This window comes from Pinus tabuliformis, chromosome 1_2 (assembly GCF_031772625.1).
Source record: "Pinus tabuliformis cultivar Carrire ecotype Pingquan chromosome 1_2, CPIR1, whole genome shotgun sequence".
NCBI lineage: Eukaryota > Viridiplantae > Streptophyta > Pinopsida > Pinales > Pinaceae > Pinus > Pinus tabuliformis.
In genome coordinates this window covers 672,245,574-672,389,752 of record NC_142298.1, presented here as the reverse complement: position 1 = coordinate 672,389,752, position 144,179 = coordinate 672,245,574, and the positions used below count along the sequence as shown (strand labels likewise).

The 144,179-nt window shown below is 35.7% G+C and overlaps 1 protein-coding gene and 1 long non-coding RNA gene across 4 annotated transcripts; one reads left to right on the top strand and one right to left on the bottom strand.

Moving 5' to 3' along the window:
• The first annotated feature begins 72,362 nt into the window (after positions 1–72,362).
• LOC149207482 (uncharacterized) lies at positions 72,363–75,666 on the top strand. Its single transcript, XM_089395736.1, has 3 exons — positions 72,363–73,198; positions 73,304–73,433; positions 73,511–75,666. The coding sequence occupies exons 1-3, from the start codon at positions 73,078–73,080 to the stop codon at positions 74,478–74,480; spliced, it is 1,221 nt and encodes a 406-aa protein (XP_089251862.1). The 5' UTR covers positions 72,363–73,077; the 3' UTR covers positions 74,481–75,666.
• Positions 75,667–76,281: 615 nt separating this feature from the next.
• LOC149207481 (uncharacterized) lies at positions 76,282–137,877 on the bottom strand. 3 transcript variants are annotated; one of them, XR_016252633.1, is made up of 4 exons: positions 137,406–137,877; positions 137,230–137,298; positions 76,659–76,772; positions 76,282–76,578 (listed from the first exon to the last, which is right to left on the bottom strand). It is a non-coding gene; the product is annotated as an uncharacterized LOC149207481 (long non-coding RNA). The 3 variants fall into 3 exon arrangements; XR_016252634.1 differs by having other exon boundaries at positions 76,659–76,728; positions 137,406–137,829; XR_016252635.1 differs by having other exon boundaries at positions 76,659–76,728; positions 137,518–137,799.
• Between the last annotated feature and the right edge of the window lie 6,302 nt (positions 137,878–144,179).

Below are 144,179 nucleotides of genomic sequence, written 5' to 3'. Positions count from 1 at the left end.
ATTGGCGAGATACGATATGACTTGTGTATCAATTGTTTGCATGCTTACTTTTAACTTTTGAATGTCCTTTGAACATTATGTTGAGGTTTGTTATTACAATGGTGGGATAATGAAATTAGCATTGGATGCACACTCTTTTGGTTGGAGTGAGGACATTAATCTAGTAAGAAACTTCATTTTTTTTGTAAATTGTCTTCTAAAATGTTTTCTTAAGATATTTTTATTCAAGTTATCACACTTTGGTTATTGGACTTTAGATTCTGTGAGATGAATTTTCTTATTGGTTTCTACATTTTTTTTGTGTCCTTAATATCAAGGGTCTTGTTTTCTCTTGGGTTTCTATTGTAGCTACTACAACAACCCCAAAAAATTTCAACTCTTTCAAAATTTTGGAGACACCCCATACTTGATTTCTTATCTCCCTTTGCCTTTGGTTTCCCAGGGTTTTGTCCCTTCTCTAACCTATCTATGGTTTCCAAAAGACCTAGCAAGCTTGACTCTAAGGGGAAAAAATCAAGACACATCAAGTATGTAAATAAATCAAGATGCATCACCAATCTAATGTTGTCGCAGATCAACTTGTCAATTGCCATACTTATTCACAAATAATTGGTTGTTCTGTTCAAGAATGTACGAATGACATTCCTCACAATCTCAAAGTGATCTTGTTGACTTGCTTAATCATAACTGCACATCACCCACCACCCCCCACCCCCTCAGCCCTTTGAAATCTCCTCCTCCCCAATTCACACTGCTCAAGTTAGGATCATCCTCTTAACAACACCTCAAATTATTGCCAAAGATTATTTGGATTCCGAACTATGAATCTATTAAAATGGGCAACTAGGGCCAAATTCCACTTTGTGTAGCACCTTTGGAAAGATAATTTCAACATTGAATTCCTATTTTCGAGAGGACCAAAATCGATCTAAAGATCATCAAATTTGGACAAGTAGAAGTGGGATTTTTAATTTATTCTCCCACACGAAAATTATCAAGGTCGACCTTATATCTAAGTCGTCTCAATAAGTCCAAAAGATACATCTCTTCAACCTCGTCAACTACTATATATTGAGGTGCCCTCAACCTCATTTGACACATCCATATAAAACTATTCTCTCTGAAATATCCACAGAAGACAAGGATCTCCAACAAAGATTATTAGGGCATTTGTCAATACGGAGAAAGTTTGGGCTTATCTGTGGCTCATTTATCATCTACTTCAGGGCCGAGCTAGAGGCAACTTGAGGCAAGGAGGACAAGCATCATCTTGGGTGCATATTTGTTGTAAAAAGGAGCCACAAACCTAAGGCAGTTTGAGCGAAGGCTTATTTAAGGTTGCTTCTCTGTGATCAAGTGCAACTTCCTTATTAGAACAAGCCGCTAGACTGAGTCTAGGGTTTATTTTCATGTGTTCTTATACTCTGAGTTGGGATTCAGGAAATGCTACTACAATAGTAAGTTGCAAGCACTTGTGAAGAGTCCTAATAGCCTAATTTAATTCTTCTTCCTCAACCGCTGTCAAGGAGAAAAGGCTACAGTAAAATCAAGAGGTCATTACTCTTATTTGAAGATAGTTTCATGATTTTGTTGGTTCTGAGCAACTGTAGTGTGCCTTGACATGGGGCCTTAAGTCCTTGTTCATTATTGGATGTCTGGAAGAGGTCAATTATGGGAGCAACACATTGAGAAGGATGATCAATAACTTCTTGAAACCGTAACCTGGTTGTAAGCTTTGCCGACCTTATAGAACAAAGTTTTGATGAATCAAGGTATGTATTAATATTCATAAGGTGTTTTTCGATTGAAATCAAGATTTATCTTCGAATTGCTTGGAAGATCATTTTTGAAGTCATTATACAACGGATAAAGACAAGAAAGTATGAAGGAGATCTCAGATCTCTAGAATTACTATAGGACCTATGCATTGCAGTTTTGATCTATTGTATTTCTTACTTAAATTATATTCCTGTAGAAATTACAGATTTGTGGAATAATATTACATTTGGACCTAGATTACAGACTTGTGACCTCTGTTGTGAATGAACTTGCTGGCACTATCTTGACCCTGGTTCCCGTGACATTCACATCTTTGCTTGAAATTAAGTCTCGTTAGGTGGATCATGGAAGAAATCTTGCAGATATCTCTACACTATTGTGCGAATCATTAAAAAATTCCAAACCTCTACATTCATTTTCATTGTGCAATTACAACAAACCTTAACTCTTGAAGAAACCTTGGAAGCACAGTACTCAATTGAAATTTGAAAGCACAGGAGTAGCATCATCTTACAGACCATGGAAGCTCAATATATATCTTTACTTTTCTCCCCTTATGGAAGCAAAATAGAAGTCTGCATTGTGTTAAACATAAAGCACCCTTGGAGCTTTGGTTTAAAATTTAAAGACATCATTATTAAAAATTGAGAATATCTTCTAGTAGCATTGATGTAGGTTTTAACCCCATATAGAAATTATGTTATGAAACCAGCTCAAGAAAAGATAGAAAAGAAAGATCAACGCCTTAGAATTCAGCCTCTTCGAGGGGGCAACCTCCTTTACATTACATAAATGAACAATTCTTGGATGATACAAATGACAAAACCTCCTTTCTATATATAGGAGTCTAAGGAGTCACAATATAATCCAGCCGACCTAACAATAATAATATAAAGCCACAAAAATAACAATAGAGGGATTCTATGGGGCACAGAAATAACAATATGGGGGTAATAGGGGCACAACAATATAAATAAGGGGTATAACTACAATAGTAATGGGGTAATCACTAGTATTATAGGGACCCAACATGCCCCTCTCCTTCAAAAAAGTGTTGTCCTCAACGCTTGAGCAGTTCTGGATACTTCTGCATAAAATTCTCATCCTCCCATGTGGAATCTTCAGCGGATAAGTTCTTCCACTTGATAAGATACTCTGAAATTGATCGATTTCGTAGCTATCGAGTTCTTGTTTCTGTGACTGCTTCCGGTTCCAATATAATTTTTCCTTCCTCGTCAAGTTCTGGCAATATTGTTTGAACTGGGAGCTTGTTGCCTATAACCTTCTTTAAACATGAAACATGGAAAACTGGGTGCAATCGAGAAGCTGCAGGAAGCTCCAATTTGTATGCCATAGTACCAATCTTTTCCAACACCTTGTACGGACCACAATACTTTGGTGATAATTTATTATCCTTCTTAGCTTGCTTTAGGGACATTTTCTTATATGGTTGTAGCCGTAGGAATACCCAATCACCTACATCAAAACTTCTTTCACTGCGATGTTGATCTACCTGTTGTTTCATTCTATTTTGTGCCAACACGAGGTTATCCTTTAAGAGTTGGAGGACTTGTTGTTGATGTTCGATGTGATGTTCCACTGCCTGAACCATAGAATTTTCTCTTAAATATGATGTGATTGATGGTGGTTGTTACCCATAAAGTGCCATAAATGGGGTCATTTTTGTTGCTGTATGGAAGGAAGTGTTATACCACCATTCAGCCAGAGGCAACCATTTGACCCATTGTGTCTGTTTATCAGATACAAAGCAACGAAAATATCCTTCCAAACATTTGTTTACTATCTCAGTTTGCCCATCAGATTGAGGATGATAAGATGAGCTATGAGCTAACTGAGTACCAAGCCAAGAAAATAATTTTGTCCAAAAATTTTCAGTGAAAATGGGATCTCTGTCACTTACAATAATCTTTGGGTTTCCATGTAGCTTTTGAACTGTTTCCATAAATGCAGTAGAAACTGTACTGGCTTTAAATGGATGCGATAATGCACAAAAGTGTGCATACTTGGTAAGTCTGTCAACTACCACCATGATGACACTCTTTCCCTCAGACTTGGGTAAACCTGTGATAAAATCCATTGAAACCTCCTCCCAACGTTGGCTTGGAATGGATAAAGGTTGTAATAGACCCGGTGTCTTAATTGTTTCAACTTTATTTTGTTGGCAAACCAAACATTCCGCCACAAACTTTTGAATATCTGATTTAAGGCCATCCCAAAAAAATTCCTTCTTAACCCTGTGGTAAGTTTTTAAAAATCCTGAGTTCCCTCCTAAGGGAGAAGTGTGCAATTCCATAAGAATCCTTTGTTTTAGCTGGGAATTCTTACAGAGGTATAAGCGATCTTTGTACCATAACGAATCATTTTTCCAGCTAAATGTATCAGAAGTACTGGAATCTTGTTGTAGCTTTCGAATAAGTGCCCACACTTCTTCGTCATTCTTCCATTCCTCCTTTGCTTCGTTTATCCAATCTGGTTGGATAATAGAAATGGCACACAACAATGCTTCCATATCCTCATCCTTCCTTGAGAGTGCATCTGCCACCACATTTTGCTTCCCTTTTTTGTAGATGATTTCAAAGTCATAACCCAACATCTTTGTGACCCATTTTTGTTGCTCTTCAGAGGATAATCTTTGTTCTAAAAAGTATTTAAGGCTATCATGATCCGTTTTTACCTTGAAGTGTCTTCCCATTAGGTAGGGTCGCCATTTCTTAAGTGCATGGAGTATTGCCAACATTTCCTTCTCATAAATAGCTTTGCTTAAAAACTTTCCCTTGATTGGACGACTTTCAAAAGCAATGGGTCTTTCATCTTGCATTAGAACAGCACCAATTCCATTTCCTGAAGCATCACATTCCACAATAAAGGTTTTTGTGAAGTCCATGTTGGAAATAATACTGAGAGGGGGGGTGAATCAGTATTATCAAGCAATTTACCAAATCTTTCCTTATTTGATCTTTTGAATTATTCTTGCATATCAGTACCATAAAATAATGAGCATGAATAAAGAAAATAGACAGTCACACCAAAGAACACAAGATGTAAGGTGGAAACCCAATGTGGGAGAAAACCACCTGCTGCAATATGTCTCTATCTTCTTTCAAGAAATTCTTTTTACAATGATTTTGTACTGGTGCGGTCCTTTACCAGCACGCAGGCTGCAACCTGCAGAGAGCTACAACTCTCTCTCGTTTTCCAGTCTCTCCTGGAAGGGAGCTACAACCCCCTACTTCTTTTCATGAAGAATCAAATGATCAACAAGTATACAACAGATACAGTCCACTACAGATATCAGATCAGTAATTACAGAAATAACCCAGAACACCTTATGAACAGAAATATACAGTCAACAGATCATCTTAAGACAGGGACGCATATTTTCTTCCTGTGACCTGCGACTGGACGCAGTCTACCTTCCACTGTTCTGCGTGCAGACGCACTGTTCCTCTATGCTTTGCTGCGACCGACGCACCCAGAATAACTATCGCGCCGCGTCTTTTGCTTCAGAGACGCACCCAATAACACAGTCGCGCCGCGTCCTTTGCCTCAGAGACGCACCTGAGCCTTTACTGTACCGCGTCCCGGCGCACTATCCCTTCACTGAACCTGCGTCCCTTCAGATATAAAAGATATGAGGACTTCAGAACCAACCCAAACACTCAGATCCACAGATTTGATCATGCGCCATAGAGATCACAGTCCATTAGAAGATTCGCCCTCATAGATCTGGACTAGATCTCACCAAAAGATATTCAACCAAGATGATACTTAATCCAAATGAACTCCTTTGCTTTATATAGGCAAGCTTCTCCCCAAAACATGGAACAATACCACGAGCCGACACCATAGAAACACAAAACCGTCGGCTAGATACCACACAAGAAACCCCCACGTGCTTTTCTCTGCCTTGAAATGTGTGCACTGGGCGGACGCACCTCCTGAACGGCTGGCCTGCGTCCCTGGACGCGGGTTCTGTATGGTATACCTGCGGGGACGCACTTGCTGAACATATTTCCTGCGTCCTTCTTGATTTATCACCTGAATGGGTTTGCCATCAAGGACAACACCTGAATCATAATGCCAACAATCTCCCCCTTTGGACTTGATGGCAACCACATAATCTTCAGCTTCATTCTCCCCCTTTGACATCAAGGGCAAAGGGTATGCTCCCCCTATGCTTATGCATCTCCAGATTTGTAACCAGAAATCCATCATGAAGGAGATAGAGACATATTGCAGCTATTTCCAAGATCTCCTTCTCCATAATGCCAACAATGCATTATGTGCTCCCCCTGAGCCTATACCACCAATAGGAAGATGATCAACAGTAAGATGATGCATCAACAACCCCCAGCTTTTGCCTGAGGTATTCAAAAGTGTCCCTGGGCAACGGTTTGGTGAAAATATCAGCAACTTGTTCCTTAGAAGGAACATACTCCAACTTGACCTTCTGTTCAAGTACTTGTTCCCGGAGAAAATGGTACTTGATTGGTATGTGCTTGGTTTTTGAATGCATAACCGGATTCTTTGAGATGCTGATTGCACTTGTGTTGTCACATAAGATAGGGATTGGAGGAGTACAAGTGATTTGATAATCCTGCAAATTCTGCATCATCCAAAGGAGTTGGGTGCAACAAGATGCAGCAGCAACATATTCTGCTTCAGCTGTAGACAAGGCAATTGAACTCTGTTTCTTGCTGAACCAAGAGACCAGTCTGGGACCCATAAAGAACGCACCACCACTTGTGCTTTTCCTGTCATCCACGCTTCCGGCCCAATCTGCATCTGTATAGGCATGAAGAGTAAGATCTGTATCTCTAGGATACCATAAGCCATAATTTTGAGTCCCTTGAAGATATTTGAAAATTCTCTTCACTGCTTGAAGATGAGTCTCCTTCGGATTTGCCTGAAATATTCCAACTATTCCAACTGCATGCATGATGTCTGGTCGGGTACCTGTCAAATATAGTAAACTTCCAATCATAGATCTGTAGGTTGGTTGATGTACTGCTGCAGATTCATCATTTGCACTGAGACTACATCCTGTGACCATGGGTGTACATACTGGTTTTGCATCTTCCATGCCATATTTCTTCAAAATCTGCTTGAGATACTTGGTTTGAGATAAAAAGATTCCTCCTTCCTTCTGTTGGATTTGCAAACCAAGGAAATATGTCAGTTCTCCTAGCAAGGACATTTCAAATTCTTTCAGCATGACTGAGGCAAAGCTTTGACTCATAGCTTCTTCATTACTGCCAAAAATAATGTCATCTACATACACAACAAGTATTAGCAATTTGTCATTTTCAACTTTTATATACAGATTGCTATCTGCTGAACCTTTTAAGAAACCTTGTTGATGAAGATATTTGTCCAACCGGTAGTACCAAGCCCTTGGAGCTTGTTTGAGACCATAGAGAGCCTTTTTCAATCGGCATACAAGATTTGGATCATTTCCAAGAATGAACCCATCTGGCTATTCAATGTACACTTCTTCTTCCAAGTCTCCATTCAAGAAGGCTGATTTCACATCCATTTGAAATACTTTGAAATTCTGAAAACTTGAGAGAGCAAGGAACATTTGAATGGCCTCAAGTCTTGCAACAGGAGCAAAAGTTTCTTCAAAGTCTATTCCTTCTTGCTGCGCATACCCTTTACAAACGAGTCTGGCTTTGTTTCTAATTACTTCTCCATTTTCATTCAATTTATTTTTGAAGACCCATTTTGTTCCAATAACATTCTTATCTTTTGGTCTAGGAACCAGCTCCCAAGTGTTGTTCTTTTCGATTTGCTCAAGTTCTTCATCCATTGCTTTTACCCAACATTCATCTTTGCATGCTTCTTTCACATTTTGTGGTTCAGTAGAGGAGAGTAATGCCAAATAGCTTGAGGCTTCTGCAACAGTTCTTCTTGTTTGTACACCTGCTTCTTTCTGCCCCACAATCTGAGATTCTGGATGATTCTTCTGAACATATCTGGATGGAGTCTTTTCTTCTATTCTTGTCCGTTCTTCTGCTTCTTCGTGAGGTTCTTCTTGAGATTCTTCTTCTTCATCATTCTGTCTTTGAGGGTAGCTCTCATCTTCTTCGATGTCTTCACGATGTATTTGCCTAGGAATATATCCCTTTTCATCAACCACTACATCAATGCTGTCAACAATTCTGCCAAGTCTTTTATTGTAGCATTTGTATGCTTTGCTATGTGGAGAATAGCCAAGAAGAATGCCTTCATCTGCTCTAGGATCAAGTTTGCCAAGCTGCTCCTCAGTATTCTTGATATAGCATTTGCTCCCAAAGATTTTGAAGTGCTTTACCGAAGGAGTTTTACCACTCCAGAGCTCATGAGGAGTTTGAGTGCTGTTCACCCGGACATTTGTTTTGTTGAGAATAATAACCGCAACATGTGCAGCTTCACCCCAGAAAGTTGCGGGAGTTCCTGATTCATCAAGCATAGCACGAGCCATTTGTTGGATTGTTCTGTTCATTCTTTCAACAACTCCATTTTGCTGAGGAGTTCTAGCTGTAGAGAATTCTCTCCTTATCCCATGTTCATCACAGAAATCGAAAAATTCATTTGAAGTAAATTCCCCACCTCTGTCAGATCTGAGGCACTTAATTTTGTGACCTGATTCATTTTCAGCCAAGGCTTTGAAGGTTTTGAATTTTTCGAATGCTTCATCTTTGTGCTTCATAAGTCCTAACCAAACAAACCTGGAGAAATCGTCAATAAATAATATCAAGTATTCCTCTCCTCTAGGTGTTCTTTTTCTGAATGGTCCACATACATCTGTATGTACTAGCTCAAGAGGCATGCTGGCTGATCCTTCTTTCTCTGGAAAGTTAGTTCTGGTTTGTTTTCCAAACTGACATGATCTGCATATTGTGTTGTCAGGAATTTTGATATTTGGAAGATCGCGAACTGCCTGATATTTGCAAGCTTTCCTTATTTGTGAGAAGCTTAGATGTCCCAACCTTCGATGCCATAACCAGTGCTCTTCATTCTTGCTTAGATAGCATTGTTGTTGTCCTTCATCAAATATGTATAGATTATTTGGAGTTCTCTTTCCTTTGAGAACTGTTTTACCTGTATCAAGATCACGAACAAGGCATCCATTTGATCTGAATATAACCTCGGTTCTTTGATCACACATCTGGCTGACACTTAGTAGATTATGCTTCAATCCATCAACAAACAAAACATTTCCAGCCTTAACATCTTCTTTTAAAGGAGCAATACCTTTTCCTTTTATAGTTGCAGGAGTATCATTTCCAAAAGAGACTTTCTTCCCCTTTTCTAAATTAGAATAAGACTCAAGTTTTTCTTTATCACCTGTCATATGCTTCGAACATCCACTGTCAATGTACCATAGATTTTCTTGTCCTTCTGCATAAAATGCTATCCCACATCTTTCTGTTTGAGGTTCCTTTATTCTCCATGTTTTGGCGTCTGAGGCTTGTTCCTTTTTCTGCTCTTGTACCTTTCTTTCCGGAAACCTGCTTCTGCATTCAAAGTCTTTATGTCCAAAATTATTGCAAATAGAACATTCAACTTCATTTTCAAGAGCTGAAAAGTTGTTATAGGTCCTTTTTGTAATCCCTGTCATACTTCTTTGTTTTTGAGCTTCTCTAGTCATGATTGTTTTATACGCAACACATTGAGCTGCTTTGTGACCAAAGTTATGGCAAGAAAAGCATTGTCCATTGAAGAAGCTTCTGCTATTATTGGATCTACCAGCCAACTGATTGTAATTTCTATTTTCATCTATTCTTGAACCAAATTGAGAAGAATTTACCTGTGGCTGGTTGTGGCTTTTGTTCACCCTTAAGCTGGATTGCCCCTGATAGTTTCTGCTTGACATTTGTCCCTGCTTTACCTGATGATCTTCCTTGTGCTCTTGCTCATTTCTTCTTGCTGCATCAAGATAACTTTTTGAAGTGGATGCTTGAGAAGTTTCTCCATTATAGCCCAAACCTGTCTTATTTAGTGGAGACCGCTGCACACTGATAATCTCATCCAAAGTTTCAGATCCTTTGACAAACTTGAGATTAATAGTTTTTGTTTTCTCAATTTCTTTTCTAAGACCAACAATTTCACCTTCTAATTTTTCAAGATGTTTTTCCTTTTCATCAATTTGGAATTGTAGAGTATCAATAATCATGTTCTTTTCTTCTATGCATCTCTTGAGTCTAGTAATTTCATCATAAAGGTTATCCACATCTATAGCATCCTCATAATCATCATCTTCAAATGCCATTAACAACCTATATTTATTACCTTGTTCATCTTCATCACTGTTTGATAAGCCATCACTATCTTCATGGGTGTAGTAGCTTTTCTTATTTGCGCTTGGTTTCTTGTTCCATCTAACTGGTTCCTTTCCTTTATCCTTATAAGAGCATTTTGCAGCATAATGACCTACTCTTCCACAAGCAAAGCATTTGAAAGGTAGCTTACCTCTGAACCTTCCAGAACCTCTTTGAAGATTTCTGACAAAATTTGATTCTTCTTCCTCTTCTTCTGGATCATGGCTTGCTTCATAGTAATCTTCTTTGCCTGATGCTTTAAAAGCAGCCTCCCTTCTGTCTGATGGTCCTCCCTTTCTCATTTCATAAGCAGTTAGAATTCCATGTAGCTGAGACATAGTAAGAACACGGAGATTTTCTTTTTCTTCTATTGCAGATACTTTGGATTCAAACTTGGGGGATAATGATCTTAGAATCTTTTGAACTACTAGAGACTCCTTTACTTCTTCACCCAAATTTTTCATACAATTTACAATCTCATCTACCCGAAGAAAATAATTAGCCACACTTTCATCATTATACATCTTGAGAGTCTCATATTGAATTCTGAGAGTTTGAAGTTTGGCTTGTTTTACCTGTTCATCTCCTTCATAGCTTGTGATCATTTTGTCCCATATTTCTTTTGCTGATTTGAAATGCATTACCTTCATGAATTCTGTTTGGGATATACTTCCTAATAGAGTACTGACTGCTTTTGCATTTGTTTCATACTTCTTTTTCTCAGCTGGATCTGTAGGAGTAGCTGAAGGAAAAGCATAGCCTGTTTCTACAATGTCCCAAACTTCAGTACCAAGAGATTGAAGATATGCAGTAACTCTTACCTTCCAATAATTGAAGTTTGTCCCATCAAAAACTGGTGGCCTGATTGATGCTTCTCTCTCGTAGTTGCTCATGATGAACGATCTACCTTCAAGCGATCAAGCTTTTCTGAAGGACCTGCTCTGATACCAATTGTTGGAAATAATACTGAGAGGGGGGGTGAATCAGTATTATCAAGCAATTTACCAAATCTTTCCTTATTTGATCTTTTGAATTATTCTTGCATATCAGTACCATAAAATAATGAGCATGAATAAAGAAAATAGACAGTCACACCAAAGAACACAAGATGTAAGGTGGAAACCCAATGTGGGAGAAAACCACCTGCTGCAATATGTCTCTATCTTCTTTCAAGAAATTCTTTTTACAATGATTTTGTACTGGTGCAGTCCTTTACCAGCACGCAGGCTGCAACCTGCAGAGAGCTACAACTCTCTCTCGTTTTCCAGTCTCTCCTGGAAGGGAGCTACAACCCCCTACTTCTTTTCATGAAGAATCAAATGATCAACAAGTATACAACAGATACAGTCCACTACAGATATCAGATCAGTAATTATAGAAATAACCCAGAACACCTTATGAACAGAAATATACAGTCAACAGATCATCTTAAGACAGGGACACATATTTTCTTCCTGTGACCTGCGACTGGACGCAGTCTACCTTCCACTGTTCTGCGTGCAGACACACTGTTCCTCTATGCTTTGCTGCGACCGACGCACCCAGAATAACTATCGCGCCGCGTCTTTTGCTTCAGAGACGCACCCAATAACACAGTCGCGCCGCGTCCTTTGCCTCAGAGACGCACCTGAGCCTTTACTGTACCGCGTCCCGGCGCACTATCCCTTCACTGAACCTGCGTCCCTTCAGATATAAAAGATATGAGGACTTCAGAACCAACCCAAACACTCAGATCCACAGATCTGATCATGCGCCATAGAGATCACAGTCCATTAGAAGATTCGCCCTCATAGATCTGGACTAGATCTCACCAAAAGATATTCAACCAAGATGATACTTAATCCAAATGAACTCCTTTGCTTTATATAGGCAAGCTTCTCCCCAAAACATGGAACAATACCACGAGCCGACACCATAGAAACACAAAACCGTCGGCTAGATACCACACAAGAAACCCCCACGTGCTTTTCTCTGCCTTGAAATGTGTGCACTGGGCGGACGCACCTCCTGAACGGCTGGCCTGCGTCCCTGGACGCGGGTTCTGTATGGTATACCTGCGGGGACGCACTTGCTGAACATATTTCCTGCGTCCTTCTTGATTTATCACCTGAATGGGTTTGCCATCAAGGACAACACCTGAATCATAATGCCAACAGTCCAGTGTAGCTAAGACCGGTGCTTGGCACATTGCCTCTTTAAGATGTTTAAAGGCCTTTGTTGCTTCCGGAGTCCATGAAAATGAATCTTTCTTCAATAAAGTTGTTAGAGGTGTTGCTATTCTCCCATAATTCTTAACGAACTTGCGATAATACCCTGTCAACCCAAGAAATCCTCGCAGATGCTTTATGGATGTGGGGATTTTCCATTCCTTAATGGCTTTAATTTTGCTAGGGTCTACCTTAACTCCTTCATGAGATACAATATGACCCAAATATTCCACCTCTTGGACTCCAAAGAAACATTTGGATCTTTTTGCATATAACTGTTTCTCCTCCAATAGTTGTAGCACCTTGTCAACATGTTCAACATGATCCTTCCAAGACTTGCTGTAGATTAGTATATCATCAAAAAATACCAACACAAATTTTCTAAGGAATGGTTTGAAAATTGAATTCATCAAACCTTGAAATGTTGAAGGTGCATTGGTAAGGCCAAAAGGCATGACCAAAAATTCATAATGACCCTCATGAGTTCTAAATGCCATTTTCGGAATGTCTTCAATCTTCATTCTGATTTGATGATATCCCGAACGAAGATCCAACTTGGTGAAGTAAATTGATCCATGCAATTCATCCAGTAATTCATCAATGACAGGAATGGGGAACTTATCTTTAATAGTGAGCTTGTTGAGCTCCGTATAATCTGGACACATGCGCCATGATCCATCCTTGTTGTGCACCAATACTACTGGAGCTGAGAAAGATCTTTGACTCGGTTGAATTATACCAGCCTCTAGCATTTCTGCAACCATACGTTCAATTTCACTTTTTTGGACATATGGATATCTGTACGGCCTGATGTTTGGAGGAACACTTCCTGGAATCAGATGAATAGCATGATCATGATCACGCATAGGTGGGAGACCTTTGGGAGTCTCAAATACCTTGGAATGATTGTCCAGGACTTTTTGGAGATCTGGAGAAATAGATGATTCCAATGTGGAAACATCTAGCGAACATAATTGTGCAATTACACCTATTTGCTCCTTTTTTAGAAGCTTTGTCATGCCATTAGAGCTGATTATCTTTCCTGGTTTCCCTACAATACCCCTTATTTCAACTTCCTTTCCTTCCATAGAAAATTTCATGAAAAGTTCTTGAAAATTAAAAGCTATTGTACCCAAGGATTGTAGCCATTGGACTCCTAGTACAACATCAGCACCTCCCATTGGAATGGAAAGCATTGGGCTAGTCAATACATATTCTCCCATGGATAGCTTGATATTACGGCACTTTGCAGAACAATTTATTGTTCCTCCATTTGCAATCATCACTTGACACTCTGGTGCTGGATATAGGAAGCAATTCAATTCTTTTGCTACCCTACAATGAATAAAATTGTGGGTGCTTCCTGAATCAATCAACACTATTACCTTTTTCTTCTTGATTTTTCCTTCTATCTTGATGGTTTGAGGAGTGGTAATTCCCGCCAATGCATTACAAGATATGGTGGGATTTATTTTTTCTTCATCTAGGCTTTGTTCCTGGAATATATCCTCTTCTTTTGACCTTTCTTGCTCCTTTTCTTCTTCCTCTTCACAATCTATGTAGAATAATTTCTTCTTAGCACACTTATGACCTTTTGTGTATTTGCTATCACAATTGTAACAAAGCCCTTTTTCTCTTTTTTCTTCCAATTGTTGTGGTGTCAACCTTGTAGGTTGTGGAAGACTATGGGCAACAACACTTCCGTCTTTATAGTTGTGAATGGTATGCTTCCTAGTTGCCATAATTTTGCTTTCCATTTTTCTTGCTAACCTGAATGCCTTCTCTAATGAATCAGGTTCCCAAAGGCGCACATCATGTTGGATATTATCCTTTAAAGACCCTATGAACACATCAATCCTATGCTCCTCTGGAATATCTTTTACCCTTATGTTCAATTTTTGGAACTCCTCAATGTGCTCCATTATTGAACCCTTTTGTTTGAGACTTATCAATTGGCTAAAAAAAGTGTTGCTTTTTGTATCCTCATAATGTGCTATCAATTCTTCCGTAAAAATTGCCCAAGTGATAAATTTTTTACGAGAACAAAGCCATTGATACCATACAAACTGATTTGGTTCCAAATATAAAGTTGCCATACGTACCTTTTGTGTGTTTTGCACATTATTGAGATCGAAGAATTGCTCCATCTGTAATATCCATGTGGCGGGATCCTTGCCATCAAACTTCCTCATATCGATTTTTGGAATGTGGTGATTCTTCGATCCAACATTAGCGTCTATGGAATCATGATTAACATTTCTTTTGTTCTCATCATGAGTTTCCTTTACTACCTTTTCACCATTAGTAAGTATTTCTTGTAGAAAATTAGTCAAATCTGTCTTCAAATCTGCCATGCCTGTCTTCAAATTTGTGTTCAAATCTATCTTCAAATTGTCCATCTTAGCTTCCATGCCATTCATCTTAGCTTCCACGCCATTTATCTTAGCTTCCACGCCATTTATCTTAGCATGTGTTAACTTTTGTGAGCGTGACATTTGTTGCACTTGTTCTTGTAATTTTGATATATCATGTAGCATTTCTTCCTCTTCTTCATGAGTCATGCTAGAGCTTTTAGGTTCCTTACTAGGTGTTTGCATTTTCTTTCCTTGGGGCATCAGTTATCGATAATAATGCTCTACTATGCCCTTTGAATTCCTTCAAAATAAATTTTCAAACCAAGCTTAAGCAAAAATTTAAAAAAAATATACACACCTTTTTTCACTTTGTAGGAGCCCGATATTGCCTCTGATGTATCTCTGTACTTTCCAATCATCTGGTTCTGAACTTGTGACTTATAGTATCTCTTTGTGTCCTCTTTCCAATGCCACAAGTCTGACCCAAATTGGATTCTCCAAGGAAGAGTTATGCGAAATCTCCCACAGTGACTTGATTATAGACTAGTTCAGTAGAGCTAACTTGTACGACGTGCCGCGAGTCACTGTTTCGACCTTTGGATCTGCAAAACATCCACAAGAAACTACAGTCCATCCTCTTTCTGTACCTTCTTACGAAACTTCAATTCGATCCCCAGAGAGACAGTTATGACGATTTTCCCCAGGTCACCTATTTTGAATGTAATTCAAGAGTCTGCAAAAAGACCAACTTCCTCAGATCATATCTCCACAAATATCGCGCGAAAATCTCTAAAATTTGGACCCAAGGTTCAGCGTGATTTCTTCTCAAATGGGTTTTCTTTGCGACTTCTGAAACGTGACAGAAAAAAAGTTATAGCGAAAATTCCACGATGACCTGTTTGGAGCAGCGAAACCCTAGAATCCAAAGCTCTGATACCAAATGTTATGAAACCAGCTCAAGAAAAGATAGAAAAGAAAGATCAACGCCTTAGAATTCAGCCTCTTCGAGGGGGCAACCTCCTTTACATTACATAAATGAACAATTCTTGGATGATACAAATGACAAAACCTCCTTTCTATATATAGGAGTCTAAGGAGTCACAATATAATCCAGCCGACCTAACAATAATAATATAAAGCCACAAAAATAACAATAGAGGGATTCTATGGGGCACAGAAATAACAATATGGGGGTAATAGGGGCACAACAATATAAATAAGGGGTATAACTACAATAGTAATGGGGTAATCACTAGTATTATAGGGACCCAACAAATTACCTGCATACGAATTCTAAAACACATAAAATAAACAATGCGAGAGCATAACACATAAAACACATATACATAGAGATTTTCCCTTGGATCCCAAAACCAGGACTACCATCTTGATTTTTCATTATGTTCCCTTCAATGTTACAATACATATTTATACATGCCAAAGCATCCAATACCATGGATTGAAAACCATTTCGTCCAAAACCATGGACCGAAAACCATCTCGTCCAAAAACATGTGTGAAAATCATGCCCAAAACCATAGGTGGGTCCGCCCAACCTAACATAGGGTCCAAAACCAAAATTTTCCAGGGCGTTGCCCCAGACCCCATAAAGTGGGCTTACGGGTACACCTCAAACCCCTTGTTAACTACGTGGAAAGAATATAACACAACCCAACATTCTCCCACTTGTTGTTTTCTTTCCACTGGGGGCCATAAGAGAGCTTAGTCATTTTTTCAACCTTGAAATGCCCATTGTCTCCCTACACCAAGAGAACTTCTCAGAGCTCATAGATTTTGTCAATGCTTCTGCTTTATTCGTAAAAGTGTCCACCTTTACAAGCAACACCTTTTTGTCTTCTATCATATCCCTTACAAAGTGATACTAAACATCAATGTGCTTTGTCTTTGAATGATATGCAAGGTTCTTTGCAAAGAAAATTTCACTTTGGCTATCACAGCCTATCCTTATAGCTTCCTGTACTAACCCCATACTTAAACACAATCTTTGCAACCAAACTGCTTCCCTGCTTGCATGAGTGGCTACTATGTATTCTGCCTCTGTAGTTGATAGTGCAACTACAGATTGTTTCTTACTCATCCAACTGACTGCACCTCCAAATAGGTTAAACACATACCCACTTGTAGATCTTCTCTAATCCAGATCTCCAACCCAGTCTGCATCAACAAAGCCACGAATATCCAACACTCTATCCAATCCTTGTCTTGCTTTGTAGCACAAACCATAATCACTAGTGCCACACAAATACCTGAAAACCCGCTTCACTGTTGTCCAATGCTCCCTTCCTGGTTTTGACATAAACCTGCTCAATACTCCCACTGCATGTGCAATTTCAGGTCTAGTACAAACCATTGCATACATCAGACTACCGACTGCACTTGCATATGGAACACGGGACATGTCCTCTTCCTCTTCTTGTGTATTGGGACACTGTTCAACAGATAACCTCACACCTACAGGAATAGGAACCTTCACTGGTTTACTATCCTGCATATTAAACCTCTGCAGTATTGTCTCGACATACTTCCTCTAGTTTAACTAGAACTTCCTCTTTGCCCGATCTCTTTTAATTTCCATGCCCAAAATATAGTTTGCAGCACCAAGATCTTTTATGTCAAATTTGGAGGACAATTGGGTCTTCAAATCCTGGATAATTTCTTCATCATTTCCAACCAGTAACATATCATCCACATACAAGAGAAGATAAATAACACGGCAACCAATCAATTTAAAATACGCACAGTGATCTGCTTTGCTTCTAGTGAAGCCAAGTCCCCGTATAAATGTATCAAATTTCTGATACCATATCCTTGGTGACTGTTTTAATCCATACTGAGACTTCTTTAACTTGCATACTAGTTCTTTCTTACCCTTCAACGCAAAGCCTTCAGGTTGCTTCATGCATATTTCCTCTTCCAGATCCCCATGAAGAAATGTTGTCTTCATGTCCATCTGTTCTACCTCAAAATCAAAAGCAGCAACAACAGATAAAAGTAATATAATAGAAGCTACCTTGGCAACAGGAGAAAAAATATCACCAAAATCAATTCCTGGCACCTGGGAATAACCTTTTGCTACCAACCGAGCTTTGTATTTCTCCACCTTTCCTTCTGCATTTGTCTTCTTCTTAAACACCAATTTGTTGCCTATGGGTTTCCTTCCAGCCAGCAACTCCACCAAATCCCAAGCCTCATTTTTGTGCAAAGATGCCATTTCATCAACCATGACCTCTTTCCAAAGTTTTCCATCCTATGAATCCACTGCTTCCTTCACAGTTCTAGGATCATCATCAGTAACAGACAACAAAAAAATTGAATAGAAAGCAGATGGACTATACCTTTCTGGCTGCCTTTTTTCTCAAACTGATCTTCTCACAGCTTAAGTTTGTGGCTCTTCATCTTCTTATTCCTCCTCTCCTGTAGAGTCTGATTCTTCCTCCTTTATCTCAAGCTCTATCTTCTCAAGTTCCTTTGGTTGGACTTCATATTTAATAACATATTTCAGCTCTCTGAACACCGCATCTTGGTTGTACACAACCTTCCTTGTTACTGGGTTCCAAAGCTTATAACCCTTTAAACCATCCTTATACCCAATAAAGATGCATTTTTTAGATTTACTATCGAACTTGGTTCTTTTCTCCTTTGGAACATTTACATATGCATCACATCCAAATACCCTTAGATGTGAAAGAGAGGGTTTCTTACCAGTCCATACCTCTTGTGGAGTCTTATCCTCCAACGCTGATGAAGGTGACCTGTTGACCAGGTAACATGCAGTATCCACCGCCTCTGCCCAGAATTCCTGTCCTAACCTGGCACCACTGAGCATGCTTCTTGCCCTTTCCATCAACGTCTTGTTCATTCTTTCTGCAACTCCAATTTGTTGAGGTGTATATGGAGTAGTCTTTTGCCATGATATACCACACTTCTTACAGAACTCTTCAAATTCCTTGTTGCAAAAATCCCCAGCATTATCTGTCCTTAGCACCTTTATCTTCTTCTCTGTCTGGTTTTCCACCAGAGCCTTAAATTCTTTAAACATGTCAAAGACTTCAGATTTCTTCTTAAGGAAATATATCCATGTATTCCTTGAGAAGTCATCTATAAATGATACATAGTACACAGACTTACCCAGTGATGGAACCTTCACAGATCCAAACACATCACTGTGCACAAACTCTAATATTTGTTTCACCCTCTTACCACCAGAGGGGAAAATCACCCGATTCTGCTTCCAATATACACAATTTTCACAGAAATCAAAATCCAGAGAGCTATTACTTATACCTTCTACCATACCTTTACCATGAAGTATTCAAAGGCCCTTCTCTCTAATATGTCCAAGCCTTTGATGCCACAGCATGGTCTTCTCTCCAGAGACCACTAGATCTTCTGCTCCACTTTCAGGAACCACAGAACTATTGCACCCATCAATAACAGTGCTATCTTGCAGCTTGTACAGAGTTCCAATCCAAACTCCCCACATCAATACCAGTGCTCTCCGAAACATCTTGCAGGTATCCTTCTCGAACACTGTTTTTACACCTGCATTATCCAACTTGCTTACAGAAATCAGATTTCTGGCCAATGCAGGAATATGCAGAACACCTGGAAGTGTTCTAACTCTTCCACCTTGCAATTTCAACTTTACTTTTCTGCGACCAATGATTCTAGCCTTCCTATCATCCCCTAAGAAGACATCACCACCATCGTATTTCTCATTCTCGCAGAACCACTCTCTATGTGGAGTGAAGTGAAAGGATGCACCTGAGTCAATCAACCATGCCTCATGATCTATATGTGTACTTGAACAAGCCAAGTACACATCTCCACCTTCATCTGAGGTGGTTTTCACCTCTGCAAAAGGAGCATCATCAGATCCCTTTCCTTTGTCAGGAGCTTTAGATTTACAGTCCCTTTTGAAGTCCCCTTCCTTTCCGCATTTCCAGAACACCACCTTTATAGGTTTTCCTAGAGATTTATATCTCCCTCTAGATTTAGATCTCCCACTCGATGACTTATTTTTGTTTCTATTCTAGGACCGTCCTCGTACAGACAAGGCATCACCATTTTGGATCTCCATATTTTTCCATCTCATCTCCTCCGTCAGCAAGGCTAAGACTATTTCATCAAACCGCAAGGAGGTTGCATTGCTACCTATTGCAATAACCAGATTATCCCACGAATCTGGTAGAGAACACAACAAACTGATGCACTTATCTTCATTTGAAATTTTAATATCAACAGACGCTAACTGACTTACAACAGTATTAAATGCGTTTAGATGCTCTGTCACCGAGTCTCCATCTTTCATCCTCAGGTTATACAACTTTTTTCGTAGGAACAGTTTATTCACCAGAGACTTAGATTAGTACAAAGTCCCTAACTTGTCCCACAAAGCCTTCGTCACAGCTTCCCCAGATACATTCAGCAATACTAAATCTGAGACACACAATCGTATTATGCTCTTTGCCTTCCAATCCAAAATTTTTCATTCTTCATTGGACACTCCCGTTAGTTTAGTACCTGGATCTACCACGATCCACTGATCTTTATCCACCAACAGATCCTCCATCTTGAGTTTCCACAACTCAAAACTCTGACCATTAAATTTCTCGATCTCTATCTTTCCACTGCTTGCCATCTTCTTTCACCACCAGAATCGATCTTGCAGATCTCCCACTGAACAGGGTATACCACAGGCCCAAGCAAAACCCCTCAGCAACAAAGGCGTCCCCTTGAAGCCAAAAACTGCTCTGATACCAAATGTAGGTTTTAACCCCATACAGAAATTACCTACATACGAATTCTAAAACACATAAAATAAACAATGCGAGAGAATAACACATAAAACACATATACACAAAGATTTTCCCCTAGACCCCAAAACCGGGACTACCAGCTTGATTTTTCATTTTGTTCCTTTCAATGTTACAATACATATTTATACATGCCGAAGCATCCAATACCATGGACCAAAAACCATCGCATCCAAAACCATGGACCGAAAACCATCGCGTCCAAAAACATGTGCGAAAATCATGCACAAAACCATAAGTGGGTCCGCCCAACCTAACATAAGGTCCAAAACCAAAATTTTCCAAGGCGCTACCCCAGACCCCATAAAGTGGGGTTATGGGTACACCTCAAACCCCTTGTTAACTACGTGGAAAGAATATAGCACAACCCAACAAATGAGACTTGTTGAAGCAGATGTTTTAGAACTACTCTTGATCTATCTTACGTGGACTTCTACTTGATGGAGGATTCTCTCTTCTGGAATGGTCTAATCATAATGACAATGTTAGAATACTTTTGAATAACCTCATCATATTGGCATATCCTCTATTTGGTATCTACATAATCTTTGTTCATCTATGTCTCCTCAGTGTACAGTCTCGATAATATAATTTCTACATTGTTGTATACATTGATCTCAACTTCATTCATATACTGTAATCTTGGTTGATCTCTACAATTTATGTAACTATACTCTCGACATTATTGTATATATGTAATGATCTTGGCACAAAAAACTTGGTGTATAATCTACTTTATAGCTCACATTACACTTGGTTCGATACTCAACTTTATGACACTTTCTCCTCACTCTCTCATATGGCACAATCATAGTATATTATATTTTTGTTGCGACAATTTAATGCATGACTCAGTAACATTTTTGCTACAAGGATCATCGCACATCAACTATGTCTTATTTTTCTCTCATCTATACTCCTAGGAGAGTATCTCTTGATGAGTTTCTTACTGAGGACAAAAAGAATATCGACATAAGAATATTAATATGGCAATACTGAGTACTGAACGATGTAACTAAAGGAGAGGAGTTGGGCATTCTCTGATGATGCTCAAAATTCAACCTTGGCACAATTGTGAAACCCTCTGCATTCATAAGCAAATCAGAGAAGGGAATCCTCTCCTGCAGCAATAGTTGTATTCATAGAAACTTGTGTGATTTTTGTGAAGTTATGACAACTGTGTTTTTGTCACCTGGATTATGAAGGTATCAGATCTATTTCATCTTATGGCATCGTTTGACCCTGATGAAAGAAAAGTGACATGAGTCATACATATTGTCATAATTATTGGATCTCTAGGCATAAATATCTACAAGAGAAATAATTTCATAGTGGAATGGGCTCATTGTACCAAGGTTTTTGTTTGAGCACATTCATTTCTCATCAATCCTATTCCTTCCTCCCCATCAAGAAAAGCAAAGGAGCCATAAAGGACACATTGCAGTTTCCTCTGTCATGTTGTACCTTCAAGAAGTGAAAGCTTTTGATCAGAGTTTTTTATTAGCAGAACCGAGATTCTACTGAAATCACCTCAGTAAACTCAAATCTTGGATCTCTCAAGAAAAAAAATTAGTTCTCCTAAAATACCTGAAGCTATCTTGTGCAGTAAAGTTTTTTTTGGATACCTTACATGTGGCACTATTCTAGGTATAACAACTCATCATATGCAGCTCAACATCATTCATGACCTTCTTACAAGGTGTAGAAGCTTTTGCAAAATTATGACAATATTGCAATCTTGTTCACAAACGAAGTTGTGAACAAGACAGTCAAATAGCTTATCTATTGAAGAATTATCTATTATGAGCAATCTACATGGATCTTCAGTTATAATTTATTTATTTATTTATTTTTTGTAGCAATTTGGATAAGATGATCCGAATTGTATCCCATACACTCTCTAAGTTTTTATAAACTCATTCAAATTATGCCAAAAAAATTCAAGTCTTAGAAAGATTGAGCTATCAGAAGGAATCCTCGTAATAGTTGCAGATTGTGACAAGTGCGGATCAACGAGGACCCTCGATCAAGCGCGCAGACCGAAGGACCAGTAATGTGCGCTAGGGGAAAATTGGCAAAGCCAGGAGCCGGATAAGAGAATGGGAGTAGATTCTGATACGCGATTAGCGTTGCGTCCCCCTCAGTGAAGGAAATCCACGAAGCGCCTGGACCCAAAAAGGTTATAAAACGTGGAAAAGTACTGGTTTCGGTTATGGCGGAGCAAGATTCCACAAAAACCAGGCAGGATATCGGAAGGGCCTCGAGGCAGTAAGCAGTTTAGATAGAGTCCCGCCTGATGCCACGCAATGAGTGACACGCGTCTAGTGGAGGAGACAGAAAACCGCGCATATCAGATAGGTAACCGTCGAGCTAATTATCTGTCTGATATGCACGATGACCATAGGATCTGAGGGGTCTAGATCAATAGCGAAGGCGCGTCTTGATGAATGATCGGATTTGACAGATGATAAAGCAAGATTATATGGGATTTGAAGTCTGGTATGGACGATTCGTTGGCAAGGATTCATATTTCGCGGGCAATCTTGGAGCAAATGAAAATATTGACCGTTCAAACATTTCCAAGAGAACTGCCACTCAGTTCGTTATGAAACAGGAGGCCACCTCCTGTGAAGCATTACATAGTGATGATGACGCAGAACAGGGGAATTCAAATGGACAACGATAGGAGAACTAGAATTCCAGGAAGCGGAAACAAATCGACAACAAGCAGACTAGATTTAAAGCCATGAATTGACAAAAGCAAAGAAGAGGGGGAGGAAAGTTAGTTAGACACAGAAGCTAAGAGTAGAGAATAGAGAGAAGAAGCTGAGCTGACCTGAAGGCAGCATCGAGCTAGATAGAGCCAGAGAGATTCAGAGAGTTTATGTACTCCAGAGAAGGCTTGAGAGGTTCAAGTGAACTCCTCTGCATACGCCTGTCATGTATGAGTCTTAGATTGGGCTGATACTACTGTGACTAGTAGAGGTCAAGTTTTAGTAAGGAGAGTCTGTGTACTCCAATCCTACTGATTCATATCTATTGAGTGAGACTCAAATTAAGATCAGTATTGTAAAAACTCTTCTTTGAAAACATAATAAAGAGGCCACCACTGAAGGGTGGACCAGGAGACGTAGCCCAGGAGCAATGGGTGAACTCCTTATTAAACTTGTTGTGTTTATATGGTTGCCTGTTATGTTTTCTCTAACTACCTCAGTGTCTATGTATTTTGCAATCTTATTGATCCATTACATAAAGTAACATAGGCACTTCCATGCACATGAGTCTGTAATACCTTTAAATCTTTTCCCTTGATAAATTCCAGATCATAAGAGATGCAACAAACTTGAAGATTCCACGTTGAAGAACAGTTAAGATGACTGTGGAACAGTCTCTTTTGAGGAAACTCTCACCTTGAAATCAGAATGCCTTGAAGAAGTAACTACAGGGGACCTTGATTTGATATTCAGATCTTATGTAGAATAGTGTTATAAACACCTGAATTCAAAAGATCTTTCCTCACTATGGATCAGTTACCTCATGACTTAAGGCTAGATGATCACCTTAAGAGGAAGCCATAAAATCATTGGATTAATAGCTGGTTGTAGATGATTGCATTCTCAATATTCAAAGGGAAATATGAAGTTTAGATAAAGTTATTGATGTTGTCTATCCAACAAGATGATGATCCTCTCCTTCACCAGTCATATGCCTTGATTGAAAGATAATTTATGGATAGCTACTCATTAAGATAGTATGATCTACACTGCAGAGAGTTGTTGATCTGATAGTATGACAAATGATAGGAACTCATCTAAGTGTTGTTTATCTTGAGGCTAACATTTAATTCTTAAATAAATCAAATACTGAAGTCTGAAACCGCCATTAAAGCAGAATTTATTAGCAGTAAGCATATAGCCATTTAAGGAGACTCTTCAGAGAGCCATTTGTGCACACTATCATTATATATTGCAGAAGAAGATTCTGAGAATCCAGTATTTCACATACCACTTCATATGGTACAACAATGGACATTCCTATCTTAAGACATGTTTGAGTGGAAATATCTCATGATGGGCACTGTGCACCCTGAAAATGTTAGTTTAGGTTGTGGTCTCACTGAGTAACGAGTAAGATCAGTCAATTATCTTCTTCACCAAGATGTGCAAGAAGCGGAGGATTGCTAAGTGTTGTCAAGATCTCTACTATATATATATATATATATATATGCATGCTATTGAATGGAGCTATTAATCTCCCATTGATCTAGTTTTAATTTTCAGAAAGCATCTTGGCACTATTCCCTATATGAAGGGATTCTTGGCTGAAGATTGAGATCTGGGAGCTCCTGGGGGCTTGGGGTACTTATTGAGCTATGATTGACCATAGGGTGAGTGATTCACCTTCCCCTAGTGGTGCGTTGTGTATAGGGTGAGTTGTTCAGCTTCTCCTTTAGGTACCCCAGTGAGAGATGCATATAGGCATCTGTTGACATGTCAGTGGGATGTGGTTCATCCTTTCCCCACATGTAGGATGCTCATTCCCTACGATTTATGGTTGACATGTCGGTGGGATGTGGTTCATCCTTTCCCCACATGTAGGATCCTTCCTACTATTGATGGTATGCATGCGTGTAGGAGGTGGGCTCTACATGTGTGTAGGAGGTGGTTCATCCTTTCCCTACTCTTGGTGTTTTTTGTCTGTGTTAAGTCACCGGGTTTGGTGAATTTAATCCGAGGGATTCGAAGTTCGTTTAAATTCAACTGAATTTGAATTTTTTCGATCAAGTTCACTGAACAAAATGATGAAATCGAACCTAAATTTGAACCCAGAACTTAATCGTCAAACTTCATTAAATTCGAATTAAATTCGTCATTGAGTTCATTGAAGTTAATTTTTTTATGGTTTTAAAAAAAATGAATTTTATGCAGTCCCATCTAAGTTAGGGTTTCATTTTTTTCGATGTTTAAAAGGAAAAGAAAAAATGTCGTTGTTTATGTATTCCGTGGAGGGTGGGTTTAGTTTTGTTTTATTTCACAAATCAAAACACAGTGACAACACCCGCGGGTTCTATTTTGTTTTATTTCATAAATCCAAAACACAGTGACAAGAACAACATCACTCTCCACGGGTTTTGATATTTGTTTTGTTTCATTCCACTCCTCGCACAACTCTACATGAATACATAGCCTATGCCCTCTCGTGACCACTGACAGAGACCTTGCACACATACACAGTAACACAGCCTCGACCCTCTCATGACCACTGACAAAGCAGTGAGCCACCACTGATTAGTGACAACATTAGCAGTAGCACTAAGCGGCGAGCGCACACTGCATAACAGGTTGACAATGCCCAGAATCCTGTCTCCCCATCCCGTAAGCAGCCTACATGCAGCCTTCAACAATCCACATTATCCAGACTCCAGCCTCCAGGTAAGTCAAAAGTTAAAATGCACTTTTTTTAATTAGTTAAATATAATTTACTAATTTTTTATCAGTTAAATACAATTTACTAGTGAAATACAATTTATCAGTAAGTCACAAAATACAATTTACTAGTTTTTTTAATATAGTGTTTGGACTCTCAAGATTTAGCCTGAGAGATCCAGACTCTTTAAATTTATTTTATAAATTATAGTTTCATAATTTCATTCTACAAAAAAAAATATGAAACTAACTAAAATGTAAATTAAAAAAAATTGCAGACATTTCAGGCTTCAAGCCTTCACCTCAGTCTTCAACAATCAGAAGTTTAGAACCTTAAAATTTCAATGGAACCCCCAAAATCAACTACTGTAGCATGGAATTTTGTCAAAAAAGAATGGAAAAATATTGTGTCAGCTGTGTGGACATCGATTCACTAGCTCCTTAACTAGAGCAGTGGATCACCTTCTCAGTATTAGTAATGGAGGTGGAGGTGGTGTTGAAGCCTACACTAAGATCTCTAATGAACAAAAAAACATAGTGGAGAAAGATTATTTTACTTCAAATATGGAAAAGGAGAAAACAGAAAATAAGAGGCAGTGAATTGAGAGGGAGATTGCCATGTCTTCTTCCAACACTATTAATTCAATCTCAACCATTGGTGGATCAAGTTCTACTCAAGTAAAAACATGTGGAACCAAAACATTAAATCAATTTTGGAAACCTGTCGAGAGACAAGAAGTTGGCGATGTTGTTGCAGAATTATTTTATGCATGTGCAATTCCCTTTAATGTGGTGAGGAGTCCATATTTTAAAAATGTAATTAGAAAGGCCATTGATTTTGGGAAGGGCTATGTTCCTCATGGATTTGAAGCTTTAAGGACAACTTTGCTAAAGAAAACAAAAGACAGTGATAGGAAAGATGGTTCAAATTAAAGAGTCTTGGAAGCTTATAGGATGCACAATTTTTAGTGATGGTTGGTCAGATTTGGGTCATCGCCCATTGATCAATGTGCTTGTTTATAGTCCTCAAGGGGTAATTTTATTCAAGGAAGTAAATGAAATGGATTTAGTGAAGACATAAAAATTTATTTATGGAATTTTGGATGAAGTAATTGAAGAGGTTGGGGAGAAAAATGTGGTCCATGTTATTACAGATAATGCATCAAATTGTGTTGGTGCAGGGAAGTTGATTATGGAAAAGTATAACCACATTTATTGGACCCATTTTGTAGCCCACTGCTTGGATTTAATGTTGCATGACTTAGCCAAATTTCCTTGGGTCAATGAGACAATCTGAAGAGCCAAACAATTGCGTACTTCATCATCAACCATCGTCTCACTTTGAGCATATATAGGAAGAATGCTTCAAAAGAGTTGTTGAGGCCTTGTGATACAATATTTGCCACTTTTTATATTACTCTGAAAAGAGTTCTTGAGGCAAAAGCAAGCCTAAGAGCTATTTTTTACAATACTAAGTGAGAGAGATCTACCCTTTCAAAAGAAACTGAGGGGAAAACTGTTGAACAAATAATGCTCAGTAATGGCTTTTGGGAAAATGCAAACAAGGTTTTAAAAATATGTGGCCCAATTGTTAATGTTCTCTACATGGTTGGTGGTGAAAAACCTTGTATGGGTTTTTTTCATGAAAGCATTGATTGTTGCAAAGAGACCATTGCAAGTTCTTTTAATAATGTGGAAGTTGATTACCAAGAGATATGGGATTTAATTGATCAAAGATGGAATATGATGCATAGTCCATTACATGAAGAAGCATGCTATTTGGACCATATATTGTTTGGGTTATCAAGACGTAGGGATGAAGAAGTCATGAATGGACTTATCCAGGCTATTGACAAACTAAATCCAGATCCAGAAATGGCAGGTTTGGTTAGAAGTCAGTGCAGGGCATACATGTTAGAAGAAGGGTTATTTGGAACACAATTAGCAAATTATGATAGAAGCAGAAGTGAACCAGCAGTATGGTGTTAATTTTATGGTTCAGGGGCACCAAAATTGCAAAATTTTGCAATTTGTATCTTAATCCAGGGATTAAGTGCATCAGCATGTGAAAGGAATTGGGGTTCCTTTGACCACATTCATTCCAAGAAAATAAATAGATTGTTGTCTGGAAGATTAGAAGATATTGTTTATGTTCATAGTAACTTGCAGTTGGATTTGAAAAATGTGGCTAAAGATTCATCCAATTCCTCTACTCTGTGGATCGATCCTATTCCAAATGCATCAATGGATGAAGTTGATTTTTACATTGATAGTGACATTGATAGGGAACTGAGTGATGAATCTGATGCTGAAGCATCTAGTGGATTCACACCTCCTCCTACTCTTGATGATATAGAACTTTTTGATATAACAAGTGGGCCATAGGAACATCAAGAATAAAACTTGTGTTCCTGTTTTAGATTTCTAGTTTACTTTTTGCATGAACAATTTTCTAAAATTGACAAGCTACTTTAAACTTTTGAGTTTATATATTTTGAATACTTTTTTATCAGATTGTTTTTCAATATATGAAATCTGATATGGCCCATGGTTTTGTTGAATTTGATATGGGTGCCAATGCCTATGATGAATTTCTCACCTTATTTATTATGTATGGAAGTTGGTTCTTTAATGGTACTCACTTTCATGGTTTATAAAATTATGTGGAAATGATGTAAATGTTTGAGAAATAATCTTATGTGTTTTCAATGTGCATTATGGACTTTGAATTTGACTTTAAATTGATTATATCTATATCTATATCTATATATATATATACATACATACATACATACATTCTTTTTCATATTTCTATATGTCGAATTTTATGTCAAACTTTGTTGGCAAAATTTTAGGTGCCGAACTTTATTCGAATTTCAAGGTCTCCAAACTCGAACACTAACATGAACTTGGTGACTCAGCATGCATGTAGGATGTGATTCATCCTTTCCCTATGATGATTGAGATACATGAATGTAGGAGGTGGTTCATCCTTTCCCTACATGTGATTATGACATGTGTTTGTAGGATGTGGTTTCTCCTTTCCCTACGAGTGGTTTTGAGTAGGATGTGATATATGCTTTCCGTGTTGGTGTTCTTACATCATTCTCCCTATGTAGTCTGGAAAACATGGGAAGTACCTCTAATTTGGCCAATGAGTTGGGAAATGTTGTTTGGGACCATAACACTATTGATGGATGCATCGTGTAGTATCGTACTCCCTATGTCTAGTATGCATGATGTTTCTTCAACTTGATGTTTCTTCAGCTTCGAGCCTTTTCATTTGCTTCCACATAAGAAAATATATCTTGGTTTGAATGATTTCTGCTGAAATTCCAATTTGTGAGTTTCCCAAGCTTTTGGCAAATGGAAATTGTCATGTTTATTCCACATGTTTCCATTGCGTTTTCTCTTGAATTCTTGGTTTTTAACCCGTGGTGCTAATTGTTTTTTGCAGATGGTTAAGACAGATTATCCTCCTCAGTATCTGGCATAATAAATTCCTTTAATTCTACACACAATGGTACTCGTGATATATCATAAATGTTGAGGGGTAGGTGTTACTTTGTATTCAAGGCCTTTAGTATGCCCTATTCTTTTGTAAAGCTAGGGATCATCTAGACCTTGCCATCAAAGGCATATTTCCATTCATTTTTAAGGTGGATGCTAGAATATAGAACTGGGAAGTGGCTTTAACACCACCTTCATTGATCATTTGATATCTGAATTTATTGTGCATCAAAGGTGTGTAGTGTACCTTTTCTAACACTTGCTAGATTTTTTAGGTTGTCTTGCTCATCAAATTCATGAAATAAATTGACAGAGGTCGAATTGTGACATACAAACTGCAACGCCTATCAGGAATATTATGTTGGCTTTATGACACAGGTTTGGCGCTATGACACAGGTGTTGTCCTCGATGGCAACTCACTCAGATGACAGATCATGAGAAGGGAACGAACGACTATACTTGCGTGATTCAATTTACTTATTGGGTGGCCCCTCTCAAATAAGTAACTAAAAAAGAGTTCGACAGGCTCACGATGGCGGCCTTAACAGTCGAGCGATGGCGGCCTTTTAGTTCTTCGACAGTTCAGGCTCTCAGAATGAAGGATAAAAGATATACGCAGGTTCCCCTTGACCAAGCCGCGTATACGCATGGGTTCGTAGTCCAGAAGGCATGTATGTGTATACACATACTTTCATGCAAGGAAAAGCACGTACATGTTGGAAAATTTGTTTTTGATCCATGGTATTTGGTCCTTGGTATTTTGACCCATGGTATTAATCCAAGGTATCTTCACCGAAGTGTTGACCCCGGGTATTTGGTCCAAGGTATTGCTTCTAAGTGGTTTTGGACCATGGTATTGAGTAAGGCCTAAGACTATAAAAGGAGGAGGAGATCATTAGGCAAAGGAACTCAAGTATTGAATATCTAATGAAGAGCAAGATCTAGAATACTGGTGATTGAGTTATGGTGCATAGCTGGATCTGAATCAAGGAGGAACATAAGCGCTTGAAGAAGGATAAGTTCTATTAATGTGTCAAGATCTTATGGCTTGAAGAGAAGTATCTTTGTGTGGTTTTTGATATTTTATAATTAGCGCATGTCTTGATCTGTAAATCTGATGATCTGGGTATAACTGATGTCTGAATAGTTGAAAAGGGTAAATCATCTTTTAAAGATCTGTACTCAGGTTTAGTATAGCAAAGGCGCGTATACACACTGGTTCAGCAAGTCAAAATAGCGTATACGTAGGTTTTCCTTCATATAGTAGCGTATGCATGCAGGTTTGACACATCGAAGTAGCATACGTGTCATAAAATATGTTTTAGCTACTTTTGTTTATTGATTGCAGTGTTCTGGGTTCTATTTTGGGTTCTCCTACTATTACTGTATTCTGGTTACAACATTCAGAGAAGTGATTGTTTGATTTAGATTTGGTTAGTGCAAGGGAGATTGATTGATGCAGATATATTTTGATGTTTGATTGATGCTATTGATGGATCTATTCTGAAAATTTATGAAATGTGGTCCCTGGAAGAAAAGAGAAGGTTGTAGCCTTCTGTAGGTCAGCACCTACGTACTAGTACATCAGCTAGTACAAGAGCTAAGGGGGTTGTAGCTCCCTTCCAAGAGAAGCTGGAGAACGAGAGAAGGTTGTAGCCTTCTGCAAGTAGAAGCCTGCATATTGGTATAAGACTGCACCAGTACATAAATATTGTAAAAAGAAGTTTCTTATTAAAAGAAGATAGAGACGAATTGCAGCAGGTGGTTTTCACCCACATTGGGTTTCCACCTTATATCTTGTGTTCTTGTGTGTGATTTTCTGCTATGTTTTTATTGTACCTGTTTACTGTTATATGGTTCTGACACACAGATTAAAGATCAACATCTGATGAATTAACTAAATTATAAGTCTGCAGGATATACGCTATTTTTCTTAACAACAGTTGCATATATACGTAAGTTTCATTAACTGAAGTAGCATATACAAATCTGATTGTGAAAAGAAATATTATTGACTTTCTAATACTGATTCAACCCCCCTCTCAGTATTATTTCCATCAATTGGTATTAGAGGAGGTCCTTCAGAAGAAGCTTGATCACTTGAAGGAAGATCTATCATCATGAGCAACTACGAAAGAGAGGCATCCATCTAGCCACCAATATTTGATGGGAGAAACTTCGTCTATTGGACGCTACGAACCATAGTCTATCTTCAGTTTCTTGGAATAGATGTTTGGGAAATCGTGAAAGGAGGATACACATTTCCATCAGCAATTCCTATAGATACGGCAGGTAAAAAGCAGTATGAAACAAATGCAAAGGTTGTCAATACTCTATTGAGGAGTCTAACACAATCAGAATTTGTCAAGGTTATGCAACTCAAAACTGCCAAAGAAATATGGGACAAGATCATTCTAATCTATGAAGGAGACGATCACATAAAACGTGAAAAACTACAATCTCTCAGAATTCAATATGAAACTGTCAGAATGAACAATGATGAAAGTATAGCTAATTATTTCTTATGTATAGATGAGATTATTAATCGCATGAAAAACTTGGGTGAGGAGATAAAAGAAGTTACTTTAGTTGAAAAGGTTCTAAGATCCTTGTCTTCTAAATTTGAATCAAAATTTTTGCCATAGAAGAAAAGTAGGATCTTCAGAGTATTACTATGTCACAACTACATGGAATCCTAATTGCTTTCGAAATGAGAAAAGGGGATCCATCAAATATGAGAGAACCTGCCTTCAAAGCTTTAGGAAAGGGAGAACTCAATGAGTCAGGACATACATCAAAAAGAGAGGAAGAATCAAACTTTGTCAAGAACCTTCAACAGGGTTCTGGAAGATTAAGAGGTAAACTACCTTTCAAATGTTTTGCTTGTGGAAGAGTAGGTCATTATGCTGCCAAATGTCCTCACAAAGATAAGCTTGATAAACATAAGGAATCAACAAAATGGAATAGAAAACAAAGTGTAAATAAGAAGAGCTACTATACGCATGAAGATAGTGATGGTTTATCAAATAGTGATGAAGATGCAAATAGTAATGATTATAGACTTCTGATGGATTTTGAAGATGATGATTTCTTGGATGCTTTAGATGAAGATGGTATTTATGAAGAAATTTCTAAACTTAAAATATGAACTTAGAAGAAAAGAGTATGATTATAGATACTCTTACATTCCAACTCGCTGAAAGGGAAAAACACAATGAAAAGTTAGAATGTGAAATTGTGGGTCTAAGAAAAGAAATTGAGAAAACAAAAGCTCTCAATCTTAAGTTTGCTAAAGGATCAGAAACTTTAGATGAAATTATCAAACTATAGCATTCTCCTCTAATAAAGAAAGGTCTTGGATATACTGAAGAACCATCTCAAGCATAGAAGTCATCAACCTGCAAAAGCTATCTTTATGCAGCAAGGAGAAATGAACAGGTTAACAATCATCACCAGAGGCTTAAAGTAGATCACAAGGTAAATCGAGTTCAATCTCCTTCAAGGATGAACAGAAGCTATAACCAACCATAGGTAAATCATTCTCAATTTTCTTCAAGAATGAATGTCAATGGAAACTACAATCATCAGGTCAGTAGATTCGATAATCGTAGGAATTTCTTTAATGGCCAATGTTTCTCACGTCATAAATTTGGATACAAAGCTGCTCAATGTGTTGCTTACAAGACCATCATGACTAGAGAAGCACTAAATCAAAGGAATATGATTGGGATCATGAAAAGGACCTACAATAACTTTTCTGCTCTTGAAAATGAAATAGAATGCTCTATCTGTAACAACTTCGGTCATGAAGACTCTGAATGCAGGAGTAAATTTTGGCAAACATCTTAGAAGGAGCAAGCTTCATTGGGTCCCAAAACATGGAAAAAGAAAGAACTGTAAACCGAAAGATGTGGTATAGCCTTATATACAGAAGGACAAGAAAATCAATGGTACATTGATAGTGGATGCTCAAAACACATGACAGGTGATAAAGAAAAACTTCAGTCATATAGTGCCTTAGAAAAGGAAAGGAAGGTCTCATTTGGAAATGACACCCCTACAGTCATAAAAGGTAAAGGCTCTGTTCTCTTAAAAGAAAAGGTCAAAGCTAGGAATGTTATGTATGTTGATGGTTTAAAGCGTAATCTATTGAGTGTTAGTCAAATGTGTGATCAAGGAAATGAGGTAGTATTTCAATCAAATGGATGTTTTGTTCGTGGGATTGATACAGGAGAAACAGTGATCAAAGGCATAAGAACTCCAAATAATTTATACATACTCAAGGGAGGACAGCAACAATGCTATCTAAGAAAAAATGATGAACACTGGCTATGGCACAAAAGATTGGGGCTTCTAAGCTTCCCTCAGATAAAGAAAGCTTGCAAATTCTAAGTTGTACGCGATCTTCCTGACATCAGAATTCCAGAAAATACAATATGCAAATCATGTCAATTTGGTAAGCAAACTAGAACACATTTCCCTAAGAAGGAAGGATCAGCTAGTAAGCCACTTGAACTTGTCCATATTGATTTATGTGGTCCATCAAGGAAAAAGTCACCTCGTGGAGAAGAATACTTTATATTGTTCATTGACGAATTTTCCAGAATGTGTTGGATAGGACTTCTAAAGCATAAAGATGAAGCATTTGAAAAGTTCAAAGCATTCAAAGCTTTGGTTGAAAACGAATCAGATCACAAAATAAAATGCCTCAGGTCTAATCGAGGAGGGGAATTTACCTCGGATGAATTCTTTGACTTCTATGAAGAACATGGAATAAAAAGGGAATTCTCTACCGCAAGGACTCCTCAGCAAAATAGAGTGGTAGAAAGGATGAACATAATTGTTCAACAAATGGCTCGTGCTATGCTAAATAAGTCTGGAACTCCTACAACCTTCTGGGGTGAAGCTGCATTTGTTGTCGTCACTATTCTCAAAAAAACGAATGTTCGGGTAAACAACACTCAAACTCCTCATGAACTTTGGTATGTAAGACTCCTACTGTAAAATACTTCAAAGCTTTTGGAAGCAAATGTTACATCAAAAGGACTGATGAAAAACTTGGCAAGTTTGAACCTAGATCGGATGAAGGCATTCTCCTTGGTTACTCTTCCCAGAGTAAAGGATAAAGTGTTATAGTAAAAGACTTGGGAAAATTGTTGAAAGTATGGATTTAGTGGTTGATGAAGCAGGCAAAAATCCAAAGTAGGTAAAAACTGAAGAGTGGGAAGAGGATGAGGATTATCCCTCCACGTCAAATCAGACTAATGCTGAAGAAGAAGAAACCAATGAAGCACCAGAAGAGCAGATAATGGTAGAAGAAAATAATCCACCCAGATATGTTCAGAAAAATCATCCAGAGACTCAAATTTTGGGAAAGAAAGAGGCAGGTGTGCAGACAAGAAGAACTACTACAGAAGCTTCAATCTATCTAGCATTACTTTCCTCCATCGAGCCGCAAAATGTACATGAAGCATCCAAAGATGAATGTTTGGTCAAGGCTATGAATAAAGAGCTTGAGCAAATTGAAAAGAATAATACTTTGGAACTAGTTCCTAGACATCATGATAAGAATGTCATAGGAACCAAATGGATATTCAAAAACAAGCTGAATGAAAATGGAGAAGTTATTAGAAACAAGGCCAGACTTGTTTGTAAAGGGTATGCTCAACAAGAAGGTATAGAATTTGAAGAAACTTTTGCACCTGTTGCTAGACTTGAATCCATAAGAATGTTCCTTGCTCTTTCTAGCTTTCAGAAGTTCAAAGTATATCAAATGGATGTGAAATATGCCTTTCTTAATGGAGATCTAGAAGAAGTATATATTGAGAAACCAGATGGATCCATCCTTGGAAATGATCCAAAACTTGTATGCTGACTCAGAAAGGCTCTCTATGGTCTAAAACAAGCTCCAAGAGCTTGGTATTGTCGTCTTAATAAATACCTTCATCAACAAGGTTTTCAAAAGGATCGACTGATAGCAATCTGTATATAAAAATTGACAATGATAAATTGCTAATACTTTTTGTGTATGTTGATGATATCATTTTTGGTAGTAATGAAGAAGCCATGAGTCAAAAATTTTCTTTGGTAATGCAGAAAGAATTTGAAATGTCCCTCCTTGGTGAACTCACATATTTTCTTGGTTTACAAGTTCAACAAAATAAAGATGGTATTTTTCTATCACAAACCAAGTACCTCTAGTAGATCTTGAAGAAATATGGAATGGAAGATTCTAAACCAGTATGTACTCCTATGGTAACAAGATGCAGCCTCGGCGCAAATGATGAATCATCAACAGTAAATCAACCAACCTATAGATTAATGATTTGTAGTTTGCTCTATCTAACAGGTACCTGACCAGACATCATGCATGTAGTTGGAATAGTTGGAATATTCCAAGAAAATCCAAAGGAAGCACACCTTCAAACAGTCAAAAGGATTTTTAAATATCTTCAAGGGACACAAAACTTTGGTTTATGGTATCCTAGAGATACAGATCTTACACTTCATGCATATATAGATGCAGATTGGGTAGGAAGTGTGGTTGACAAAAAAAGCACAAGTGGTGGTGCATTCTTCATGGGTTCCAGATTAGTGTCTTGGTTCAGCAAGAAACAAAGTTCAATTGCATTATCTACAGCTGAAGCAGAATATGTGGTTGTTGCATCTTGTTGCACACAACTTCTTTGGATGATGCAAACATTACAAGACATTCAAATCACATGTACTCCACCCATATCCATTCTATGTGATAATACAAGTGTAATTAGTATTTCAAATAATCCTATCATGCATTCCAAGACCAAGCACATACCTATCAAATATCTTTTTCTCCGGGAACAAGTGCTTGAACAAAAGGTCAAATTGGAGTATGCTCCCTCCAAGAAACAGGTTGCTGATATATTCACCAAACCACTACCCAGAGAGACATTTGAATACCTGAGACAGAAGCTGGGAGTAGTTGATGCATCTTATTGCCATTAATTCTTATATGTTTTAGAGAAAAGTGGGTATACGTGAGTTTCATGAAGTGTGTCCGCGTATATACGCTGGTTGCAGTAGATACAATCGTGTATATGTTGGTTTGATATGGGTCTGACAGTGATCATCTGGCACAGGTTCAGGGGGAGCATATACTTCTAATAATACATTGTTGGCATTATCTTAGAAGACTTTGGTACAATTTCATAGCTATTTCTGGTTTAGGTGGAATAGGTGTAGAGGGAGATCATGTTTGCTAATGGTGATTGACAGATCCTGCTGATGATAGTTGCTAATAACTATCTTGTATTAGATATTTTGTCTCTATGTCATGTATATCTTTTATTATCAAGGTCATGTAATGACCTATTTTGTTTCCCCACTATGCCTGGGATGGATGATGTAATGTTCTTATCTTGTATAACCTTTCAATGTATCCCCACTTGGTTGGGTGGATGAGTCAATCTTGGTATATCCCCACCTGGTTGGGAGATGAATGTATGTATAATTTTTTGGTGATAGGAAGGTCATACTCACTTAGTTGAGTTGTAGAGTCATGTTATTCTTTAATATCTTTGCAGACTCTACATGTGCTCAGGGGGAGCATGGACGGATTGGTACATCTCGACATCTGTAAAGGGGAAACTCAATCAGAATATTTCAGCATGTACTCAGGGGGAGTATGGACAGCCGAATGTATATCAAGGGATAAAATATCTTGGTCCGCCCTTTTCCCTTGATGTCAAAGGGGGAGAGTGACTCGGTGTGGTTGTTTCCATAAAGTCCAAAGGGGGATATTGTTGGGATTATGACACAATTTTGGCACTATGACATAGGTGTTGTCCTTGATGGCAACTCACTCAAATGACAAATCATAGTTCAGGCTCTAAGAATGAAGGAAAAGAGATATACGCAGGTTCCCCTTAACCAAGCCACATATACACATAGGTTTGAAGTCCAGAAGGCGCATATGTGTATACATGCACTTTCACACAAGGAAAAGCACATACATGTTGGAAAACTTGTTTTTGGTCCGTGGTATTTTGAACTGTGGTATTGATCCAAGGTATCTTGACCGAAGTGTTGATCCCAGGTATTTGGTCCAAGGTATTGCTTCTAAATGGTTTTGGACCATGGTATTGAGTAAGGCCTAAGACTATAAAAGGAGGAGGATATCATTAGGCAAAGGCACTCAAGTATTGAATATCTAACGAAGAGCAAGATCTAGAATACTAGTGATTGAGTTATGGTGCATAGCTGGATCTAAATCGAGGAGGAACTTGAGTGCTTGAAGAAGGATAAGTTCTATTGATGGGTCAAGATCTTAAGGCTTGAAGAGAAGTATCTTTGTGTGGTTTGTGATCTTTTATAATTAGCGCATGTCTTGATATGTAAATCTGATGATCTAGGTATAACTAATGTCTGAATAATTGAAAAGGGTAAATCATCTTTTAAAGATCTGTACGTAGGTTCAGTATAGAAAAGGCGCGTATACATGCTGGTTCAGCAAGTCAAAATAGCATATATGCAGGTTTTACTTCATATAGCAGCGTATGCACACAGGTTTGACACATCGAAGTAGCATACATCTCATAAAATAAGTTTTATCTACTTCTGTTTACTGATTGTAGTGTTTTGGGTTCTGGTTTGCGTTCTAGTACTGTTACTGTATTTTGGTTACAACATTCAGAGAAGTGATTGTTTGACTCAAATTTGGTTAGTGCAAGGGAGATCGATTCATGTAGATATATTTTGATGTTTGATTGATGCTATTGATGGATTTAGTCCGAAAATTTATGAAACGTGGTCCCTGGAAGAAAAGAGAATGTTGTAGCCTTCTATAGGTCAGCACCTACGTACTAGTACATCAGCTAGTACAATAGCTAAGGGGGTTGTAGCTCCCTTCCAGGAGAAGCTGGAGAACGAGAGAAGGTTGTAGCCTTGTATAGGTAGAAGCCTACATACTAGTATAAGACTGCACCGGTACAAAAATATTGTAAAAAGAATTTTCTTATTAAAAGAAGATAGAGACGAATTGCAGTAGGTGGTTTTCACCCACATTGGGCTTCCACCTTATATATTGTGTTCTTGTGTGTGATTGTCTGCTCTGTTTTTACTATACCTGGTTACTGTTATATGGTTCTGATACACAGATTAAAGATCAACATCTGATGAATTACCTAAATTATAAGTCTGCAGGATATACGTTAGTTTTCTTAACAACAGTTGCGTATATACGCAAGTTTCATTAACTGAAGTAGCGCATACAAATCTGATCATTGTGAAAAGAAATATTATTGACTTGCTAATATTGATTCACCCCCCGTCTCAATATTATTTCCAACATATTGATCACAACAAACTACTTCAATTTTAGACAATTGTTTCGGTAATATTAGGATCAGCATTGCCATTCAAAGGAGAACATGTTTCAGTTTGCATCTCTCTCATGATAGCACAAGTATCCTTCAAAACTATCACAACTTTAGTTAGGGATGTGGTTAAACTGCATCCCCAATAGCCTTCATTATTTTTTTCAATTTTGAATCCCCTTTCGAAATCTACAGCATGTTCTTATTCTCTATCTACATCATAAAATGGGTGCTCATCAAAAAACACAAAGTGGCCTTTATTTAAGTTGAATGCAATGAACTCATCGAGATTGCATGATCAAGTATCAACTGTCCGTCAAAATAAAAAATATGTGATGGTTCAAATTTTGATTTTTCACAATCAGATTCTTCATTATGTTCACTTTCACCAGCAAGACAACCCTGATAGATTCCTCCTAGATCTGGCACATTATTGTCTTCAAGATGGTGAAGGATAGCTTCTTTAGTAGAGTATTTATCCCTAGAGCAAACAACACTGTTCAGTCCAAATTTTGGGCCTATGTTATCCTTCAAAGTAGTAGATTTATCACAAGAAGGTTTTTTAATAGTCTCATTCAAGGTGAGCAAGAAGACCTTCCTTTTCTAAACCCGCCAACAAGTGTTGGTAGGTGTCTCCAAAAATATGCATTTCCGGGCCCCAATATTTGAGAAAACATTTAATGAGAGCTATCATAGAAGATATGCTCTTCAGGATGCATAAGTGCTTGAACCAGTCTTTCTGCTTGTACTCCAAAGAAAGAAGAAATATCATGGCATCTTCCTGTCTTTCCTTAAATTTTGAAATATGCAAATAAATCAAATTCGTGTGCAAACAAGCATTAAGAGGAAACAACCAAACAAGCAATTGAAAGAACTCGACCCATATACTTTAAATAAACAAAATTTTAAAGGAAATTTGATAAAATCCCCTGGGAAATAGTGTTTGGATTAAATATCTTTGGGTAATCAAGGGTTGGCAGAATGTTTATCACAATATTGAGCTAAGCTAAGGGTGTATGGAGAATTAACAGAAATACCTCCACCAGAGGAGGAACAAACAAAGAGGAATGAAATGAAAAATCCTTACCGCCTCGGTAAATTTGATTAAGAAAGAGTTGCCTCTCATGGCCAAGCCTTGCAGATTCTCCTTAGCTACTTTGGCATGCTCAATGGGCTTGAAATACATAAATGCGTGGTTCCATTGTGGGTAAACGACTATGTTGTTGATCTCCCCAAACTTAACGAACTTTTCCATGAGCATAGGCTCTTTTGTCTTGCTGGACACATTACCTAAACATAGATTGTGAGAAGGAGAGCTTCCTCCTCCTCACCTCCCTTCGCTTAAAGGGAATTCCTTGGCGGTGGCACCCCACGAGGGTCATGGTTGAAAGGAGTTGAAGCACATTCTACATCAAAAAAGAGGTCCCTTGAGTTAAATAAATGGAGGAGAAGAATCAAAAGCAAAATCAGTCTAAATGAATTTCACATCTACAGTTACCGATTTCCACAGACTAGGTTGTAGAGTAGTGCCTCTTGGATTGGCCATCGATTCCCCAAGGATGCATCTCACAACCCTCCCTCGCTCGCCTATGAACAGATGTATATGAGCCATGCACCACGAATTGTGGGCCGACCCTAGCCATGGGCAGGGTTGTTCTTCTTCTCCTATCATTTCATGCCTTGATAACTCTTGTGTGAAGAAAGAGAAATTCTATAACCCTCTTAAATGTCCATGCCCTAACAACTCCCATGCCAAAGAAAGAAATCCTTTAGCCCTAAAATGTGAAGAAGAGAGGAGAAATTGGAAAGGGCAAGCCATTTTTAATTTAAGATAATTGAAAAGTGAATAAGTTAAGATAAAAATTTAATTTTAAGATGAAAGGGTGCTCAGCAAGGAGAAGTTGGAAATGGTGAGCCATTTTTAATTTAAAATAATTGAAAAGTGAATAACTTAATACAAAATTCTAATTTTAAGATCAAAAGATATTTTTGTCTTAAATAAATTTCTTAAAAGCTTCATAGTAATGATGAAAAAATATATTAAAAAAATAAATAAATTATTTTAAATAAAAATATATTAAAAAAATAAATAAATTATTTTAAATATTTTTTTAATTACATTTTTTAGTAGACAATTTTATTTTTCTCCCTAGAGACAATTATTTTTTGTATTTCTTAAAGAATATGAGAAAATATATTTAAAAAATAAAAAAAATATTTTAAAAGTTTTTTTAATCATATTTTAAAATGTTTTTTTAATTATACTTTTGTTTCTTTAGAGAAAATATGAAAAAATATATTGAAAAGATAAATAAATTATTTTAAATGTTTGTTTTTTTTATTAGATGGTTCTTTTATTATATGAAATTATTTGTAGTATGCTTATTCAACTTCTCCATTCTTATCTTTCTCATTCTCATGCTAGTTATTCTCATCTTTCTCATCCTCATGCTAATAGAAATTTTAATGTTATCTGAATTTATGTGTTTAGATTGGAGTTTGGAGTCATTATTCAAGGCTTGAGGCATTCATTCATCACCAAAGGAACCTCTTCAATTGATGTAGCAACTCCTTAGCACTTTCTTTATCCGACTTCCATAATTTGATGCTATGTTTCAACATGCTTTGTTTGAGTTATGCTCAGTAACCCAAAAAAAATCCCATTTATAGCATGGATCAGGACTTGGGTTGTTGTATATTGTCCCTAGACTATGGTGTTGAGAGTGATTTTGCAGAGAATGAACCATGATTATTGGATGCTTATGGGTAGATTTAAATAAATTTCATTGGATTGTGCTAGCTCGAGTGGTTTATACCATAGGATTGTGCAATCGAATAATGTTGCATCATCAAAATGATTTGTGAACGACTTGGTGGAATGGAAATGGGAGAGACAATAGTTTACCCATATCCATGAGATCCATTACCGATTTACCTTGTGCCAGAAGTAGTCGATCCACCACCATAAGCCCCCGATAATATGATCTTACACATAGCCAGTCAGTTAACTCTTTTAGTATCTTTTGGAGAGGTTTTTGTTAGGGCCCTATCCTACTTCCATAATCCATTGCTATGTTTCAACATGCTTTCTTTATTTTATGTTATGGAAAATATAACAAATCATTTTGAATAGGTTGGTCAACATAAGTGTGGACCCAACCTTAGCCATGAGCAAGAATGATGACTCATGATGATAGGGTCAGTTTTGAGACTCTCCTTTCAAAGATCTAGCTCTGACCATATGGCATTTATTAGGCTTCGTTCATTAGCTTTGAATACTACTATTCTCCTGTCATGGGGTTTAAGCACATAACCATTGAAGGTAGTCAGTAAAGTTTCTTTAGTGAATTGTTACATCCATAACCTATAAAATAGCTTTTTGGGGCTTTGCATTGTGATTCTAGCTGGGAAAATTGAGCTACAATGATAGGTGAGAGCTATGCATAGCTCACTAAAGGTGTTTCAAGAGGTTATTAGTCTATTGGCTATAGAATTAGACTCCTTTTATTTGTAACTTAGAAAAATGGAAAAGTTGTGGAGACAAACTCCATTCTTCTTCTTTCACCGGGCCATGTAAAATAAATGAAGCAAATAGTCTCAACCCCTTGGAGAAGGAAAGTTGAGAACAACCAATAGCATGAATAGACAAAGAATCCAATGATCTAAAGGACTAAACATCATACAACCCATATTTAACCTTCCCATCCAAAGTAGATTCAATGTTGAGCTACAAAAGAACCTTTCGATAGAAATGTATTCCAACTGTTGAGAAATCCCACCTTGATCCCACTGAATGTGTGGAAAGGACATATGAAAGGGAATATTAAAGGATAAAGGGATAAGGAGTGTTGAGACATGAGCCTACGCCCACGCAGAGTTATAGAGTCCTCCAAATTAACCTCAAGATATAATTTAGGAAAGGCAAATGCAACTTTCTTTCTTACCAACTAAACTAAACTAATTTTCCTTTGGAAGTTTTGCTAATATATCATCCTTGTGTTCCAAGGTATACCAAAAATTTTAGGGTCAATTTTTTAAATAATAGAGTTAAATAAATGTTTAGATCTTCTTCACGTGCCTTCCCCATCTATCTAATGTTGGAAACATTATGTTTTAGACAATATTTGGAAAACCTAGAGCCTCATAATTACTCTTTGCATGTATATTACAACCAAACCATGTTTGTTTTGGGTAATTGTCTACTGGCAATGATGGATCAACACTAATGGAGAAAGGCACTTTATACATGGAATGGGTTTAAGAAGCCATCTAGGAGATGAGCTAGTCCTTTATGTACTTCAGATTTTGTTGGTCATGCAATAATTTTAAAATCATGCCTTCCCATAGAGATCAAGTTATGGAACCCTAAAACTCCCATGTAAAAGAAAACATTATGATGTAATACTGGCAACAAAGATCAGGCCATGTAATAACAAGAAAAAAATAAATGTATACTATCAATGTTGAATGTAGAGGACGTAAAGGAGACAATAAAAATCCATATATTTTCAATTCTTTACATGGGCTTATTAACTCTTTAGAGAGAATCTATAACCTATAGTTTACAATAAAATAAGGTTAGTATCTAGTTATTTTAAATACAAGGAGGTCAAGATTTGGTAATACATGGAAAATTGAAGATGATACTATTTTTTTCTGTATTAGCAGTTAATACTTCATCAAATTTACTTAAGTTGTCGATTTGTCATGAATGGGTGTTTTTCTAGGAGTGAATTCCATGTCTGTAATATTTGTAGTATCATCTAGTGTTGGTGACTATGAAGTCGCATATGGATACGACACAGAATGAGACACTTATGGAGATATTGTATATGTAGGAATGTGATTATTTGAACCTACACCAGAATTACTAACCATGGTATAAAAAATTATATGCTTCTTCAAAACCTCGCATACTGATATCCTCTTATGTCGATTGTGGTAAAGGTTCCTAAGCAATGATTTTAGAGATGCAAGCCTTCCTTCCTTGCCACTTATCCATGAGTGTACAATAGGAAAAAAAAGGTTTCTAGACTTGATTTGGTAACATTTATCTGTTGCAGCTTTAACCCTAACCCTAATATTTTAGGATGCATGAGATGGACCTTGAAATTAAATAAATAAATTCTAGTTTCCAGAATATTGATGTGGAGTAAATGTGAGTGAGAGTACACTACCTATAAGTTTGATAGATGTTGTCTTGAACCAGTGTTGACCACTTGTATTAGACTGATTGGTGTCCTCATGGAAGTTAGTGATCCTACAGGAAAGAACAAGCTTATTCTATTAGGGTGTATAAGCAACAACTTCTATATCCTTTCGTTGCTTCTCTGCAACTATCCAATCATAACATGCTAACTAATTCTTGCAATTAACTTTATATATATATATATATATATATATATATATATATATATATATATATATATATATATATATATTGAAGTTGAGTTTCGATGTTTTCTTTTCAAAGTGGAAACAATTTCATGTTTGACATTGCAAGCAATGTAATCAAAGCTCACAAATTCCATTCAAAATAATACCAAGGTTTGTAAATTTCACTCGTATGACTTTGGTTAGAGTTAGGTTGGTTCACATGAATACAAAATTTTGATTTTTTGTTGTAAACAATTCACAAACGATGATGATTTTGGTAAAGTCTAAGTTGGTTCAAATTCCTCTTTATCTATTAGTTATTAGCTCTGCTTTAGCAAATAAAAGGCTATATTTTCTTGTTGACCCAACTATACACACTACGAATTCTTTCCATCATTTTTTGAATTTTAAGCTGACAAAGGTCAAGGCTCTAATCTTATTCCACGTATATTAGGCACTTTTGTTCTCACCAGGCACCACAATTCTTACCACAGTCTGTAAATAGAGCCAAGGTCGCTAAGAGTTTCATCATTCTTGGATGCAAGTCCATTGTTACAATATGAATCCTGGTATGCCTTATGGGGCTTGTGCAAGGTCGACCTTCTTAGGTGCTCCTATATAAGCTCCTTGCAATAATTGCCATGCAAACTCACTAGACTTGATGCACAACAAATCAGGGACTCCATGCACATCTTGTCCTTTCAATGGCTAGAGGACCTACTTCCATGAGGCCATGGATGAGTATGTAAGATTTTAGCATGGATTGACTAACCAATTCTAATCTCTCACTCAAACTTCTATTTCTAGATTCTTGTTGACTCTAAGGATAAATTCATTGATTTCTTTTGCTTTCCTCCCTGGATTAACCATATATGCTCTTTTACTCATTAATATTTTTCTAAGGACATCATTAGGTATTTCTTTTGCATCTTGACAGTTATCGAGAGGGCAATAGAGACATATTTTCTCCTCTGCTACATCTATAATGATAAGTAGTTATTTTTCTTTTTCTTTCTTTCAAAAACATTATCAACCATTGCATTGGCACCTTCACATTAATCATGGTTCCTTTTTGTGTTTTATTTATTTTTCCTTTTTATAATGAAATTTTTACACATTACATTGGGGTAGTAGATTTTCATTCTCTCTTCTCTACTAGTTCATTAGTTTTGTCTTTTTTTTTTCTTTGGTTTTTTTTGTGACTAGAGGAATTGGAAACTAGGAGGGTCTTGTATGACAGGATTTTGATTCCCATGCTCTCACTATAACCCCTAGTTAAGAGTTGGGCAGGTGGGAGACTCATGGGGTTTTGAACTAGCGAACATTATGCAATCTATACCTTAACAATGCATCCATTAACTAATGGTTCTATGCCCCATTAGCTATTGGTTGTAATTTTGATTTTCATTGACCTACTACATTGATTACCTATGGACATTAATAAAACTATCTTATCTTACTACAAGTACTCTAAGTAACAATTAGACCATAATATGCTTGCTAACATATTTAATGGATCTTTCATTTTGAAATTTTTAGAGGAATTAAGGTTTGGCATAGTTGTGTTGTATAGGGAATGATATGAGTTGGGAAAGGAAGTTGGAAAAATTTGACTACATGACAACAATATTTTTCTAGAGAAATGAGAATTCTATTAATTTAGAGAAGCTCAACCTCTTCTCAATTAGAAGTGTGCGGCTTTAAATACAGGTAAGATTGCTTGAATGCACCTGTAACGTGATGCAATTGCCTAACATCTTGAAAGGACACTTCTAATTCTTATATTGGAATTGCAATGTAGTTGGAAACATTTACTGACATACATCACATTAAAGGACATCTTCCACTAAAATATTTAAATAGTATACAAAAATAGTTGGGTTTCCTTATACCTTTTTCTTGTGTCCTCTAGTTGAGAGGCATTGGCAACAAATTTTTCTTAGTCTAGGTGTTAAACCCAAAAGTTTAACCCTTGAAACATTCAATAGAAAAAGGGGACAAAATTGATTTGTTCAATGAAACTCCAACACCATACCCGCATGGATAAAGAACCATGTTCTTTGAGATCTATCAATACCATTAGGCTCAAGTGAGAAGGGTGTTTTGGTTTACCTCAATTAGCTACTTTTATGCTTTCTTTCTAGACCTAAAAAGTTGTTTTTTAGAGTCCATTTGTGGTTGCTTAAAACACTACCAACCAGAGCTACAAGTGTAGAGGCATGGTGTTGCACTCATAAGTAATTCAGAGTGGCTTTAATGATTTTTTTGGTGAGATATTTATGATAGGAGACAGTGCACTCATTGAATATTTTTGAGCATGATTCGAACCATCAAGCAAGGTGTTGCTCCAAGACCTATTCTACTATTGTTTAATAGGGACTAATACAACCTGAAAATGTAGGTCTTAATCTCCATTTTTCATGGTATTTCTTACCTCGCCAACACATCATGGATGTTTGAATTTTATTGATAGTTAGAAGTTGCAAGGAGAGACTTGGAGGCCATTCACCTTGTTCAATCTAGCCTAAGAACTCTTCATCATCCAAGGGAAGAACACGCATATAGAATGTGTATGGTTGGCTTGATGAAGGTTCTTCCAAAGATTCATTTCACTATGAGGATCCATTCATGTATTTTTTACATGTAATTGGGGGCATGGTTACATGGATTACATTCTCTTTTGTGATGTCATTGATGGAGATCATTGTTCCTAGGTTAAAACTAGGGCCTAAGACCATGTGGATGAAGGATTTGAAAAAAAGGGGAGCTTTACAAGATGAACACCCAACATGAAATCGTGCCATGTAGCACTAAGTTACACATGGGTTTGGTCAAAGACCTACTTGAGTCTTAAGGTTGGACACCCTCTTCAAGGAGGTGGCTAGGGGATGTTGTAGGTAATAAAGGGTGAGAAATAACCCTAATGGAAGAGGTTCCATGTATTTGAAGGTGTGTTTCCCCCTCAGTTAGAAACTTTTGGGGGTAAGGACACATTTTCACATATTTTGAGGCATATTTTACCTTTTGAGGTATTTTGGGTCAAGTACATTACAAAAATTCGACCCTAGGCGACTATTATCCATACGATCCTAGTTAAATATATAAATTGATAAATTTAATATAATGTAGAAATTACTTTCAGATCATAGCATCAATCACACACTAATTGAAAATTTAAGTAGTGGAAGAATAAGATTTTTGCAAATACATAAGTAATTTATTCTTCAAAATCAACTTTTCATGCCTTAATGAAACCTCTACAAGCTACTCTAATAACAACTCCATGGTCATTAGAATCATCTCAAAATGAGGTATACAATCTACAAAAAAAGGAAATGTAGAAGTTGTACAATTGTTGTATTGCTCCATATGGCCATACAAATCCATATGATTGTAACTAAAAATTTAAGTAGTGGAAGAATAAAATAGTTTTTCAAATACATAAGTAATTTCTTCTTCAAAATCAGTGATACATACCTCAAGGAAACCTCTAAAAGATACTCAAATAAAAACTGCATGGTCATTAGAATCATCTAAAAATGAGCTATATGATTTGTACAAAAAATAAAGGAAGAAGTTGTACAATTGTTGTATTGCTCCATATGGCTATACAGATCAAACATTTCTTCCTTCAATAGTTATTATTGAGGCTCTTCAACCTAAACATAGACCTCCTCCACACAAAGCCAACCTCTCTTTCTTTGATCCAACCTTCAACTTATCAACAACAACACTTTGACCTTAACAACTTCGACTTGGCATCTTTTGGTATCAACAACATCTTTGACTTTGGAAAGGAGACTTCGATCTCCTAAAATAGTCCACAAGAGAGAGAGAGAGAGAGAGAGAGAGAGAGAGAGAGAGAGAGACCAAAACTTCGATTTTGTTCTTCCCTTCCTCCTTGAACAAACTTGCACTCCTTTTAGCCTCCTTCTTCACCTTCACACTTTTCCCAGCTTCCAGCTTCGAGCTTTAGATATTGAACTATGTGTGAGAGAAATGAGATGCTCTAAATCAAGTTGATATGCCTTGTATATAGAGCCTTCCAATGAGGTCTCCTTCCTTGAGGCTGACTTGATCTTCCTGAGGCCGCTTTGGTGTGGAGGTTACATAATTCATTTTTGATTGAAAAATAATTATTCTTACATGGTTCCAAAGCCCAAGAAGGGTCTCATATAATATACAATGACTCTAATGACCCTTTATTAGTCATAGGAGTCCACAATGGGGACTTTGGCTAATAAAATTATGACCCAAGCATGAAACCCATGCTTTGATAAGTCATTATAATAATAATATAAATTCTTTTGACAAATACATTTTATGAAGACTGAACTTAGTTACATTTTTCAACACTCCCTCTTAACTAGGGAGGTATTCATACGGAAGATCTCAAACTATATGAACTATGAATAATTTAGGCATTGAAATGCCATGGACTAGATTCTTGACTAGGGAAATCTATCCAAGTGGGACTAAGAAGGACTACAACTTTCAGCCTCTCTAGGTACCATCAGGCTTACTTGCTAACCATCTAGGTGCATTTCTAAGGTCATATCTCCATGACAAATTCCATCCTCCCTACTTCAAGAACTAGACATCAACACATATTAGTGCCAACCAAATGTCCTCCCAGGCATTGTGTCTCACACATAAGGCCTCAACAAATCTCTTCCAAACTTTTATTATCATCAACAAAATCAGAAATATTAACTAAACCAAGCATGCTTCTAAGATATTCAAACTTCTTATTAGGAAGAGAATTTGTTATTATATCAACTACTTGATTGTTTGGCAGGACACACTGTAGCTTCATGATCCCATCCTGCACCAAGTTCCTAGTATGATGGAAGTTATTTTTGATATGCTTCGTCCTATCATGAAACATAGGATCTCCAAACGTCTTGATACAAATTTTATTATCACAATTAATCACAGTAGGATCTAGAGGTTTCTCGAACAAATTTGTCAGAAGCTTTCTCAACCATATAACCTCCTTTCCTACTTCACATGCAACCACGTAATCTGCTTCAGCACTACTCAAAGCAATAAGATCTTTCTTTCTACTCATCCATGAGATCATGATAGATCCCAAACTAAAGCATCCTCCGGTAGTGCTTTTTCCATATGTCTCGCTTCCACCCCAATCAGAATTTGTGAAGCCAATCAACTTGACTTCCTTGGTATTGTACTTTAGGCAGTGATGTATCATACCATGAAGATATCTCAATATATGATTGGCAGCTATCCACTGATCATGACAAGGCTCCAACTGAAACTAGTTGAGGATGTTCACAACAAAGCATATCCGACCTAGTATATACTAGATACGTTAGAGAACCTACCAACTTATGATCGGAGGTAGGATCTACGAAAATTGCATCAACACTCCTCGACTTCTTGAGATTGGTGATCATAGGAGTAGTCATGGGCTTTGAATCCATCATCCCAAATTTCTAAAACAACTTGATGATGTACCTTCCTTGCCCCAAATATATCTCTCCTGGATTTTTCCATACTTCTAAACCTAGGTAATAGTGCATCAGTCCTAGATCCTTCATCGCAAATTCAACTGCCAACATTTTCTTGTGTTCTTGTATTCTTCTCTCCACAATTGTGTTGAATGGATCATTGAAATACAATAGAATAATGATTGGCTCATTATTCACAGCCTTGATGTAGATATTAGGATCAACAAAACTTTTCACGAACCCAACTTTTAGAAGGTATGCATCCATTCTTGCATACCATGCCCTAAGATCTTGCTTCAAACCATACATGGCCTTCTTGAGTCTACAGACATGAGTATCCCTACCATTTACCTCAAAGCCTTCATGTTTCTCAATGTATACTTCCTCATCAATGGTCCCATTTAGAAATGGTGTCTTCACGTCCATTTGATGGATGTTCCATCCCATTGTAGCAGCCAATGAAACCAAATATCTAATGGTAGTATACCTTGCAGTGGGTGCATAGGTTTCTTCATAATCTATGCCTTCCTTTTGAGAGAAACCCCTTGCAACAAATCTAGCCTTGTATTTATCTATGCTTCCATCAACAACGTGTTTGATCTTTGTATATCCATTTTGAGGTGACAATCGATTTATCACTAGGTCTAGGAATAATTTCCCAAACCCCATTCTTCATGATGGATTGATATTCTTCCTGCATATCTTTCTTCCATACCTCTTGATGAATAACTTCTTCAAATGTAGATGGTTCTGCTTCAATTAGTATTTTCATATATGTAGCATATCCAAAATATCACTTTGGCCTTTTTCTTTCCCTAAAGGTTCCTTTCATAGCTCCATGCCCTTCAACATCTTCAAGTGTGGCTTCTAACCAATTTGGCCTTTTCCTTGTGCTTGGTATGATCACAGGTTAAATAGGCTCACTTGGTCCTTATTCTTCCTCTTGAATTGTAGAAGGGTTATCAGGTTGTACTTCTTCTTATTCAAATATGGGTAGTTCCTCGTCTTCAAAATCAATAGGAATATCCTTTGATATTTTGTAAGCTTGACTTTCATCAAATATAACGTCCCTGCTGATCCGAATTGTATCCTAAACAATCTCTAAGTTTTCATGACTGTTTCAAGTTATGCCAAAAGATTCAAGTCTTAGAAAAATCAAAGTTATCAGAAGAAATCCTCGTAATAGTTGCAATTGTGGCTAGAGCGGAGCAACGAGGACCCTCGGTTGAGCGCGCAAACTATTGGCCCATGGTAACACGTGCTGGCACAAACTAGAAAAACCGAAGGCCAAACCAAGAAACGGGGGTGGTTTCTGATACACGATTAGCACTAAAGTGCTAATCACATATCGCAGGGTGTCCCCCTTAGTGAAGGAAAGTCCTAAAGCGCCGAGACCTGAAAACACTATAAACTTTGGAAAAGTAACGCATTTGGTTTCATAGCACGGGATTCCACAAACCAGCAGGATATTGGAAGGCCTTGAGGCGGTAAGCAGTTTTGACTGAGTCTCGCCCGATGATCCAGATCTTGGGAGGAGGCCCCCAAGATCTAAAAGATTGAAATAGATCTTGGGGGGAGAGACCCTCAAGATCTGAAAACTTGCATTGCTAGAAGAAAAATAAGGAGAATGCCCAATAAACAAAACCCCAAAGAAACCTTTTATTTAAAATAGTAATGGAAATAAACTAGTTAGGGCGATGGTAGCTTATCTCTGAGAAGAGATGTGGTTGCTACATGCCTCTGAACTGTAAAGGCTACATTGTGGCGGACAATCTGTCCTTTTACAAAATGTGACTTGTTACTTATAGTATTTTGCAGTTACAATACCATAGGTCAATTCCATGGGTGAATGAATACCATGGGTGGATTTTACAATACCACGGGTGGATGCCATTTACAATACCATGGGTAAATTCCATGGGTCGATGAATAATATGGGTGGATGAGTACCATGGGTTGATGCCATTTTCCATTCGGATCATTCCTCCCTCCTTAAGAAGCAATGGTCCCCATTGCGTAAAGTTCCCTCCTGCAAAGCCTTTGTTGAATATGAAGAGCCACTGAAGATAAGGGTTTTATGTGGTTAACCCAAAACCCTGATAAACGAAGATCCGAGGATAGAGATACCTTGTAATGCTTGTGACCAACTGTGATTCTGATAGTGTGCGGCCTAGCAAATGGACTTCAATGACAAGGCTTTTATGCGGTTAACCCATAACCATGATGTTGGTTGCTGATGAAGTAGTAGGTGCCTACATAGCCTGGGGTGGGAGGGCACATCTCCAAATAACCCAAGCCGAATGCTGCTATGTTGAAACTGATGAATGTGAAGCAGGTGCCTACTAAAGTGGGGTGGGAGGGCACATCTCCAATGGAAACCCACTCCGAATGCTGCTCCAAAGTTAAAATGGGCATAACTCGGCCAATATAACTCAGAATATTTATTATAACATGTTTTTAGAAGCAGAAGGATCATTTTGCATCTTCCCATGAGTTGGAAATCCCTATCTGGACACTCTGAGATCTCAGATTCGCACTACAACAGTTCCGCCGTCACAAAAATTATGATAAAATAGCTGATTTTAAATCAGCGATATCTCCCACATCCGAACTCCGATTCGACCCATTTTTTTTTTGAAATTGGGTGACTTTTCGAGAGGAATCCAGATATGGTATTTGTTTTTGTAATTTTTGTACCAAACGTTTCAGATCTGATCTGCAAAGTCGCCGCCCAAAAAAATTCGTGCAAAAAAATGAAAAAAAGAAAAATTCTTCCTACTTGACCCAAGAAAGTGCTCTGTAGAGGTTGTAGCACATGCCTGAAGTTTGTTGAATATTGCTGCAAAATTTGAAACTGAAATATGCATCAAATCCTCATTCCCATGGAATTATAACCTGCTCTGATACCACTGATCCGGATCTTGGAAGGATGCCCCCAAGATCTAAAAGATTGAAATGGATCTTGGGGGGAGAGACCCCCAAGATCTGAAAACTTGCATTGCTAGAAGAAAAATAAGGAGAATGCCCAATAAAAAAACCCCAAAGAAACTTTTTATTTAAAATAGTAATGGAAATAAACCAGCTAGGGCGATGGTAGCTTATCTCTAAGAAGAGATGTGGTCGCTACATGCCTCTGAACTGTAAAGGCTACATTGTGGCAGACAATTTGTCCTTTTACAAAATGTGACTTGTTACTTATAGTATTTTGCAGTTACAATACCATGGGTCAATTCCATGGGTGAATGAATACCATGGGTGGATTTTACAATACCATGGGCGGATGCCATTTACAATACCATGGGTAAATTCCATGGGTCGATGAATAATATGGGTGGATGAGTAACATGGGTTGATGCCATTTTCCATTCGGATCACCCGATGCCACACATTGAGCAAAACGCGTCTAGTGGATGAGAGAGAAAACCACCCGAATCGGACAGGTAAACGTTGTGCAACTTGTTTGCCCAATATGAAGGACGACCGTAGGATCTAGGGGGCCTAGATCAACGTTGGAGATGCATCCCGATGACTGACCAGATTTGACAAGTCAAAAAGAAAGATGACAGGGTATTTGAAGTCTGACATGGATGATGAGTTGGCAAACAATTCGTGTTTCACGGGCGATCTTGAAGCAAACGGAATTAACGACCATTCAAAAATGATTCAAGAAATCTGACACCCAGTTCGTTAGGAAACAGGTGGCCACCTCCCTGCGAGGCGTTACCTAGTGATGATGACACAGAGAAGAGGAATTCAAATGGATAGAGGTAAGGAAATCAGAAGGCTGGGAAACAGAAACGAACAGTCAAAAGAACAGACTGGCTTTAAAGCCATGACCTGACAGAATCAGAAAAAAACAATAAGGCAAATAGCTAAGAGCAGAAAATAGAGAGTAGAAGCCGAGCTCACCTGAAGGAAACATCGAGCTATATAGAGCCAGAGAGAGTCAGAGAGTCTGTGTATTCCATAGAAGGCTTGAGAGGTTCAACCAAACTCCTCGGCATAGGCCTGTCATACTACTGTGATCATCAGAGGTCGAATTTCAGTAAGGAGAGTCTGTGCACTCCATTCCTATTGACTTTCATCTATTTAGTGAGACTCAAATTGAGCTCACTATTGTAAAAAAAATACCCTGCTTAAAACATAATAGAGAGGCCACCACTGAGAGCTGGACCAGAAGACGTAGCCTAGGAGCATTGGGTGAACTCCTTATTAAACTTGTTGTCTTACATGTTTTCCTTAACTGCCTTAGTGTCTGTGTATTTTGCAATCTTATCGATCTATTGCATAAAGTAACATAGGCACATCCATGCACATGAGTCTGTAATAATACTTTTTCCTGGATAAATTCTAGATCAAGTGGTATCAGAGCTCTAGGTTACTAAGGTTAGACAAGCTTCTGCTGGATTTTGTTGTTGAATGCTAACTAGAACAAAGCTTAAATTAGGAAAAGGATATTTGGCTGAAACTAACCCAGAAATTGGAAGAGTCTATTCTAAGAGGAAAATGTCAGAAGAAAATCCCTTGGAATCAGACCCCCAGTTCATGGATAGTTTTATGACCATGAAATCCATGGTGGAGGAAATGCATAGGGAATTTAAGAAGAATCTCTCCTCTGTGACCACTCTAAAGGCAAAGGGAAAGAAGAAAAATTTCTCACGCCTCCTAATAGCCCTAAAAATAAAAAGAATACATCTTTGATTAAATTAGATGTTAAATTTGATTTACCAATATATGATGGAGAGTTGAATGCAGAGAAGCTGGATAAGTGGATGAGATAGATTGATGTTTATTGCAGAGTGCAGAGCATTGACTCAAACAAGAGTAAGATTCAGCTGGCTAGCCTACGCCTTGGAGGCACTGCCTTGGTATGGCAGGAAGGCAGGACAAAAGCTGACATGAAGAAACACGGTAAGATTCTTTCTGTCTTAAGTGAATTTGTTTTTGCGATTAAAAAGCAATTCTATCCACTAGCTTACATGTAGCAAGCCATGATGAGCTGGCAAACTCTTCGGCAACTAAAAGGGCAAAGTGTACAAGGTTACACCCAAGAATTGAGGAAAAGAGCTTTGATTCTAGGAATTTCTTTAGACTCACCTAAGACTTTGTTTAAGTATATAGGTGGTCTACACAGCTACATGAGGCACAGTATCCTCATGTTTCATCCCACTAGCATAGATGAGGTATCCATTCAGGCTACGCATCTAGAAGCTAGAGGTAAGAATGGGAACCTAGAAATTGGGGGATCATCCAAATCCACTACAAGAAAAAATAAGGAGAAAAGAAAACAGAAATGGAAAGAGAGGAAGACAAACACTATACAGAAAAGCAAGTCTTCATGCACTCACTGTAAGAAGGATGGGCATGATGATGAACACTGCTGGATTCTACATCCGGAGCTGAAACCTAAGAAGTTCAAGGGCAAGAAGAAGAAGATTGTTGCAGCTATTCAAAAGGATTTGGGGTCAGACTCAGGAGATGAAGCAACAATCATAGCCACAAGTATAAAAGGTAAAAATTATGAAGCATCTACTAGTAATTCTGCACAATCTACTGATAATGAAGAAAATGAGAAAAAAAGACATGAGTTTTTTCATATTCGAGTTATTTCCAATCATCAAAAGATTGATACTTTGTTTGATAGTGGCTCACAAGTAAATTTAATTTCTGAAGCAATTGTAAAGAAGTTGGGATTACTAACCACACCTCACAAGAAACCATATCCATTAGGTTGGTTATGTGATAAAGAAAAGCTACAAGTGACTAGACAATGTAAACTTAAGTTTTCTTTTAGGTCAGCATTTGTAGATGAGGTTGAGTTAGATATAGTTCCTTTGGATATATGTGGAATTGTTTTAGGAATCCCTTACTTGTATGATAGAAAAGCTATTTTATATAGAGCTGAGAACAAGTATCTACTCGTTAAAAATGGAATCGAATATATTGTAAGAGCTCATAAGCTCAAAAATAATTATACTCTCATAAACTCAAGGCAGATGAAACGAATTGTAAATTCATGCAAACAATTTTTATTGATGGTTGTAAAGGAAAAGAAACCTGATAAAACCAATGTATTTGAGGGCTGTGATGCTAAATAGCAAGCTGATTTAGAAAAATTTGTTTCAGAAAATGATATATTGTTTCAAGAACCTAAACGTCTGCTACCCAAAAAGGAAATAGTGCATGATATTAATTTGTAGCAAGATGCTCCATTGCCTAACATTGGAATGTATAGGTTGTCCGCTTTAGAGAATGCAGAAATCAGGAAGCAGGTACAAGAGCTGCTCGAGAAGGGGTTCATTAGACCTAGCACATCACCATGTGGGTCTCCAATTGTTTTGGTGAGAAAGAAAGATGGCTCGTGGAGAATATGCATTGATTACTGAGCATTGAATAAGATAACGATCAAAAATCATTATCCCCTTGCTCGCATAGATGATCTATTAGATCATTTGAAAGAAGTTGTTTTTTTTTTCCAAGTTAGACTTGAATAGTGGCTATCATCAGGTCAAAGATGCAGAGCAAGATGCATGGAAGACTGCATTCAAAACAAAGCAGGGATTGTATGAGTGGCTGGTTATGCCTTTTGGCTTAACTAATTCTCCTGCTACTTTCATGAGAGTAATGAATGATGTACTGAGACCTTTTCTTGATGATTTTGTTATTGTATATCTGGATGAAATTTTTATATTCAGCAAAACATGGGAAGAACATTTAAAGCATGTTAAGCAGACTCTAGATGTTTTGAAAAAAGGAAAGTCTTTATGTTAAACTCTCAAAATGTGAATTTGGCAAAACATATTTGAATTATTTGGGACATATAGTAGGGGGTGGTGAATTGAAGATAGATCCCTCTAAGGTTGCAGTCATTGTAAACTAGCTTAAACCCAAATCTGCTACAGAAGTTAGAAGCTTCTTAGGAGTAGCACAATATTGGAGAAAGTTTATTTCTAACTTTTCCTTAATTGCAACTCCCTTACATGCTTTAATAGGATTGAACATGGTGTTTCATTGGGGAGGAAAACAACAGAAAGCCTTCGACACCTTGAAAGAAAAGATTAGTATAACACCAGTACTAGCACTGCTCGATATTCAAATAACATTTGAGATTGAAACAAATGCCAGTGACTATGCCATGGGAGCAGTGTTGATGCAACACGGTAAACCCATATGTTATCATTCTGAGACATTTAATTCTGCAGTAGTTAACTATCCCACATATGATAAAGAATTGTATGCATTAGTACAAAGTGTGAAAAAGTGGAAACATTACTTATGTGCAAAGAGACAATTATACATACTGATCATCAACCACTTCAATATCTACAGTCCCAAACTAAGTTGCAGCAATCAAGACACTATAGATGGATGGGTTTTCTACAACAGTTTCATTCAGTCATCAGATATAAAAAGGGCATACACAATAAAGTTGCAGATATGTTGTCCAGATGTATATGCAACTTTAAGTCAAGGCAAACAAGTAGAAGAATTGGATTATCATGTGAAGGACCAACTCTTGTATCATTTTGGGAAGCTATGCATTACACAAACTGAAAGAGTAAAGATAATTCGAGAAGCACACACTTCTCTAATATCAGGTCACTTTGGTGTAAGTAAAATAGTTTCACAACTGCAAAGATTTTGTTATTGGCCAAAAATGAATGAGATGGTTTCTAGATATGTAAGGGGGTGTGCCATGTGTGCTAAAAGCAAGCCCAACAATAGAAAACTAGGCTTGTACACTCCACTACCAGTTCCTTCTCATCCTTGGGAAAGTGTTTCCATGGACTTTGTTGGAGGACTGCCTAAATCTAGGAAAGGCCATGACTATTTATATGTTGTTATGGATAGGTTCAGCAAAATGTGTATTTTAATACCTTGTAACAAACAAATTACAGCTGAACAAACTGCAAAGTTCTTCTTTCAGCATGAATGGGTTCATTTTGGACTACCCACTTCCATAATATATGATCGATATACCCGATTTGTTGGGAAATTTTGGTCAAGTTTGTGGGAATTGGTGGACACCAGGCTGAAGAAGAGCACAAATTTTCATCCACAAACAGATGGCCAAATAGAAGTGGTCAACAGGGCAGTGATCCAGTTGTTCAAGGGCTACTGCAGTAAGCATCCCAAACTTTGGGATGAACATTTATGTTATGTGCAGCGTGCTTACAACCGAGCTAAACATTCTTCTACACAAAGATCTCCTTTCGAGACCTATTTTGGTTTCACACCAAGGTCTCCCTTGGATTTTGTCTTTGGTAAAGACATAGCAGTTGATGGACACAGTGATGTGGACAAGGAAACCAAGTTCATTGAACAAATCCAAGAGATTCACCAGGCAGTATAGAAACAACTGGAAAAGAGCCAAGCCAAGTACAAGGCAAGGCATGACAAGCATCGGATGGAGCATAGTTTCCAAGTTGGTGATCAAGTCTAGATGTATATTAACAAAGACAAAATGCAAGGTGAAGGTAAGAAGTTGAAGCCAATAAGGTATGGACCTTTCAAGATACTTGAGAAAATTGGTGAGAATGATTTTTGCCTTGATCTACCAGCTTACATGCACATCTACTCAATTGTTAATGTAGACAGCTTGACACTATTTGAACCTTCATTAATCGAAGATCCTGAAGAGCAGTGTCAATTGCCTTCTATTGATGATCTATTGCCTAAATATCTTAATGAATTGTAGGAAGATACATTTCTAGATAGGAAGGTAACAACTATGCACAGAGGGGATGTTGAATACCTCAGGATTGGACTCAAAGGTTAAAAGCCAAGCAATGTGAAATGGATAGAAATTGAGCAAGTGAGGAAGCAATACCCTCACTTGATTGATGCTTAAAAGAAAATTAACTTTTGGTGGTCCAAAAGCTTTTTCAGTGGGAAAGCCATGATCCAAATTGGATCCTAAACACTCTCTAAGTTTTCATTATTGTTTAAGGTTATGCGAAAAGATTCAAGTCTTAGAAAAATCAAATTTATCAGAAGGAATCCTCGTAAAAGTTGCAGTTGTGGCTAGAGCGGAGCAACGAGGACCCTTGGTCGAGCACGCAGACTATTGGCCCATGGTAATGCGTGCTGGTGCAAACTGGAAAAATTGGAGGCCAAATAAAGAAACGGTGGTGGTTTTTCATACGCGATTATCACTAAGCACTAATCGCGTATCGCAGGGCATCCCCCTGAGTGAAGGAAAGCCCCGAAGCACCCGGACCTGAAAATGCTATAAAAATAAAAAAAGTAATGCATTTGGTTCTGTAGCACGAGATTCCACAAACCAGTAGGATATCAGAAGGCCTCAAGGCAATAAGAAGTTTTGACTGAGTCTCGCCTGATGCCACACCTCGAGTGACACACGTCTGGTGGATGAGAGAGAAAACCACCCGCATCGGACGGGTAAACATCGTGCAACTTGTCCACCTGATATGAAGGAAGACCGTAGGATCTAGGGGGCCCAGATTGACGGCGGAGATGCGTCCCGATGACTGACCGGATTTGACAAGTCAAAAAGCAATATGAAAGGGGATTTGAAGTTTGATGTTGATGATGAGTTGGCAAACGATTCATGTTTCGCAGGTGATATTGAAGCAAATGGAATTAATGGCCATTCAGAAATGATTCAAGGAATTTGACGCCCAGTTCGTTAGGAAACAGGTGGCCACCTCCTTGCTAGGCGTTACCCAGTGATGATGATGTAGAGCGGAGGAATTATAACGGACAGAGGTAAGGAAACTAGAAGGTCGGGAAGCATAAACAAACAGTCAAAAGAACAGACTGGCTTTAAAGCCATGACCTGACAGAAGCAGAAAAACATAAGAAGCCAGATACTAAGAGCATAAAATAAAGAGTAGAATCTAAGCTCACCTGAAGGTAGCATCAAGCCAGACAGAGCTAGAGAGATTCAGAGAGTCTATGTACTCCATAGAAGGCTTGAGAGGTTCAAGCAATCTCCTCGGCATAGGCCTATCATACTACTATGATCATCAGAGGTCGAATTTCAGTAAGGAGATTCTGTGCACTCCATTCCTACTAACTTTCATCTATTTAGTGAGACTCGAATTGAGCTCACTGTTGTAAAAAAAAAACCCTACTTAGAACATAATAGAGAGGCCACCACTGAGAGCTGGACCAGGAGACGTAGCCCAGGAGCATTGGGTGAACTCATTAAAATTGTTGTCTTACATGTTTTCATGTTATGTTTTCCTTAACTGCCTCAGTGTCTATGTATTTTGCAACCTTATCGATCCATTGCATAAAGTAACATAGGCACATCCATGCACATGAGTCTATAATACCTTTAATACTTTGTCCTGGATAAATTCCAGATCACCTACTTACTTCAATGTGTCTCCCTTCCTTGATGTAGATTCTATATGCCTTTGAGGAGAGACTGTAGCCAACGAATATCCCTTTGATACTTTTAGAATTTATTTTTTTCATTTGTCCTTTGGAACATGGGTATTGGTAGGAATCCCAAAGATTTGAAGATGGTCCACACTTGGCTTCTTTCCTGTGAATGCTTTCTCGAGTGTCATATTATCAATAATTCTATGAGGAATTATATTTTGAATATATATAGCTGTCATTGTTGCTTCTCCCCATAGAAATTATGGCAAGTCCTGATCAAGTAGCATTATTTGTACACCTTCTTCAATTGTCCTATTATTTCTTTCAGCCACTCAATTTTGTTCAGTATAGTAGGGAAAAATAAGCTCCTTCTTAAGTCTCGCTTCTTTACAATATGCAATCAATTCTTTAAAAGTGTATTCCCCACCATTGTCAGATCTCAAAGTTTCTATCTTTCTTTCGATTAGGTTTTCCACTTCGCATCTAAACTCCTTGAATTTTATCAAATACTTTATCCTTTTCCTTTAGACCTTGTTTCACTATTTGAAAAATGGCTTTCTTGTATGTTTTTACAAAGAGCATCCCTTGAAAAATCCTTCAAAATCTTCTTTGATATCGAGGATGCTATGAACTAGATGTTTAAGAGTGGGAATGGCCTTGTAGTGATCATGACCATATCTTCTAGGTGAGATTTCCATATGAACTATTGATTAAGGAGGTGGTGTAATGACTCTATACAAACTTCCTTCAAGAACTTCAATAACCCTAACTTTATCAATACTTGAATCTTTTCCCCAAACCAAGTCCTTTCCATCAACAAAAGAAACTCTATCCCCTTTATCGTCTAAGTAATAAATTGAAAGTAAATTCTTTTTCAAACCTGGAACATATAGTACGATGTTGAGATGTAGTTTTTCTCCATTCACCAGCATCAAAGATGTTGATCCCAAGCCTCTAACAACATAGCTTTGGTTGTATCCCAATTCCACTAAATAGGAAGATGATTCCTTTGATAGAGTTTGTAGTTGTTTACTTTCCCTTGTCATATGCCTTGATGCTCCACTATGAATGATCCATTCGTTATCATCATTAAGTGACCATGTAAGTGCAACTAAGAACCCTTGACTTTTGACCTTGTCGAATAAGTAGTAGAAAATCTTCTTCTAGAATTGAATCCCATTCTTATCATTGATGGAGTAATCATTTCCTTTAAGCCAATGAAGTGATATTTAATCTTCTTCGACCTTTAGCTCTGAAACCATGCTGAGAAATCAATTTTAGTAGGATTAGGGTTAGATTTCTCTTTCTTGATAATTACTTGTGAATTATGTTACCTTATTTTACTTATTTTTATATTATCTTTCATCAAGAAATTACCAAATTAAGTGTGCATGATGATCACAAAAACACAAGTCATAAGATGTAGGCACTCTGCCAGGGCAAACCCCCTATCTAGGGGAAAACCCATTCAAAAATATCTTCCTTCAATAGTTATTCTTGAGACTCTTCAACCTAAACACATACCTCCTCCACATGAAGCCAGCCTCCCCTTCTTCGATCCCACCTTTGACCTAGCAACAACAACACTTTGACCCTAGCAACTTCGACTTGGCAACTTTTGTCATCAACAACAGCTTCGACTTTGACAAGGAGACTTCGATCTCCTAAACTAGCTCACATGAGAGAGAGAGAGAGAGAGAGAGAGAGAGAGAGAGAGAGACCAAAACTTTAATATTTTTTTTCCCTTCTTCCTTGACCGAAATCGCACTCCTTTTAACCTCCTTCTTCACCTTTGCGGTTTTCCTAGCTTCTAGCTTCCAGCTTTAGATATCGAACTCTATGTGAGAGAGATGAGATGCTCCAAATGAAGTCGAACTGCCTTGTATATATAGCCTTCCAATGAGGTTGAATTCCTTGAGGCCGACTTGATCTTCTTGAGGCCAACTTGGTGTGCAGGTTACATAATTCATTTTTTACTAAAAAAGATAATTTTACATCATTCGAAAGCCCAAGAAGGGTCTCATAGAATATACAATGACTCTAATGACTCTTTATTAATCCTAGGAGTCCACAATGAGTATTTTTACTAATAAAATGATGACCCAAGCATGAAACCCATGCTTTGATAATTCATTGTAACAATAATAAAAATTATTTTGACAAATACATTTTATGAAGACCAAACTTAGTTACATTTTTCAACACCATATACGAATATAGTTCTTTTTAGAATAAAATAGTTAGTTTCTTTGTACACTTTTAGTTTTAAATAGTGCATATGATATCTTGGGAAAATGATATAAATTTGGGTCACAACATTGTTCAATCACAATTGCAACCTAAAAAAGTTTTTAAATGCAGTAAATTGCCCGACTTTCACAAATATTTATGCTTATTACTTCATCTCATAATTGAAATCTCACAAGAAAACTTGACACATATGTATCTAACTTGGGGAAAGAGGAAATAAAGAAATTGGATTAGCCAAGAATAAAAAAATTGGAACAATATAGTACCAATAAAGGTTATTTTAGTGAACAATATAGCACCAATACCAACATCATTCACAACTCACTTTGCAGCCACCATCCACATGTGTCTCGTCACAATGGGATTCACCATCATCTTCACCATCCATGTTACAGTGGGGTTCTCGAGCATCTATATGCTCTTTCTCTACTTCACATGTAGAGGCTTCAACTTCTCACTCTGCAATCTTTTTTGTGTCTTCTTCATCCATATGCATGTTTGCATGATGGGTTTCACTTTTATAGTCTTTATGACCATCATCCACATTTGAGTGGGATTATCCAAGCTTTGTTTTCCTCCTAGAGTCTTGCTCATTTACTCTCAGACTTATAGTTGACTTTCTATTGATTCGTCAACAGACTATAATAGAATTTGTTGCTTTATGTCACTTTCCTTTATACCAAATTCTACTTCCAGGGTCTTCCATGCTTCTTAGGAAGATGTAGCTTTTACTACCTTACACAAGGACTTCTCATCCAATGCATGTTTTATAAGATCCAATACTAAGGCATCACATACTTCATCATATGGGTTATTAGACCAATACTCAATCAACTCTTTACATTGAAGAAAAGTTTTCATTTTGACAGTTCCCAAAAATTAAAATTTTTACCAGTAAATTTTGGAAGTGTTATGAGATCTATCATGATCCATTCATCCTCAAATTATTCTACTTCATCTACTTGTCTTTTAGATGCTCCAACTATGGCGAGAACCTCTATGAGCTCTTCGAAATACTTTGGATCTTCCTTTTGATTTCTTTTCTCGGTTTGCTTCAGTCTTGCTTTGTGACCCATCACTATCATATTAATTTTGTCTTTTGTCTTCTTTCCTTATTGTGTCAGCCTTATATAAATGAACATCGCATACACTTGATTATCTTTAAAACTAAACATTTTAACCTTCACTTTAATAGTGGCTCCCAATAACTACTAGCAACTTTGCTAATCTCTTCTACACATATTCTTATGGAGGCTCATGGCTACAACTTATGATGGAGACTCCTTCTTTGGTCAATGGAATTGTCTCTTTCCTCTTGATATGGTGGTAGTTTTGTAGGCTACTCACCCTAATCTTTTAGTAGTTGGGTTTGCAAAATCTCAATGAGCTCTAGTTTCTACTTATGGACCAATGGATGCAAACTTCAATTTGTGGGCTACTCACAATAATCAAGGCTCTTAGTGGAAGTAGCTCATGGCCTTCTTAACTCCTTTGGTTCTTTGAAACCTTGCTAAACCTTTCTATGATACCACTTATTATTTAGAGGCAGAGATAAACATGCAAACACAAAAACAAGCTTCTACTTGAATAAAGAAGTTTCATTAATTAATTATTCTCTCATATACATCCACCGAGTTGTTGTTATTTTGCCTTCTTACTTCAAAATTACAATGACCCAAATATGAGTATATAAGCACTAAACTTTCTAAATATGGAATTATGCAAACTCTAACTTTCTCTTCCTCATGCAAACTCTGACTTGATGCTTTAACTAAACTTTCTAACTTCACGTTAACATAAATCGGCATTTTTATTTTCCTCAACTTATCTTTTCTTGACAAGGCATTGACTTTTGAACCGTGACTCACTTGAATTCTAATATTAGACTTAACTTGTTTTCCTTCACTTAACTTAACTCTTCATACATTGCATGCATACGAGAGTACTTACTATTTCTATCAAGTGAAACATTTTTTATCTATGACAAAGTTGCGATTGATGGTAGTAAATCAAATAGGAAATTTGGGGATAGGTTTGCATGAATTTTGTGCTCTTATAATTTTTAAATTATTATATGAGACTAGAGTTCACTTGGTTGTAACACATTTGAATATTTGACAATTGTTAGGCCAGTTGGGTTGTTGATTCTATAATATTACTTTCATTCATATCATTTGCATATTGGTTATGTTAAGGAATAATTGTATTGAATGATTATCTACATACTTCAATAAGTGTTAAAGTTATGAATTCTAATAATTGTGAAATATAAAAAGTGAGGTGTAGTATGGAATCAAGTAATTTTAGATTGAGAAAATCGATGAGATGAAATCAGTCATGATGCACCACAAATCTAGAGTGATGGGTCATTTGGGAAACTAAGTTAGCCTTCAATGTGGGTGACTATAAGGGCATGAAAATGGTTTTTTAGGTTAAATTAAAGTTTATGTTAGAGGTACTCTTTCGACCTCATTCATAATTTATTTATATATATCTCTATTAAGTGGGAAGATAATTCACATAGTTGTTATTCCCTAGTTTGAAATGATACCAATGACTAATATTACTTGGTTTCTTAATAATGCATTCATGGTTTTTTAATTACTAGATGAAAATCTTTACCAAAATCTTAATACCTAGCAATAAATTAATATCAAAGTTTTAGTTGAAGTAATTTAAAAAATTTAACATATTAAAAAAAAATAGCTAGTGTAACTCAATTGACAATCACCTTGTTATGAAGTATTATGTAAAATCATGAGATTCAAAGTTCAAATTCCCACGAGTTAGGCCAACCAAAAAATATTAATCTTTATCTATCTATTTATTATATTTTTAGAATATGGTATGTATATTGTAATTGTTTTGAAATCAAATTATCTTTAATTTATTACTTTTACGTAATTTTTAATATAATTTTCAAATAAATATACGTTAAATTAAATACTTAAAAATTAGTTAAAAATATTTTAACTTTTCAAAATGTTATATTCTAACTTTATAATTAATTAAAAGTTAATATATTTAGCATAGTGTAATTTTATATTTAATTAAAAATAATTAATGAAAAAAGAAAAATATAATATAAAAGAAAGAAATTTATATAATTAAATTTCATGTGGTTTGAACAACTATTCAAAAATAAAAAATATAATTATCCCTTATCCACTCATGGAATCTGTGCAAACTTCCCGAATGCAATGACATACAAGTTGTCTCTAATCGTATCAATAGAGATCAAAGGGACAAGAGAGGAATTGATGTTCGGGAAATCTTGCCACGAAAACTTGTTGCGTTCTTCTCGGCTACCTGTACAAAACGAAGAACCCAACAAATTGTTGTCTTCATATAAGATAACGTGAATGGTAAGTGAAATAGCGGCCTCAGTATAGGCAAAAGTACTGTCATAGTCACAGTCAATTGTGGAGGTGTTAGATAATATTGTCTTAAATTGATATGGTTTTGTCTTAATTGTTAATTATCTTAAATGAGTGTCGTCTTAATTGTCATTGTCTTAAATGACCATTTTCTTAAATATAAAATTTTGTCATAAAATATTTTTGTCTCAAACTATTTTTGTCTTAAATATAAAGTTTTGTCTAAAAATATTTTTGCCTTAAACATAAAATTTTGTCTTAAAATAATTATTACATTCAGAATAGTAATAAAATAGAATATACAAGGACTTCTCATCCAATATTAATCTTTATCTATATATTTATTATATTTTAGAATATGGTATGTATATTGTAATTGTTTTGAAATCAAATTATATTTAATTTATTACTTTTATATCATTTTTAATATAATTTTCAAATAAATATAACTTAAATTAAATGCTTAAAAATTAGTTAAAAATATTTTAACTTTTCAAAATGTTATATTTTAACTTTATAATTAATTAAAAAATTAATATAATTAGCATAGTCTAATTTTATATTTAATTAAAAATAATTAATGAAAAAAGAAAAATATAATATAAAAGAAATAAATTTATATAGTTAAATTTCATGTGGTTTGAACAATTATTTACGAATAAAAAATATAATTATCCCTTATCCACTCATGGACCAAGAAAGTTGGTGCGTTCTTCAGATTCGACTACCCCCACAAAACAAAGAACCCAAAAAATTGTTGTCTTTATATAAGATAACGTGAATGGTAAGTGAAAAAGCAGCCTCAGTATAGGCGCAAGACAATATAGTGCAAGCAAGACAGTAGTAGCTTGCAAGGTGGCAGACTTAGGGTGTATTGTCATTGTCAATTTTGCAGGTGTTACTTAATATTGTCTTAAATTGATATGGTTTTGCCTTAATTGTTAATTATCTTAAATGAATGTCATCTTAATTGTCATAGTCTTAAATGACCATTGTCTTAAATATAAAGTTGTCTTAAAATATTTTTGTCTGAAACTGTTTTGGTCTTGAATATAAAGTTTTGTCTTAAAATATTTTTGTCTTAAATTGTTTTTGTCTTAAGTATAAAATTTTTTTTAAAATATTTTTGTCTCAAATTGTTTTTGTTTTAAATATAAAATTTTGTCTTAAAATATTTTTATCTCAAATTGTTTTTGTTTTAAATATAAAGTTTTGTCTTAAAATATTTTTGTCTCAAATTGTTTTTGTCTTAAATATAAACTTTTATCTTAAAATATTTTTGTCTCAAAGTGTTTTTGTCTTAAAATTTATATTTAAGACATTTAAGTTGATATTAAATTATAATGTAACATAATTGATATCACAAATGTAAAAATGTCCTTTGTGTAGCAGTGTGATGATGATGATGATCCTCCACCTCTTGGCTAATGAGTAGACTCCCCCACCTTTGAGGAGTCTCTACTCTTGCTAAGTCATAAATTTAGGCATATATAGCTTATCTAGGTTTTATCTTGGACCTTGCCCAAACCGATTCACCATGGTTTTAAAAAAAATATTTTTATTACATTTAGAGTAGTAAAAGATTCTGTGGTACAATATCGAGGAGAAGTTATCATTAGCTACACGGTATAAGGTGACATTAAAAAAAATTATAAAAATAGAGTCTATTTCATCTTTAACAACATAAAAAAAGTAACAACTCTATTTGTGTGAGTGAGAGAGAGAGACAAAGAATATGAGGGTGGGGGTGCTAGGAAATATTGGCAAAACATAATTGGGTGGGGGTGCTAAGAAATATTGGCAAAACATAATTGGGTGGGGTGCTAGGAAATATTGGCAAAACATAAATTATGTTTGAGAGAATATATATGAGATGAGTTCTGAAGTAGGTGGAAATATTGTGAAAAACATTGATTTTTTTTTTTTTTTAAATACTCTTTCTCTCACATATATATGGTAGTGAGATAAGAGAAAATATTGAGAAACACGTAAATTTATGTTTTTACCTATATTTCTTCTCACCCTTATGAATTTATGTTTTTTCCCAATATTTTCCCCACCCTCATGTATATATCTTCTCAAACATACTTTATATATATTCAAGAAAGACAAAATATTAAAAAAAATAAATAAATAAACTTAAATTCATAATAAATATAAAATTTTTAACCTTAAAAATAATCAAATTGGTTAATGTATTATTTTTTATTAATATGAAAAATAAAATTTATAAAATAAAATTATATAGTTAATTTTTTTACAAATATCATTTATTTTCCATATTTAATGTATCCAAATTTAAAATAAATCTAGCATATATAATATTTAAATGAAAGGGAATAAGTAAAACCCCAACGTCTTTGAATTAGGGTCACTTCTATATGGGAAAGGGGATATAACAAAAGTTTAAAATATTAGATTTGAGACTTTTGTGATCTATATAGTAGATAAATGGCTTTTTCACTATAAATGTCTTTTTGATTAATCACATGATTAGGATATGTGGTTCATCCCCACCTTCTCCTTGGGATAAACCACATTGGTTTGTTCGAAACGTTGACCAAATCCTAATGATGTGATTAATCCCAAAGACATTTATCTAAAAGTTTAAAATATTAATATCACAAATCAATATTTTAATAAATTATTATATTTTATTTTTTTTTAATTTTATATATTTCGTAATTAGTATTATAATTTGATTGATGCATATCTAGGGATTATTAAATTTTATAATTTGATTGATGTACATACCGGCATTATTAAAATTTAATATATTAATGCAATTGTTAGTAGTTTGTAATATGTGTGGCCTCTAAAAGCCTGGGATGAATAATTGAAAATTACAAAGTCACGATGTTTTATAAAAATTAGGTTTAGTGGAAGTGCATTGGGACTGTTTCAATTATGTCCCGTGACATGCCATTGACATTTTTTTTCGAAATTTGTATCTTTCTCTGTTCTGAATTTGAAAAACGTGTATTAAAGAGAGCCTCCGTTGCACATGGACCGGTAAACTAGACTTCTGATAATTTTGGTTGTTATGATAGTAGGGGCTCGTGAATTCAAGGCTTTTTGTTTGTTCCTTTGTATCCATAAGCTATGTTTGAACTATCCTTCTCAATTCTGAGTATGTCAGCTTAAACACTTATTATTCTGATTTGTACGATGATTATATTCCTTGGACGCGTCGATCCCGTTAGTTTTATTAATTGTCATAGTTGGCCTAGATTTTCAATCCATGGATCCTTGCAAATTTCAATCGCTTTCTAGGTCAAATTGAGTTAACTCCATCCTTCTGAAGCTCTGAGCTTTTATTAATTGTCATAGTTAGCCTAGATTTTCAATCCATGGATCCTTGCAAATTTCAATCGCTTTCTAGGTCAAATTGAGTTAACTCCATTCTTCTGAAGCTCTGAGATCTACCAGTGGTACACTACTTTGAACTCTTGTGAACTGATAATATTCGTAACGTTCGGCAGAAACGTACAGTGCCCCCGCTAATGTAAAATGCTCAGCTCTGTAATTATATCTCGATGCGATAAATCTCTAATGCCTTCTCTAATTTTGTAACAATATGGTGTAATCGTCTTGTAATCAAATCTCTCCATCTATTTATAGCAATTATTATCTGGAGTTGGATTAAGTGGACACAATATCTACGGCCATATTTAGAGCAAAGTAAATGAGATATGCTAAAGATGGTGCTATCGGCTGAGCACCATACGGTGTCTTCACCTATTTCGATAATGGCAGATGGTGTTGACTTATCAGCAACATACGGTATCTGCCTATTCCAATGGGTAGCTATGTGTAGATATAACAGAGGTGTACTATAATATAGGGGATTTTCACTTTTTCCTAATTTTGCAATTTGAGTTCTGGTCAACATCTTAATTGTATTCTTGAATTACTGTGGCATATAATTAAATGCTTGGTAAAGTTTTATATGTATCAAAATAGTTAAATTATGATATATTTTGTTAAATTTAAAAAGTTGTAAAATTTAATTAAATTACCATTTTAGATTTATTTTAATTTTGAATGTATCAAGTGATTAAATTTTTTGAGATGTAAATTTTTTTAGAGTGAAAAGAGATTTAGTTAATTTTAGGCACTTGGTAGATCCAAATTTAAGATGTATTTAGGCTAGTTTCAATTTATGAATTTAATTAAAAAAACTAATAAAACATATAACTATGGAAATACATTTGAATGTTTGGTTTGTATATATTACTAAAAAAATTCTAAAATATGTTGTGGAGTTTAAATATTAACCATCTATTTAATATTTATTGATAATCAAATTTTCAGGGGTGGTAACCTTATTGGCAAAAAAATGATGTTGGCAAACCCTTCTATATCCAAATGATTGGAAGTTCAATGGGGCAGGACATGTCTCACGACTGGAACCAAAATTAAAATTCTAAAAGCCCTATTCCAAAATAGACATGCCTACATAACTTTTTTTTTTCTCTATATAAAATTGATATAAAATTATGTTATTTATAAATCATAGTAAAATATTATTTTGTTATTAATATATTTTTATTTTAAATTGTACATGTTAATGAAACATAGAATGAATTTCCCATCATGTACTATCAATAATATTATTTTTACATGTTCTGTGCCTACATCCATATTAAATGGTGAAAGAATTGCATCTCTCCCTAGTGCTAAAAAAGAAATATTTTATTTTTAAATGTTATATGTCAACAAAACATAAAATGAAGTACACATCATCCTGTAGTATCAATAATATTATTTCTACATTCCATGTGTTAACTCCATATTAAGCAGTGAAACAATTACATATCTTCCTAAATTGATTTTTTTTATTTCAATTATTCTATCTCTCTATACAAAGTTTGATGTAAAATTAACATGGAAATAAACATGTTTTATTTATGGAAGAAATTGGTTGTCTTGTTATTAGTTATTTTTATTATTATTAATTTGTTAATTTAAGTATTATTTTATTATTTTTAAATGTAGCTTGGGTGAGAACCTCTCTCTCCACGGTGTTTTTATTTTCAATTGTTGTTGTTATTAATTGAGTTTAGAGGATTTTAAATGTGATTATGAGAGATATGTTGTCCCTTAGCATTATAGTTAAAAATAATAAAATAATACTTAGATTAAAAAATAAAAAATGCTAATAAAACAAATTCAATTTTAGTTTTTACTTTACATTTTAGTAGATCTGGGGTTCATATGGATCTAGGTTGGTACCCAAAAAATACATAACTCATGCTCATATGATGCATGTTCATATGACAATTTTTTTAATTAATCAATTTAATTAAAAAGGAAAAAAACATAACTTATGTTTCTATAATGCATGTTCATACTACATTTTTTATAATTAATCAACTTCATTAAAAAATAAATATGGTATAACTATTTTTGAGATAAAAATCAGCATTTATTCTGTCACTACTATTAGAATATTGTATCAAGGTTCAATCCCTACCATTCACTTAATTATTATTAATAATTAATTAAAATTCTGAAATTTGTTTTTGAGAATACACACCTATCCAAAAGTAATACGATAATAAATACATAAATAATTTAATATTTTATAAAAAAAAATTGAAAAATTTACAATATTTTATTGTTATTTTAATTATACTTTCAAATATACAAATTATATATAAAATAGATTTAATATTTTCATTTATTTTTAAATATTAAAAAATTATATATAATTAATAATTTAAAATCATTGAAAAATAGTTTATATCTCAAGATTATATAGAGCAAGTGTGAATAAGTTCTCATCTCTCAATACATTAATAACTGTTTCAATTTTATATTTATATATATATATATATATATTTTGTTATATATATATATAAAGATATATATTGTTTTTTTTAATTATGGTTAACATTTTTTAATTATTAAAGTATTTATTTTTTAAGATTAATGTAAGGTTAATTATGGTTAATATTAAGGTTATATTACAATAATAATTTAACAATGTTTAACCATGATCAACCAAGGTTAATTATAATCATTTTCTCAATATTTGGTCAATCACAGTAGTCAATGAGGTCAATAAAGGGTTGTCTTGACCAACAATGGTTGATCTTTTTCAACCATGGTATCAACTTCAATCATTAATGGAAATATTTTTGTAACATTAATATAACATCACCCATTGTCCACCATCATTCATAATGGTCAACCATGGTCCAATGTAACAATGTAACCATGGTCAACATTAATATAGCATTGTTAGATGGATGTAACATTAATAAATTAATTCTTGACCATGACCAACCTCATTCAACCATTATCAACTTCAATCAACTTTTTTCAACCATAGTCGATGAATCAACCACACTTTAACAAGCACAATCACCTTAGTAAATATGGTTGACTTACACTCATATTTTCCATCTTTTATATGTTATTTAACCTATAAAATAACATTATTTACTATATGTCATTTAACTTATAAAATAACACGATAATCAACTTATATCAATCACATTTACTAATATAATTATATAATTTAGATAAATAATATACACTAAAAATATGTATACGCTTTGATTGATGTAGGTGCATATATAATCATACACTGTCATCACTGGATAATTATATAATTTGGATAAATAATATACACTAAAAATATATATACCCTTTGATGTCAGTGCACATATAACCTTACACGGTCATCACTGGCAAAGACTGCACTGGCAGAGACTGCACGGTGCGTAGTCTCCGTATAAATGGCCAATGCAGTTTTTCGTAGAGGGAATCTATGAGCAGTATGTCCGTTTGGAGGGTCAGCAATCATTTGAGGCCAACGAAAAGAATAAATTTTGAAGGAAAAAAAGGCGAGCAAGAGTGGGGCAGGCACATTAGGAACTTTATGAACTTTATCTTCGCTTTTAATTGACACAGATGGCGATAGTCAGGTGGTGGCTGATGTCACATGGAATGTTGTATCCGGCCACTTCAACCGTATGACGAGTCACGACAAGCAACCTCTATCAATTATTACCACTAGCTTTTGATAAAAACCTTTATAATCATGCAATGGCGCTTGATTCGGGGGACTTAATTCCATACGTATTGTACAAATTATGTTCCACTTTACCTCAGAATTGCATATTACGAATGTTAAATTGCAGCTATACTCGATTGTTCTCACCTTACCGCCTAAACCTTGGGACTACTTGTGCAAGAGGGATGTGATTAGTGAGAGAAAGGGTAGCTTAGCCATGCCAGATGATTAGAGCTGTAATGTTCCTGTAGCCTGATATTTAAAGAGCAGTCGAACATGTCGAACCCACATCCCGCGCAATAAACAATTGTGCTCGCGCAGAGCTCGGTGTTTCTTTCTTTGTGATCGATTCAGTAGTGGGCAGCTGCACCTTTTACAATATTTTCATTTTTCTTGTAGAAAGAGACTACACATTACTCATCTGGTTCTGAATCAATGGGGCGGACTCCACCAGGGCTGAATAGAGGGCCGTGGACGCGTGACGAGGATCTTCGCCTTAAAAATTACATCGAAGTTCACGGCGAAGGCGGGTGGAGAACTCTTCCAATTAAAGCAGGTTTGTATCCATCTTTACAAAAAAAAAATTGGACCTTAGATGAACTTTCTAGGGTTTCTGATCTGACTCCATTCTCTTTTCTGTCCAATTAATGGGTTTGGCTAGGTCTGCTTCGATGCGGGAAAAGCTGCAGATTGCGTTGGATGAATTATCTTCGACCCGATGTGAAATGCGGCCACATTCTGCCCGAGGAGGAAGATTTAATCCTCAGGTTGCATCGCCTCCTTGGAAATAGGTATGCTGTTAAGAGCTTATAGGGTTTGGTAGATTTATTCTTTTCATTCGGGTTTTCCTTATCCGATTGCTCTGCAGGTGGGCACTAATCGCTGGGCGTATACCGGGCAGGACAGACAATGAGATCAAGAATTATTGGAATACCCACCTCAGCAAAAAGCTTATCAGTCAGGGTATAGACCCGCGGACACACAAGCACCTGTCCGAATCCGAGGACCAAGGTTCGAATCATGGGGATAGAGAAACCAGCAAAATATCTCAACGCAAAACTAATGGCAGCGCTGATCTTCAACCTGTGTCATCAAAAAGAGGACGAGCAATCACAATCCATGGCAATGAAGATTATGGGAAAGCTATTGCATATTCTGCAAACAATGTGAATCAGCTTCCTGAAACATCACCGACATGCAATCCTCAGCCTGGTTCTGTTGCTATCAATTGTTCTTCTCAGACTTCAGGGATACCTTCAACAGCCTATGCATTTCAAGAAACTATCTTCAATAATATGGGCACTAGGCAAATTCCTTATCCTCCATCACCGCTTACATGCTTTGATAGTTTGTTACCGAAAGGCACAGATCGTTACGATCTTGATCAATATTTGATGAAGAATCCCGTGACAAGCAATAATAATATGATAACATCCACCTTAAGATTAAACTCTGCTTTACAAGCTCCATCTTTCCTTGGACAGCTCGATTCAAATCATGCTTTTACGTCTGCCAATGCATTCCTTTACAATGAAAAGCATCAGACATCCCTACAAGTATCAGACATCCCTGCAAGTTCTACAGTTCCTGATGAAGTCACAACAATGAGCTACAATCATCGCATTTCTCCAGCTTCTGTGGCAGCAGCTCTTGGAGATTTTAGTTCAGATGTCTTCCGTGTGCTTCAAGAATCATTTGTTCATGAGGAGTTGCATTTCCGGGAAACTGATGCACATACTTCTATGCCACAGAATGTACATCTATGCCCATTAAATCAGCCTGAATCAGCAGATCTTAGTGATGACTTGTGGTCTATGTTGTCTCCAAGTTCACAATAGCATCCCTCTGGTTTACATAAGTGAGCAGCGTTCAGTATCATATGTTTCTAAAATAGCGTGGGCGTGATAATGGTTTGTACTACTGGCTTGATCCTTTCAGCATAGAATAGTATGTGTGCACTAAGAACTCAATGGGTTTGAAGATAGTTTTACTCTGTTGTACACAGCAGGTTTGTAATTCATTGTACACAGAATTTACAGTTATCGATGTTGGGCTTATGAATGTTTGTAGCCTTATGTTTGATTAGATGTGCTCATGTAAAAGAGAGGAAAGTTGTCCTCAAAAGAAAAAGGCTGAATTTGTCGGTAGTTACCGGATTGAAAACCAGCAAAACAGGAACAATAACCAGTTCGACAGTTTCGATGAAAAGTAGAGCAATAATTTTATTTATTTTCCAACTAAAAATTGTTTGCAGAGATTACTGATGCTTGATTCATTTCATTGATCGCGGGTGGTTGATTATGTAAAGTTCTTTTTAATAGATTTTCTGTATTTTTGTTTACAGATGGCTGAGATATATTATATCTGAGTTATAAATCAAAATTCGCAAATATATAGAATATTTTTTTTATATAAAAAAATCAACAAATATATTACATACTGGCTGAAATTTGTTTTACAATATTATATTAAGTTGTATTTTAGTCTAGAACTATTATAATTGAAGTCAGAATGTCTAGGATTTTTTGTTTTTCTCACTTCAGTTTGATGGTTGATATAAGTTTTTCATATTTTTGTTTTTTAAGTTGGTAGAAGTTTGATGGTTAATATAAGGTTTTGATATTTTTGTTTTTCTAAAATTTGTTTTAGAATATTATATTAAGTTGTATTTTAGTCTATAAATATTATAATTGAATTCAGAAGTATAGTCCATAAATATTATAAATGAAGTCAGAAGTCAGAATGTCCAGGGGTTTTTGTTTTTCTCTCCAGTTTGATGGTTGATATGAGTTTTTTATATTTTTGTTTTTTAAGTTGGTAGAAGTTTGATGATTAATATAAGTTTTCGATATTTTTGTTTTTCTAAAGTTGTAATGATTTGTGAGATTAATTTTTAATTAAAAAATTATTAGTTTATTTTTTTAATTTATTAATCTATTTTTCTTAATTTATTAGTTTATTTTTTTTAATTTATTAAAATTAAAATTAATGATTATTTTTTTCTATGATCATTTTAATGATATATTTATGTTTTTAATAATATACTTATTTATTATCAATTTAATGTTTTTTTTTAATCTATTAATATTTAAATTAATAATTTTTTTTACATAGAGCTTTTTAATAATATACTTATATTTTAATAATATACTCTTTCATTATCAATTTAAAACTTTATAGGCCAAAAAAAATATTAATGATAAAAATTGTTAACATTAATCATTGCCTTACAAAAACTAGAATGATTAGATTTTTTTGCTACATAGTTTAATTACTTTTCGCACTAAATTCTTGATACCACTCTTAACATCCCAAGTTGTAACCAACTATTTTAGATCTTTGTAAATATCACTTCTTTTTTCCCAAAAGTATCCCAACATAATTTTATAAATATTTTTTAGGGGAAAAGATAAGGCACACTGACATTAAGCCAGTTTGTTAATTCTTCTGCCATACAAGTACGTGGAATGATTAGATTTTTATGTTCCATAATTTAATTACCTTCACACGCTAAATTCTTAATATCACACCTGGTAACCAATTATTTTAGGCTTTTGTCAATATTACTTCTTTTTCCTTTAAAAAAAATCCAAAGATAATTTTATAAATATAACTTCTAATTTTTTTGAGGGAAAGAGATTAGGACACACGAACATTAACCCAGTTTGTTTAAATGCATTATCTATTGATGCAGTTATTTACATTAATAAAAATAAACATTTAATATTTTTTTTTGTTTAAATGGTTTCCTTTGATTTAGATTTCTACATGAAATTTAGCATGCACACCTAATAATTTAAACAACACTATGAATTATTCACGCAGAACCGTTACATTTTCTCCCCTTTCTGTAGTTTGTGATGTCTTCATATATTTCCTTTTGTGTTGTGCATTAACACAATACAATACAGGACTTCTTGCAGCAGACAAGCATATCTGCAAAAAACAGCCCATTGTCAGAAAAGACTGGACATGAGTATTTGCAAGGCGCAATATATCAATAAAAGTAAATTTACCAGGCTTGATGTCGAGACCAGCTTATTATACGGGCATTCAAATCGCTCTTATCCGCTCTCCAGTCCATGGCTGAAGAAGAATAATATAAATGCTTAAAATACAACTGTAAGTCTCTGCTTAGATTCAGAACAATCAAATTAGTTTGAAGTTACAGTCAGCCATGGTTCATTAAACTGAAAAATACAACTGAATTTGGATTTCGATCGAATTAGGGGTAAAAATCACCGGAACAACAACTCCAAAATCACCAGAATAACAACACCACCTTATTAGCAAAGCCATAGATCTTCAAAGTTAAGGCTATAGATTTTAATACAGCAAAAGAACAAGCAATAGTTTACTGCATATCTTCGTACAGGTTGTCGTTTGTGATTATCGATTTGGAAGTAGCCAGTCTCAACAGACAAGTTAGTTTCAATGAATAAAGGCCATGACTGTTAATAAGTATGTTCGAATCGTTGAGGACAGCGTTGATTGTAACTTGCATATGAGGTACACGGTGATATTTGTGTACCAGTCTTGTGATGTAGTTTTTTTTCAGATCTGATCTAAAACAATATTCTATTACCATTTTACTAATAGTTTCCTCGTATATACGCCAAAGAGTATGTCCAACTATAAACGCAATGCATTCTCCGATGTTCAATGTAATGTCATGCAACAAAAACAATTTCCATGGAATTTCATGCAACAAAAAATCACGTATTAATTTACTGCATATCTTCGTACCGATTGTCGTTTGTAATTATGGATTTGGAAGTAGACATGATCTCAATGAACAAGTTAATTTCAATAAATGAAATCTGCAATCCATTAATGTGCGAGAAGACCGTGACTTTTGTACAACTATGCCAAGAGTAGGTAATGACAGCGTTGATTCCAGTTGTGTACGGGAGGTTTGTCAATTTTACGAGGGGATTTCTCAGAGAGTAGCCTAACGAGAATACAAATTCATTCAAAAAAATAGTTGAAATTTCTGTATGAGTTTTGTTAAAATTTGGGAGTTTTCAAATCTAGGTTACAGATTTTTGAGTGTTCTCAATCAATTTTCACCAAAAATGATTTAAACATTCTTTGATTTAAACATTCTTATGATCAGATTTTCTCAATCAATTTTCACCAAAAATGATTTAAACATTCTTTTCACCAAAAATGATTTAAACATTCTTATGATCAGATTTTTTGGAAAAAAATCGTCAGATTTCAACCAGAAATAACTCCCTAAATGAATTTGGTACACAAAACCATTTCTAACTATTCTCTATTTTGGTTGATCAGTTTTAAGTATACTATGTTTTGGTTGGTCAGTTTTAACTATCTCATGTTTTGGTATTCTATATTTTGGTTGGTCAGTTTTAAGTATCCTATGTTTTGGTTTTTGTTTTGTCAGTGTTAACTATCCTATGTTTTGGTTTGTCAATTTTAAAAGTGATTTTTAACTAATCTATAATTGTGATTTTTTTTGGGCTATAATCCTAAACATAATACAATCGTGGATATTTTGTGATTGACCATGCAATTGTGGATCATGATCTATATGATTTGGTTGGTCAGCTTTAACTATCCTATGTTTTGGTTTTTGGTTGGTTAGTTTTAACTATCTTATGTTTTGGTTTGTCAATTTTAAAGGTAATTTCTAATTAATTTATATTTTGATTTGTTTTTGGGCAAGAATCTTAGACATAATATAATTGTAGATCATTTTTTGATTTATCATGTAATTGTGGATTATGATCTTATATAATCTTTGTTGTTTGAAAAGTAGTTTTAACATTGTAAAATTTCTATCAAAATTTGAATAAAAAAATTGAAAAATATGTTTGAAAAAATAGAATAATTAACTTATTTTTACAAGTATTTTTGGCTTGGGGTATATATGTTCTAAATAACCCGTGGAAGTATTCCCTTTTTTGGCTTTGCAGACATGTTTTCTAAGTAATTTAGCTAAATTTATTTATGTATTTATCAATATATTTTAAATAATAAATCATAATTCTTACTCAAAATTTATCACTTCATTCTAATAAAAAATAAAAACATAAACATATAATCTTAACCATTAAAATTATATTTGAATATAAATATAATCATAATGTAATGTGATATTAAATGCATTTCGTCCATCACAATGGTGGTAGATATCTTTGTGAGATTTTTGTGCCTTTGTATGGCATAAAGGTATTATATTAAGTCAGATCTTAAGTGAAATTTATATTTTTTAGTTGAAACTTGGAGCATGAGGAATATAAAGTTCCTCACATAAATGGATTCATTTTGTGGTAAGTATGGAACAAAAATTCCTATTACATAACTAGTTATATTAAAATGAATGTTTCTCCTCATACTCAACTTCATAGTATACAACCTCTCAATCAGTAAAATTGGATCAAAATATTTGACATTAACACCAAGAGGATTATGTCATTATTTTTTATTTCATACCTATCAACTCTACATTTTATAAGAAAAAAATCTACATATGAATTTTCCTACTCTAGAACATGAAATTCATAGTCTTAGGATTGAAAGTAATATCATCTGTTATGAGAATTTAATGCTAGAATTGCAACTAACCTAGGTATTCTTCTTAGCAATGATTGTGACCCATAGTCGTCATTACCAACATGAGGACCTTTATTTATCTCTTAGACACAAAATAAAATTTTACTATTTGACTAAGAATCTATTTGGTAATGATATTTCTTAGGACTTTATAATTTGCAATAGTGTAATCAAGCACTCAAAATCTAACTAGATGACATGTATTCATGGGCTTGATAGAAGTTTCATGGATTATGTGATATCTAATACCCACTTCCAACAAAATTGTAAAATTTGACCTCTTAAATGACAATGAATAAAGGTTTCCCTAAGCCTTGGACAAAAAGCCTCATTGTTTCTATCTTTAAAAGTGGGGATAAAAGTGTTCTCTTGATCCGGATTGGATCATTATATTTTTTCCATCAACCTCAATGCATTTGGAGTGGAAAAAGTGAAGGGAAATGTTCAAAAGACCATTTTTACTAGTGGGACCTAGTTTGGCAAAACGGGGTCTAAAACCTTCTAGGAGCATTTTGAGGCATGAAACAACATTTTTTGGGGGTAAACCTTTACAACTCTTGCACCTTTTCTTGCTTTTCTACACACAGATATATTTCCAATGGAGCAAGAAGCCTGTCAATTGGAGTTTGTATACAAAATTTATGCCACTAAGGAGTTAACCTTCATGTTTTCACCACCATGGTTCGAGAGGATGTTGCATCATCCCCCATTACTCATGGAAAAGAGGCTATCAATGTGTTTGCGATGTATAAGACTCTAGAAGAGTCTATATTGTAACTCTAATTAAGAGTTGATGTCGTCAAACTTAACCACTAGTAGACTATTGGGTTATGTTATAACTAGGCCACTAGGAGGAAGAGGTGTTCCATTCTTTCAAGAGATTTTTTTTCCACAATTGAGAAAAGATAGCTAGGATAGATAAGAGGAAGAGCATACAGAGATGATCTATGCATTGTAGTAGCCCATGAACCACAAGCACTATTTCTTTGTACCTGCAGCCTTATTTTCTAGAAAGAGAAAGAGAGAAAAGTGACCTCACCTTTCAGTTGGGTTTTCTCTCAAAAGGGTTTCCCAAATCATATCTTGTGTCTTATGTGTGTGTGAGCTTATTTTTTCGTTCTCTACTTTTTTGCATAATTTCTATTCGCATGCATGCACTAATTACAATAAATTTATAGATCTAGAAGTTTAATAAAATTTTAATGTTGTAAAAATTCAAAATTTAGATGCATTATTATCAGATAAGTTGTGACGAATTGTCCAGTGGAATATCCACTACAGTTTACAGATAATCCCTTTAATAGAACCATTATAATTATCCACATTTTAGCCAAGTTGTGTGGAATTATTTTAGGAAAGAAGAATAGCTCATATCTTGAAAACCATAGGAAAAAAGCTAAAGGAAAAGCTAGGTTTAGGAGATATCATGTGGACCATATTGTTACTCTCAAATGTAGAGGAATGTTACAATAATAAAACTAATCTATTATATTGTTTCACTAGCTTTATAAAATAGTTTTACACCATTCTTAAGACAAATATTTGAAAGATACTAGAAGAGATAATGATTCCTGTCAAGTTGAGGATGTTGTGACAAGGCTATACAAGAATGTTATTGCCAATGTTAGGAAAACTGAGGGTTGATTCAAAGAAATTAAATGTAATATTAGAGTCAAGCAAGGATTTCCCTTATTCCCTGCCCTTTTGGGCATATACATTGATAAGCTAGAAGAGAATTTGGAAGATGCAAGTTGTGATGGGTCCATGCTCACTTGTATAATAATAACTATTCTCCTTTATGTTGATGATATTGTTACTTTAGAAATAATTCATTATGACTTTGGTAAGAAATAAAAAAATCCTCCAAGATGGATATTATTTTTAATAATGACAAAACCAAGGTCATGGTAATTAAATCCAAAAAGATCATAAATGATACTTTCATATATGACAAAAATACTTGGATTTTTCTCCTTCATGAAAATATATTTGAATTAACATACATCACAAGCTCAATTAGAATTATAGAGTTGAGATTAAAATAATAAACGGAAGATGGAAAGTTTTCCATGGGCTTAAAAATAATTGTAAGTTCACATATATTTGGATATGTGATTAAAAAAACTTATCTTCAAGACTCTCATCACTAATGTTATTTTATGTCGATGTGAAGCATGGGGTTGTAGTATCTCCAAAAAATCATGGAGGAAGATTGAACAGATCTAAAGGTAGTTTATAACATGCATCCTCAATACTAAAGGAAATACTCCCTACTATATCCTCCTAATTAAAGCAAGCATTTCCCCCATCAAACACATGACTATGACTAGGTATATTATGTATAAGAAAAATTTAAACAACATGGAAGCTTCTATAAGTTTTGAATTGGACCATTATATTAGTTGTCATCCATATCGATGCTTTTAGAGTAGGAATAATGGAGGAATCAACTCCCAGGACAATTTTTACCAGCAAAACCCTGTTTGGAATTTAGGGTCTCAAACCTTTTGTGAACATTTTTTAGGCATCAAATGATGTTTTTGGGGTAAAACTTTGCCACATTATTTCCACTCCATTTTATCATATTATACACACAAATGCATTTCCAATGACATAAGAATTCCCCCAATAAAAGTCTATATCCAAAGGTTGTGCAACTAGGAAGTTTATTTTGTCCACCATAATTCGAGAGGATGCCACATCAACCCCATTAGTGTTAGGTCCCTATAATACTAGTGATTACCCCATTACTATTGTAGTTGTATCCCTTATTAATATTGTTGTGCCCCTACTGTCCCCATATTGTTATTACTGTGCCCCATAGAATCCCTCTATTATTATTTTTGTGCCTTTATATTATTATTGTTAGGACGGCTGGGTTATATTGTGACTCCTTAGACTCCTATATATAAAAATGAGGTTTTGTCATTTGAATAATCAAAGAATGATTCATTTGTGTAATGTAAAGGAGGTTGACCCCTCGAAGAGGCTGAATTCTAAGGCGTTGATCTATATTTTCTATCTTTTTGTGAGCTAGTTTCATAACATTTGGTATCAGAGCTTTGGATTCTAGGGTTTCACTGCTCCAAATAAGTAATCGTGGCATTTTCGCTATAACCTTTTTTTGAGATGTTTCAGAAGCAAAAAAAAAAAACGCATTTGAGATGAAAATGCACTGAACCTTGGGTCCAAATTTCAAATCTTTTCGCGCTATATTTGTGGAGATATGATCTGGGGAAGTTGGTCTTTTTGAAGACTTCTGAATTACATTCCAAACAGGTGACCTGGGGAAAATCATCATAACTTTCTCTCTGAGCATCGGATTGAAATTTCGTAAGAAGGTACAAAAATAGGACGGACTGTAGTTTCTTGTATATGTTTTTAAGAGCCAAAGGTAAAAACAGGGACATGTGGTGTGTCATACAAGTTCACTCTACTGAACTAGTCTATAATCAGGTCACTGTGGGAGATTTGTCATAACTCTTCCTTGAAGAATCCAATTTGGATCAGACTGGCGGCATTGGAAAGAGGACACAGAGAGCTACTACAGGTCACAATTTTAGAACTGTATGATTTGAAATTACAAAGATACATCAGAGGCAATATCGAGCTCCTACAAAGTGAAAAAAGGTGTGTAGATTTTTTTAAATTTTTGCTTAAGCTTGGTTTGAAAAATTATTTTGAAGGAATTCAAAGGGCATAGTAGAGAATTATTATCAGCAATTGATGCCCCGAGGAAAGAAAATGAAAACACTTAGTAAGCAACTTGAAAGCTCTAGCATGACTCATGAAGAAGAAGAAGAAGAAATGCTACAAGATATATCAAAATTACAAGACCAAATGCAACAGATATCACTCTCACAAAAGCTAACAGAAGCTAAGATAAATGGCGTGGAATCTAAGATAAAGGGCTTGCAAGCTAATATGAATGGCGTGGAAGCTAAGATGGATGATTTGAAGATAGATTTGAAGACAGGCATGGCAGTTTTAAAGACAGATTTGACAAATTTTCTACAAGAAATACTTACTAATGGTGAAAGGGTAGTAAAGGAAACTCATGATGCGAACAAAAGAAATGTTAATCATGATTTCATAGACTCTAATTTTGGATCGAAGACCCACCATATTCCAAAAATCGATATGAGGAAATTTGATGGCAAGGATCCCGCAACATCGATATTACAAATGGAGCAATTTTTCGATCTCAATAATGTGCAAAACACACAAAAGGTACGTTTTGCAACTCTATATTTGGAACCGAATCATTTTGTATGGTATCAATGGCTTTGCTCTCGTAAACAAAAGGGCTCAATAATGGAGCACATTGAGGAGTTCCAAAAATTGAACATAAGGGTAAAAAATATTCCAGAGGAGAATAGGATTGATGTGTTCATATGGAATTTAAAGGATAGTATCCAACATGATGTTCACCTTTGGGAACCTGATTCATTAGAGAAGACATTCAAGTTAGCAAGAAAAATGGAAAGCAAAATTATGGCAAACAGGAAGCATACCACTCACAACTATAAAGATGGAAGTGTTGTTGCCCCTAGTCTTCCACAACCTATAAGGTTGACACCACAACAATTGGAAGAAAAAAGAGAAAAAGGGCTTTGTTACAGTTGTGATAGAAAATACACTAAAGGTCATAAGTGTGTTGAGAAGAAATTATTCTACATAAATTGTGAAGAGGAAGAAGAAAAGGAGCAAGAAAGGTCAAAAGAAGAGGATATATTCCAAGAACAAAGCCTAGATAAAGAAGAAATGAATCCGGCCATCTCTTGTAATGCATTGGTTGGAATTACCACTCCTTAAACCATCAAGATAGAAGGACAAGTCAAGAAGAAAAAGGTAATAGTGTTGATTGATTCATGAAGTACCCACAATTTTATTCATTGTAAGGTAGCAAAAGAATTGAATTGCTTCCTATATCCAGCAACAGAGTGTCAAGTGATGGTTGCAAATGGAGGAACAATAAATTGCTCTGGAAAGTGCCATAATATCAAGCTATCCATGGGAGAATATGTATTGACTAGCCTAATGCTTTCCATTCCAATGGGAGGTGGTGATGTTGTACTAGGATTCCAATGGCTACAATCCTTGGGTACAATAGCTTTTAATTTTCAAGAACTTTTCATGAAATTTTCTGCGGAAGGAAAGGAAGTTGAATTAAGGGGTATTGTAGGGAAACCGGGAAAGATAATCAGCTCTAACGGTATGAAAAAGCTTCCAAAAAAGGAACAAAGAGGTGTAATTGCACAATTATGTTCGCTAGATGTTTCCACATCGAAATCATCTATTTCTCCAGATCTCCAAAAAGACTTGGACAATCATTCCAAGGTATTTGAGACTCCAAAAGGTTTCCCACCTATTTGTGATCATGATCATGCTATTCATTTGATTCCAGGAAGTGTTCCTCCAAACATCAGGCCTTACAGATATCCCTATGCCCAAAAGAGTGAAATTGAACGTATGGTTGTAGAAATGCTAGAGGCTGGTATAATTCAACCTAGTCAAAGTTCTTTCTCTGCTCCAGTAGTATTGGTGCACAAGAAGGATGGATCATGGCGCACGTGTCCAGATTATAGGGAGCTCAACAAGATCACTATTAAAGATAAGTTTCCCATTCCTATCATTGATGAATTACTGTATGAATTACATGGATCAATTTACTTCACCAAGTTGGATCTTCGTTTAGGATATCATCAAATCAGAATGAAGACTGAAGACATTCTGGCAACAACATTTAGAACTCATGAGGGTCATTATGAATTTTTGGTCATGCCTTTTGGCCTTACCAATGCACCTTCTACATTTCAAGGTTTGATGAATTCCATTTTCAAACCCTTCCTTAGAAAATTTGTGTTAGTATTTTTTGATGATATACTAATCTACAACAAGTCTTGGAAGGATCATGTTGAACATGTTGACAGGGTGCTACAACTATTAGAGGAGAAACAATTATATGCAAAAGGATCCAAATGTTTCTTTGGAGTATAAGAGGTGGAATATATGGGTCATATTATATCTCATGAAGGAGTTAAGGTAGACCCTAGCAAAATTAAAGCCATTAAGGAATGGAAAATCCCCACATCCATAAAGCATCTGCGAGGATTTATCGGGTTGACACAGTATTATCGCAAGTTTGTCAAGAATTATGGGAGAATAGTAGCACCTTTAACAACATTATTGAAGAAAGATGCATTTTCATGGACTCCAGAAGCAACAAAGGCCTTCGAACATCTTAAAGAGGTATTGTGCCAAGCACCAATCTTAGCTACACCAGACTTCACAAAAACCTTTATTATGGAATGTGATGCTTCAGGAAATGGAATTGGTGCTGTTTTAGTGCAAGATGAAAGACCCATTGCTTTTGAAAGTCATACAATCAAGGGAAAGATTTTACACAAAGCTATTTATGAGAAGGAAATTTTGGCAATACTACATGCACTTAAGAAATGGCAACCCTAACTAATGGGAAGACACTTCAAGGTAAAAATGGATCATGATAGCCTTAAATACTTTTTAGAACAAAGATTATCCTCTGAAGAGCAACAAAAGTGGGTCACAAAGATGTTGGGTTATGACTTTGAAATCATCTACAAAAAAGGGAAGCAAAATGTGGTGGCAGATGCACTCTCAAGAAAGGATGAGGATGTGGAAACATTGTTGTGCACCATTTCTATTATCCAACCAGATTGGATAAACAAAGCAAGGGAGGAATGGAAGAATGATGAAGAAGTGTGGGCACTTATTCGAATGTTACAACAAGATTCCAATACATCTGATACATTTAGCTCACAAAATGATTCGTCATGGTACAAAGATCTCTTATACCTCTGTAAGAATTCCCAACTCAAACAAAATATTCTTATGGAATTGCACACTTCTCCCTTAGGATGGCACTCAGGATTTTTAAAAACTTACCATAGGGTTAAGAAGGAATTTTTTTGGACATAATTATTTTCTTATCTTGGTACTCAGTTAGCTCATAGTTCATCTTATCATCCTCAATCTGATGGACAAACTCAGATAGTAAACAAATGTTTGGAAGGATATCTTCGTTGCTTTGTATCTGATAAACAGACACAATGGGTCAAATGGTTGCCTCTAGCTGAATGGTGGTATAACACTTCCTTCCATACAACAACAAAAATGACCCCATTTATGGCATTTTATGGATATCGGCCACCATCCATCACATCATATTTAAGAGATAATTCTAAGGTTCAAGCAGTGGAACATCACATAGAGCATCAACAACAAGTCCTCCAACTCTTAAAGGATAACCTCGTGTTGGAACATAATAGGATGAAACAACAGGCAAATCAACATTGCAGCAAAAGAAGTTTTGATGTAGGTGATTGGGTATTCCTACGGCTATAACCATATAAACAAATGTCCCTCAAGCAAACTAAGAAGGATAATAAATTATCACCAAAGTATTATGGTCCGTACAAGGTGTTGCAAAATATTGGTACTATGGCATAAAAATTGGAGCTTCCTACAGCTTCTCAAGTGCACCTAGTTTTCCATGTTTCATGTTTAAAGAAGGTTATAAGCGAGAAGCTCCCAATTCAAACAATATTGCCAGAACTTGACAAGGAAGGAAAAATTATATTGGAACGAGAAGCAGTCACAGAAACAAGAACTTGACAGCTACAAAATCAATCAATTTCAGAGTATCTCATCAAGTGGAAGAACTTATCCGTTGAAGATTCCACATGGGAGGATGAGAATTTTATACAGAAGCATCTAGAACTACTCAAGCATTGAGGACAACACTTTTTTGAAGGAGAGGGGCATGTTAGGTCCCTATAATACTAGTTATTACCCCATTACTATTGTAGTTGTATCCCTTATTAATATTGTTGTGCCCCTATTGTCCCCATATTGTTATTACTGTGCCCCATAGAATCCCTCTATTGTTATTTTTGTGTCTTTATATTATTATTGTTAGGTCAACTCGGTTATATTGTGACTCGTTAGACTCCTATATATAGAAAGGAGGTTTTGTCATTTGAATCATCAAAGAATCATTCATTTGTGTAATGTAAAGGAGGTTTCCCCCTCGAAGAGGTTGAATTCTAAGGCGTGATCTATCTTTTCTATCTTTTTGTGAGTTGGTTTCATAACAATTACTCATGGAGAAGGGGCTAGCCACGTGATCATGATGAAGAAGACTCTATAAGAATCAATGCTGTAACTCTAGTTAAGAGTTGAAGAAGTCAAATCTAACCACTAGTAGACTATCAAACTTTGTTATAACTGGACCCCTCGGAGGAAAAAGGGTTCAATTCTTTTCAAGGGAATTTTGTTTCATGGATGAGTAGAGTAGCCAAGACGAATAGTGAGAGAATACATAGATAGGATTTGTGCACTATAGTATCCCATGGGTCATAGGCCTTACTCTTTGTACCTATAGCCAGTTTCTATGTAGAGAGAGAGAGCAAAACACCCTTGCCTTCCAGTCAGGTTTTCTCCCGGAAGAGTTTCCCATAATATATCTTGTGCCAATTGTGGTTCATGCATTTTTATTTCATTATTCTCTATCTTATGCAAAATTTTAATTTGCATGGATATTTAATAAACAATAATTTACCAATTCAAAAATTCGAAGAGAAATAAACCCTCATAGTGTAAATTTTGGATTTAAAGTATAATTTATTAGATATATTGTGATGGTTATCCCGTGAAACTTATGAATCACTACATTTAGCGAAAACCCCGACCATTAGCTGAAGTGAGGATGACATAAGGATGCCCAATCACAATTGGGGGATAAAGGAGGAGATCAATTTGTAGAATAAGGATAATATTAAAAATATTTTACTGTAAAATGTAAAGAGAAATTTTGGGGTGATAAATATATAGAGGGAAAATGAATATTACTAAGATTATAACTAATTTTCTTCAGATTCATAGTGAAACTAGCCATTGGTCAATTTCCAAAACACCATGGGATGAAAGAGTCTATCACTTTTGCAATATCAAGCAGTTCCTTTTAGATTGTCCATCTTATAATCACATTCAATCTAATTTTCAAAATATTTTTTACATTACCAACATTCTTGACCTTTTAAGTGAGCAAAATTATCATGATCTTAAAGCTTTTCTCTCAATTCTCTTCCAACATAAAAATAAGATGCTAAAATTTTTAATTAATCTCTTACTTTGGTAAACCCAATAAACCATATAAATAGTTACAAACATTAACCATTATCATCAATATTAACAATGATCTTAATTATTTATAATCATTCAATATTATAAATATTTTCTATTTATAATCCTTTTCTTAATTATATTAATATTAATTAAATTTCTAAAACACCTAATAATACTAATATTTTCTTAAATTAATATACTATATTTTATTTATTTTTAATAATAATAAAAATAAAATGAAGGTTAAATAACTTTTAAATATTTTTTAAATCGTATTTTAAACCATATTTAAAAATAGTCTTACGAAATCATTTTTCTTCCAAACTTTGTGTATATAATTTTTAAATAATTATATATAAATATATAAAATCAGTAAAAATAATTAGCGTTAAAAACTATGTTTCAATGATTAAGTGAGGAAATTAATTTTTCCATTAACTCTTAAATTTTAAATAGTATAATAATAATATAATTAAAAATTTAATTATTTCTTATATATAGGATAGAAAATAAGCTTGAGATCCGCCAATTTGAATATGAACTAAAAGTAGCTTTACCTTTATATTATATAGGAATCTAATGATTAATTTAGCATAGTTTTTTTATAAACTTACGACTAGGTCAAGTGAGACCAATATAGCCATGTAAACTTTCGATATATAATGAGTTATATGTAATCATTTTTATTAATACAATTATTATCTTATTATACTTGACAATGGGAAAGCAAATAAAGTGTATTGTAATTAATGTGGATTAAAATGTCTTCATTTTTAATTAATTTGTGGAATTTGAAAATTTATTTATAAAGTTTATTTGGATTTTTTTTTAAGTTTAATTTTATGGGGTTTAAAAACAAATTTTCAGAATTAAAATTTGTTAAAAAAAATAAAATTCTAATCCCTAAGTGTTCTCATAAATTGGAAATATTTGAGAATTTTATGAAATACAATTAATTATATAAAAGATTTTTTCCAATATTTTCTTTCTATTAATTATCATACTTATTTTTATCAATAAATATTTATTAACATATAATCATTACTTTCTTTCTTTCTATATATTTTATTAATCATAATATTATTTTGATAGTTTAATTATTTAATTGTTGCTCATCATTTTTTCATAAAACTATGTTATCATGTACCAATAGATTATTAGCAATTTGATTCCCCCTCCACCAAGGTTGTAGTTCTTAAATCATGCACTTAATACATTATTTTTTATTTTGGTAAAAAAGTTTTGACTTTAAATTAGTTTGTTTTTTATTTTGGTAAAAATCATTGACTTTGAATTAGTTTTGAATTTTTTAAATAGGCTGTATGAAGTTTATTAAACTTTTGAAATCATAAAATAAAACTATTTCACACTACCTTAATATAAATGCAATAAAATTAAAATTAAAATCTATAATTCAAATAATAAAAATGGAAAACATATATATATATATATAAATAAGTAACTATCTTACTCCATCCAAAAATGGAGAGTTTAAAACTTATCATGATTCAAATGGTTTCAATTTTGGGAATTATCATATTTGAATAATGATTTTAATAAATGGAACTTTTCCATCTCATTTTTGTTTACTTTAATTTATTTATCAATGACTTTTTGCATAAGAGACAGATACTAAACAATAATAAAGTGTTGTTTTAATACATTTTTTTTTACAATGTGAAAAAAGTGTTGTTTCAATACATTCTTTCTTAGAATTTGAAAAATATTAGGAAAATATTGAGAAAATATATAACATCAACATAGATTTATTTTAATTATGTATTTATCAAGTATTAAGAGGGATAAAATTCCCTATACTATAAATTTTATTATTGTTTAATTCTATATCATATACTAATTTTTTTAAATTAATCAATAAAAAAATACACTTAGGAGTTTAATATAAATATGTGATGGTTTATAAAAATTAATTAAATAACTAAATTATAATTTAAATAATAACTAAATTATAATTTAAATAATTTTTTATTATTATTACCCTGTGATAAGATAAAACAATATTTTCAATTTCTAATTGATAAAAAATATTACACATAAGAGTTTAATATAGATTTGCGGTGGTTTATTTTTTCAATTTTACGAAAAACACTTAATTAACTTTTTTTTATTATTACCAAATAATTAAGAAATTAACTCATAATCTAATCAAATCTTTATTATTATTATAATGTAAAAAGATACAATATTATTTTCAATTTTTTATTATAACTCAAAAATATAAATATAAGTTTACTCAAAATTAAATTTATATTATTATTTAAAGTGACTTATATTTATATTTTTTTTAATATAAATACTTTTTTCCACCATTAATTTTTAATATAAAATTATTTAACTCTATCTTTCAATATCTCCCTATATTAAATTGAAAAACAATTTATTATTCTCATTTAATTATGCCATATTATATTCCTTTTTAGGGCATTATGACTACCATACCATTAGTAATGCAACCATTAACAATTTCAATCACAAAAATATTTTCAAAGCCTTCCGAGGGTGCAAAAGCCTTAAACAAATATTATGCTATTGTGTTATACTGTTTTCTCTAATGCACTTCATCTACTTTATGAAAATGGCATCGCTTATTTTGTTTCGTTTATGTTTTTCTTTTAAATAATTAAACTAATCTTATTAGTTTACTTGACTTCTTGATTAGTAATGCAACCATTAACAATTTCAATCACAACAATGTTTTCAAAGCCTTCCCTGGGTGCAAAAACCTTAAACAAAAACAAATATTGTGCTATTATGTTAGAATACTTTCTCCAATGCAGTTCATCGACGTTATGAAAATGGCATCGCTTATTTTGTTTCGTTTAAGTTTTTTTTTTCAATAATTAATTTAATTAATATTATTAGTTTACTTATTCTGATTAATTTAGTAAAATTTTCAACCAAAAAAAATATTTTTCATGCTTCTTTGAAAAAAAATATCAAAACAATAACATCCTTCCTACCTAATCTACAATCATGTAGGAGGAAAAGATAATATATATAAACACATTACATGTTACCACGCCGACTGATTTATAATCCTGATAGTCTAAATATTTTTTTGGGAAAAAAATACAATTTTTCATTAAATAAAAGTTGTACAAATTACATGGAATTTTCAATCTGGTTATGTCTTTTTGTTGACAACCATACTATTGAATCTTGAATTTTAAATAGTTCTAGTATTTGTAGACATAAGCATGACTTTTTCTTAACTAGTTCATCAGCACTATCTTAACCATTGGCAAATTAAAAGACACGGAGTACTTTACAAGCTCTTTACCAACAAAATTATCTTATCTAGGTCTTAATAACCTTATAATTACTAGAAAACGATCATTGTTATCCATCTCAAAACCTTTCTAAAAGAAAATGAAACCATAATTGTGTATAAATCCATTGACTAGAAGTGAAAATTTGTTCCTACTTGTAACAATACCGCTCCCCTCTTTTGATAAACCATTTACCACTGAGTTTTGTTCCCTGTGAATGTGTGAAAAGAAGATCTTCTTGAAATCCCTGTTCAGCGGTCTGATCATCTTCATCTAGTTTGACACTTTAGAGTCTCCAAAAGGATCAGTATCTATAATAGAAAGCCATTTTGCACATCTTATAACTCTTGAAAGAGACAAAAGCTCCACTCTGTTGTTTGATCTAGTCCCACAATACCAACAAAAAATTAAATTCCACTCTAGGCTTCAAAACAATAGCTGCCCCACTTTTGCATACCTTATCCGATGATGTCCCATCAAAAAAACCTACAAGGAATTTTTCCTAAATATCATCCAGCTGAAAGAAATGTCTTAATACCTTTTCCTTGGATGGGCCTATCTCAAGAAAGTAAGTTGATTCCTTCAAGCATGTCTCCCAAACCCTTGTATCTTTGTTGTCAAAGATTCGAAATTCTGAGCTCTCCATATACTCCACATGTTGTAGAATGGTAGAGCTTTCTGTTATTTAAACTCTATGAGGCATTGCAAGAGACATACACCAATTTCTGACTGATCCTAATAGGCATTTAGGTTGAGCAATTGTAAGACCCCTATCTAGACTGACACTGAAAATTGACATTGGAGAAATAGATGTATCACATCTTCAGATCAATTGAAACAAAAACATCTTCCTAGGCCCTAGAATCCTCTTTTGAGCAGATATCCCAAGTCATAATCTTGTTATGCCATAAAAAAAACTTCAAATTTTTTGTGATTTCCCATTTCCATGCCTTATTGAACCATGAGAAACTAGTATTCTGGGAACAACTCTACATAATGGGCGAATAAGCTTCATGAACCTAGAGTTGGCTATTACTAGCACAACTATCCAACTACAACTTTTCCTCTCTCTGTTAGAAAATCAGAAAGGCAGGAAAATTTTCTCTTATTAATAATTACTTGTGATAATTTGAGTTATTATTATATTTCTTATGTTCTTCTTTTATATTAGTTTCATCAAACAATTACTAATACCAAAACACAAAGTTAAAGTACACCAAATGTAGGCACTCAACTAGGGCTAAAACCCTTATATAACGGAAAACACAGTAAAAAACTATCCCTTTAGTAGGTTCAAAATGACATAGAACAAGACCTTAAACTAACAGATCTTCCTCCTCCACCAAGTCAACCCTTTCTCCTAGTAGATGTCCTTTGCTCAGTATTCAACCTATCAACTCTTCAAAGTGCATCTTCAGATCAAAATTTCAAGCCCCAACAACAAAAATTTTGTCCCCATCTTCAAAATTTTGGCCTTGCAACATAAACAAAATTTAGGCCCTAGATTCATCCCAAAATCTTCACACATGTGAAAGAAAGATAGCCCAAAAACTCAATTTTATTCTTCCTAGCTTCTCCCCTCTTTCTCAAGTAACTTCACACTCTTTTTCTGCTACTTCTTCTTAGAGATTGAACTTGAAATGATTATCTCCAAATGAAGTCGATTTGCTCAATATATAGGCTTCCTATGAGGTCAAATTTCCCTAACCCAGGCCGAGTTGATGAGGGCAGGGCTGACTTGGTGTGGAGCATGGAAACTTTTAGGGGCTAATATTCGTAGGTGGGTTAATTTTCCATGCTTTAAAAAAAAAAGATTCGCCAATTCCTATTTTTTCTAAAAAAATATTTTCCCAAATTGTATAGTATAAAATTATTTGACCTTAAAAATCACCAAAATTTTATAGATGCTATATAAAATCATTATAAATTTGAAATTTTTACAAAAATGTTGTCAAACATTTTACAATTTTCTTAATAGGGACTAATAATATTTGCCAAGGTTTCTAAAGTTTAAGTTAAGTTTCCATCCTTATAATTTTCCTTGGTGTGGAGGTGACAAATGACCATTTTAACTAAAAAATAAATCTTTTTACATGGAACAAAATCCCAAGAAGGATCTAATAAAAATGAAAATGAATTTAATGACTCAAGACAAACCCTAGAAATATTCAATGGAGACTTTGACCTATAAAAATATTGACCCAAGCATGAAACCCATGTTTTAATAAGTCAATTACTTTAATAATATTTTTCTCTTTCTTTCTTTTGACAAATACATTACATCATGACTCAAATACAATTATGAAGATCGACACTAGTTACGTTCGTCAACACTCTGATCGACAAAAAGATGCCAACAAGTTGAAGTTGGGAAATGTACTCATCCCACTCTATAGCTTGGTGGCCTGGGAGGCAATATCCCTAGAATCTAGCCAAGGTTTCGATTCCAAATCCTGATCTCGATCCACATATATTTGCTTTATGTAAAAAATACCGTTGTTGTGTAAGGAATTAAGTAAAGGGATCGGAAGAGTGTGTTTTCTTTTCAATACAATAATGTGTGGCAGCCCTATCTCCACTTTAGTCCCATATCCTACCTTCCACTTGAAGTTTCCAAAGAGATGAGGCTCTGACTTCATCAGAATCTGCCATGAGAAAGATGCTTCCTTTTTATCTTGTGCCCCTTCACCTATCTAGCTCATCGACTGATTATCTTCGAGGTGTTTCCATTTTATTATTTGTTGTCATATGCCTTCGCCTGATGGATCCCTCCACATAATCTTGTCTAGCATATCTGAATTAAGACATTCGGTGTATTTTATGCCCCATCGAGCTGCTTCCACCCACCTAGTTTACTCTGAAAAGCATACTAAATGGATTTTGTGCTCCTTTCTCCAACCATCCCATAAAAAGTGAGAAATTATTAGGTTGATTATGTTGATAATCACATTAGGAAACACATAAATGTGCATCCAGTATATAGAAATACTTTGGAGCACCAATTTAATTATTACAAGCCTACTACCTAAATAAAGACACATGTTGGACCAGCGAAACAACTTTTTTTCGAATTTAGTAATTATCCATTCCTAATCTTGTATCTCGTAGTTATTATTCTCCTTCGAGTAGAAACCCATATATCTAAATCATGTGCTCATAGAGATGATGTTTATCTCAAAAAATTCCGCAATATCATGTGTCTCCTCATCATATTGATCTAAAGAGATAAAGGCAAGCTTTCCTTGCTCATTAAAAGGCCAAAGCATCCCCAAATCTAGAGAGAATATAATAGAAAGCTAACCATAGTCTAAATATAAACACATTGAGACGAAAATATGTTAAGTATGCATCCATTTGGTTTATGATAAAAGAAGGTGGGCGTTGATAGATCCCTATAATACTAGTGATTACCCCATTACCATTGTAGTTGTATCCCTTATTAATATTGTTGTGCCCCTATTGTCCCCATATTTTTATTACTGTGCCCCATAGAATTCCTCTATTGTTATTTTTGAGGCTTTATATTATTATTGTTAGGTCGGCTAGGTTATATTGTGACTCATTACACTCCTATATATAGAAAGGAGGTTTTGTCTTTTGAATCATCCAAGAATTGTTCATTCATGTAACGTAAAGGAGGTTTCTCCCTTGAAAAGGTTGAATTCTAAGGCGTTGATCTATATTTTCTATCTTTTCTTGAGCTGGTTTCATAACATTTGGTATTAGAGCTTTGGATTCTAGGGTTTCGCTGCTCCAAACAGGTCATCGTGGCATTTTCGCTATAACTTTTTTTCTGCGATGTTTCAGAAGCTAAAATAAAAACCCATTTGAGAAGAAATCACGCTGAATCTTGGATCTGAATTTCAGAGCTTTTTGCGCTATATTTGCAAAGATATGATCTGAGGAAGTTGGTCTTTTTGCAGACTCCTGAATTACATTCAAAACAGGTGACCTGGGGAAAATCATCATAACTTTCTTTTTGAGCATTGGATTGAAATTTCATAAGAAGGTACAGAAATAGGATGGACTGTAGTTTCTTTTATATATTTTTTAGAGCCAAAAGTCGAAACAGTGACTCATGGCATGTCGTACAAGTTCGCTCTACTAAACTAGTCTATAATCAAGTCACTGTGGGAGATTGTGCATAACTCTTTCTTGGAGAATTCAATTTGGATTATACTGGTGGCATTGGAAAGAGGACACAGAGGGCTACTACAGGTCGCAATTTTAGAACTGGATGATCCAAAATTACAGAGATACATCAAATTCAATATCAGGTTCCTACAAAGTGAAAAAAGGTGTGTAGTTTTTTTAAATTTTTGCATAAGCTTGGTTTGAAAAATTAGTTGAAGGAATTCAAAGGGAATATTAAATCATTATTATCAGTGATTGATGCCCCGGGGAAAGAAAATGCAAACACCTAGTAGGCAACCTGAAAGCTCCAGCATGACTCATGAAGAAGAGGAAGAAATGCAACATGATATATCAAAATTACGAGACCAAGTGCAACAAGTATCACTTGGACAGAAAGGAATAGAATCTAAGATGGATGGTTTAAAGAAATATGTAGAAGCTAAGATGGATGGTTTAAAGAAAGGTGTAGAAGCTAAGATGGATTGTTTAAAGAAAGGTGTAGAAGCTAAGATAAATGACGTGGAAGCTAAGATGGACGATTTGAAGATAGACATGGAAGAATTGAAGATAAATATGAATAAGTTGCTACAAGAAATAGTCACTAATGGTGAAAGGGTAGTAAAGGAAACACATGATGAGAACAAAAGAAATGTTAATCATGATTCCATAGACCCTATTGTTGGATCGAAGAACCACCATATTCCAAAAATCTATATGAGGAAGTTTGATGGCAAGGATCCCGCAACATGGATATTACAGATGGAGCAATTTTTAGATCCCAATAATGTGCAAAACACATAAAAGGTACGTATTGCAACTTTATATTTGGAACCAAATCAGTTTGTATGGTATCAATGGCTTTGCTCTCGTAAACAAATTATCACTTGGGCAATTTTTATGGAAGAATTGACAGTGCATTATGAGGATACAAAAAGCAACACTTTTTTTAGCCAATTGATAAGTCTCAAACAAAAGGGTTCAATAATGGAGCACATTGAGGAGTTCCAAAAATTGAACATAAGGGTAAAAAATATTCTAGAGGAGCATAGGATTGATGTGTTCATAGGAACTTTAAAGGATAATATCCAACATGATGTTCGCCTTTGGTAACCTGATTCATTAGAAAAGGCATTCAGGTTAGAAAGAAAAATGGAAAGCAAAATTATGGCAACCAAGAAGCATACCAGTCACAACTATAAAGATGGAAGTGTTGTTACCCCTAGCCTTCCACAAACTATAAGGTTGACACCACAACAATTGGAAGAAAAAAGAGCAAAAGGGCTTTGTTACAATTGTGATAGCAAATACTCTAAAGGTCATAAGTGTGCTGACAAGAAATTATTCTACATAGATTGTGAAGAGGAAGAAGAAAAGGAGCAAGAAAGGTCAAAGGAAGAGGATATACTCCAGGAACAAAGCCTAGATAAAGAAGAAATGAATCCGACCATATCTTGTAATGCATTCGCTGGAATTACCACTCCTCAAACCATCAAGATAGAAGGACAAATCAAGAAGAAAAAGGTAATAGTGTTGATTGATTTAGGAAGTACCCACAATTTTATTCATTGTAAAGTAGCAAAGGAATTGAATTGCTTCCTATATCCAGCACCAGAGTGTCAAGTGATGATCGCAAATGGAGGAACGATAAATTGCTCTGGAAAGTGCCATAATATCAATCTATCCATGGGAGAATATGTATTGACTAGCCCAATGCTTTCCATTCCAATGGGAGGTGCTGATGTTGTACTAGGAGTCCAATGGCTACAATCCTTGGGTACAATAGCTTTTAATTTTCAAGAACTCTTCATGAAATTTTCTGCGGAAGGAAAGGAAGTTGAATTAAGGGGTATTGCAGGGAAATCGGGAAAGATAATCAGCTCTAACGGTATGACAAAGCTTCTAAAAAAGGAACAAAGAGGTGTAATTGCACAATTATGTTCACTAGATGTTTCCACATCGGAATCATCTATTTCTCCAGATCTCCAAAAAGTCTTGGACAATCATTCCAAGGTATTTGAGACTCCCAAACGTCTACCACCTATTCGTGATCATGATCATGCTATTCATCTGATTCCAGGAAGTGTTCCTCCAAACATCAGGCCGTACAGATATCCCTATGCCCAAAAGAGTGAAATTGAATGTATGGTTGCAGAAATGCTAGAGGTTGGTATAATTCAACCTAGTCAAAGTTCTTTCTCTCCTCCAGTAGTATTGGTGCACAAGAAGGATGGATCATGGCGCATGTGTCCAGATTATAGGGAGCTCAACAAGCTCACTATTAAAGATAAGTTTCCCATTCCTGTCATTGATGAATTATTGGATGAATTGCATGGATCAATTTACTTCACCAAGTTGGATCTTCAATCAGGATATCATCAAATCAGAATGAAGACAGAAGACATTCCAAAAACAACATTTAGAACTCATGAGGGTCATTATGAATTTTTGGTCATGCCTTTTGGCCTTACCAATGCACCTTCTACATTTCAAGGTTTGATGAATTCCATTTTCAAACCCTTCCTTAGAAAATTTGTGTTAGTATTTTTTGATGATATACTAATCTACAACAAGTCTTGGAAGGATCATGTTGAACATGTTGACAGGGTGCTACAACTATTGGAGGAGAAACAATTATATGCAAAAAGATCCCAATGTCTCTTTGGAGTACAAGAGGTGGAATATCTGGGTCATATTGTATCTCATGAAGGAGTTAAGGTAGACCCTAGCAAAATTAAAGCCATTAAGGAATGGAAAATCCCCACATCCATAAAGCATCTGCGAGGATTTCTCGGGTTGACAGGGTATTATCGCAAGTTTGTTAAGAATTATGGGAGAATAGCAGCACCTCTAACAACATTATTGAAGAAAGATACATTTTCATGGACTTCGAAAGCAACAAAGGCCTTCGAACATCTTAAAGAGGAAATGTGCCAAGCACCGGTCTTAGCTACACCAGACTTCAAAAAAACCTTTATTGTGGAATGTGATGCTTCAGGAAATGGAATTGGTGTTGTTTTAATGCAAGATGAAAGACCCATTGCTTTTGAAAGTTTTCCAATCAAGGGAAAGTTTTTACTCAAAGCTATTTATGAGAAGGAAATTTTGGCAATACTACATGCACTTAAGAAATGGCGACCCTACCTAATGGGAAGACACTTCAAGGTAAAAACGGATCATGATAGCCTTAAATACTTTTTAGAACAAATATTATCCTCTGAAGAGCAACAAAATTGGGTCACAAAGATGTTGGGTTATGACTTTGAAATCATCTACAAAAAAGGGAAGAAAAATGTGGTGGCAGATGCACTCTCAAGAAAGGATGAGGATGTGGAAGCGTTGTTGTGCGCCATTTCTATTATCCAACCGGATTGGATAAATGGAGCAAGGGAGGAGTGGAAGAATGATGAAGAATTGTGGGCACTTATTCGAAAGTTACAACAATATTCTAGTACATCTGATACATTTAGCTGGTAAAATGATTCGTTATGGTACAAAGATTGCTTATACCTCTGTAAGAATTCGCAACTCAAACAAAAGATTCTTATGGAATTGCACACTTCTCCCTTAGGAGGGCACTCATGATTTTTAAAAACTTACCATAGGGTTAAGAAGGAATTTTTTTGGGATGGCCTTAGATCAGATATTCAAAAGTTTGTGGCGGAATGTTTGGTTTGCCAACAAAATAAAGTTGAAACAATTAAGACCTCGGGTCTATTACAACCTTTATCCATTCCAAGCCAAAGTTGGGAGGAGGTTTCAATGGATTTTATCATAGGTTTACCCAAGTCTGAGGGAAAGAGTGTCATCATGGTGGTAGTTGATAGACTTACCAAGTATGCACACTTTTGTGCATTATCACATCCATTGAAAGCCAGTACAATTTCTACTGCATTTATGGAAACAATTCAAAAGCTACATGGAAACCTAAAGATTATTGTAAGTGACAGAGATCCCATTTTCACTGGAAATTTTTGGACAGAATTATTTTCTTGTCTTGGTACTCAGTTAGCTCATAGCTCATCTTATCATCCTCAATATTATGGGCAAACTGAGATAGTAAACAAATGTTTGGAAGGATATCTTCGTTGCTTTGTATATGATAAACAGACACAATGGGTCAAATGGTTGCCTCTGGCTGAATGGTGGTATAACACTTCCTTCCATACAGCAACAAAAATGACCCCATTTATGGCACTTTATGGATATCAACCACCATCCATCACATCATATTTAAGAGAAAATTCTAAGGTTCAAGGAACATCACATTGAACATCAACAACAAGTCCTCCAACTCTTAAAGGATAACCTCGTGTTGGCACAGAATAGAATGAAACAACAGGCCGATCAACATCGCAGTGAAAGAAGTTTTGATGTAGGTGATTGGGTATTCCTACGGCTACAACCATATAAAGAAATGTCCCTCAAGCAAGCTAAGAAGGATAATAAATTATCACCAAAGTATTATGGTCCATACAAGGTGTTGCAAAAGATTGGTACTATGGCATACAAATTGGAGCTTCCTGCAACATCTCGAGTGCACCCAGTTTTCCATGTTTCATGTTTAAAGAAGGTTATAGGTGACAAGCTCCCAGTTCAAAAAATATTGCTAGAACTTGACGAGGAAGGAAAATTTATATTGGAACTGGAAGTAGTCATAGAAACAGGAACTCGACAGCTACGAAATCGATCAATCTCGGAGTATCTCATCAAGTGGAAGAACTTATCCGCTGAAGATTCCACATGGGAGGATGAGAATTTTATACAGAAGCATCCAGAACTACTCAAGCATTGAGGACAAAACTTTTTTTGAAGGAGAGGGGCATGATAGGTCCCTATAATACTAGTGATTACCCCATTACTATTGTAGTTGTATCCCTTATTAATATTTTTGTGCCCCTATTGTCCCCGTATTTTTATTACTATGCCCCATATCCCTCTATTGTTATTTTTGTGGCTTTATATTATTATTTTTAGGTCGGCTGGGTTATATTGTGACTCCTTACACTCCTATATATAGAAAGGAGGTTTTTTCATTTGAATCATCCAAGAATTGTTCATTCATGTAATGTAAAGGAGGTTTCCCGCTCGAGGAGGCTGAATTCTAAGGCGTTGATCTATCTTTTCTATCTTTTCTTGAGTTGGTTTCATAACATGTGTACTCAATACACAACTCTTACCATATTATAGTTAAAATGAATGAATTTATTTAACTACAATGTTGTTGACTCCAACCTTGTAAAGGTTCATTTTCCTTTTCGGAAATTGGATCAAATGATTATTTCCTTCTAATTTTATTAGAATCATGTAAGTTGGACTTGTATTCGATGGAATTTGAAATTTTTCTCTCTATAAAACACACTAGGTCGAGAAATACTCCTTTCTCATATTTTGATGCATTGTCCTTACTGAAATTTCCACAAATGAAGCAATGGGATTTTAACAGCTTTATTTAGAAGTATCATTTTTTTAAGTTAATAAATATATAAATATTTGCTAAATTAACAACATAACACTATTAGATTCAACAAAATCCAAACCAGTATTTGTGAAAGCTTAATACCCATCCATGACCGAAGAGGCCAAAAATTATGGCGAAATTAAGGATTCTAGCCCCATTGTCACCCCTCAGCAAAGTTTGTCCTCAAAATGGTTGCAAGCGGAAACATAACATTTAAAGTTGTTGTAATCCCAAAAGTTACTGACTTTCACTTCTTAGATATAGGAAACATCAATATTTTTAATCATTTAGTCTTTGTTCTATGAACCTTCACTTTCTATAAAATTATGTAAGACACATTATATTATAGGATGTTACATTAACGAGAAAATAGTAGCAATATGGTAGATATTATCTTTGTTATTGTTGTTTGGAAACATGGTATGAAAATTATACAAATTCAAAATTTTTGAAAGCTTTTCTTGCAAATGGTTAAATTTAGGGTAAGATGCTTATTATATTTTTTAAATTTCAAATTATAAATTTAATAGAGATATAAAATAAAAATTATGGAGTGTGTTCTATTATCGATTTTTTTTGGATAAATATTATATTTCTTTCCAAACTGAGATTTACATGGATAAATTGGTGAGGTTAGGTCAATATTTTAGTATCTTAGATACCAGACCATAGCCAAATTTGCGCTCTTTTCTAAGAGAAAAGTGATATCATGCTTTACAAAGTGAGTAAAGAGTGTAGACACAATAACTCACCATACTAGCTGAGAGATAGAACAATTTGATTAAAAAGAAAAGCCATTAACAAACAAGTCTAGGAATCATAATATGTAGCAACCACCTGAATTGGTTTTCTCGTGTTTCCAGGGGTGTTTCTAGGGGTGCTTCCAGCAGGTGGAGGAATTCCTAGATGGTTCTCAATGAGACTCATACATTGATCGAGGTTTGTTAGATGCTTATTGAGGTGCTCCAAGGAGTGGAGGAAGTCAACTTTGCACTTAGTGTGGCTCAACAATGTTATTCCTAGGAGGAACTTCGTATGCCACAACAAATCAATGGTGTACATATATCGGTTGAACCTAAGATGGGTGTTCCAAACATCGAGTACCCAATCATCCAAGTCCACAAAAAATCTAGTTTCTGAAAGTTTCTATTGATTAGAGACCCCTTCCCTTTCCAAGCGGACAAGTTCCTTCTGGATGGGTCTCGAGGCGAGGTCCTGAAACCATCCAACAAACTCTTGAAGCCTTTGATGTGCACATTTGTCTCCTCAAGAGGCATGTTCTTGATAGTATGTAGCCCCTCGCTAAAACTGCACGTGTTGAAGAGGAATCCATCCAAACCAAGTGTAATATTTAAAATGACAAATGATAATGTTAATAGGCAAGCGTTGACTACGAGAGAGGGTGCCATGAAAGAAAAGGGAGAGGACATCTAAGCAGGGAAGCAATGTAATGCAAAGGAGGGGAGAAGAAATAGTGGCAGGCAGCCACAAGGGAGTGGAGAGGGTGTGGAGAAGGGAGAGAGAAAATGATGAGTTGGCTTGAGAGGATGGCATTAAGGACCGAGCCACCACAAACATAGGGGATGGAGAATAAGAAAAGAATTCCAATGGAGGTGAAAATGGGTATAGAAATTTAGAAGGAATGAGAGCCAAATTATCAACATAACAAAGCACAACCTATGCAAGGAGGACATGATAGCAGTATTGAGCACAAAGATGAAATTTAAGGGGTAAAAGTTATGCAAACTTGGGAATTTTGAATCAAGGAGTGGTACCAACATTTGGCTATTTCTAAAGGTGGTGACAACCTTGTTGTTGTCACCTACTTCTAGCCTAGCATTTCAGCCTGCATGCTGAAACGTTGAGTCTATAAATGGAAACAAAAGTCCCAAACTTGTTATCCAAAAGGTAAGATGGAAAGTAGCCAAGAAAAAACAAAAATTAAAAATATTACAACCATAGTTCCTTCTACTAGAGATGAGTAAATTAATTGTGACAAGAATTTCCCGAGCTTCACTGAGGTGAGCTAGTAGAATCCCTCCATGGAAGGAGCTCAGAACAAGGGATGGAATGACAAACCACGAGACAAGGTGGCTAGCAATAGAGTTCATACGAGCTCAAACTAGACAAAGGGGCATAATTATAAGTAGTAGAATGTCATCGATTTCCCATATGGGGGCAAGATCATCTCAACCAAGCAAATGCTTCATAAGGCATCTATGATGCATGGTTTCGGGATTGAAGATGGGGCATATTTCTTGCCTCGAGAAGGATGTTAATACCTAAGAGAAAAATAATTCCATTATGGGGGTGTTATCGGGAAAACTAGTGTCTATGCAGAGCTGCTAGTCCCACTAAGGCTGGTAGCTACCTTAGAAACAAACAAACTAAAAACTACTTTCGTTTTCCTTTATGAGAAATAGATGAGAGGGGAATAAGGAGACCAACCTTTGTCTTGTGCTTGGTCCCTTGCTCGATTCCTCTCCCTTCTAATAGGTTTTCGCCACTCGCTTCCTCGTCTACCCAGCTTCAAAGAGCACCTGTAGAATCAAAGAAGCATAACACTATCCAAGAACATAGATTTATTATCATAAACAATATAGGACCAGATATATATTGACCACACAAATGGATATAACATCAATCATACAAGAATGTGGAGGAAAACTTGAATAGCTTTATTGATAATCAAGAAAGAGCAAAGAGGATTACAACCAATTGTTCTGACCCAACATCATCCTCTCAGCAAGAAAGCCCTTCTTCACCTCATGCAAAGCTTAGATCACCCAACACTATGATATTGCACCAAGAAACCAACAGCACTTCCTTACAAGATACAAAATTCCAGCCTCTGGATCTCTGGGATGAGGGATCCATATATAGATGTTTGCAAGGGGAATGAGTCAACTTTTGAGATTTGATTAGTGTCCTCTCTCTGATAGTTCTTGATTCCACTTGGAGATTGATGATCTCTTACTCATCCCTGGGCGAATGCAGAGAGGCAAGTGTCACAGGAGAAGTTTCTGGAAGATTCCATGCTCCTCCACCTTGCGGATTGACCCTGCCATTTGTCCACTCTCGCCCATCGTACCCCATAGAAGGGACTTTCAACATGCAGCGCACCTACTATGTGTATTTAGGTGGGATGCAACACACTTTGACCATGGAGCAGGTGAAATGGTCCAGTTTTGACCAGTTCTGAGTAGTTTTTCATGGAGAACTTCTGTGAGATGCTGTAATCAGTTGACCTTGTTCTTTTAGGGGTTGGAACAACACCTTTAGGGACTTAGGAGCCCTTGGTTTATGGACATTTATGATTGGGGTTGAAGTGCCCAAAAATGTCTATAACAGTTGCCCCCTAAAGCATGAGGTCGTTAATCTTTTAATGTCGGGTGAAATGCTTTATCATGAGGATCCAAAGTTTTTTCAAGCTGGAAGGTGACCTGTAATAAGATACAATACAATACATTATCTTCATAATATTTTCATGATCTAGCTGAGGCGGGCATTCCCATGCTCAACTTTATAAATTCATTTTCATGTACATAGGACAGACAATCGTCTGAGTGTAGATTGATGATTCTGGTAGAGCCATCATCCCTTAGATTGGATAATTATCTGTGCAGCAATAATGTACATTTGATGTCTTTATTTTCCTGAATATATATCACAGCCCAGATGGATGAAACTAGATTCGGGGTCTTCAATCTCGTTCGATCTTCACTCAAAGTACAAGTCGATCCATGTGAGATATGTTCTGGAGTCGAACATGGAAAGACATCGCCTGATTACCAGCCAATGATGTAAGTTGTTAACAGGCACGAGAGGAATCACCGATAATGATGATGACCCTCAAGGTACTACAATACAATTCACGTGGTGTAAATAAGGGACTTGGCATCGAACACCGCGCAAAATCTTTCGGTCAAAGGCCATTGATGTAAACCTGTCGGCGGAAGTGAGAAACTTGACATTGAGGCATGCAAGCTTCAAAGTACTGAAAGTGTTGTTCCTAGATCGACTTCTTGGATAATGAGCTAATGTCGACAAGAAGCGATCCGTCATAGGAGGGCCTTAGTGAATCCCACATCAATGACACGGAACGGAGCAAATGATTTTAATGGAGGTGAAAACGATCTGGTGATATAAGGTTTAGGGTGGCGGTCATCAAAGAATGGAGCGTAAATGTATTGCAGTGGGTGAGACACAGGTGAATTCTCTGAGCGAATTCTCTTGAACATATTGGTGACACTGACATGATGGATTGGTAGCATTAACCCCAAATGTGGATGGTGTGACGGAACCATGGTGATGTGACCAGTGAATGGAACAACCCAACCCAACTCAGATGCGGAGTGAAAGTGTCATGTTCAAGAGCGACTTGCTACCAACAAAGTTTCTTCAAGTTTTCTTCCCAATTTTTCCCCAGTCATTGCTAACTAGTACCTCTTTATTTCTGTCAAGCTTGAGGAGTATAACATATGCTTGTTTTATAATTTTCCCTTCGGGCAAACCCATCACTATGTTTTAATGAGCCTAGTGATAGTGAAACTTGTTCTTGTCTGTTATGGACAAGTTTGTCGCTATTCGGTTTTAACGAGTTTAACGACAAAGATAACTCGGTCCTTTTCAATTTTAGAGATTCTGAAAAGGGACGTAAAGGAAACTCCAAAAATCCTTTTTCGTCATCTAATTCCTTAAGTCCAAAAAAGTATAAAACAATACCAAAGGGATGAATTTTCGGTATTTTTAACGAGCCGAACAAAACTCGATCTTTTTGTGTAATAATCCCTTAGGTCCAAAAAGATTAAAATCTAAAAGAGGGATAGCACTTCCGGTCACTTTAACGAGCTGGAGAGGCCAATGGCTCGACAATCTTTTCATATTTTATGAGTTAGTTGAAAAGAGCTTAAAGGAGACTCATTTTTGAGGAACAAGTGATAGATTCAAGTAGCAGCTGATTCCAAGTAAGGTTTGGAATTTTCCAATCATGGCAGTGTCACAAGGATGGCTAACAGGATCACTCTTCGCAACTGTTCCTCAAAAGGGTAAACAATCAAGTGGAGGTGAATGATCGGCCAATACAGAGTGGAGGTGATGATGAGAACATGACCAAGGCTTCAAAGGCTGATGATAATACATTCACGATGGTTATTTACCGGGGATGGTTCATTTTTTAATGAGCTTAAACGTTGGGGGAACACTTGCTCATTGCTTATGTTTATTTTTTAACGAGCTTGAATTCCACGTTAAAACTGCTCGATCCAGTCGTATAATAAGGATGTCTCATCTAAGATGCCATTTTTATGGAGCTTGCACCTTACAAAGCTTTGCTCCGGACCCTTTCTTTATGCAAGTTAGGAAACGACCAATCCTTTGAGTTTAAAGGGTTAAAGGACCTATAAATTTAAAAAATAAATGGTCGCTCTTCGCTTGCATGCCAAAAGGTTTGCATGCCCCCAGGTATAGCGAAAAATTTCCAGGTTACCAAAGATTGTTCTATCTGTGCTACAGACAAAACACTTCCTCGGCGATGTCTACCGAAATAGACAAAGGTGAGTGGCGCAGATGCCTCCACCCACATAACTTTGACAAGGGAATCTTATTCTAGCCTAATCCCATTTTCCTAAATGGACGGGTGTGTCAGATTAGTCATATATCCTCCGCGGAAACCTACTCTATACCCAAGGTTTTCCTGCCGAAACAGACCAGGGTGCATGCCCCCTGGGTTTCAGTCATGTCCTTCGAATCACTCGTGCTCATCAGGAGGACGGACTGGAGATTGATGAGACATTCCTTGCGTGAAAAGACCATTCAGGGTTGGTATATGACTATTTGCTATGTGTGAACTGGGAAATGAAAGCTGGTCTACGAGCTTGACCACTCTTCCTTCGTGCGGAAAACACATTACTCTAAAGAGTGAGGAGACGACGGCTCCCATGAAATAAATATAGTCTCGTCCAAGGAGTAGATTATAATCCAAGGGTCCTTGGACTACCATTACATTCATGTGAACAGTTTTCCTTCTCAACGTTATCGGCACATTGGGAAGGATCCCTAACGGTCGACTAGTTCCTTTGTCAAAGCCTATTAGATTTCTCATCTCAGGCAAAAGCGATGGCGAACGAAGCGCTTTCCAAGCAGTTGAGGAAAGGATACTCACAGAAGCCCCTTCATCTATGATGGTACCGACCATGAACATTCTATATATTTGAGCAATGATTCGAAATGGTACACTAGCCGGTAAACGGTGTCTGCCTAGTAGATTCCAGTCAAAGGAAACAACCAGGTTGCTTAGAGGTGGGACCGAATAAATGGCCGGATATGACTCTGACGAACTTCCTTCCTGCGATAAAGGAACGGGTAGACTGCCCCCATGTTCATCGAAGTCTATGCTTATGAAGAGAATTTGAACGGTGTCGTTCTTGTTCTCTTCGGTGACTGTATCATCTGGAGATTGATCCTCTGAAGGCAAGGCCGGGTCAACTGCCGCCTTGACCTTTTGACTTTCGTCTGGTGTGGATTCAGATGGTTTATCTTCAATGATAGATGCTTCGGCCGACCACAAGGGCGTGTCAGCCGGATTTTCAACTAGTGACGGACTCGGTAAGAGTTTCTTATATCCAGGAGGAAGCTGTAACGGTGAAACTGGACGGTCGTCCAAAACTCTTTTTGCTTCGTCTAAGAAGGGACAACGGTGGATGGCGTGATCACCTTCACACAATTTACAAGGAAATTTATATTTTCCTTTTTGTCCAGGGACTTCACTTTCACTAGTTGATGGTGTACTTCCAACATGATGATCAGAGGTTGATGACACCGGATTGTGCAAACGAGGAGACCAGTCCCTTAAGATCTGAGGGATGCAAGGACAATCTAGATGATAGTGGTCTCCTTTGCAAATGACACATGGCGATTTAGGCCTGGTGGGTGCAGTGTGTGGATTTTCGCTAGACGATGCTTGGTTGCCCCTTTTCGCCTTTGGCTCCTTCTTCTTCTTCTCTTTCTTCTTCTTCTTCTTCTCAGTTACTTGATTTTGGGCTCTACCAGCTTCATCAAGCGAAGAGGAAGGAGGAGAGGAAGAATTGGATGAAGTAGAGGGTTGGGAGGTAACTCTGGTATCGTTTAGTTGCTGACTTGATTGTTCAGGAATCACAGTGTTCTGAACGACAGAAGTTGAGAAGAGCCATACGGGCAAGCTGATTGTCAATCCTGGAAGAGACAATGTGGCCATATGGGGTGCACCAACATCTCCCCAAGAGGAGAAGGGACTAGGATTTCCTCCAAGGGGAACTCCTTGGTTGGTGGACTCCATTTTTCTCAACCTAAGACCAACGTAGGAAAGGTGATGTTTATTCCATTTAAAATAAATTTTAGACGCTTTGACACAACTTGTTTTTTCAATTTTTAAGAGTCGAGAAAAAACAAAAGATGACTCTAGTCACCTTCGATTTTTAATGAGCCTGAAGTGACAAGTGCTCAGATGGACCTTTTCCGTTAAGGAGTCTGAAAAGGAATGAAAGGGACTACTCTGGAAATATAGACAGAGGGATTACCAAACCAATCGCAAAACTACAGAATACTTTTTACGGTACGGAAGTCAATCTTCCCAAATGCTGTGTTCAGTGCATTGTGATCGATAGGGCGACAGACACGACTTCCTATGGATAAAGGATATAGCCTATTGTGGCTCCCAAAATATACTCGATGGTACGTGGGAGCACAAGTCCGTATTGGCACTTGTCATCTCAAAGTGGAGGAATCACCCAACCAACAGTGAAAACAACAGTTGCCAGGCTTTATGACGGCGGAATACGTCTCTAGCCTAGACTTCTAGATGTTGTGCGTTAGGTTCCAAAGCATTTTTAGATTCATTAAATTTATTTTGTAGTGATATTGCTTAAGAAATTTGCCTTTCAGGTTCACCGCGTGATGTAGATGTACAATTCCTAAAATGCAATCTAAGATGATAAACAGTCGTTTAATCTTCTTTTTGCAATGAAAATCCTAGCTATTAAGGAAAGAGAGATGGCGTTCTTTCAACAAAGAGCAGAGAGCACACACTATATGCACTTGTCCTAAATCGAACCAACAAACAGTCTAAATGCAAATGCACATGCATGTATTTGTTTTCAGCCTTCTTAATGTGTGAATGATAAAAAGAAAGCTAAGCGCAAATCTGAATTATTTTTCAAAGCGACAATTACTAACAAGCTTCTTTTCAAAACAAAATGAAGACAATGACGACACTTTGCTATTCGGAATTGAAAAATTGCTTTCAACACTTGAAAAACTACTAATTCAAATCAAATACAAGAGTAACAGTGTAATCGACTATCAAGAACAATCAGATTCTCTTCTATCACTGAAAACGACACTTGTGACACTTTCAAATCAAGAAACGACAGTACAATTACGCTACTTCTTTCTAAAAGAGAACTGAAAATGGCTCAAAATACATAAAAACATTTATAGTTCTTTACACAATGGAGGCGGAATAACAGCAAGGAAGGGGGTTTCCACAGAGGTGTATTGACTACAGGCAGCAAAACTCCTGAATAGAGCTTAAAAGAATGAACACAGAAGCTAAAATCTAAGAGCAGAAGAGGTCTGATCAGCGCACCTGTAGCAAAAGGAAACTGAAATGCAACGCACCTACTACACTCAGGAAGTGCAATGCATTCAGGTTTCAAAGAAGACACAGTGCGATGGACTAGGGACGAGACTTTAGCTGGGTTCCAGGTCAGAGTTTGCAACTCAGTTCAGGGATTTAGGCCGAGCAAGTGGTAATCAGTAAATCAATCACAGGGGTAGATCTAAGGAGGTTATTAGAGTCACCACAAGGGCAATTAGAGAGCTTGTAAATCAATTGTTTAATTCATAAACAAAACCCGGAGATAGACTGAAGCAGCATTGATCTACTTTGCACTTGCATAGCAAATGCAGTTCGAAGGCTAGCTGACTTGACTTCAGGCTTTGTCTGTAAGTTTATAAAGTAAAAAAATGCAAATAAACAAACAATCTATTCGCTCCCCAGTGGAGTCGCCATTTTGTTATCGGGAAAACTAGTGTCTATGCATAGCTACTAGTCCCACTGAGGCTGGTAGCTACCTTAGAAACAAACAAACTAAAAACTACTTTCGTTTTCCTTTATGAGAAATAGATGAAAGGGGAATAAGGAGACCAACCTCTGTCTTGCGCTTGGTTCCTTGCTCGATTCCTCTCCCTTCTGATAGGTTTTCGCCACTCGCTTCCTCGTCTACCCAGCTTCAAAGAGCACCTGTAGAATCAAAGCAACATAACACTATCCAAGAACATAGATCTATTATCATAAACAATATAGGACCAGATATATATTAACCACACAAATGCATATAACATCAATCATACAAGAATGTGGAGGAAAACTTGAATAGCTTTATTGATAATCAAGAAAGAGCAAAGAGGATTACAACCAATTGTTCTGACCCAGCATCATCCTCTCCGCAAAAAAGCCCTTCTTCACCTCATGAAAAGCTTAGATCACCCAACACTATGATATTGCACCAAGAAACCAACAACACTTCCTTACAAGACACAAAATTCCAGCCTCTGGATCTCTGGGATGAGGGATCCATATATAGATGTTTGCAAGGGGAATGAGTCAGCTTTTGAGATTTGATTAGTGTCCTCTCTCTGATAGCTCTTGATTCCACTTGGAGATTGATCATCTCTTACTCATCCCTGGGTGAATGCAGAGAGGTAAGTGTCATAGGGGAAGTTTCTGGAAGATTCCATGCTCCTCCACCTTGCGAATTGACCCTGCCATTTGTCCACTCTCACCCATCGCACCCCATAGAAATTATTTTCAACATGCATCGCACCTACTGTGTGTATTTAGGTGGGATGCAATGTACTTTGACCATGGAGCAGGTGAAATGGTCCATTTTTGACCAGTTCTGAGTAGTTTGTCATGGAGAACTTCTGTGAGATGCTGTAATCAGTTGACCTTGTTCTTTTAGGGGTTGGAACAACACCGTTAGGGACTTAGGAGCCCTTGGTTTATGGACATTTATCATTGGGGTTGTAGTGCCCAAAAATGCCTATAACAGGGGGCGTGCTGCCATGTCCCCCAGCCACTTGCCCAAAGGGGGCAGTGGTAGCATGTCCCCCTTCCTTTTGCCAGAAATGCACCCTATTGCAGAATGATCTATTATCCACTTTGAAAATCATTAAATTCAAGATATAAACGTCACTATATTTTTGAAATTTTGAATTATGAATTTAATAAAGATGTCAACAAAATGGTAAAGAGTGTGCATTCATACCCACTCAAAAAATAGTTAAATTCTAGATATAAACTTTACTATATTTTCAAAATTCAAAATTAAATATTTAATAGAAATACAAAACATAAGTCAAGGAGTGCTCCTTCAATGAGGCCCAAGAGAGATGCACCTCCTACATTCCAAATATAGTCTTGACATGTGTCAACATATAAAATTTATCGAATTTATAAAATATTTTTTATTATAAGTATTTTATTACTTCTAAAGTTTTTATAAATTATATAAATAGATTATTCATAAATACAAATTTAATTTTAAAAATTAATTAGATATTATATTGATAATTTAAATTTAAAAAGAAAAATTTTACTTCAGTGTAAAATAACAAATAAGGATTTTATAGTTTAAATTTAAAAAATGAAAGAGCGAAAACAAGCGTTAAGAAAATTAGTATTAAATTTTAGGAAGGTATACATATTCTACCCCACTCTCAATTGGACTCACAACCTCATAAGAGAAAAGTAGTACTTTTAAACATGGGACCCACTTAAGCTATATGAAAAACTATTCTTAACCATTAAGCCCACTCAAATTGTATAAAAATATATGTGAAAAAATTAAATTATACTCGTACACTTAAAAAATTAATCCATATAAATTATAATAACATAATATATATATATATATATATATATATATATATATATATTTAAATACTAAGTTATATCTATCTATATATATATATAGGCATCACCAACTATGATCCGATACTTCATTAACCTTAGTTTTGATCATGATTCTTGTTGATGTTTGTGGCATCGAAAGGTTTTCTACTGATCCAAAATGGATTTTGGATAGACTCCTAAGTCTAAGTGTTCCTCACAGAGGAAAATGAAAGTCCAAGGAAGTTCCTAGACATAGCCCCATTGCAGAGATCTTTTCATTCTGAATCTACTGCAACTTGAATGGGAAAAAATGGACTTAGGATGCAGAAGTTATCACTCAAAGAAGATGCCCTTTGTTCCTTAGAAAAAGAGGCAAAATCCCCTAAAAATGGCAAAAATCCCTGATAAAGGGAAATCACATCGGAAAAGGGCAAAGGGATGGACTTAAGCGGAAGCGGAAGAAACTCTGATCCATCGATTCGATGTATTAGATCGGAGGCATACATACATGCGATATCGAGACCATGGAATCGGCGATTTCGATCATGCGATACGTCGATCGCCGATGATCGGATCGGAAAATCGGTATCGATGATGGCATGAGGCAAAGGTCGGACCCCCATGCCTACATGACTTGCGATTGTGATACATCGCATCATAATGTCGCATCGCAGCGATGTAAAGGGGCAATAATATGCCGAACCCGACGGCTTTATCAGCGTGGATTTATAACATTTGAGTTCCACCATAAAGGGACTTTTGCGTGTATTAACGCGTTTTGGTGTAAAAATTGAAATACAAAGGAAAAAGCCCCCGAAGCGATACAGCCAGACCTGAAGGGGAAATAAAGGTGTGATGAATGTTATTTGAGTTCCATAAAGGTGGATTTCAGGTGGGCCTCAAGCGGTAAATGGTTTTGGGTTGGCTCCGCCTGATCCCACACAATGAATGATGCGTGGCTTGGTGGGGGAACAGGGAAATCGCCTTTTCAGGCGTGTAACCTCTGTATCCTTAGGCCGCCCGAAATTGAATGATGACCGTTGGATGAGAGATCTCGTAGATCAACGGTGGAGCTATGAAAGTAGCCCAAGGCAGACACAATACAGTTATAGGGTGGATGTGATAAGTTTTCAAGTCCGATAGGAAAACAATTTAACGTGTTTTCTTGTGTATTTGGAATTTTTCCCAATATGCCTGTGCGATGTGATTTAAAACCTAATGGCAGACCCGATAGGGATTTAGGGGTGATTGAAGGGAGTTTCATGTCCGGGAAACGCGTCGATAGTGTATTTTGCTAGAAATCTCCGTGTAATGGAATTTTCCCAATTCTCAGATTTTTGCCTATTAAACGGCCCCGATTCCTTCTATAACCACTCCAAACCATCATGCCACGCTGCAGCAGGCATTTTTATAGGCAATGATGCATTTTGAAGTGATAGAGCCATAGAGGGATGATGAAATGTAGAGAAACAGCCAGGGAAGCCAAAAAGCTGGAAAAGTACCTCAAAGGAGGCAGAGAGCTCAATTGAGAGGTAGAGCAGTTGCAAGCTGAAGGAAGAGAGCAAAGAGAGAGCAAAAACTACTGCGTAGAGTAGCTGAGGGAGCCTTTGGGGTCACTTGAAGTTCAAGTGAAAAGCCAAAGAGCTGAAGGTTGCAGAGAGCCAAAGAAGCAAGAGCCGAAGAGCCAGAGCCAGAGCCAGAGCCAAGAGCCAGAGGCAAGAGCCAGAGTCGAGAGCCAGAGCCAGAGCCAGAGCCTAGAGCCGGAAAGCTAAGAGCTTCAAGAGCCAGGGATAAAATGGTGTCTAAACCCATTGTTTCTGTGTAAAATAGTGGAGTTGAGCCAAGAGCTTGTAAAAGGACTTTGCCATAATCGTAGAGAGCCTAGTTGAGTTGACTGGAGCTCAAGGATATGTAGCCCAAGAGTTTTGGGTGAACTCCATATTAAGTTGTTGTCTTATGTGTTTGTTATTTGCTGCATTGTTTGCGTTGTTACATGTATTTACATATTAGCACAAACAACAGATTTTAAAGCACATAGCATTTAAAATAACCACAAGCATACACCTATTTTTCAAGCATATTTTACTTTTGCATTGGTTAATCATTTGTGACTTGGGAATATATAAGCTTTGGAAGTGGGAGAGGTTCTTGCAACTTAAACAAGAAGCCTAAGTGCCCCATTTTCAGATCATCTACATAGGCTAAGTGTCTAGCATGTAGAGGAGAGCCCTCTTTAGGTACTTGATCAAGAGGAGTAAGTATTATAATTTTCTTCCTGAGTTTTAACTTAGGAAAGCACATTGATTAATTTATTGATTAATCTTAGCTATTGGGCCAATTTTTCTAAGGATAAATAACTTGATTATTTTAAGTGACTTAGATTTAATCTCCACCATTGATCTAAGTGGGTTATTATTTAATTCTAAGTCTCTATTCTTTGGAGATTATGGGTTTGGCTAAATGCACAATTACAAATGGAAACTAAGGGAGAGGATGAAAACAAAACATTGACATTATGAAAGATATTTTTTCAAGGAGTGAGAGGCTGAAGCGATTGAAGAGAAAGCGAAATTTTGCAATACAAGTTTTCTAGAAGAGGAATTTGGTGGACGTTCAACTTGGAGAGAGGGGTCGAGATCTTGAAGGAGGTAGTCGACTTTTCTGCGCAAGACAAGTTTTTGGAGTGATTCATTATTTCTAGGTAAGGCCACATGGAGTAGGGGAGGAGGTTGAGGTTCTAGCCAATGGGATGAGTTTTCCTAGTATATGTTATGCAACCAGGTCACAAAATAGAAGAAAAGATAGAGCAAAAACTTCAAAATCAGCCACTTCGAGGGGGCAGCCTCCTTTACATTACACAAATGAACAATTCTTGGATGATACAAATGACAAGCCCTCCTTTCTATATATAGGAGCCTAAGGGGTTACAATATAGTCAAAGCCGACATAACAATAATAATATAAGGGCATAACAATAACAATAGTGGGCTTCTATGGGGCACAATAATAACAATATGGGGATAACATGGGCACAACAATAACAATAGTGGGCTTCTATGGGGCACAATAATAAAAATATGGGGACAACACGGGAACAACAATAACAATAAGGGTATACAATGAAAATAATAATAAGACAATACACTAGTATTATAAGGACCTAATAGTATACAAGATGTATAGCCAAGGGGACCAAAAGTTGCAAGTGGGGGTCAATATTCTCCACGAACGGTTTTTTTTGGAGAGGATAAATTTCTATAGGCCTAATTTCTTTTGGTGCGAGAATCTAATGGGTTATTTCCAAGTCTAATTATTATTGTATATTTTGTGTATTTCTCCATGCCAAGGCCCTAGATTTTCCAAATAAATTAATGTAAAGGAAGATTTGATTCGACAAATTTTTGTGATGCTTATGACTAATTTTTTTGAATATTTTTTGCCTCAAAATTATTCGGAAAAGTTAAAAATATTAGTGAGTTTATTTTCAATAGTTCAGAAAAATAATTACTGGCTAAAATAAATTTATGGGGATAAAATAATTATTTTGTGAAATAGATCAAATTTTGCATTTAGAAAGTATCAGAGCAACCTTAAGCTCTACAAAGATGGAAAACATAAGCACAAGGTTTTGCAGTCACATATTTTATTTTTTAGCTGAAGGGTTTTGTGGTTCAGGGTTTGATCTAGAAGAATGAATTCTACGAGGTTGAAGTATGAACATTGGCTACAAGGGGCATAACATTTTACTCCATGGAAGGAGAGAATAACATTGATGATCATGGTTGTGTATGGAAGTTTCAAGAAACTCAAGTTACACCATCTGGAAATGCTACATCATAGGCTAGGGATAATTTGAAGGATGTGAAACCCATACATATCATCATGGATGTGGTGAAAGATCATGTGATCCCTCACATATTAGGAAAGAAGAGAACCAATGAGATATAGATCGTTCTCATTAGGGGAATTTTGAGGTCTAAAATGGGCCTCCTAAGGAAATTATAAAAAAATAGTGGAAATAATTAAAAAAATTATATTACATCATCAAATTTTAGAGGGAAAAAAGAGAAACTATTTTTTCAACTCGTATTTTTAACTTATCTCCCTATGGGTTTAATTAAATTTCGAATGACAACACTCATTGAATGTAGAATTTGATTCCTCATCCAAGGAGTACTCATGTTGCATACTTTCGATGGACCCTTCTACACAAAAAATGAGAATACATGAAAAAGTGTGATTGCGACCACATTTTTCCATGTATTCTCATTTTTCGTATAGCAGGGTCCAATGAATGTATACAAAATGGGTAATCCTTGGATGAGCAATTAAATTTTTCATGAAACGAGTAATCCCTCTTGAAATTTGAGTAAAACCTTAGGGAGATAAGTTGAAAATACGAGTTGAAAAAGTAGTTTTATTAGTTTATTATGTTTTAATATTTTTACTTTTTTACTCCAAAAATGATGAATCATCCCCCATGGTTGGATTCATCATCCTAAATCCTATAAGGTTTTATAAAGTTTATTTTGGTTATACATTTTTCTTAGGAGGCCCATTTTAGACCTCAAATTCTCCTAATGAATGAGTTTATACTAGAGTGATAACCAAAACTAGAAAATGTTGTTGAGGGACAAGTTAAGGAACTAGATCAATCATAATAACATCATATCTCAATGTGACTCAAAAAGTTCAAGATAAGCTTAAAGTTGTTCATGTACCCATGTTAGATGAGGAGCCTCTAAGGATAACACTAAGTGGGTTCAAAAAACAATGCATTACCTTTATGAAAGGTGTTCTAGCATGAGCTAAACTACTTTATTAGGGAAAACTATGGGGTAACTTCACTCAAAGGATATTTGGAGGAGTCATTGTCTAGAAGATAGCATAAGAGTGGGGATCAATAGAACCTTGAAATTTCAAGTTAAGCAAGAAAATTCAAGAAAAAGGCCAAATAGAATTTTAGTCGAGCATTTACTTGAAAAGTTGTGATTTAGGTGGATATTAGTGGCCACCCACCTCTTCCACTATCTCAATGGTTTTCTATTTTCTTGGTATTTTTTCTATGATTTTTGGGTCTCAAACTTCCAAGGCATTTTTAAGCCCCTAAAAGATGTTTCTTCACAATTTTAGGGGCCAAATATTTCAATGGAATGCCTTGGATCCAAACAAAAGTTTTAGTCCTTAGATAGTTCTTTTCAACGAGCTACTGTATATACAAAATATACATTGTGTGTAAAAGTTGTGCCCCTCGAAAGTTGATGTACCAACTAACCAACTTGAGGCTTACAAACCTTTTGGTGTTTCATTTTCTAGGGTTTTACTTTTCTATATATAAGGCTATTTATTTATGTTAAAAGGCCATTCTTTTGGCCTCTTGTGGTAGATTTTGTGAATTCATACAACCACCATCTCTCTCTGTTCAGATATAGCTACCACCATTCTAGCCCATTTGTGTTCTACAATTGATCCGGGAAATTTTCGTGAATGCTTTCAAACAAAAATATCCAATATATAGGACCTTTTACCAATGCATATTCGCATGTGAAATCATGCACAATGTGAATGCTTAAAAAGCACTTCAACAAACCATCAATATGGAACAAGACATAAATAAGAATCAATCATAAACAAACAAAATGATAACAGAGTTCATCAAGTGGAGTATGTCTTCGGGCCCTAGGTTAAGAGTGGGGAGGCGACTCCATTAGTCTCTGCAAGAAGATGATGAGTACATAATGCAATCGACTTTATCCACACAAGGATGAAACCCCTTATCTAGATTGGCATGTCTCTCCTAGGAGACGTTATTCTGCAAAAGAACTCTCACTGACAAGAAGTTCTCTTTCAACATGAAAGAAAGAACAATCTATCACATAAAGTGGCATACAATGATCCTCACACACAAGGGGGCATAATTGGGACCCTCATATACAATAGCATAAAAATGGACCTCTTGAATCCATTGATTAGATTCACATCATAGTCTCAGCAAAAGTCAAACGAACACATCGAAAAAATACACCTTATACCTCCAAGTATGGGAATGGTCTAAAAATAGGCTACTCAAATGAAGAAATAGCCTACCCCATCGTGTTCCTTGTGAAAAATCATGAAATTTGAGTATAAACACAACCCTTTTCTGTCAAGGTTAAATATGGGCTCCCCATGAATCTTTTAGATTCCTCACAACTTTTGCTTTTGGACATGGGAGGAAAATTTGTTTCTTAGTTGAAGAAATGGACAACACCATCATAATCTTGGTGAAAATCTAGTTTGTATGAGTATAAACTTGACATATTTCTGACACCATCAAAATTCTTCCCCAAAAGAATCTCCAAGATTCCTCAAAGATTTTGCATAAGGAATATTGTTAGGAATATTCTATTCCCCTAGAATATTCTTGTCTCAAAAATCATGCCCAGGGCAGAGCCCTTTGGTTTTGATTCCATGCTAGTTTTTTTATATCCTCTGTTGGCCTGGGTGAATGATATTGGGATTTTATATAGATATTTTGATAGATTTCCCAACAACCCAGTTGGGCTCTCCTAGTTGGCTGACCAAATTAAAGGTTTTGACCAGGGTGGTGAGGGGTTCCAACTCCACCGACCCCTTTTTTAACATGCCACATAAGTTTTCACTTTTTTGGTTGTGTTTAAATTTGATGGATCATTTCAATGGGGTTGCCCATTGGGCGGACTGTCTAGTTGGCTGGGCAGGTTCAATCCCTGTCAACGCCGAATTATAGAATTGTCTTTGACCATATATATATAATGATAGGTTGGGGGGGTCAACTAGTTTGCTGGAATTTAGGGTTCACCAACAAGATTAAAGAGGTGACAATTTGGTTAGTTTCACCCAACACAAAGTGTCAAAATGTCTCTAAGTTAGTGGCCTCCCATTTTAGCAGATTTGCTAGATTTATCTAGACCTCTAGATTTAGTTGTGCTTCCAAATTTCTAGTGATGAAATTACTAATCCTACTTTGGATGTGAATAAATTGAACATTTGAGGTCTGATTTGAGTTCCATCTATGCCATTGGAATCACGATGATGAGATCTATGTTCTAGTCTTGGTTTCGATGAAATTCGAAGATTTTGATTTTTGAGCATCTCCATAGCTACCTCGATCATTCCTCCCCACTGAGGAGCTTTTGGTCCCCCAAAAGTGTAACCACAATCTGCAATCTGTTGCACTCTCTCATCTGCACAATAAGTTCCCTAACAAGCCACACTTCCTTCTCCTTCACCTTTTAACTTTAGAGACATAAACAATGAAACGAAACCTGTATTCTATGCAAACTTGTAGTACAACTTGAAAATAGACAAAACATGACCCAATAAACCCATACTTGCCAAGATTTTATAACAAAATCATGGTCAAGTTTACATCAAAATCAATACCCATGCTATCCACTCCTAACAACAAATATATCACCATGTTACTTTCATAAGTGATGGAAAACACTTCACCACTTTTATAGTCATGTCACAACATGTGATTTAAAAATGCATACATGCTCAAGTAAAACAGGTTTTGATGGCACCATCTCTCACCCAACAAGGTGAATGGGTCTTCTTCATTTAGTTGATTCCTTTGTTCAACAACTTCATTGACGAGTTCCTTCTCAGGCACTTTTTCCTTCTTGAGGCATCACTTTGGATGGAGCCCCCAACATGTTGCTCTCTGATGTCCACTTATGTAGCAATGGCTGCAAATGTCTTTCTTCCTCTAGAATTTCCTGACCTTCTTCCTACCCTAATGTGGAGAAGTGTCTTCATGTTGTGGCCTCTTCCTCACTACCATTCTTTTCCTACACTCGACAACAACATGGTTATACAAGCCACAAAAAATACATGTTTTTCTATGCCAAAAATTTTGTTCATCATTGTCATTATGCTTGTAACCAAAAGGAACATTAGAATGTCGAGACCTTTTATACCTTTCCTGGTTGTCCCTAGTGAAATCTTGGTGCGCCTTAGCTCTTCTTCGGTAATGCTCGCTATCATGGGAATATTGTGATGTGTTCTCAGCATCCTCTTTCCTCAATGATTTTGGAAATGGTTTAGGTTCTTTGTTTTCAAAACCCCTTGCTTTTGCTACCTTTGAACATTCTCCTTCAAAGTACCCCAATCATGTAAATCGAGGCCTTGGTAAAACCTATAATGGTTGAGTCATTCCTTGGCCATTAACACTAGGTCCTCCTCCTTGGTACCCCATCTTGGTGAGAAGTCTCATGTTGGTTCTTCAAATTGGTGCTTCAATGCTTCCAACAAAAATAACATTATGAGAAGAATAAGTTTCTATTACCTTCGATCTCGTTGGTGATGCTTGATATTCTTTGGCCAACTCTCCTTTCTTGGTGGAACATTCTCCCATTTGTTCCTCCACAGCCTACTCCAACATAACCCTCAAATTTTTCTTCTCTTCTTCTACATCTTGTAGAAGTCTTCGAAGCTCTACATTCTCTACTTGAATGAAATGGTTGATCTCTTCCAATTCTTCAATTCTTGCTTGCTTCAATCCTTTTCCCATGATTTCACTCACAATCCCTCACAAAATGGTTTGACTTCTCTAATACCACTTGATCTGAGAATTTTTCGTTACTTTAAAATAAAAATATCCATTATACATGACCATTTATTGATGCATAGATCATGTTAAATCAAAAGCAATGTGAATTCTTAAACAACACTTATCCAAACCATCAACATGGAACAAGAAATAAATAAGAAGCAATCATAAACACACAATATGATAATGGAGTTTATCTAGTGTGGACTACATCTCCAAGTCGTGGGTCAAGAGTGGGGAGGTTGCTTCATTAGTCTCATCAAGGATATGATGAGTACATAATGCAATTGACTTTTTCAACACATGGATGAAACTCATTATCTAGAGTGGCATGTCTCTCCGAGGAGACATTCTTCTACTAAAGAAATCTCACTCACAATAATTTCTCCTTCAACATGACAAAGGAACAATCTCTCACATAAAGTGGCATACATGGACCCCTCACATACAATGGCATAAAAATGGACCTATTGAATCTGTTGATCAAATTCACAACATAGTCACAGAAAAACTCAAATGAACACATGGAAAAAATACACCTTATACCTCCAAGTCTAGGGATGGTATAAAAATTAGCTACTTGAATAAAGAAACAACATGCACCATCATGTTTCTTGTGAAAAAACATGAAATTTGAGTATAAACGTGACCCATTTATGTCATGGTCAAATTTAGGCTCCTCAAAATCTTTTAGATTCCTCACAAGATTCCCTTCTGGACATGGGTGAAAAAATTGTTGCTCAAATGAAGAAATGGACTGCACCATTAGACTCCTAGAAAAATATCAAGTGAATAAAACTAGGTATATATATACATATACATATATATATATATATATATATATATATATATATATATATATATATATATATATATGTATGTATGTATGTATGTATGTATGTATGTATGTATGTATGTATGTATGTATGTATGTATGTATGTATGTATGTATGTATGTATGTATGTATGTATGTATGTATGTATGTATGTATGTATGTATGTATATATATATATATATATATATATTGGTGAATTTCCCAACGGTCCAGCTGGGCTCTCCTGATTGGCAAACCAAAATTAAAAATGTTGACTCAAGAGGTTGGGGGTTCCAACACTACTAACCCCTTATTTAACATGCCGCGTAATTTTTCACGCGATTGATTGTGTTTACATTTGGCTGGTCATTTTAATGAGAGGGCATGTTGGATGGCTCAGGTAGAATTATATAATGACCCTTGGTCATTTATTTAAATATATATAACATATATAATGATAGGATAGGGTGTCAGCGAGTCTACTGGTTTAATGGCCCTCCACCCTACATTATAAATTCTTTTATTGATTTTAAAGCAAATTTGAAAAACTCGTTGGTCAAAATTTACCGACAAAATTAAAGAAGCTATAATTTGGTCAGTTTTGGCCACAACGAAGTGTCGAAATGTCGCTCAGTTAGTGGCCACCAATTTTATCAGATTTCACTAGATTTACTTAGACCTCTATATTTAGCTATGCTTCCAAATTTCTTTGGAAATAAAAGTATTGATCCTTTCACCTGAACTTTCACTGTGAATAACTTGCACATATGAAAATGGATTTGAGTGTCGCTTGCGCCATTGGAATCAGGATGATGATATCTACGTTTTGGTCCTAGTTTCAACGAAATACGAATACTTTGATTTTTGAGCCTCTCTAGAGCCACCAGGATCAAAAATATTCTATCATTTCATTTATTAATAAGACTTAGGTTTTCACCATATTATTGTAATCTCGGTTATATTTATCTGTGTGTGTTATATTCACTTCCCTTCATTTCATTCCTTGTATAACCCATATTAGTGGTATTAGAGAAATGTACTCCTTGTTGTTACTTTTTCCATGTTTGTGAGGAGGATAGGGTACAGATCATTGGTTCTCAAGTTAGGTTCACCCAGGATGATCACTCTTATAACAAAAAACCTCCCATGGTAGAAGAAAAGAGAGATAACAAAGCATGAGATCCTATCAAGTTGTTACTAGAGGAAGCACTCACACAATAGAGGAAATATATGATAGGAAATTTCACCCAGATCATTTGATGGATGCCAACAACACCCAAGGTACCTTCAATAAGTAGAAAATTTTGGAGGTGTGATACCCTTCAAGTTACAAGTTAACTTTGATATCCCATTACTAAAAGGCCAAATAGATGCAAATGCTTTGGAGAAATGGTTAAATATTTTAGAGGTCTATTACTTCATCCATTTTTCTTTTAAATGAGAAGATCATCATTGTGTTACTAAAAGTCATTTCCCAAGTAAAATATTGGTGGGAAGGTTACTATGAGAGACACAACAAAAATGATTATGCAATGTTAAATGCAGGACCAACCTGGGCCAATTTTGTTGACGCCCCTAAGGAGGCTTTTTACCTTGTATGGAACTAAGATGACTAGCACATGTGATGGATAACTCTGGGATAGGATAGACACCAGATAATGCCAGAATACACCAATAATTTATGTACCTTGTGCCCAAAGCTAGATATAAGAGACTTCAAGCAACACTTAGTCTTGAAGTGTCATAGTGGCCCACATAAGTTAATCCATATGGATATGGATTTTCTAAAAATATCCTCATCAGGATCCACTTATCAATATGATGTCGAAATTGAGAAAAATTTGAAGAAACATAATAAGGGGTTTGAGTCTTCAAATTCACCACAATAGAAGTGTAAAAAAGGTGGCTTTAGCTCACAAAATAAGGACAAAGAAAGGAGATCCAACCTCAATTTAACCAACCCATTTTATAGGTGAATAATGGTAATGTGAAGTCCAAAAAGGTCACTAGAGAGTGGTGTGAGTTCCAAAAATTTCCCTAGTACAACACTAATGAATTTCAATTGAAAGAATCATGGTTAGCAAACCTTAAAGATAAGGAAATAAAATTTGGCTCTCATTATAATTTATAATTGGATAAAGGAAACTAGAATATTGATGCAAAATTGAGTGTTGTCATTGTGACCACATAGTTCCAACCAAAAGAGATAGGGGATATTTAAGAGGGGGAGCGCCTCTTTCATTCATATATATGGATGAAGGGGACTTGACTCCATTTCATCATTGATAGCAGGAGACAAAATAACTTAATAGCATCTAAGTTCATCAAGGGATTGAATCTATCAATAGTGAAACACCCCCAACCATACATCATTGGCTAGTGGATCCATCGATGACACATTGGTGTTAGTAAGAAATGTTGCTTGTCCTACAAAATGAATATCTTTAAAGATAAGGTATTGTGTGATGTTTCCCAACTTGAAGTTTTTGATTTCTTTTAGGACAACATTATATGTGGAAACATCATGTTTTTTATCAGTCTTGTCCCCGCAATTCATTGTTACTATTAGAGGTTAGCTTTACAAGATATCAGAGGTAGTCCAAACTACTACAAGTTAATTGATCTCAATAGAAAACAGTGCCGAAAGGTAATCTCTTAGACTGTAAGGTTTTTTCTCTTCATGGTTTGGTCAAAAGGTGAGAAAAGGTCACTACAACCACCAAAACCTCTACATGGGGCCTCTCTACATAACAAAAGCAAGTGGAGAATATTGTAGAGATATACAAAGATATCTTCACTCTAGCTATGGGGATTCCTCTACAATTCCAAGTAAAACACTCAATTGACTTGATTCCTAGTGATCCTTGACTTAATGTCCCAATCTATAGATTCTCTCTTGTGGAGAATGAGGAAATAAAATGTTAGATTCATTTTCTCATCCAAAAGGGCCACATTTAAATAAGCTACTAACCTTATGGGAGCCCAATTTTGTTGGTGCAGAAGAAGGATGAGACATGGAGACTTTTTATTGGGGATAGAGCCTTGAACAAGATCATTCTCAAGAATAGATACGTGATCCCCAAGATTGATGATCTTCTTGACCAGATTAAGGGTACCAAGTTTGTTAGCAAGAATGATCTGAAGTCAATATACTTCCAAGTTCTAATTGAAAAAACTAATGTATGGAAGAAAACATGTAATGAAGTCCTTCTTAAGTAGTTGATCATTCCCTTTGGCAAGAACAATTCTCTAGCAACAATCCTAAGTATGATAAATGATATCTTGTGGTCATTCAAAAACTCTTTTATGGTTCTATATTTCGATGAGATCATCATCTTTAGTAGAACCTAGGGGAAACATTTGCAACACATCAGGTCTTGAGCACCTTATGACACCACAAATTGTATGGAAATATAGATAAATTTTCATATGTGATGCAAAGAATTAAATAATTTGGATACATTGTGGGTGAACATGGTGTGCATGTGGACCTAGCCAAGATCTAAGTCATTCAGGATTGGCTAGTGCTGACGACTCTGACAAATATCTCTAACTTCTTAGGTCTTGCTAACATCCACTGAAGGCTCGTATTGCGGTTATATTATATCGCTCAACCCTTAATTCAAGTGACCAAGGGTGGATTAAAAGAGAAGTTTTCTTGGTCTAAGTCACAACATAAAGCATTTGAAGATATAAAACACCACTTTTGCTTTGCACTAGTATTCATCTTTCTAGACCTACAATAGTTATTTGAGATTGAGATAGATGTATATGACTATGCTATTGGTGTATTCCTCACTCGGAAAGGACATTTGGTGGCCCCTCATGGTGAAACACTCTTTGATATTGTGTAGAGATACCCCAATTATGACAAAATGATGTACTCCATCATGCAAGTTTGTAACAACGGAAGAATTATATTATGGGGAAGGACATGACCATCCCATGTAATCACATGGCTCTATTATTTATGTGGAACACCATAAACAATTTTCCACATACATGCAATAATTCCATCTGGGCTTCATATACAAGAAAGGGAGCACCAATCATGTTGCAGACTACCTTAGTCAACCCCGAGTTGTGGTAATAACCACTGTTCTTCACTCTAGTGGGCATGAGACATCTAGGTGGAAATAACTATAAAATAATGACTCTGACTTTTCTTCCACATACTAGATGTTGATTTCATGAAAGAAATCTCTAAACTTCCACCGCTGGGATGTGTTCATGTGCTACCTAAGACACAATTGTGTTCCTTCATATGTGCATGCCAAATAGATATCAGAGGCACATTAAAGTTGCATGGAATGAAACTTTGATGTTTCTCTAGGTGGATATTGGTGGCCACCTACCTATTCCACTTGGAACCCCAACACTCTGTCCTTTCAGTTTCCTTAATTCTAGCACAACTTTCTATTTTTGGTAATTTTTGGGTCCTAAATTTCTAGAGTCGTTTTGAGGCTGTAAACGACATTGTTTTTTAAAATGTTCCAAGACCATGTGGTGTAGAATAGAGGATTGCCAAGGAATTTTCATTTCATCGAATAGATTTTTCTAAATAGGTATCGTGCATGCCAAATGAAGATCATATACCCAAATTATGACCCTGAGAAGTTGGTGTTCCAACTAATCCCAATGGGACCCAAAACCTTTTGGTGCTTCATCGCCTAGGGCTAGGCTTTTGGATGTTTAGGGTTACCCATTGTTTCTCAACAATAAAAAGGCCTCTGAGCCTCATTGCAACACAATTCATAAGGCATGTAGCAGTCACATTTCTTCTCAGAGATAAGTTACCATCACCCAAGCTAGTTTGTTTCCATTCTACATGTAAACAATTTTCAATATTTGTTATTAATGAAGTGAATTTCAATTCTCATTGTAGCTATATGTTTTTGTTTAAATCTGTGTTTCATTTCATTCATGCATAAATATAGATTAGGTGTAGAGCAGACAATGGATCTACTTAAAAAGTCCTCCTACTAGCCAAAGCTTCAAAAGGATGTCCAACGATATATTAGATCAAGTGTAATGTTTTGTTCCATTACTAAACCAACCATCAAGAAGTATAGGTTGTACACTCCTATGCCTACCCCAAAAAAGCTTTGAGAGTTAGTCTAGTTGGATTGCATGTCAATTTTTCCATCCACAAAGAATGTTAATGATTATATGTTTGTGGTTGTCAAATGGTTCTCTAAGATGGCCATTTTGACACCATGAAAGAAGAGTATCATAGTTGAAGCCATCTCTAAACTCTTCTTTGAGCATGTTTGGGTTCTTTATTGACTACCTCAAACCATTATTTTAGATAAATATAATAGGTTCCTTAGAACCTTTTCATCTAGCCTATGGTCTGTCATGGATACCAAGTTGACCAAATCAACTGCCTTTCATCCCAATCATATGGAAAAACATAATTAGTTAACCAAATGATTGTGCATATATTTTGCATATACAACTCCAAGAATCCATTTATATGTGTTGAAAGACTTCCATATCTTCAATATAGCCATAACAATTCCCTTCATAGCTTTATTCGCCACAATTCGTTTTATGTGTGCTTGGGGTTCCAACCATTAGCCATAATTGATGTAGCTATACCCATTGCATCTTCACTGGTAGAGTCCTCCCATGCTTATATTGAGGTAGGTAGGGAAACCAAATTTGTTGAATGGATCAAACACCTCCAACAACACGTCCATGATATCCCATGGTGTTAAATTGTAGCAAGAAAAGGCTTCATTTGACTTGTCCCTTAGTCAAATGAGGACATTTATATTTCCACCTCAGTAGGATGACTTGAGTTGTAGTTAGAAGGAGTGATATGGCCAAGTCACTTAGTCAAGTCAGTCAATTCGATTTTGTGTGAAAGAAGTAGAGTTGTGCATGAGTTGATTGTTATGATTTAACAATCTAGTGGATTTATAGTTAGTGAAACTTAGTTATATGGTCTCTATTCATGAATAGATTTAGTATAATTTCAGTTGAGTAGCTGTAACTATTGTTAACTCACTGATGTCTGAGTAAACTAGTCAATGTACTAAAAATACCCCTAGTCATGCATGCAATTCAAATTTCCTAGTAGAGTGGATGGAAAAGGCACATTTGTATTTATAAATGTTTTTTTTTTAACTATACAGTGATCGATTCCCTTTGGATTTGCACAAGGAAATAGGGAATTTCCATATTATTTAGGAGTTTACTTCATCAGGATTGTGCAATGAAATAGGAGGTTGGTTGAGGCTTGAATTGGCTAAGTGTTTACCCAAGCAAGTCAGGAAGCAATGTAATAGTTTTACACTGCAGGGTGTGCTTCAGAGTTGAAGCAAGACATTGTAATTGTTTCTTTTTCTCATACGAATTAATGCAAAGCAGCGAAGGTGTTTTTCCCAGTTGGGTTCCCTTGTAAAATCATTATGTTCCTTGTGTTTTGGTGGTTCCATGTTATTGCATGTGTTTCTATCGTGTGTTTTCCTTTCCACATAATAGTAGAAGAACTTTATGTCTCTTGATTTCAGTTTGATTTCATTAGTAGTAGCAAATTTCTTACAATTTCTACATGGTATTAGAGCTATTGCAAAATACACAGAAACTAGGTCCTTAATCTTATCTCATACGAATTTCGAATAGAAGATTTGTTGTGCAGGAATTTCTCTAGTGTAGGAGGAGAGTGTGATCTTCCAAGAGGGAGAAGAGATATTTCCCACAAGGAGATCGAGACTTAGAGGGAGTCTTGTTTCAGAGGGAGCAACCCTATGGAATACAGTACTTCAAGATTTGTGGAGATCAAACTCATTATTTTAGTAGTTGTAACAACAATGTGGAAGTGGCAGCAGAGAAGTAGCAACAATAGTATGATTAGATCAGAGTTCGCTTTGTAAGGTGGGGCGATGTAGAGCCTTACTCTCAGAGTTACAAATATTTGGGCAAGGTCCATAGGAGAGAAACAACATTTGCAGTATACTCTTCTAATGGATCATTACCCTTGCTACACAGGTCCACAGTATTCAGTAGAAAAAGGATCTATGTTAGTTGATGTAGTCACGTCTTAGGAGACAGTTGAAAGCTAGTAGTAGTTAGAGACTCAAGAGACAATTGCAGCTAAGAGACATTGTTGATTTAGTATTTTTGATGCTTCTTAGTTGTTGTTGTTGCAGTAGCAACAACAATAGTGAGAGGGAGTGTTAATTTTGTTAGAATACATTCCTACAGAGGAGTAGGATTGGGGTTGTTCAGAACCATTTTCTTGCTAAGAGGGATTGTTAAATTGTAGCAAGAAAAGGCTTCATTTGACTTGTGCCTTAGTCAAATGAGGAAATTTGAATTTCCTCATCAACAGGATGACTTGAGTTGCAGTTAGCAGGAGTGACATGGCCAAGTCACTTAGTTCAGTCAATCAATTTGAGTTAGTGCGCAAGAAGTAGAGTTGTGCATGAGTTGATTGCTATGATATATCAATATAGTGGAGTTATAGTTAGTGAAACTTAGTTACCTGAGCTTTATTCATGAATAGAGTCAGTATGAGTTCAGTTGAGTAGTTATAATTGTCGTTAACTCATTGATATCTCAGTTAACTAGTCAATTTACTAAAATTATCCCTAATCATGCATACAATTTGAATTTCCTAGTTGGGTGCATAGAAAAGGAACATTTGTATTTATAATTGTATATTGTTGAGTGTACAATGATTTTTCATTTACAAGGTGATCAATTCCCCTTGGAATTGCGCAAGGAAATAGGGAATTTACCTATTATTTAGGATCTTAATTCCTCCATGATTGTGAAAGGAAATAGGAGGTTGGTTGAGGCTTGAATTGGCTAAGTTTTGGATAGATCAAGTCAGGAAGTAGGAGAAAACTCTCACAGTGTAGGGTGTGCTTCAGAGTTTAAGAAAGATATTATAATTGTTTCTCTTTCTCATTTGAATTAATGAAAAGCAGCAGAAGGGTTTTTCCCAGTTGGGCTCCCCTATAAAATCATTGTGTTTCTTGTGTTTTGATGGTTTCATGTTATTTCATGTGTTTTCCTTTCCGCATAATAGTAGAAGAAATTTGTGTTTCGTGATTTTGGTTTGATTTCATTAGCAATAGCGAGTTTCTTGAATTTTCTACACGTGGAAGGCCAATTCCAAGTACAAATATCGACATGACAAACATAAGGTTCCGTACAAGCTTAAGGTTGGCAATAAGGTGTCATTACATTTACAGAAAGAGAAACTCATAGGCCCCCATAGGAAGCTTAGACCAATCCAATATGGGCCTTAAACAATCATAAAGGTTGTGGGTGAAAATTATTTTGAATGGAGCATCCCCCCTTTCCTTGGCTTGCACCGAGTATTTAATGTGGGTCTGCTTCAACCATATTTTCCACCTTTCTTGGACACCTCAAAGGAAGTTGAGAAATCCCCGCTCATAGAACTCAATCCTAAATACATTGAACATGCTACAATAGATTGGATCATAGACCCAAATAAAAAGGATACCCGCTAGCAACACATACAAATATACTAGGATGTCAAAGTAAGATATCTTCTTCACCAAGGAAAGTGGTTCACCAAGTGAAAAGTTCAAATAAAACTTCCACATATGATGAGAAAACTTGATGAAATGGATACCATTTCCTCGTAAGTTGGGATAATTGATCCAAGTGGATATCGGTGGCCACCCACCTCTTCCATTGTCTCAGGAATTCTCTATCTTGGAAGTTTTTTTATGATTTTTGGGTCCCAAACTTTAAGGGCCTTTTTGAAGCCATAATTGATGTTTTTTTTTTAAATTTAGGGGGCTAAAGGTTGTCGTGCCATTCCCTAGCCCTAGAAAAATTTAGTATTCCTCAAATAATTCCTTCCAATGAGCTATCATGCACCCCAAACATATATTGTATGTAAAAATATATGCCCCTATGAAGTTGGTTTACCAATGAGCCACCCAACAACTTGTAAACCTTTTGGAATTTCATCTTTTATGATTAGATTTTTGGACTATAGAGATTTTAATTTATGTTAAAATGTCATTCTTTCGGCCTCTTTTAGTGAGTTTTATGAATGCGTGTAGCCACCATCTCTCTCTATTCAAAGATAACTACCACAATTCTAACCAGTTTGTGTTCTAGAATATTTTGTTGTTTAATTTATTAATAGAAGTTGGGTTTTACCATATTATTGTGATATCAAGTTTTATATTTCTTTATGTGTGTGTGTTCCATTTACTTTCCTGTGTTCCATTCCTTGTATAGCTTGGATCAGGTTGAAAATCATAGGGCATTAGAAAGGTTAAATGCTTTGCATGACACAAGTTTGGCCACTATGTGGGTCAATCTATGAATGAGAGGAAGGGAAAGGGAAAGGAGTCTATGGTATAATCCACACATGCAGATGGGTTAACCACCAATATTGAGAAATATATCTCATTGGTTTCTTTCCTTTCTAGCATTATTACATAGGTAGTGTTGTTTGTGGATGATGGAGCATCTTGTTACATGATGGGATCTCGAGATATCTTCACTAGTATCGAAAAGGAGCATGGCAACCTACATGTGGATCTTGGTGAAAATGCCAAGTATGCATTAGAGTGAGTGGGGACCATAAAATTTCAGTTGGATTTTGGGAGTTCAATAAATGTGGGAGGTGATGTATGTACCAAGGCTTGAGAAGAAATCACTCTTAGTAATGACCATGGAAGACAAGGGTTTTGAGGTTAACTTTACAAGTGGATATGTACTTGTTAGTCTAAGGGGATCTAACCTTGGATTGAGAAGAGTGATTGGAGGAAAATAGGATAACCTGTGCTTGTTAAGAGGGCATCCAGTATAAGACATAGTGCATGATAATGAAAACTTATGTGAGTTGTTGTATAAGAGGATGGATCTCTTACACTATAGAGATTTACCATGGTTATGAGAGATGGTCAATGGTCTTTTGGAGTTCAGTGCAAGTCAGGATGGAGTGTACAAGGGATTTGCACTTCGAAAGTATGACAAGGTTGATTTTCCAAGCAGTAAGAACAATTTAAAGGGCGTCTTGGATATAAGACATTCATATGTGTGTGGTATTATTTTAGTGGAGTGTGTGACAATATATTCTATATAATTATGTCATATTCATAGATGATTTCTCTAGGAGGACTTGAGTATAATTCTTGACTACCAAGATTGAGATCTTCAGTTAGTTTCAAGAATTTAAGGCTTTTAGTTTACGGAAACCTAAACAAGGAGGAATATCAATATCCTAAGGTAAGACAATGTGGGTCAGTATACCTCCAATGGATTTAAGAATTTCTATAAGGTAGGGATCAATAAGGAGTTGACATTGCCATATAATCTATAGCAGAATGGAGTGCATAGTGGAAAAACAAGGCCATCATTTGGGTAGTGAAAGTTATGATCCGTGATTAGGATTTTTCTATGTTTTGTGGGTATAAGCATGAAACACTATTGTCTATTTCTAGAAAATGATTCCTCACAATGTTTCAGAGGACAATACTCCTAACAGGTTTTCATAGGAGTGAAACTAGAGCTCAACATTTTTTGCATCTGTGGTAGTCCAGTAAAAGTCCACATACCATCAAAGAAGAGAAATAACCTGGAGCCATTAGTAGAGAAGGGAATTTTTTTTGATATAACAAGACTTCAAAGGCCTGTATGGTCTACATTCCAGCATAGAGGAAGACTATTGTAAGAAACAATGTCAAATTCAAGGAGGACAAGAAATTTAGGAGGTCACATGGTATATATCCAACAATGGCAAAGGATTAGGAGAAAGAGGATTTGAAGGTTGAGGAATGGTGAGTAACATCAAAAAATGGGGCTCAATCATTTGATCAAGAGGAGGAGTGAGTGGTTCCTATGACCTTTATCAAGAGGAGGTTGAGTAAAACTTGAGAGGTGTTGAGGAGAATGTAGATGCTCCTAACAACACCTTTAGGGAGCCTATACCACTGAGGATATTTTCTAGCTGCATGAGTTTGATGAAAAAAATAGTGCGTTTGAGCCTTCCATTTTTGAGGAGGTAATAAAACAACATGATTCAAGGGATGCCCTTGTGGAGGAGTAAAACTCCATGTGTACTTGCGCATCAAGCCCAAGAGGAGCTCCTTAAGGATTGGGTCATCTGCCAAGCTAGAACCTCAGTATTGTGGGCCTTTTGAGATCCTTGAGAGGATTGGACCAGTGGCCTACAGACTTGCATTGTTGCCAACAGTGAAAGTTCATGATGTTTTCCATGTATCATTGCTTAAGAGATATGTCCAGGATGACGATCGTGTGATTAATTGGCTTGTATTTCAAGTGGATCCGGAGGAAACTAGTGGTCACTTCTCAATGTATATTTAATATCAAACGTGTTGTTGATGGTGGTGTTGAGAAGCATAAGGATAGGTTCATGGTGAGAGGGTTCTGCTAGAAGGAGGGAGCGAACTATGACATACATTTTCTCATGTTTCTATATATTCATCTATTAGGTTTGTTAATTCCATTACCTCAGAGATACATCAAATAGATGTGAATACAACCTTCCTAAATAGGGTCATTGAATAAGAGGTGTATATTGAATAGCATCTAGGATTTGAAATGCATGTGAGGAAGTCCCATGTATGCAGGTTAAAGGAGATGGTATACGTACTTAAGCAAGCACTCAGAGCATGGTTCTCAAGGATTGATGGTTATCTTATAGGTTTGGGCTTCACCAATAGTGAGTCAGATTCTAACATCTATTGTGTACTTGTTGATGATGATCATATGCCTATCATGATGCTCTATGTGGAGGACCTTCTTATAATGGGATTTGAGAGGCTCATAGAGATGTGGAAGGAGGATCTTGGTTCGTAGTTCAATATGAAGAACATCAAGATGATGCGCTAATTTTTGGGGTTGGATGTGTGGTAACATCTAGAAGAAATATTCTTTGGGCACATAAAGTATGTGGTTGATATCCTAAAGAGATTTGGGACGGAGATTGTAGGCCTATATCAACACCCATTCTTACCAAATTGAAGAATCTTAATGCTTTTGTCTGAGTTAGTGGATCCCACATTGTATAGGTAGCTAATAGGTTTCTTGATGTATTTGGTCAACACTAGCGTGAATATTGTTTTGCTATGAACACCTTGAGCCATTCTGTGGCGGAGCCTAGGTGGATACATTGGGCAGTAATGAAATATGTGCTCATGTTCTTGAGAGGTACAATGGAGTATGGACTCAAATATGTTGATATTGGTGGAGTGTAGTTGTAGGGCTACTCAAATTCATATTGGGCTTGGAGTGCAGTGGATGGGAAGATTACTTTAGGTTGTTCTTCCAGTTTGTGGTCAGCTCAGATCTCGTGGTTTATTAAGAAGTAGAATTCCATAGCACTTAACACATCAAAGGTCGAGTGCATGAATGTGAGTCTAGTGAGTTTTGAGGCCATATCGCTTCGCAAAATTCTCATAGGTTTCTTTTGTCTTAAGATGGGGACCATTTTGATTCATTATGACAATTACAGTTGCATTAAACTCTTGGAGAATCCAATGTTTCATGACAAGTTCAAACACATAGAGATCACATACCACTTCATTAAATAAAGGTTCTAGAAGGATGTTGTGATGTTGCATTACATATTCATAAATGAGTAGGTGGTAGACATTCTCATCAAGCCCCTTATGAAGGGGAAGTTTGTGTTCTATAAGGACAAGTTCGGGTGGTGGAGAACCACTTCCTTGCTAGGAGGAACTTTTGATGTTTGTAGCATCAGAAAGTCTTCTACATAGACTAAGTATCTACCATGTAGAAGAGAGTCATCTTTATGCCCTTGTTCAAAAGGAGCATGTATTATGGTTTCCTTCCTAGGTTTTGATTTAGGAAAAACACATTAATTAATTTATTGATTAATGTTGGCTATTAGGCTAAATTTTTTGAGGATAGATAATTTAATTATTTAAGTAACTTAGATTTAATCTCCACAATTGATATTATAACTGAATAAAGATTTAATCCTAACCCTTTATCATTTTGGAGATTAGAAATTTGGCTCAATGAAAAATTATAAAAAGAACCAAAGAGAGAAGGTGAAAAAATAACATTGTGATTGAGAAAAAGAATTTTTCAAGGAATGAGTGGCTCCAGCAAACGAAGACAAAGAAAAAGAGTGTAGCAAGGGTTTGTTGGAGCAAAATTCAATGGATGCCAAGATCGTGCAGGAGGAGACTCGTTTTTTTTGGTGCAGACCGACTTTATGGAGTGAGGCTCGGTTTTCAACTAAAGCCATGTGGAACAATGGAGGAGGTGGAGGTTCCAACTACAGGGCTGAGCTTTCCCGTTGTGCAGGCCGTAAAACCAATGGGCCAAAATCTACAATTGGAAGCTGAGATTTGCTGGGGCCAAATTTCATAGAGAGACCGAATATCCAGAGGCGGAATTTTTCTTGCTTGAGAATCTAGTGGACTATCTTCAGATTTAGTTATCGCTGTCATTTTTATGTATTCTATATGGGTCAATATCCTAAATGTTTTAGATAAATTAGAATGAAGGAAGCTTGGTTAACCAGATTAGTGGACTATTTTCACGTTCAGTTATCGCTATGATTTTTATGTATTTCTATATGGGTCAATATCCTAATTTCTTTTTAGATAAATTAATATGAAGGAAGATTTGATTAACCAGATTTATCTGTTGTTTATCCTAATGTTTTTCTAAATATTATCTTGAAAGATTAAAAAAGTCAGTATATGTATTTTCAATAAGTTAAAAAATTAATTTACTAGCTAGAACAAAGTCCAACAGGCAGCTTCATCTTCTGAGAATAAATTCAATCAAAGGCACGTGACGTCATACTCTTTGATTGACTTTCCGTTCTTTAGGTGAAAAGTGTTTGAATTCTGTTTTTACGGTTGTTTTTAGGGTGAGTTTATAAATTTAGTATTATCAAAAGATTTTGAGACACTCAAAATTTTGAAATTTAAACATTGCAATTCAAATTTTCCAAAAGTTCTATGGAATTTTATGAAAATCTGGTCAAAAATTCCATTATTTTCGAAAAGTTCTATGGAATTTTATGAAAATCTGGTCAAAAATTCCATTATTTTCGAAGCAAATTTAAAACCAACCCATAAATTCCATGACTTGATCCTGATTAAGTTTTAATACTTTTCGGTATTGAAGTAATAAATTTGACATCAGCCGGGATTAGGGTCATCAGGTGGCCCTGTTATTTCGGTAACTCGATAAAGATTTTCAGGTTTTGCAGTTTGATAAAAAAAAAAAAATTGACTTTAGTAAGTTACAAAGTGTAATGGGGCTTTGAATCTATTTTTAGTAATTACATATTATAATCTTTAGCTAATTATTGGCTTTGAATCTGTCCTGATGTTCAAAATTGTGCAGTCAAATTATATTCTCCATTAAGAGCAAATTGAATAAATTTGAACACAGCAATTTGAATGCCTAGTATCAAATACCCTTAAATTCAGTCCTACAGCACAAGTTGAGCTCATGCGCTAACACTGATGTTCAGTCAATCCAGGTGGATATCAGAACCTTGGATATGTAACTCCTTTTATATATTAATGAAAGAAGTTGTTTTTTCTTGGAAAAAAAAAAAACCATAACCCAGTAGGCTTTTAGTATCAAAATAGTCAACTATGTTGAAAGTTTACAACTGGTTCAATTCTATTACTGTGAACATGTTGCACTGGAACTTGAAGCAGCATTACTTCAACGTAACATAAACTGATGTCAATGAAGAATTTGTAAAAGCAACTTAAAAAAAAAATCTCTGTGATTTTATATTTTAAGCTTTTTAAACTTTTTCTTGTGTTGCCTATTAAACTATTACTAAACTGAAACTGATTAAACTATTACTAAACTGAAACTGAAGAAGATAGGGTGTTGAAATATTTGCTATATATAAGTGTTATTAGAGCAGATTGAGGATGAAATTATTAAAATAAGTTAATTATTGTCTACGAGGAGTTGCCTAAAATTAGAGAGTTAGAGAGTCAGTTAATTGAGTGTTGAGTCAAGTCTAGATAAGTTATAGTTTAACTTAGTGTAGTTGCGTGTCAAGTTATTTTAGGTCAGTCCCTAGTTGGAAAAGGTTAAATACTCTTCACCCAGTTAAGAGTTGCAACTAGTAGGTTAAATACCCTTCACCCGGTTAAGGTATGCAACTCTTGTGTTTTGAATGAAATTTGTGTTTAAACTCCTCTGTCTTTCCAACCAGAATTTTCTAAACTTGATTTAATTTTCAATTTTTCTAAAGTTAATCTAATTTTCAATCTAAAACATGAGCTCTCAAACCCTATAAAGTTCAATTTTCAATTTTATCTCATTACAGATTTTAAGATATTTTGGAAATTCTTATGTGAATTGCAAATTTTTAAATATTTTAAAAATACACGCAGAATTTGCAATTAAGTTAAATTCAACATTCTTACTGGAAATCTATAACTTGAGTTAAATTCAGCAGATTCTTACTACTACTACAACGAAAAAAAATTCTATAAAATGTGAAGGGTTTGAAAAATTGCAAGTCGTCACTAAGCTAAACGTTTAAAATTCACAATACAGTAGTTAACATTCTCGTTTGTTCATCTCATCTTAGTTCTGCAAAACGAAAAGCATTTCAAGAAATTCAACGAGGAGTGACAGCAAATTGTTCTTACCTGGTCCTGAAGATAAAGATGTAGCTTTTTCCACCGCCGCAATATTTTCTCCCATATATTCTCCCACTGCTGCAATATAAAAATTAAACAATCTCAGATAAATGGAGGCAGCACTGGAACATTGAACGCGTCAATACTCAGAAAGTGAAAAAAAAAGGAGAACGCTTTCATCTCACAGGTGTCAAATCCGCACATAGTTTTTATTTCAGACACAAGCCGCAGCATTGTAGAAATGATATATGGCCCAAACATATGCAAAAAAACTAAATCGACGAAAAGGGAACTCACTTTACAGAAAAAACTGACAGTGCCTTGGGTCCCAAATCCTAAATTCTTCCCGAAACTTATTTTGCAGGAATCTTATACATCATGAAGCAGCTCTGATTCCTTGGGACCTGAAGTGATTCAATAATATGACTACCACCATACATATTATATGTGCTTAGAAATTTTGACTGTCAGCTGTAACAAACACAAAATTCTTCAGTTCAGAGAATTATGTACTATATGCAACGTTGGCACCATGTCATATATTTTATGGGATTGATTTTTGGACTGAACATAAATGCTGTACTATTTTGTTGTTGTGAAACTGCCTCTCGCCTTGAAGACTGGTAGACGGCGTTTACTTCGTGGGATTTGAATGGGCGAGGAATGGACGTTGAGACTCCATGAATGGTAGGACGATCTCCCTTTCCTTCGCTTTCAACTGTCAATGCAATTGGAAACAAACAGTTAAAACTTGGAACTTTCATTTCAGGGTGGTTGATTGACTGGAAGTTGAGTCACTTTCAATCCCAAATGATTAATTCACCTTTTTTTCATTACCGTGGTTTGGCATTTTCCGAGATGATTTAGTGTTTAGTTCATAGAATTTAATATTGTGGATAATAATTTTGTGAATCTCTGTTTGGAAGACGTGCTCAAGTCGAAAGTTCCTGTCAGCGAAAAGAGAAAAGTACCCAGAGGTGTTGAATTAAGAGTACTTTAAAAATTGGAAGTGGAAGTGGATGATAAGGTGGCCACAGTGGCCAGACAAAAAATATCGTATTTATTGAAATTCGATGAATCATGGAGGTTACATTTCGGAAATTTGTCTGCACTAAGTTTTGAACTGTGGTTTGTTTTAACGCGTAGATAAAATGGCTGTTTAGTTTTTATTATTATGCTGGTTTTATTATTATATCGGTTAGTTTTTATTATTATTCTGGTTCTATTATTATATTGGTTATTTTTTAATTTGGATAAAATTTAATAAATAATTTTATATGTATTTTTATGGTGTTGAATTTATTTATATATTTAAAATAAAATTTAAAAACAAAATATTATAATTTAGCTAAAAATTATACGATTACATTACAAAGGAAAATACCATTTCATCTTTTAATCAAATTACACTAAATTTTAAATTACAAATTTAAACTATATAAATGTACTTTTTAATAATTTAATAATATTGTATAAGTTTTAAAGATATATCATTGAAATTAAATTTTGTATATTCAATTATATACCATATGATTTATACCACATTTAAGGTATGAGGTATATTGTGTAGTCACTTGTATATATATATATATATATATATATATTTTATCCTTTAAATAAATGTTTAATGCTGGTTATTTGAAATGTTTTGTTTTTATTTGATTGATATTTAGGGATTAAATTTATTACAATTATATTAGTGGTGTTTCTATGTGTTCATTAAGAATGATTATGGAGATGTGAATCCATAAATGGAGGGTTGAAAAATGTACTAATTATTGAAGGATTGATAAAGGGTACAAATAGATTATAGGTGAGGGATTTGTTAGGTGTGATGATTACAGTTTTAGCTAAAAATTATATTATTATATTATAAGGGAAAATGTCATTTTGTGTATTAATTAGATTGCACCAAGATTTGTTAGGTGTGATGATTACAGTTTTAGCTATACATTATATTATTATATTATAAGGGAAAATGTCATTTTGTATATTAATTAGATTGCACCAAGATTTGTTAGGTGTGATGATTACAGTTTTAACTAAAAATTATATTATTATATTATAAGGGAAAATGTCATTTTGTGTATTAATTAGATTGCACCAAATTTTAAATTAAAAATTTACGTTATAAATCTATCTTTTTAATAATTTTGATAATGTTATATAAGTTTTAAACATATAACAATTAATTTAAATTTTGTGTATTCAATTATGTATAATATGATTTATATAACATTTAACATATAAGGGTATATTGTGTATTTATATTTGATCATTTAAAAAAAATGAATGATAGTTATTTAAAATGTTTTATTTTTATTTGATTTATATTTAGGGATTACAACTATTACAATTATATTTAGGGGTTATAACTATTACAATTATATTAGTGTTGTTTGGTCGGTATTTATTAGGGATGATTATGGAGATGTGAATATTAGTGTTGTTTGGTGGGTGTTTATTGGAGATGAATATGAAGATGTGAATATTAGTGTTGTTTGGTTGGTCTTCATTGAGGATGATTATGAAAATGTGAATACATAAACGGAAAATTGAAACTGATTATTGAAAGATTGATAGAATGTATAAATAAATTATAAATGAGGAATTTGTTGAGTGTGGTGAAAACAAATACTATTGCAATTCATCAATATATTACTCTAACATATACTTATGATATGATTACAAGAAATGTCACTTCAATCAAAATTTAAATTGCTTGAGTCTCAATTTTTGCATTTCTGCTTCCCCGCTATGATATGCTACCCTACATTGGTTCAACTCTACATTTATTTGTCACCCTAGTCCAGCATTACATTTCTTGTTTGACTCTGTACTTCACATGCATAATGCTCATGCTAACATTCTAGTTCTACTTTGCATTTGCGATATGAATCTTCATTTCTAATTGAACTTTTCTTTTTGGCTTTACACTTTCAACTCAATCCTATGTTTTTGTCTTAGCTTCGCAATTGACACATGTAATGCTCATGCTTTACTATGTTTTCATTGGTTCTATCCAAACGGATTGCCTTGGTTCATCTTGGCTTTACTTCAATTCAAACAAATTTCTCTAGCTTAACTTGTCGTGGTTCAACTTTTATTGTTGATAGTTTCATTCTCCATTTCTCGATGCGAGGAAATTATTTATGTCATGTATAATGATAGATTGTTCTTGCTCTTTCATGGTTTAGTTTTCGAATTCCTGCAATAAAACTACCACCACACCCGTAATCGTATGGTAACTATAAAACTAAAATATTGGTTTCCCCACCGCACTCGTAATCTTATTTTAACTATAAAACTAAAATGTTGGTTGTCCCACCGAAAAACCCATAACCATGTACAAAGTGTAAAACCAAAATTGTTTATATTTGATGTAATTCATGTGATGGTTGACAAAAATTGAAGAGAACAGAATGTGGAGCAGAGGACTTGCTCTTTTCAGTGTTACAAATCACTTAAATAAGATTACATTGGAAACATCACTAATAAATGACTGAAGTTAAACTCGACTTAAACTCGACTAACTCAAACTAAACTAGGACACTTGGAGGGACGGTTTTGACACCTAACAGGTGGTTGGAATTAGATTCTCCAACACTCCCCCTTAATTACAACCACATAAAAATTCAATTAAGATACTTGTTGGTCTATGTCTCAGCTAGGTTTACAATTTAAAAATTGACTTCAACTTTTCTTCTTCTCTTTTTCCAAATCCTATAGCCTCTAAATTGTTTCAACATGTCCTTCTTGTTGTAGGATTCAAATTTCATTTTCTTTAGTTGTTGGTGCAGGTCTTCCATAGTTCCAGGTTGTCTAAGCAAGTCCTGGACTTCTTCAAAAAACAAGTTGTATGTGGGTTGCTGCCACATATTATCTTCTGTAGTGCGCTTTTCATCTTCAATCTGCTGCAACATTAGACCATAATATAATTTCATCTCTTCAGGACTCCAATACCTGAAAATTTCATTAATTTGTTCATCATGCATGTTGTCTTCAAGGTTCATTTCTGCACCTTCTATGCAGACTTCATCAAGGCATGGTGTTGCAAGCCATGCTTCAAGGAAATTTAACTCTTCTTCATAATCATTCTGTGTACCTGCACATTTCAAATCAATGGTAAGTTTAAAAACATCTACAGAACCACATTGGCTTTGTTCTTTCTGCTCTGCAATGAGAGCGTTTTCTTGTTGTACTTCCAGTTGTGCTTCTGCATCTGTCTCTGTTTTCTCTTTCTGGGCTTCCTTCTTTGCCTCTTCCTCTATTTCTGTACTAACCTGTGCTACTGCAAACAGGTTGTCTTCAACTGTCTCACCAAATAACATCATGTCAATATGATGTTTTTGCTGCATCACCTGCAACCATTCATCATTAGCCAAATTCTCTTCATCAAATTTTACATTAGCAATATTAATTGCTTGATTCACCTTAGCATAGACTGCTCCAATGGCAGTTTCATTGTCTTCAACAAGCTCTATTGTCGGATTCACCAAACTTTCATCAGCAAGCTCTGTTGCTGGATTTACTAAACTTTCATTAGCAAGCTCTATTGTTGGATTCACCAAATCTTCATCACCAAGCTCTATTGCTGGAATCACCAAATTTGCCTCCACCTGTGGTTGTGCACAGTGGGGTTCTTGAGCATCTACATGCTCCTTCTCTCTTGCTTCTGCAACTTCTTCATAGACATCATCCACGTGTGACTAAGCACAGTGGGTTTCAACAATCCATTCATCTGGATGTAGATCTGCTGCTATAGATCCACCTTCATCTTCAACTTCAATACTCCCCCTTGGACCAAAACACCTTTCAAGGGTATCCCAAGCCTCCTTGGTTGTCTTGGCTTTTGAAATCAGGGGTAGAATGCTGTCATCGACAGATTCTTTCATGGATTTCAATGCAAAGGCATCCTTTTGCCTCTTCACTTCCAGATCTAAAGATATCTCAAACATCTCCTGTTGTCGCATTGAATTTCTTAGCATTTTCGCTTTTCCCATTTCTTAATCAATTTTTAACAAAGAAAATGTAGCTCCCTTTTTTTAATTCCCTCTTTTAAAAGAAACTTCTTTTGCACAACATTACATTATTCCTTTTTCAAAATCACATGGAACCTATGAAAAAAAACCTCTTTTAAATAATTTCATAAGCCCTTTTAAAATATCACATGAGAACTTTTTTAAATCACAAGGTTTTTCATTACATCATCCCTCTTCAAAACTTAAAAAAAAAAATTGCCTTTTCACCTTATGCCTTTGATTTCCTTTTTATGGAGAAGGAACCATGGACGAGAATGGGATGTTCTTGGATTGCTTTCGCATGATTGTCCTTGGCGTTCGGGACGAAGCTTCGACTCCAGGCTTGTTGCTTGTTGATTAGAATGCCATCAGAACTCTTCTAGACAGAGGTCGATCTTTCTTTCGAGCCGACGAAAGGGACTGGACATTGGCGCTGCAATCTTTTATGATAATTTTCAAACTTACTTCTTGACTTTTCAATGAAATCATTGCCCATGTTGGAGGTACTACACACCTAGGACCTTCATTACTGGCACATGCAGACACTTAGTTAGAGCATTCACTGACATGCAAGGCTTCAACATTGGAATCTTCACCAGATTGGCACCTTTGACTATCCATGCATGCATGGGACTACATGAAAGATCCTTTCTGCATGATTTACTCCCTGATTTTCTCCTCCTTTCACTCCACAACTAGCTAGTTCTCTCCGGAACTTGCTGTGGGACTACATGCAAGATCCTTTCTGCATGATTTACTCCCTGATTTGCTCCTCCTTTCACTCCGCAACTGGCTAGTTCTCTCTAGAACTTGTTGTAGGTGTCGAGTCCTCTCAGTGATCACCACTATGGTGCATTACCTTGGGATATTGACCTAGTAATGCTATATCATGAGCATTATAACCTATTTTCTGAATCAATCATTCTTTTTTTTCTTTCGATTCTTTTAGTGTTTTTGCTCTGCAAAGATGTGTGTTCAACCCTTATTAGCTAGATTCATCTGTGTAGGTTTTCTAACACAATTACATGGTATCAGAGCCCACGAGTTTCTAGATAAAAGGTGCACTATTACTTTATTTTGCAGGTATTTTAGCTTGGAGATCGAAGATAAAAAAAAAATGGAGTTTCCCAAAGCATCAGTCCTAACACCGTATAACTATCATGAATGGAAGGAACAAATGGCTCGATACCTTTGTCAGAAAGGGTTGTATAGGATTACCATCGCTACAGAGGTGGAACCCACTTCAACCATGGAGAAATCCAAGTACTTCAACCACATGGATGAGGCCCACGGATCCATATGCATGTGCATCTCCCCAGAGTTGCAGTTTCATCTATATGCCTGCAGTACTCCCAATGAGATTTGGAAAAAGGTTGAAGAAATCTACGGGAAATAGGATGAGATAAAAGGACATCTGCTTGAAGTGGATCTGCTCTCATTGGATCCATGGAACTATGACAGAATTCAAGACTTCTTCACCAAATATAATGATCTATTGCTGCAACTCAAGGGTTGTGGAATTGACAAATCCAAGGAGGAGAGTTTCCAAGTTCTCTCTATTATTTCAAAGCTCAGACCAGAATACTCCATCTTTGTGTCTACATTTCATTCAGTAATGCTTGCAACAAGTAAATCCTACACTATGCCTTCTTTCAAAGAGTTCATGGAGTCCCTCACTTTTGAGCAAGATAAACTCATTGGCATGGGGAAAATCAAACCTCCAAAAGTGCATGCACTTCCTGTGCATGATGGTAGCCACAATAAAAATCACAGATCTTATTCAAATCAGAAAAATCAGCAAGAAAAATACAAAGGAGAATGCATTCCCATCCAAAGAAGGAAGGGTACACCAAGCCATTCAATGAGTCCTCCGGCTCCAAGAAATGAGAAAGGGAAGAAAGGAGACAAATGCATCTACTCTCACCAAGGATTCCATCC

What these genes read in the sequence shown, in the direction of transcription:
- LOC149207482 (XM_089395736.1), top strand. Translation starts at nt 73,078, where the DNA reads ATGGGGCGGACTCCACCAGGGCTGAATAGAGGGCCGTGGACGCGTGAC. An exon ending in AACTCTTCCAATTAAAGCAG is followed by an intron (nt 73,199 to 73,303) that starts GTTTGTATCCAT and finishes GGGTTTGGCTAG; the next exon opens with GTCTGCTTCGATGCGGGAAA. An exon ending in CATCGCCTCCTTGGAAATAG is followed by an intron (nt 73,434 to 73,510) that starts GTATGCTGTTAA and finishes ATTGCTCTGCAG; the next exon opens with GTGGGCACTAATCGCTGGGC.